The 144,179-nt window shown below is 40.7% G+C and overlaps 10 non-coding genes and 6 pseudogenes across 10 annotated transcripts; all 16 read right to left on the bottom strand.

Moving 5' to 3' along the window:
* Window positions 1–41,933: 41,933 nt before the first annotated feature.
* On the bottom strand, window positions 41,934–42,120 carry LOC128655051 (U2 spliceosomal RNA). The gene has a single exon (XR_008401636.1). It is a non-coding gene; the product is annotated as a U2 spliceosomal RNA (small nuclear RNA).
* A 5,905-nt stretch (window positions 42,121–48,025) lies between these two features.
* LOC128655054 (uncharacterized) lies at window positions 48,026–48,206 on the bottom strand (annotated as a pseudogene).
* Window positions 48,207–69,341: 21,135 nt separating this feature from the next.
* Window positions 69,342–69,535, bottom strand: LOC128654975 (U2 spliceosomal RNA). The gene has a single exon (XR_008401597.1). It is a non-coding gene; the product is annotated as a U2 spliceosomal RNA (small nuclear RNA).
* A 5,910-nt stretch (window positions 69,536–75,445) lies between these two features.
* On the bottom strand, window positions 75,446–75,636 carry LOC128654928 (U2 spliceosomal RNA). The gene has a single exon (XR_008401567.1). It is a non-coding gene; the product is annotated as a U2 spliceosomal RNA (small nuclear RNA).
* Window positions 75,637–76,761: 1,125 nt separating this feature from the next.
* LOC128655012 (uncharacterized) lies at window positions 76,762–76,974 on the bottom strand (annotated as a pseudogene).
* A 6,583-nt stretch (window positions 76,975–83,557) lies between these two features.
* Window positions 83,558–83,757, bottom strand: LOC128655030 (U2 spliceosomal RNA). Its single transcript, XR_008401623.1, has one exon. It is a non-coding gene; the product is annotated as a U2 spliceosomal RNA (small nuclear RNA).
* A 6,560-nt stretch (window positions 83,758–90,317) lies between these two features.
* LOC128655028 (U2 spliceosomal RNA) lies at window positions 90,318–90,511 on the bottom strand. Its single transcript, XR_008401622.1, has one exon. It is a non-coding gene; the product is annotated as a U2 spliceosomal RNA (small nuclear RNA).
* Window positions 90,512–93,662: 3,151 nt separating this feature from the next.
* On the bottom strand, window positions 93,663–93,845 carry LOC128654946 (U2 spliceosomal RNA). The gene has a single exon (XR_008401582.1). It is a non-coding gene; the product is annotated as a U2 spliceosomal RNA (small nuclear RNA).
* Window positions 93,846–100,290: 6,445 nt separating this feature from the next.
* LOC128654983 (U2 spliceosomal RNA) lies at window positions 100,291–100,482 on the bottom strand. Its single transcript, XR_008401602.1, has one exon. It is a non-coding gene; the product is annotated as a U2 spliceosomal RNA (small nuclear RNA).
* Window positions 100,483–107,155: 6,673 nt separating this feature from the next.
* LOC128654993 (uncharacterized) lies at window positions 107,156–107,362 on the bottom strand (annotated as a pseudogene).
* A 6,524-nt stretch (window positions 107,363–113,886) lies between these two features.
* LOC128654920 (U2 spliceosomal RNA) lies at window positions 113,887–114,077 on the bottom strand. The gene has a single exon (XR_008401560.1). It is a non-coding gene; the product is annotated as a U2 spliceosomal RNA (small nuclear RNA).
* Window positions 114,078–115,199: 1,122 nt separating this feature from the next.
* Window positions 115,200–115,415, bottom strand: LOC128655022 (uncharacterized; annotated as a pseudogene).
* Window positions 115,416–122,018: 6,603 nt separating this feature from the next.
* LOC128655021 (uncharacterized) lies at window positions 122,019–122,258 on the bottom strand (annotated as a pseudogene).
* Window positions 122,259–128,953: 6,695 nt separating this feature from the next.
* LOC128654919 (U2 spliceosomal RNA) lies at window positions 128,954–129,144 on the bottom strand. The gene has a single exon (XR_008401559.1). It is a non-coding gene; the product is annotated as a U2 spliceosomal RNA (small nuclear RNA).
* A 1,108-nt stretch (window positions 129,145–130,252) lies between these two features.
* On the bottom strand, window positions 130,253–130,446 carry LOC128654986 (U2 spliceosomal RNA). Its single transcript, XR_008401605.1, has one exon. It is a non-coding gene; the product is annotated as a U2 spliceosomal RNA (small nuclear RNA).
* A 6,621-nt stretch (window positions 130,447–137,067) lies between these two features.
* LOC128655010 (uncharacterized) lies at window positions 137,068–137,276 on the bottom strand (annotated as a pseudogene).
* Window positions 137,277–144,179: the final 6,903 nt, after the last annotated feature.

The raw sequence follows: 144,179 nt of genomic DNA, 5'->3' as shown, positions 1-144,179 counted from the left end.
TCAGGGATCGGAAGCCCGAGACAGTCAACCATGCTTCCGCCCTGGCTGATCAGTTTCTGGATGCTCAAAGTCAGGTACGGCCCAAGCCTTGCCCAGTGAGTCACTCCACTGCAGCTTTGCCTTGCCCCGGTGGCTCCCCGGTACCCCCCAGCCCAGCAGGCATCCCCCCGCTCCTCCGGACCCAGTCCACCCCAGAAGATAGGTATCCGATGTTACAAGTGTGTTCAGGTGGGCCATGTTCGGTCCAACTGCCCAAGCAACCCACCCCTGGCTCAATGGACAAGAGCACCAGCTGGGTGGTCTAGGGCCTCCGCTCACTGCTTGGAGGTGGAGAGCCCCGCTGACCATGCAGCTTGGACAGTGGAAGAGTTTGGGGTCCTACATGAGGTGGACCCCGTACAAACAGCAACAGGCGACAAACACCTGCACCACCGCCAGGTCGTCTGGATCCATGGCTGGCATGCACAGGGACTGTGGTACAATGGAGCAACTGTTACCCTTGTCCAGCCACAGATGGTCACCAATTCAGACTGAAGGTCCATTACAGTATGTGTGGCTAGGGGTAAGGTGCTCTGGATCCCTACAACACAGGTTCACCTTGATTGGGGTGCCGGCTCCTGTGCTGTGGAAGTAGGGTTCATGGCTCATTTACCCACAGAGGTATTGATAGGGATTGATTGGGGCACCTTGCCTCCTCCTTGGTATTGGACAGCCCCACAGACACTTATCCAGTTACCACCAGCCAGCAAGCCAGTTGTTAGGCCACCGCACATGATCTGGGGACCCAGGTAAGCCATTACTCCTCGACTCCTACCCCAACAGCTGATCCAACCTCCTGGGCGTCCCCCACACACTTTGCTCAGGAGACCTTGAGGGACCAGACATTAGCTCCCTACTGTGCTCGGGCAAGGACAGACCCATGGGGCTAGGAGGGGACTGTTTTGAGTAGGACAGAGGGCTCTTATACAGGGTTACAGAGGGGGGGCAGGAAGATTCACAAGTGCCAGCTGGTGGTACCCCAAAAGTATCGGTACAACCTGCTGCGCATAGGGCATGACATTCCCCTGGCAGTACATCTAGGGATTACTAAGACCTGTCACCGGTTAACTTAGACATTTTTCTAGGCCAGGGGTCACTGGGACCTGTGACATTTGCCAGAGAGTAGGCAAGACAGGGGACTACTCCAAAGCCTCCCTACATCCCCTCCCCATCATCAAGGAACCCTTCAGCATAGTAGATGTTGACATTGTTGGCCCTTTGCCCCGTCCCGATTCATCAGGTAAAATATCCTGACTGTGGTAGTCTATGCCACCCGATACCCGGAGGCAATCAGCCTGGCCAATATCCAGGCAGAGACAGTTGGTTTCCCCCAGGAGATTATCTCAGACCAGGTGACCCAGTTTACTGCTGAGCTCACCCAGCAGCTATGAAGGCTTTGCAGGATAAGACCCCTGCCAAGCTCTCCATACCACCCCCAGACCAACAGTCTGTCTGAGAGGTTTAACAGGACCCTGAAGCAGCTGCTTAGTATGTTCTTGGAGTCTCACAAAGATTGGGAAAGATACCTGCTGCACCTCCTGTTCGCTTACAGAGAGGTGCCCCAAGAATCCACTGGGTTCTCCCCCTTTGAATTAGTGTATGGTCGGAAGGTGAGGGGGCCCTAGATTTACTTAGAGCCCACTGGGAAGGACACTCCATTGTGGGGTACGTCCTGGAGTTCAGGGATCGACTGAAGGACCTTGCCACTATAGAACCTTCCGGCAGAAGTGGTGGTACGACAGGAATACTTGTAACTGCACCTTAGACATAGGGCAGAAGATCCTGGCCCTGAAGCCTGTCAAGACAGACAAGCTACAGGCTTCCTGGTAGGGACCCTATGTAGTGGTAAACTGACTTACCTGGTAGCCAAATTTTCAGATGAACAGGTCCGCTGAACCTTTCATGTGAACATGCTGAAGGCCTACCAGGAGAGGTCGGCGGCAGTAGCCGCCATGTGCGCTCCTGCCATAGAGGACTCAGAGAGTCTCCCCATGCCAGAGCTACCTGAATGGAATAGCACGTCCACAGGTGTAGGGGACATAAATTTAGATGAGAATCTAGGGACTAATCAGAGGGAGAAAGTCAGGCAGGTATTGGAGGGCCGACAAGATATGTTCTCCATGACCCTGGGATACAACACGGTAGTGGTGCACCAAGTGGAGACCCTGGGACAGGCACCCCTGTGACAGTCAGCGTACTGGGTCCCTGAATCCATTAGGGAAAGTATGTGCAGCGAGCCTAAGGAAGATGCTGGTCACAAGCATTTTTGAGCTGCCCAACAGTCCCTGGTCATCCCAAGTGATACTGGTGCCCAATCGGGATGGGACCACCAAATTTTGTGTAGACTACTGTAGGCTCAATGACAGAACCCTGACCGATACCTACCCCATGCCCCGGGTGGATGACCTCCTGGACCGCATCACCCGCAGCAACTTCCTGACCCCCCTAGACCTCTGCAAGGGGTACTGGCAAATCCCCCTGGAGCCAAAATCTATTCTGAAGTCAGTATTCATCACCCCATTCGGCCTATACCAGTTTAAGGTCATTAAACTGGTCTTTACATGCATATGTCTTTAATATAATATTAGATATAATTACATACAGTACATATGCCTTTAATATAAGATTAGATATCATTACATTCATATGCCTTTAATAAAATATTATATAATATTATTACTTACATATTCCTTTAATATATTAGATATCATTATATACATATGCCTTTAATATAATATTATATATCATTATATACATATGCCTTTGTCATGGATACCAGGCCACAAAGGGTTAAACCCCTCCCCCTACTACCTCACCCCCTCCTGTTTCTCAGCGGATTTGGGCTCCTGAGAGCAATCGCGATCTCCCAGACCTGTTGATTTGTAATGTGAACTTTGTCAGAGAAGAGCTGATCTCTGACCGCGAAAACTCTTCTAGGCTGGCCGGGCTACACCAAAATGAATAGCTGCCTAACCCCTCTAAGGCTAGCCAGTCTTCTGGAACTCCCGGTCGGCCGTTTCACGCTTGACACCTGCTAACTTTACCCCTGGTCGCTCCAGCTGCCCTTTGCCTCAGAGCTCTGCTCTTTTGGGGATTGGTAGCCCCTAGGGAGGACAAGAGGTGGGGTGATTGCTGGATTTTTTGACACCCCTACCACCCCTATCTTTACCAGGCTTTAACTCCGGTTCGCAGTAACAAATCACGCTGCTTACAAATGACACCATGAAAGTTCTGCCACTTCCCCGTGATAACCCAGAAACCACCACCTCTGGGTCCTGGGGCTCTATGGGACTGTGGCTGCTATGGAGATGCCAGCCTGTCTAGTGGGGTGGGAATGGCGGGAGATTTGGAAGGGAGATAAGACCCTTTGTTTGTTTATAAAAGGAGTGTGTGTTATCCAATAAAATCAGTTCCTATTTCACCTGAATGCTAGTCTGTCTAGTAATTTGGATGGGCTCCTGCTATAATCACTTTCTCCAGGACATAGTGCCTTGTTCCAGGTTCCGGGTAGAGGAAGGACCCTCTGGCAGAGCTACCTAGTTGGGGTAGGTGGAGTCTGCCACAGGGTGGGAACCTAAATACTGGCGTAGTCCAGGTATCAGGGTGGGCTACAGGCTGTGGTCACTTGCCAGCTACACAGCAGCAGTTGGCAGGGAAGAAGCAGGATCCTTCTTGGCGGAGTTACCCAGTCGGGGTACCAGGGGTATCCATCAAATTGGTTGGCAGCAGTGGGATCTGCTTCTTCCACATGGTTCCTGCTGACAGTGGAGAAGTGCCACAGTAGCTGGTAACTATGGAGACCGAGTTCTACTGGTGGATAGAAGAAGCGCTGGACTTGATGGACGATCCTGATTCTGAACAGGACGTTCTGGCATGGTTCACCAGGAACTTTGCTGGGAGGCTCTTCGACAGGAGCTGGGCTGTAATGGAAGAGTCCTTCCCACTAGCCAGGAAAGGCACTGGCGCCAGCAGAATATCCGGCAGGTTGTCTGCCTAGGGAAGTACCCCCGGAGGGAATTTTTGTTTACATTGGATAAACTGATCTGGGACGAGATAGAGGACGTGTACCGAGCACTGCGGTGGTATGCGGCCCAGGTAGGCCCGGGGATGGAGACAGATGCTCCTACGGAGGACTTTGGCTATGGCATCCCTGGAATATTATATGAACCGATGACAAGTGACCCAGACTTTGGGAGCGAGAAGGACTAGAGACTGGAGGAAATTTTCAAGTCTCTCGGGGGTACCCTGGCTATGTGCCAATCTGGAGTACCTAGCTGTCCAGGAATAGGCACTGGAAAATAAATACAAGGGACTGCTAGATCTTGTTCAGCAGCAAGTCACAATAATCTTGAATGCATGGAGGTTGGCCTCCGAAGAGTGGCAACAAGGAATGAGCTACCAAGAGCTGCTAGATCCTGCTCAGCAGTCTGGCCCTGAGCTTATGGTCTTGGACCAGGGCGCCACCCCAGCAGATGTGCTGGCAACAGGGCAGAGAGCCACTGGCCTCTGCCCAGCACCTGCAGCAGCTCCGGGAAACCAGGGAGCAGAGGTCGCCGACCTCTCTCCCCAGCAGCAGAACCCCTTGCAGGGAGCGGAGACAGTTCGTCTCCATCCCCAGCGGTAGAACCCCTTGCAGGGAGAGACAGTAGTTGATATCTCTCCCCAGTGGCAGAACCCCTTCCAGGGAGCGGAGACAGTTGGTCTCCATCCCCAGCAGCAGAACCCCTTGCAGGGAGAGACGGCAGTCAATACCTCTCCTCATCGGTAGAACCCCTTCCAGGGAACGGAGACAGTCGGTCTCCCTCCCCAGCGGCAGATACCCTTCCTGGGAGAGGAGACAGTCGGTATCTCTCCCCAGTGGCAGAACCCCTTGCAGGGAGAGACGGCAGTCAATATCTCTTTCCAGCGGCAGAACCCCTTCCAGAGAGCGAAGACAGTCTGTCTCCCTCCCCAGCGGCAGAACCCCTTGCAGGAAGAGATGGTAGTCAATACCTCTCCTCAGTAGTAGAACCCCTTCCAGGAAGCGGAGACAGTAGTTCTCCCTCCCCAGCGGCAGATACCCATCCTGGAAGAGGAGACAGTCGGTATCTTTCCCCAGTGGCAGAACCCCTTGCAGAGAGCGGAGACAGACGGTCTCCCTCCCCAGTGGCAGAACCCCTTGAAGGGAAAGGAGGTAGAAGACCTCCCTCCCAAGTTGCAGAACCCCTTGCTCGGAGAGATGGCAGTCAATATCTCTCCCCAGTGGCAGAATCCCTTCCAGGGAGCAGAGACAGTCGGTCTCCCTCCCCAGTGGCAGAACCGATGGCAGTCAATACCTCTCCCCAGTGGCAGAGCCATCCCCCGGGAGTGGAGGTAGTCGTCCTCCCTCCACTTTAACAGAACCCATTCATGGAAGCGGAGACAGTCGGTCTCCCTCCCCAGCAGCAGAACCCCTTGCAGGAAGAGACAGCATTCAATATCTCTCCCCAGCTGCAGAACCCCTTCCAGAAAACGGAGACAAATGGTATCCCTCCCCAGCGGCAGAACCCCTCACAAGGAGAGAAGGCAGTCAATATCTCTCCCCAGCAGCTGAGCCATCCCTGGGAATGGAGGTAGTCATTCTCCTTCCCTGTAAGCAGAACCCCTTCCTGGGAGAGAAGACAGTTGGTCTCTCTCCCCAGTGGCAGAGTCATCTCCCGGGAGCGGAAGTAGTCATCCTCGCTTCCCCTTCAACAGAACCCCTTCCTGGGAGAGGAGACAGCCGGTCTCCCTCCTCAGCGACAGAGTAGTTCCCCAGGGAGAAGAGATGTCTTTCCCTCTCCCCAGCAGCTTGGGAGGATCACCACTCTTTACTCGTCCAGGAGGATTTCTCACAGGCGGCAGGCATTGCTTTGGGCCAGGGGGATACCCGCTCCTGCCATTGATGTCACAAGTTTGGGCACCCGAGCCTTGCTTGCCCCACCAAGGAGCAACCTCAACCTACAGTCTGGGGTGGGAATACAGTGGGGAATCCTGCAATTGCTTTGGTTGTGGGTGGGTCACAGGTACTCAGCCAAGTGTTACAGAGAGAGAGAGACAGTGTGACCATGGAACTTAAAGACACTGGAACTTGTGGGAGGGCAAATGTTTTGGAGCCGGCCTGGGAAAACTTGTTTGGGACTGTGCATTGTGTACCTATCCCTGCACCCAGGGAACAGGGGATGATGGCCAGTGGCAACCAAGGATGCCCCAAGCCAAGGAGGGATGGGATGACCTCTCCCAACAACCGTCCAGTGGAGGGCTACCGCCGGACAGCCCCAAGCCTACCCGTTAAGGGTCTAGCCCGGTCTGCCGGACTGGAAGGGGGAGATGTCATGGATACCGGGCTGCAAGGGTTAAACCCCTACTACCTCACCCCCTCCTGTTTCTCAGCGGATTTGAGCTCCTGAGAGCAATCGCGATCTCCCAGACCTGTTGTTTTGTAATGTGAACTTTGTCAGAGAAGAGCTGATCTCTGACTCTTCTAGGCTGGCTGTGCTCCTGGAACAGCCAGCTGACTGTACCGCAATGGATACCTGACTAACCCCTCTCAGGCTAGCCAGGCTCCTGGAACTCCCGGTCGGCCTCTTCATGCTGGACACCTGCTAACTTTGCCCCTGGTCGCTCCAGCGGCCCTTTGCTTTAGAACTCTGCTCTTTTGGGGATTGGTAGCCCCTAGGGAGGACAAGATGTGGGGTGATTGCCGGAGGGGAGCTCCTTTGGAAACTGGGGGGTTTGGACACCCCTACCCCCTATCTTTACTGGTTTGTAACTCTGGTCCCCAGTAACGAATCATGCCGCTTTTGGACTGTGGCATCTGTGACTAAGAGCTTTCAAAGGACACCATGGAAGTGCCACCACTCCCCCGGGATCACCAAAAAAACACCACCTCTGGGTTCTGGGGTTCTGTGGGATTGTAGCTGCTATGGAGGCGCCAGCCTGTCTGCAGGGGTGGGAATGTCGGGAGATTTGGGAGGGATGTAAGAACCTTTGTTTGTGTATAAAAGGAGTGTGTGTTTCCCAATAAAATCAGTTCTTGTTTCACCTGAATGCTAGTCTGTCTAGTTATTTGGGTGGGCTCCTGCTATAATCACTTTCTCCGTTACATACCGGCTTGTTCCAGGTAGAGGAAGGACCCTCTGGCAGAGCTACCTAGTGGGGATAGATGGAGTCTGCCACAGGGTGGGACCCTGAATACTGGTGCAGTCCAGGTATCAGGGTGGGCTACAGGCTGTGGTCACTTGCCAGCTACATACCTGCAGTCGGCAGGGAGGAAACAGGACCCCTCTTGGTGGAGCTACCCAGTTGGGTAGCCAGGGTATCCGTTACAGTCTTTAATATAATATTAGATAATACCATTACATACATATGCCTTTAATATAATATTAAATATCATTACATACATATGCCTTTAATATAATATTAGATATCATTACATACATATGCCTTTAATATAATATTAGATATCATTACATACATGTGCCTTTAATATAATATTAGACATCATTACATACATATGACTTTAATATAATATTATATATCATTACATACATATGCCTTTAATATAATATTATATATCATTACATACATATGCATTTAATATAATATTAGATAATACCATTACATACATATGCCTTTAATATAATATTAGATAATATCATTACATACATATGCCTTTAATATAATATTAGATATCATTACATACATATGCCTTTAATATAATATTAGATAATACCATTACATACATATGCCTTTAATATAATATTAGATAATATCATTACATACATATGCCTTTAATATAATATTAGATAATATCATTACATACATATGCCTTTAATATGATAGTATATATCCTTACATACATATGCCTTTAATATAATATTAGATATCATTACATACATATGCCTTTAATATGATAGTATATATCCTTACATACATATGCCTTTAATATAATATTAGATATCATTACATACATATGCCTTTAATATAATATTAGATACCATTACATACATATACCTTTAATATAATATTAGATAATATCATTACATACATATGCCTTTAATATGATAGTATATATCCTTACATACATATGCATTTAATATAATATTAGATATCATTACATACATATGCCTTTAATATAATATTAGATACCATTACATACATATGCCTTTAATATAATATTATATACCATTACATACATATGCCTTTGATATAATATTAGATACCATTACATACATATGCCTTTAATATAATATTATATATCATTACATACATATGCCTTTAATATAATATTAGATACCATTACATACATATGCCTTTAATATAATATTAGATACCATTACATACATATGCCTTTAATATAATATTATATATCATTACATACATATGCCTTTAATATAATATTAGATAATACCATTACATACATATGCCTTTAATATAATATTAGATATCATTACATACATATGCCTTTGATATAATATTAGACATCATTACATACATATTCCTTTAATATAATATTATATACCATTACATACATATGCCTTTAATATAATATTATATACCATTACATACATATGCCTTTGATATAATATTAGACATCATTACATACATATTCCTTTAATATAATATTAGATACCATTACATACATATGCCTTTAATATAATATTATATACCATTACATACATATGCCTTTAATATAATATTAGATACCATTACATACATATGCCTTTAATATAATATTATATATCATTACATACATATGCCTTTAATATAATATTAGATACCATTACATACATATGCCTTTAATATAATATTATATACCATTACATATATACAAGCTTATAATATTATATAATACCATTACACACACACACATATATATATACCTTTAATATAATATTAGATACCATTACATATATAAATTTGATAAATTCACAAATGATAAATTTGAGTTAGAATTAGCCGTTCAGTAAAAATAATGTCATAAGATTGAAAGCCAAATCAGCCAATCTGGACACCAAGTATCATAAGTATGACAGCCAAATAAACCAATCAGGTCACTTAATGTCATAAGATTGACAGCTGAATATTCCAACCAGGATATATAAAGTCATAAGATTGACAGCTGAATAGACCAATCAAGTCACAAAATGTCAAAAGATTGACAGCTGAATAGACATTTCAGGATACATAGTCATAAGATTGACAGCCAAATCAGTCAATCAGGACATAAATAATATAGATATCATTACATACATATGCCTTTAATATAATATTAGATATCATTACATACATGTGCCTTTAATATAATATTAGACATCATTACATACATATGACTTTAATATAATATTATATATCATTACATACATATGCCTTTAATATAATATTATATATCATTACATACATATGCATTTAATATAATATTAGATAATACCATTACATACATATGCCTTTAATATAATATTAGATAATATCATTACATACATATGCCTTTAATATAATATTAGATATCATTACATACATATGCCTTTAATATAATATTAGATAATACCATTACATACATATGCCTTTAATATAATATTAGATAATATCATTACATACATATGCCTTTAATATAATATTAGATAATATCATTACATACATGTGCCTTTAATATAATATTAGATAATATCATTACATACATATGCCTTTAATATGATAGTATATATCCTTACATACATATGCCTTTAATATAATATTAGATATCATTACATACATATGCCTTTAATATGATAGTATATATCCTTACATACATATGCCTTTAATATAATATTAGATATCATTACATACATATGCCTTTAATATAATATTAGATACCATTACATACATATACCTTTAATATAATATTAGATAATATCATTACATACATATGCCTTTAATATGATAGTATATATCCTTACATACATATGCATTTAATATAATATTATATATCATTACATACATATGCCTTTAATATAATATTAGATACCATTACATACATATGCCTTTAATATAATATTATATACCATTACATACATATGCCTTTGATATAATATTAGATACCATTACATACATATGCCTTTAATATAATATTAGCTATCATTACATACATATGCCTTTAATATAATATTAGATACCATTACATACATATGCCTTTAATATAATATTAGCTATCATTACATACATATGCCTTTAATATAATATTAGATACCATTACATACATATGCCTTTAATATAATATTAGATACCATTACATACATATGCCTTTAATATAATATTATATATCATTACATACATATGCCTTTGATATAATATTAGATACCATTACATACATATGCCTTTAATATAATATTATATATCATTACATACATATGCCTTTAATATAATATTAGATACCATTACATACATATGCCTTTAATATAATATTAGATACCATTACATACATATGCCTTTAATATAATATTATATATCATTACATACATATGCCTTTAATATAATATTAGATACCATTACATACATATGCCTTTAATATAATATTATATACCATTACATATATATACAATCTTATAATATTATATAATACCATTACACACACACATATATATATATACCTTTAATATAATATTAGATACCATTACATATATAAATTTGATAAATTCACAAATGATAAATTTGAGTTAGAATTAGCCGTTCAGTAAAAATAATGTCATAAGATTGAAAGCCAAATCAGCCAATCTGGACACCAAGTATCATAAGTATGACAGCCAAATAAACCAATCAGGTCACTTAATGTCATAAGATTGACAGCTGAATATTCCAATCAGGATATATAAAGTCATAAGATTGACAGCTGAATAGACCAATCAAGTCACAAAATGTCAAAAGATTGACAGCTGAATAGACATTTCAGGATACATAGTCATAAGATTGACAGCCAAATCAGTCAATCAGGACATAAATTATCACAAGATTGACAGCCAAACATACCAATTAGAACACAAAACATCAAAAGAACACAATGCCATAAGATTGACAGCTGAATAAGCCAATCAGTAATTAAGGGGACTGATTTTATGACATCACAAGGTAATAAAAACCAGCATCAAGCAGTGTCCGCCATCTTTGAAAAAGCTTTTATAGTTGCAACTATTCATGTGGAGAAGCAGAGGAAAATGTGGTCCCTGGGTTTTTAATTTAAAGTGATTTGATAGTGATATGTGACTCAGATGACAACCTGTATTATTTATCAGTATAACAAAGTGTACTATTTAGTAATCAGTATAACAAAGTGTACTATTTAGTAATCAGTAGTATGATAAAGTGTACTATTTAGTTATCCGTATAACAAAGTGTACTATTTAGTTATCAGTATAACAAAGTGTACTATTTAGTAATCAGTATAATAAAGTGTACTATTTAGTAATCAGTAGTATGATAAAGTGTACTATTTAGTAATCAATATAACAAACTATACTATTTAGTAATCAGTATAACAAAGTGTACTATTTAGTAATCAGTAGTATAACAAAGTGTACTATTTAGTTATCAGTATAACAAAGTGTACTATTTAGTAATCAGTAGAATTATAAAGTGTACTATTTAGTAATCAGTATAACAAAGTGTACTATTTAGTAATCAGTATAACAAAGTGTACTATTTAGTAATCAGTAGTATGATAAAGTGTACTATTTAGTAATCAGTATAACAAACTGTACTATTTAGTTATCAGTATAACAAAGTGTACTATTTAGTAATCAGTAGTATAACAAAGTGTACTATTTAGTTATCAGTATAACAAAGTGTACTATTTAGTAATCAGTAGTATAACAAAGTGTACTATTTAGTTATCAGTATAACAAAGTGTACTATTTAGTTATCAGTATAACAAAGTGTACTATTTAGTAATCAGTATAACAAACTGTACTATTTAGTTATCAGTATAACAAACTGTACTATTTAGTAATCAGTAGTATAACAAAGTGTACTATTTAGTTATCAGTATAACAATAGTTTACTATTTAGTTATCAGTATAACAAAGTGTACTATTTAGTTATCAGTATAACAAAGTGTACTATTTAGTTATCAGTATAACAAAGTGTACTATTTAGTAATCAGTATAACAAAGTGTACTATTTAGTAATCAGTATAACAAAGTGTACTATTTAGTAATCAGTATAACAAAGTGTACTATTTAGTTATCAGTATAACAAAGTGTACTATTTAGTTATCAGTATAACAAAGTGTACTATTTAGTTATCAGTATAACAAAGTGTACTATTTAGTTATCAGTATAACAAAGTGTACTATTTAGTTATCAGTATAACAAAGTGTACTATTTAGTTATCAGTATAACAATAGTTTACTATTTAGTTATCAGTATAACAAAGTGTACTATTTAGTAATCAGAAGTATGATAAAGTGGACTATTTAGTTATCAGTGTAACAAAGTGGACTATTTAGTTATCAGTGTAACAAAGTGTACTATTTAGTTATCAGTGTAACAAAGTGTACTATTTAGTAATCAGTAGTATGATAAAGTGTACTATTTAGTTATCAGTAGTATGATAAAGTGTACTATTTAGTAATCAGAAGTATGATAAAGTGTACTATTTAGTTATCAGTATAACAAACTGTACTATTTAGTAATCAGTAGTATAACAAAGTGTACTATTTAGTAATCGGTAGTATAACAAAGTGTACTATTTAGTAATCAGTAGTATGATAAAGTGTACTATTTAGTAATCAGTAGTATGATAAAGTGTACTATTTAGTAATCAGTAGTATAACAAAGTGTACTATTTAGTAATCAGTACAGGTAGCCCTCAGTTTACGCCGGGGTTAGGTTCCAGAAGGAATGGTTGTAAATTGAAACAGTTGTAAATTGAAACCCAGTTTATAATGTAAGTCAATGGGAAGTGAGGGAGATGGGTTCCAGGCCCCTCTCAAAATTGTCATAAATAACACCTAATACATTATTTTTAAAGCTTTGAAATGAAGACTTTAAATGATAAACAGCATTATAAACCTAATAAAATAATCACACAACACAGAATATATAATTAAACTAAGTTAAATGAACAAAAACTTTTGCTAAACAGCATTAAAAACCTAATAAAATAATCACACAACACAGACTTCACTTGCATTTTTCTGCAAACAGTTCTTTCTATGCATTCCAATCTGGACTGATTTATAGAGAGGAAGATCTTGTTCCTTTGAAATCTGCTCGATAGCTCAGGTCTGGTTAAACTGATTAATTTCAGCTTGCTTGGCTTTGCTGCAACACAAACGGACAGCGCCACCTACTGGCTATTTTAATAAATGCACTGCTTCTCAATGCTTTTCAATAGCAATCACATGACTGGCGAAAAAAGGTTGTTATTCTGAAACGGTGTAAATTGAACCGTTGTAAAACGAGGGCCACCTGTATAACAAAGTGTACTATTTAGTTATCAGTATAACAAAGTGTACTATTTAGTAATCAGTAGAATGATAGTTTACTATTTAGTTATCAGTATAACAAAGTGTACTATTTAGTAATCAGTAGTATAACAAAGTGTACTATTTAGTTATCAGTATAACAAAGTGTACTATTTAGTTATCAGTATAACAAAGTGTACTATTTAGTAATCAGTATAACAAACTGTACTATTTAGTTATCAGTATAACAAACTGTACTATTTAGTAATCAGTAGTATAACAAAGTGTACTATTTAGTTATCAGTATAACAATAGTTTACTATTTAGTTATCAGTATAACAAAGTGTACTATTTAGTTATCAGTATAACAAAGTGTACTATTTAGTAATCAGTATAACAAAGTGTACTATTTAGTAATCAGTATAACAAAGTGTACTATTTAGTAATCAGTATAACAAAGTGTACTATTTAGTTATCAGTATAACAAAGTGTACTATTTAGTTATCAGTATAACAAAGTGTACTATTTAGTTATCAGTATAACAAAGTGTACTATTTAGTTATCAGTATAACAAAGTGTACTATTTAGTTATCAGTATAACAATAGTTTACTATTTAGTTATCAGTATAACAAAGTGTACTATTTAGTAATCAGAAGTATGATAAAGTGGACTATTTAGTTATCAGTGTAACAAAGTGGACTATTTAGTTATCAGTGTAACAAAGTGTACTATTTAGTTATCAGTGTAACAAAGTGTACTATTTAGTAATCAGTAGTATGATAAAGTGTACTATTTAGTTATCAGTAGTATGATAAAGTGTACTATTTAGTAATCAGTAGTATGATAAAGTGTACTATTTAGTTATCAGTAGTATGATAAAGTGTACTATTTAGTAATCAGAAGTATGATAAAGTGTACTATTTAGTTATCAGTATAACAAACTGTACTATTTAGTAATCAGTAGTATAACAAAGTGTACTATTTAGTAATCGGTAGTATAACAAAGTGTACTATTTAGTAATCAGTAGTATGATAAAGTGTACTATTTAGTAATCAGTAGTATGATAAAGTGTACTATTTAGTAATCAGTAGTATAACAAAGTGTACTATTTAGTAATCAGTACAGGTAGCCCTCAGTTTACGCCGGGGTTAGGTTCCAGAAGGAATGGTTGTAAATTGAAACAGTTGTAAATTGAAACCCAGTTTATAATGTAAGTCAATGGGAAGTGAGGGAGATGGGTTCCAGGCCCCTCTCAAAATTGTCATAAATAACACCTAATACATTATTTTTAAAGCTTTGAAATGAAGACTTTAAATGATAAACAGCATTATAAACCTAATAAAATAATCACACAACACAGAATATATAATTAAACTAAGTTAAATGAACAAAAACTTTTGCTAAACAGCATTAAAAACCTAATAAAATAATCACACAACACAGACTTCACTTGCATTTTTCTGCAAACAGTTCTTTCTATGCATTCCAATCTGGACTGATTTATAGAGAGGAAGATCTTGTTCCTTTGAAATCTGCTCGATAGCTCAGGTCTGGTTAAACTGATTAATTTCAGCTTGCTTGGCTTTGCTGCAACACAAACGGACAGCGCCACCTACTGGCTATTTTAATAAATGCACTGCTTCTCAATGCTTTTCAATAGCAATCACATGACTGGCGAAAAAAGGTTGTTATTCTGAAACGGTGTAAATTGAACCGTTGTAAAACGAGGGCCACCTGTATAACAAAGTGTACTATTTAGTTATCAGTATAACAAAGTGTACTATTTAGTAATCAGTAGAATGATAGTTTACTATTTAGTTATCAGTATAACAAAGTGTACTATTTAGTAATCAGTAGAATGATAGTGTACTATTTAGTTATCAGTATAACAAAGTGTACTATTTAGTAATCAGTATAACAAAGTGTACTATTTAGTAATCAGTAGAATGATAGTTTACTATTTAGTTATCAGTATAACAAAGTGTACTATTTAGTAATCAGTATAACAAAGTGTACTATTTAGTAATCAGTATAACAAAGTGTACTATTTAGTAATCAGTATAACAAAGTGTACTATTTAGTAATCAGTAGAATGATAGTTTACTATTTAGTTATCAGTATAACAAAGTGTACTATTTAGTTATCAGTATAACAAAGTGTACTATTTAGTAATCAGTAGTATAACAAAGTGTACTATTTAGTAATCAGTAGAATGATAGTTTACTATTTAGTTATCAGTATAACAATAGTTTACTATTTAGTTATCAGTATAACAAAGTGTACTATTTAGTTATCAGTATAACAAACTGTACTTTTTAGGTTTTGCACATTAATTCTAAATTCATTGTTTGTGTAAAACATTATTAGTCTATATGTTAATATACTCAGTTTGTTTTATTGTCACTAGATGGCAGTATTGTTGTACTCAGCATATAGACTGCTCTTAAAGGGACAGTCTACACCAGAATTTTTACTGTTTTAAAAGATAGATAATCCCTTTATTACCCATTCCCCAGTTTTGCATAACCAACAGTTATAATAATATACTTTTAACCTCTGTGATTATCTTGTATCTAAGCCTCTGCAAACTGCCCCTTTTTTCAGTTATTTTGACAGACTTGCAGTCTAGCCAATCAGTGCCTGTTCCCAGATAACTTCACGTGCACGAGCACAGTGTTATCTATATGAAATACGTGAACTAACACCCTCTAGTGGTGAAAAACTGTTAAAATGCAATCTGAAAGAGGCGGGGTTCAAGGTCTAAGAAATTAGCATATGAACCTCCTAGGTTAAGCTTTCAACTAAGAATACCAAGAGAACAAAGCAAAATTGGTGATAAAAGTAAATTCATGAAAGTTTATTTTGCCCTAGACTGTCCCTTTAATATAATAGTACTGAATAAATTATACTACACTCACTAATAGTACTGAATAAATTATACTGCTGTTACTAATAGTACTGAATAAACTATACTGCTCTTACTAATAGTACTGAATAAACTATACTGCTTACTAATAGTACTATACTGCTCTTACTAATAGTACTGAATAAACTATACTACTCTTACTAATAGTACTGAATACACTATACTGCTCTTACTAATAGTACTGAATAAACTATACTGCTCTTCCTAATAGTACTGAATAAACTATACTGCTCTTCCTAATAGTACTGAATAAACTATACTACTCTTACTAATAGTACTGAATAAACTATACTGCTGTTACTAATAGCACTGAATAAACTATATTGCTCTTAATAATAGCAGTGAATAAACTATACTGCTGTTACTAATAGTACTGAATAAACTATATTGCTCTTACTAATAGTACTAAATACACTATACTGCTCTTACTAATAGTACTGAATAAACTATACTGCTCTTACTAATAGTATTGAATAAACTATACTGCTTTTACTAATAGTGCTGAATAAACTATACTGCTGTTAATATAATAGTACTGAATACACTATACTGCTCTTACTAATAGTACTGAATAAACTATACTACTCTTACTAATAGTACTGAATACACTATACTGCTCTTACTAATTGTACCGACAAAACTATATTGCTGTTACTAATAGCACTGAATAAACTATACTGCTCTTACTAATAGTACTGAATAAACTATACTGCTCTTACTAATAGTACTGAATAAACTATACTGCTCTTACTACTAGTACTGAATAAACTATACTGCTCTTGCTAATAGCACTGAATAAACTATATTGCTCTTAATAATAGCAGTGAATAAACTATACTGCTGTTACTAATAGTACTGAATACACTATACTGCTCTTACTAATAGTACTGAATAAACTATACTGCTTTTACTAATAGTGCTGAATAAATTATACTGCTTTTAATATAATAGTACTGAATACACTATACTGCTCTTACTAATAGTACTGAATCAACTATACTACTCTTACTAATAGTACTGAATACACTATACTGCTGTTACTAATAGTACTGAATAAACTATACTGCTCTTACTAATAGTACTGAATAAACTATACTGCTCTTACTAATAGTGCTGAATAAACTATACTGCTCTTACTAATAGTGCTGAATAAAGTATACTGCTCTTACTAATAGTATTAAATAAACTATACTGCTCTTACTAATAGTGCTGAATAAACTATACTGCTCTTACTAATAGTGCTGAATAAACTATACTGCTCTTACTAATAGTGCTGAATAAAGTATACTGCTCTTACTAATAGTATTAAATAAAGTATACTGCTCTTACTAATAGTGCTGAATAAAGTATACTGCTCTTACTAATAGTGCTGAATAAACTATACTGCTCTTACTAATAGTGCTGAATAAACTATACTGCTCTTACTAATAGTGCTGAATACACTATACTGCTCTTACTAATAGTACTGAATAAACTATACTGCTCTTACTAATTGTACTGAAAAAACTATACTGCTCTTACTAATAGCACTGAATAAACTATACTGCTCTTACTAATAGCACTGAATAAACTATACTGCTCTTACTAATAGCACTGAATAAACTATACTGCTCTTACTAATAGCACTGAATAAACTATACTGCTCTTACTAATAGCACTGAATAAACTATACTGCTCTTACTAATAGCACTGAATAAACTATACTGCTCTTACTAATAGCACTGAATAAACTATACTGCTCTTACTAATAGCAATGAATAAACTATACTGCTCTTACTAATAGCAATGAATAAACTATACTGCTCTTACTAATAGCACTGAATAAACTATACTGCTCTTACTAATAGCACTGAATAAACTATACTGCTCTTACTAATAGCACTGAATAAACTATACTGCTCTTACTAATAGCACTGAATAAACTATACTGCTCTTACTAATAGCAATGAATCAACGATACTGCTCTTACTAATAGCAATGAATAAACGATACTGCTCTTACTAATAGCAATGAATAAACTAAACTGCTCTTACTAATAGCAATGAATAAACTAAACTGCTCTTACTAATAGCAATGAATAAACTATACTGCTCTTACTAATAGCAATGAATAAACTATTCTGTACATACTAATAGTACTGAATAAACTATACTGCTATTAATATTAATACGTACACATATATAATACAGAATCACATGCAATACGTACACAGATCAGTACCCTGGGTATGAATCACATGCAATACGTACACAGATCAGTACCCTGGGTATGATACGGAATCACATGCAATACGTACACAGATCAGTACCCTGGGTATGATACAGAATCACGTGCAATACGTACACAGATCAGTACCCTGGGTATGAATCACATGCAATACGTACACAGATCAGTACCCTGGGTATGATACAGAATCACATGCAATATGTACACAGATCAGTACCCTGGGTATGATACAGAATCCAGTGCAATACGTACACAGATCAGTACCCTGGGTATGAATCACATGCAATACGTACACAGATCAGTACCCTGGGTATGAATCACATGCAATACGTACACAGATCAGTACCCTGGGTATGATACAGAATCACGTGCAATACGTACACAGATCAGTACCCTGGGTATGAATCACATGCAATACGTACACAGATCAGTACCCTGGGTATGAATCACATGCAATACGTACACAGATCAGTACCCTGGGTATGATACAGAATCACGTGCAATACGTACACAGATCAGTACCCTGGGTATGATATAGAATCACGTGCAATACGTACACAGATCAGTACCCTACAGAATCACTTACACAGATCACTTAATATAGAAGAGCTTTATTTAACATAAGTGCATTTACACAGCCATAACCCTCAGGGTTTTTAATTTAATCCCAGTACTTTTATTTACTATTTTAATAACGTATTTCCCCCTTGACTTATACAGTTTGAATTGAGTGCTTATCAGTTATCCTCTTTTTTTCAGAACCTTTATTCTGAGAACAATGTAGATTTAAAGGGTTTCAGCAACCGCAAAAATTATATCCATTTTACAGATAATTACAATAAGGGATTTTTAAAATAATTAGTGCCAGAAACTTAATGCAAATGCATGAAAATCCTCCTCTTACAAGAAGAGCTGTTTAAAAATACAGTTCCTCAATCACATCATTGTGGTTAAAGGGACAGTATACACCTATTTACATATAACTGCATGTAATAGACACTACTATACAGGGACAGTATACACCTATTTACATATAACTGCATGTATTAGACACTACTATACAGGGACAGTATACACCTATTTACATATAACTGCATGTAATAGACACTACTATACAGGGACAGTATACACCTATTTACATATAACTGCATGTAATAGACACTACTATACAGGGACAGTATACACCTATTTACATATAACTGCATGTTATAGACACTACTATACAGGGACAGTATACACCTATTTACATATAACTGCATGTAATAGACACTAATATACAGGGACAGTATACACCTATTTACATATAACTGCATGTAATAGACACTACTATACAGGTACAGTATACACCTATTTACATATAACTGCATGTAATAGACAATACTATACAGGGACAGTATACACCTATTTACATATAACTGCATGTAATAGACACTACTATACAGAATATGTACAGATACTGATATAAATATACAGTATACACTAATTACATATAACTGCATGTAATAGACACTACTATACAGAATATGTACAGATACTGATATAAATATACAGTATACACTAATTGTCATATAACTGCATGTAATAGACACTACTATACAGAATATGTACAGATACTGATATAAATATACAGTATACACTAATTACATATAACTGCATGTAATAGACACTAATATACAGGTACAGTATACACCTATTTACATATAACTGCATGTAATAGACACTACTATACAGGGACAGTATACACCTATTTACATATAACTGCATGTAATAGACACTACTATACAGGGACAGTATACACCTATTTACATATAACTGCATGTAATAGACACTACTATACAGGGACAGTATACACCTATTTACATATAACTGCATGTAATAGACACTACTATACAGGGACAGTATACACCTATTTACATATAACTGCATGTAATAGACACTACTATACAGGGACAGTATACACCTATTTACATATAACTGCATGTAATAGACACTACTATACAGGGACAGTATACACCTATTTACATATAACTGCATGTTATAGACACTACTATACAGGTACAGTATACACCTATTTACATATAACTGCATGTAATAGACAATACTATACAGGGACAGTATACACCTATTTACATATAACTGCATGTAATAGACACTACTATACAGGGACAGTATACACCTATTTACATATAACTGCATGTAATAGACATTACTATACAGGGACAGTATACACCTATTTACATATAACTGCATGTATTAGACACTACTATACAGGGACAGTATACACCTATTTACATATAACTGCATGTATTAGACATTACTATACAGGGACAGTATACACCTATTTACATATAACTGCATGTAATAGACACTACTATACAGGGACAGTATACACCTATTTACATAGAACTGCATGTAATAGACACTACTATACAGGGACAGTATACACCTATTTACATATAACTGCATGTAATAGATATTACTATACAGGGACAGTATACACCTATTTACATATAACTGCATGTAATAGACACTACTATACAGGGACAGTATACACCTATTTACATGTAACTGCATGTAATAGACACTACTATACAGGGACAGTATACACCTATTTACATATAACTGCATGTAATAGACACTACTATAAAGAATAATATGCACAGATAGTGATCTAAACATCCAGTATAAAACGTTTCTATAACTTAAAAAGATCCCAGTTTAGCACTGTTGATGAGGTTAGGCTGGGAAATCAGGAAGAGTAGACAGCCCCCCCTCCCCCCTCCCTTGCATATGAAAATACCCTTTAGGCAAACAGGAGCAGCAGGAGTCTGTAGATCAGGGTCTGCATCTGATACTGTGGAGTCTGAAAATCAGCACAATGTTATTAAGTGGCGTAGGGCCAACTGTTCCCTTCATCAGTCTATATTCCCTGATAGCCAACCTCCTAATTGACGAACAAACCCCCCTTGTTCCTTTTATCAATAAACACACAACACCATTGTAGTGGCAAACTTGTAAAGGTCACTTTATTATATACATATCAGTAAACGGCAATGAGTCCCCTAACTAAACCTCCATTAATTGCGGCGGACTTGACAATTAACACCAAATTGTTCTCAACCATGGGAGGAGCCCGTGCTCCCCCAGCCAGCCCATGAAGTGCTTAACTTACACCGCACCCACGCTGCATTGTGCATGTGGAAACTCTTACCGGCTCGCCCGTCGGGGTCGTAGACCTACAGTTCCACTTACGCCCTGTGCATCACTCGGTCAAACTGTGCACCCATACTGGCCGCAAATTACCGCCTCCCCTGGGGTTTGCCATTCCACCAACTACAGTTACGCCCCTTTGGTATGCTACCTGACAGATGGGGATAGCCACAAAGTAATTAACTAACAATATATTTGCCATTTTCATGTCGACCAACTAGCACGACATTTTTATCTTCTTCAGCTGGACTCATTGCCCTCCATGAACGTTGTGATGCTTGGATAACTGCAATAAAAGAAAAACCTGTCAAAATTGATGCAATAAACGTATTTCCTTTGGGGACGTGTGGGTGTGGAAACAACAATTTGAAACTGCAGAGGCAGGTAAGCCCTTATATGCCTTCATTCCTCCCCCTCTCTTGACCCTCCCCTGGCCTATCCCTATCTCTCCCTCCCCCCCCTCCACTACCCCCCTTTTCTGGGTTAACATACAACTTCACCTTCCCCCTCCCTTGTTCACAGGCAGGGAGGGGGAATCTGCTGCTGTGTTTCCTTCATTCCATTGTCCCTTGCACTTACTGTGCTCCCTGCCTATTTGGCACTCCACACTCATAAGTGGCGTAGGGCCAACTGTTCCCTTAGTCAGTCTATATTCCCTAATAGCCAACCCCCCTTGTTCCTTTTATCAATAAACACACAACACCATTGTAGTGGCAAACTTGTAAAGGTCACTTTATTATATACATATCAGTAAACGGCAATGAGTCCCCTAACTAAACCCCCATTAATTGCGGCGGACTTGACAATTAACATCAAATTGTTCTCAACCATTGGGGGAGCCCGCGCTCCCCCAGCCAGCCCATGAAGTGCTTAACTTACACCGCACCCACGCTGCATTGCGTATGTGGAAACTCTTACCGGCTCGCCTGTCGAGGTTGTAGACCTACAGTTCCACTTACACCCTGTGCGTCACTCGGTCAAACCATGCACCCATACTGGCCGCAAATTATCGCCACCATAACCCAAAAAACAGGGGACTCTTTTGCCGCCACCCCTTCACCAAATGTACCTACCCCTCCCTAACCGTGACCTTTACTTACCATGCTTTGCAAGTTGACCTTGATGTCATTCAGAAAATTATCTAAACCACTATTTGACAGGTGTACCCCATCTGGTCTGTGCAGTTCCGCACTCTCGTTTTTTTTTTTTTTTGTGTGTGTGTGTCACCCATCCATGCCTTTCTGTACAGGCTCTATACCGCCCCAGGTCTGTCTGGATATTATGGGGGACCACACTAGCCTAAGGTGTTTCCATTTAGTAGTCAGTCACTGTATGGCGTGTGTAAACAGCTTGTTCTCCCCTTTGGGACGAGTAGCCAAATAGTTCTGCAAGTTTCATAGCGGGTATGTTACCTTATCCCTGTCTTTGTTGATGGATATCCAACTACCCTTTCCCTCTTGGTCAGTTTTTGACCTCACATACACCATAATGGACTCTTTGTACCATTGCACCTGCTTGATTAGTAATCCCCCTTCACAGTTTTTTTTTTTTTTTTTTTTGCTACTACTTCGTTTTCTCAGAATGCTCCTGCTAATGCTACTGAGTATAAGGCCCTAAATAAATTGGTTTCAAATTTGAGTATTCTCCATCCAATAAATAAAGAAACATTCCCAATCTGGAAATAAGGTCGATACATGTACCATACCTCTCTTCTAAGGCCTCTTCCCCTTACTTGTAGAACACAGAGAATTAGACTTAGGCCATTATATAATACCAGATAAACATGATGTATACACTGCTGACTTACCTATATATCTATAAATAAGCAAAAATATACATTATTACAAAAACACAGAGGATAAATGGATAATATTTAAAAATTTGTTAAATAAATATACATATCAATACATACCATATGGTTATAAAAATAAAAATAAAAAAAATAAGCCGTTATGGCTAAATATAAATGTGTTAAAAGAAATTAGGAAAAAACGTAGGGCATTTAAATTATTAAAAGAAAATAGTACAGACTCATACAATACATACAATATTTATAAGGAATGTAACAAAGCATGCAAAAAAGCAATCAAATTAGCCAAAATTGAATATGAAAAATTAATTGCCAAGGATTCTAAGTCTAACCCTAAAAGGTTCTTTAAGTACATAAATAGCAAAAAATCTAAGAAGGATAATATAGGTACATTAAAATGTGTGGAGGGTAGCATGATAAATAATGACAGGGAGAAGGCTGAGGTACTAAACCAGTTTTTTTCTTCAGTATACACAAGAGAGGAACCATTGAATGATACTTTGGAACAGAATAGAACATGCCAGTCCATACCACTAACTGGGTTTTGTTTAGAGGATATCAGGAAAAAACTAAAAAATATTAAGGTAAATAAAACTCCAGGCCCAGATGGAATACACCCAAGGGTGTTAAGGGAACTTAGCACTGTTATAGACAAACCTTTACTCTTAATTTTTCAAGACTCATTATCCTCAGGCATGGTACCCCAGGATTGGCGTAAAGCTGATGTGGTGCCACTCTTCAAAAAGGGAAGCAGGGATGATCCAGGAAGCTATAGACCAGTTAGTCTGACATCAATAGTGGGGAAGATATTTGAAGGGATTATAAGGGATTATATTGATGAGCATATTCGTGTAAACAAGATTATGAGTTCTAATCAGCATGGCTTTAGGAGAAATAGATCATGTCAAACTAATCTAATTAGATTCTACGAGGAAGTAAGTAAAAATATAGATAAAGGGGAATCAGTTGATGTGATATACTTAGATTTTGCAAAGGCATTTGATACAGTGCCACATGAGAGATTAATGCACAAAATTAAGGGACTGGGAATAGCTGAAAATGTTAGCTCATGGATAAATAACTGGATAAAAGATAGGGAGCAACGAGTAGCAGTAAATGGATCATACTCAGATTGGACAAAGGTAATCAGTGGCGTCCCCCAGGGATCAGTACTGGGCCCTGTTCTTTTTAATATTTTTATAAATGACTTGGAGCAAGGATTAAATAGCGACATCTCTATTTTTGCAGATGATACTAAGTTAAGTAAGGTCATTAGGTCAGAGCAGGATGAACTCTCTTTGCAAAGGGATTTGCTAAAATTAGAACTATGGGCAATTGAATGGAAAATGAGATTTAATATGGAAAAATGTAAGGTTCTACATTTTGGAAGTAAAAATAAGCAGGCTATGTATTTTTTAAATGGGACAAGACTTAGCCAAACACAGGAGGAAAGGGATTTGGGAGTAGTAATAGATAACAAGCTAAAGATGAGTGCACAATGCAGGGCAGCGGCTTCAAAGGCTAATAAGATACTAGCATGTATTAAAAGAGGCATTGATTCAAGGGAGGAAAGCATAATTCTGTCATTATATAAAGCCCTGGTAAGACCTCACCTTGAGTTTGGAGTGCAGTTCTGGGGACCGATTGCTAAAAAAGATATTGCAGAACTAGAAAAAGTTCAGAGAAGGGCCACAAAGCTAATAAGGGGATTGGAGAAATTAACCTATGAGGAGAGGCTAGCCAAACTGGGTCTGTTCTCTTTAGAAAAAAGGCGCTTGAGAGGTGACATGATTACTTTATATAAATATATTCAAGGCCCATATACAGAGATGGCAGAAGCTCTTTTTATTCCAAGAAAATTGGTTCTGACAAGAGGTCATAATTTAAGGTTGGAGGAAAGGAGATTTAATCTCCTGCAACGGAAACGTTTTTTCACTGTAAGAGCAATAAAATTGTGGAACTCATTACCAAAGGAGGTAGTGAATGCCAATACCATAGATACATTTAAAAATAGTCTGGATAAATTTCTGTATATAAACAAAATTCATGGATATGATTGCTAGTATTAAATGGGTCACATTTTAATGGGGTTATTTAAGCTTAACTGGAGCTTTTTGTAAGTATTTTAGATTTGTATAGGTTGAACTCGATGGACTTCAGTCTTTTTTCAACCTTATCTACTATGTTACTATGTTACTATGTTACTCTCAGATGGGCTGTATCAATGGATCATCTACTAAATATTTCTGCAAAGAATAATCTAGTGTTCAATGTTCATTAAAAACCCCTTTTGTTAATGTGAATTTCAGAGAAAAACAACCCACAATAGCAAAAATGCTAGAAATTCTTCGGCATCTCTCCATTTAAACAGAGCCTTGTTTTTTTATTTAGCTAGCTATATATGAATGGCACATACTAGCCAGAACTCCTCCCTGGAGCACTGCCAATTAGGAATGTAGTTTTCCAAGATGTTTCCCAGAGCCGGCCGGAATCCCCAGAACACAATGAATTCTTATACCGTTAAGTAGCAAATAGAAAAGCCTTTAGCCAAAAGGTAATACGAATTGGCGTGTTGCCAAACGTTTCAGCTCGCACAGGGGCTTTCCTCCGTGGAGGCCCAAATAGACATAAAGTGCAAAGCAACAAGAACATGCTTATATACCCTCTAAAACTAATTAAACACACCTGTGTGTAGTTACCACCAGAGCATACAGAGCATGCATGATGCGTCTCTAGGACACGCCCTTCATGGCCACGTCATCACAACGAACCATCGTTACCGGAGCAACATGTAAACACCATAGAACCTTAGAAGTGTGTGCCGTGATGTCACCAAGCCACGCCCACATGGGCATGCCCAACTCCGTAGCATACATCAGATCAGCCCATATTACCATGGATGGACCCAGCCCCATAAACAACAAATGATAGCCAGCATTGGTCTGAATGGTCTGGAGATAACAAACTTAAACTATTATCTACATATACAATAGTGTACAAACAGGCTGCAAAATATGTATGGTTTATGTACTCATTCATAGTCCTGATAACATTTTAAAGCACAAATTAATTATTACCATTAAATAACATAATTTATGTAAGAACTTACCTGATAAATTAATTTCTTTCATATTGACAAGGGTCCATGAGCTAGTGACGTATGGGATATACATTCCTACCAGGAGGGGCAAAGTTTCCCAAACCTCAAAATGCCTATAAATACACCCCCCACCACACCCACAATTCAGTTTAACAAATAGACAAGAAGTTGGGTGATAAGAAAGGAGCGAAAGCATCAATAAGGAATTGGAATAATTGTGCTTTATACAAAAAAATCATAACCACCATAAAAAGGAGGGTCTCATGGACTCTTGCCAATATGAAAGAAATGAATTTATCAGGTAAATTCTCACATAAATTATGTTTTCTTTCATGTAATTGGCAAGAGTCCATGAGCTAGTAACGTATGGGATAGCAAATGCCCAAGATGTGGAACTCCACGCAAGAGTCACTAGAGAGGGAGGGATAAAAATAAAGACAGCCAATTCCACTGAAAAATTAATCCACAACCCAAATCAAAAGTTTTAATCTTTATAATGAAAAAAACTGAAATTATAAGCAGAAGAATCAAACTGAAACAGCTGCCTGAAGTACTTTTCTACCAAAAACTGCTTCTGAAGAAGAGAGAACATAAAAATGGTAGAATTTAGTAAAAGGATGCAAAGAAGACCAAGTTGCTGCTTTGCAAATCTGATCAACAGAAGCTTCATTCTTAAAAGCCCAGGAAGTGGAAACTGACCTAGTAGAATGAGCCGTAATCCTCTGAGGCGGGGATTTACCAGACTCCAAATAAGCATGATGAATCAAAAGCTTTAACCAAGACGCCAAAGAAATGGCAGAAGCCTTCTGACCTTACCTAGAACCAGAAAAGATAACAGACTAGAAGTCTTTCTGAAATATTTAGTAGCTTCAACATATTTCAAAACTCTTACCACATCAAAAGAATGTAAAGATCTCTCCAAAGAATTCTTAGGATTAGGACACACTGAAGGGACAACAATTTCTCTACTAATGTTGTTGGAATACACAACTTTAGGTAAAAATGTAAATGAAGTCCACAAAACCGCCTTATCCTGATGAAAAATCAGAAAAGGAGACTCACAAGAAAGAGCAGATAATTCAGAAACTCTTCTAGCAGAAGAGATGGCCAAAAGGAACAATACTTTCCAAGAAAGTAATTTAATGTCCAGAGAATGCATAGGCTCAAACAGAGGAGCCTGTAAAGCCTTCAGAACCAAATTAAGACTCCAAGGAGGAAAGATTGATTTAATGACAGGCTTGATACGACCCAAAGCCTGTACAAAACAATGAATATCAGGAAGATTAGCAATTTTTCTGTGGAACAGAAAGAGCAGAGATTTGTCCTTTCAATGAACTTGCAGACAAACCCTTATCTAAACCATCCTGAAGAAACTGTAAAATTCTAGGAATTCTAAAAGAATGCCAAGAGAATTTGAGAAGAACACCATGAAATGTAAGTCTTCCAAACTCGGTAATAAATCTTTCTAGACACAGATTTACGAGCCTGCAACATAGTATTAATCACTGAATCAGAGAAACCTCTATGACTAAGCACTAAGCGTTCAATCTCCATACCTTCAAATTTAATGATTTGAGATCCAGATGGGAAAAATGGGCCTTGAGATAGGTCTGGCCTTAACAGAAGTGGCCAAGGTTGGCAACTGGACATCCGAACAAGATCCGCATACCAAAACCTGTGTGTGGCCATGCTGGAGCCACCAGCAGTACAAATGAATGCTCCATTATGATTTTAGAAATTACACTTGGAAGAAGAACTAGAGGCGGAAAAATATAAGCAGGTTGATAACTTCAAGGAAGTGTCAACGCATCCACTGCTTCCGCCTGAGGATCCCTGGACCTGGACAGATACATGGGAAGTTTCTGTTTAGATGAGAAGCCATCAGATCTATTTCTGGAAGCCCCCACATCTGAACAATCCGAAAAAACACATCTGGGTGAAAAGACCACTCTCCCTGATGTAAAGTCTGGTGGCTGAGATAATCCGCTTCCCAATTGTCTATACCTGGGATATGGACTGCAGAAATTAGACAGGAGCTGGATTCTGCCCATGCAAGTATCCAAGATACTTCTTTCATAGCTTGAGGACTGTGAGTCCCACCTTGATGATTGACATATGCCATGGTTGTGACATTGTCTGTCTGAAAACAAACGGTTCTCTCTTCAGAAGAAGCCAAAACTGAAGAGCTCTGAGAATCGCACAGAGTTCCAAAATATTGATTGGTAATCTCGCCTATTGAGATTTCCAAACCCCCTGCACTGTCAGAGATCCCCAGACAGCTCCCCAACCTGAAAGACTCGCATCTGTTGTGATCACAGTCCAGGTTGGACGACCAAAAGAGGCCCCTTGAACTAAACGATGGTGATCTAACCACCAAGTCAGAGATAGTCGAATATTGGGATTTAAGGATATTAATTGTGATATCTTTGTATAATCCCTGCACCATTGGTTCAGCATACAAAGCTGAAGAGGTCTCATGTGAAAACGAGCATAGGGGATCACGTCCGATGCTGCAGTCATGAGACCTAAAACCTCCATGCACATAGCTACTGAAGGTTCTGACAAGCTGCAAACAATTTCAGACGTCTCTTGTCTGTTAGGTTCAGTATCCATGACTTTGTCTCTATCTGGAAACCTAAAAAGGTTACCCTTGTCGGAGGAATCAAAGAACATTTTGGTAAATTGATCCTCCAACCATGTCTTTGAAGAAACACTACTAGTTGATTCATGTGAGATTCTGCCGAACGTAAAGACTGAGCAAGTACCAAGATATCGGCCAAATAAGGAAACACCGCAATACCCGCTCTCTGATTAAAGAGAGTAGGGCACCGAGAACCTTTGAAAAGATCCTTGGAGCTGTCACTATGCCAAAAGGAAGAACAACAAATTGGTAATGCTTGTCTAGAAAAGAGAATCTCAGGAACTGATAGTGATCTGGATGAATCGGAATATGAAGATATGCATCCTGTAAGTCTATTGTAGACATATAATGCCCTTGCTGAACAAAAGGCAGAATAGTCCTTATAGTCACCATTTTGAATGTAGGTATTCTTACATAACAATTCAAAATGTTTAGATCCAGAACTGGTTTGAAAGAATTCTCCTTCTTTGGAACAATGAACAGATTTGAATAAAACCCCAGACCCCGTTCTTGAAAAGGAACTGGCACAATTACCCCAGAAAACTCCAGGTCTGAAACACACTTCAGGAAAGCCTGAGCCTTTACTGGGTTCACTGGAATGCGTGAGAGAAACTTCTCACAGGCGGTCTTACTTTGAAACCTATTCTGTACCCTTGAGAAGCAATGTTCTGAATCCAATGATTTTGGATTGAATTGATCCAAACATCCTTGAAAAATATTAGTCTGCCCCCTACCAGCTGAGCTGGAATGAGGGCTGCACCTTCATGCGGATTGGGGGTTGATTTAGATCTTTTAAATGGCTTGGATTTATTCCAGACTGGAGAAGGCTTCCAATTGGAAACCGTTCCCTTAGGGGAAGGATCAGGTTTCTGTTCCTTATTTTGACGAAAGGAACAAAAACAGTTAGCAGCTTTAAATTTACCCTTAGATTTTTTATCCTGAGGCAAAAAAGCTCCCTTCCCCCCAGTGACAGTTGAAATAATAGAATCCAACTGAGAACCAAAAAATGTATTACCTTGGAAAGAGAGAGATAGCAACGTTGATTTAGAAGTCATATCAGCATTCCAAGATTTAAGCCATAAAGCTCTTCTAGCTAATATAGCTAAAGACATATATCTGACATCAATTCTAATGATATCAAAAATGAACTTATTAGCATGTTGAATTAGCTTAACAATGCTATACACATTATGATACTTGATGTGCTAAAGTTTCCAACCAAAAAGTTGAAGCAGCAGCAACATCAGCCAAAGAAATAGCAGGCCTAAGAAGATGACCTGAACATAAATAAGCCTTCCTTAGATAAGATTCAAGTTTCCTATCTACCGTAGGAATAGTATTACGTTTAGCAAGAGTAGAGATGGCCCCATCAACTTTGGGGATCTTTTCCCAAAACTCCAATCTATCAGTCGCCAAAGGACACGGTTTCTTAAACCTTGAAGGAGTAAAAGAAGTACCCAGTCTATTCCATTCCCTAGAAATCACATCTGAAATAGCATCAGGAACTGGAAAAACCTCTGGAATAACAACATGAGGTTTAAAAAAACAAATTTAAACGTATACTAGTTTTAATATCAAGAGGACTAGTCTCCTCCATATCTAATGCAATCAACACCTCTTTTAATAAGTAACGAATATACTCCATTTTAAATAAGTATGAAGATTTGTTAGTGACAATATCTGAGGCAGAATCTTCAGAACCAGATAGATCCTCATCAGAGATAGATAAATCAGAATGTTGTCAGTCATTTAAAAATTCATCAATTTTATGAGAAGTTTTAAAAGACCTTTGACGTTTATTAGAAGGTGGTATGACAGACAAAGCCTTCTGAATGGAATTAGAAACAAATTCTCTCACATTACCAGGAATATCCTGAACATTAGATGTTGAAGGAACAACAGGTAATGGATTACTACTAATGGAAATATTGTCTGCATTTGAAAGTTTGTCATGGCAACTATCACAAACTACAGCCGGAGGAACAGTTACCACAAGTTTACAACAAATGCACTTAGCTTTGGTAAAACCAACATCAGGCAGCAGGATACCAATAGTAGATTCTGAGACAGGGTCAGATTGAGACATCTTGCAATATGTTATAGAAAAAATAACATATAAAGCAAAATTATCAATTTCCATATATGACAGTTTAAGGAATGGGAAAGAAATGCAAATAAAATAAGCCTCTGGAAACCAGAAGCAAAATAAAATAAAGACTTAAATAATGTCAAAAAGTCTGGCGCCAAGTAGGACGCCCACAACTGACAAAATATTTTTTGGCGCCAAGAACGTCTGCAACAAACATGAGCGTCATAGATGACACAACCACATGAAAACTCTTGGCGCCAACTAAGACGCCGGAAATGATGAAATTACGCCAACAAACGTAATTCTCGTGACAAAAAAGTCCAGCGCCAAGAATGACGCAATGAATGATAGCATTTTGCGCTCCCGCGAGCCTAACAGCCCTCAATTTAGAAAAGAGTCAATTTGAAAATTTCAGGTAAGAATTTTTTTTTTTTTTATATGTATTTCCCAAAATGAAACTGACAGTCTGCAAAAAGGAAATATACTGATAAACCTGAATCATGGCAAATATAAGTACAAAACATATATATTTAGAACTTTACATATAAAGTGCCAAACCATAGCTGAGCGTTTTAAATAAAAGAAAACATACTTACCAAAGACACTCATCTACATAAAGTAGATAGCCAAACCAGTACTGAAACGAGAATCAGCAGAGGTAATGGTATATGTGAGTATATCGTCGATCTGAAAAGGGAGGTAGGAGATGAATCTCTATGACCGATAACAGAGAACCTATGAAATAGATCCATATAGATGACCATTGCATTCAATAAGTGATACTCCCTTCACATCCCTCTGTTTGTCATTCACTGCACTCTGAGAGGAACTGGGCTTCAGCATGCTGAGAAGCGCATATCAACGTAGAAATCTAGCACAAACTTACTTCACCACCTCCATAGGAGAGAAAGTTTGTAAAACTGAATTGTGGGTGTGGTGGGGGGTGTATTTATAGGCATTTTGAGGTTTGGGAAACTTTGCCCCTCCTTTTAGGAATGTATATCCGATACGTCACTAGCTCATGGACTCTTGCTAATTACATGTAAGAAATATACTATACATTCTATGTGATCTGTTTGAAAGAACTAGAACTGTTCTGTTACTTTATATATCCCTGTATCAATACCAAATAATACCAAAAATATCTAGATTAGCAGCATATCAAAATATTTCATGTCCCAGGAACTAGGTGGAAACATATGCCTATAATAACAGAGGTACTGAGGTCTCGGATACCCGTAACAGTCCATATTATAGTGAAGCTTAGTGAAGTGTATTATAATCCAGAGCTAGTAAGGACATACTTCAGATCTTGATTGAAGAAACCACTCACACTGACCTAGTATGGTGTAACACTTAAAGGGACAGTCTCATCCAAAATAAACTTTCATGATTCAGATAGAGAATGTAATTTTAAAGAATTTTCCAATTTACTTTTATCACCACTTTTACTTTGTTCTCTTGGTATTCTTAGTTGAAAGATAAACCTAGGAGGTTCATATGCTAATTTCTAAGCCCTTGAAGGTCGCCTCTTCTCTCAGGGCATTTTGACAGTGTTTCACCACTAGAGGGTGTTAGTTCATGTGTGTCATATAGAAAACACTGTGCTCATGCACGTGGAGTTCCAGTGAGCCAGCTCTGATTGGTTAAAATGGATGTCTGTCAAAAGAACTGAAATAAGGGGGCAGTTTGCAGAGGCTTAGATACAAGATAATCACAGAGGTAAAAAGTATTTATACAACTGTTGGTTATGCAAAACTAGGGAATGGGTAATAAAGGTATTTATCTTTTTAAACAATAACAATCCTGGTGTAGATAGCAGCATGCATAGTCAACACTTCTATTTAGTCCCATTGGGGACACAGTGTCCATAACAAATACGCAGTGGGCTTCAAGCATTAATAATGCTTTTGCTCTGTCTCCCCAACGTTTCAGGGGTGGCAAATAATCAATTAGCATAGTCCTCAATAGGGATATTGAGTGTCCAGCTTGCACAAAATGCCTCGCAACAATCTGATCTGAATCTCCTTTCACAATAGCCTAGCGGATAGTTGGCTTATGGTTCGCAAGTCGTTCCCTGAACAAAGTTGTCGTCTTGTCAATATAGCAAAGAGAACATGGACAAATCAGCAAATAAATAATAGTCAGATGTACAGGTTAATCTGTGTCTAATGCTGAACACTTTTTTGGTGTGTGGATGATGAAATTTGTTTCCTGTGACCATATTAGCCTAAACCTGACCCTAAAAAATTGTCCCTATATCTATCGGTAAGAGAAAATCAATAAAAAAAAAAAAGCTTATTCCAGAAATAAAATCCAAAGCTGTTCTCCTACTCTCTTTCTCTCTCTTTCTCTCTCTTCAAAAAATAAAAATAAAATATGAATAAGACTAAGGGCATACTGGATACAATTTCTAACTAGTAAAATTTTTGCTCAAGATTAAATAATAAGATTCCTAGCAAACAAAATAGCTTATTTAAAACAATTTAAAATCAACCAAACATATAAAAACTTTTCTTTGGCTATGCATGAAAATTTACCAAATAAAACCGCCTGATGATTTAAACATGCAGACCACCTACCCATTTTAAAAGGGGACGAATTTGCCTCCAAACCTCCTGTGCAAAACCACAGTTCCGGAAGATGTGTAGTGGTGACTCACTGGTGACACATCTCTCTCTCTGGCACTTGGCTCTGGCAACCAAGCCCCTACGGTGCTGGAATTCCCTCGTGGGAAGAGAGTCAGTGACTATCCCCCTGGACAAATATTTTTGAAAATTACTTAAAAATTTTTGTGCCACATTCTTCCAAATTAGCTGGGAAACATTGCCAGAACAATTTAAAACCTGAGACACAATTTCACCAGATTTAAAAACCCTAAAAATCTTTCTATGATCAATTAAAATCTCCCCAGTAAAATGTTGCAACTTAAAACACCTAATAATTTTCTCTAAAATAACATAATGTTTAGGTAGATTAAAAGCATACGGTCTATTTAAAAACAAATTAACCCAGTTATACTTTTTAAGAATAAAACCCGTAGCTTATTTGATAAAAAAAAAGCTGGTCATGCAATCATCACTACAAAGAGCCATCTTTATATTAAAAGCTGATAACTTTAAACTTAAAAACATCTCTAAACCCAAGGCATTTTCCTCCCATTTTCAGGAAATTTTTGAAGCGTTCCATCTTAGCTTCCCAATAAAAAATAAAACATTCCTGAATTAACCATTTCAGCCAAAGTGCTGGAGGAAATAAAACCATAGCAACATATAAAATAGGTAAAATAACTAAAAAATTTCCTTCTAAAGTTAACTTTCTAAAAGTCCAAAACTGAATTTTTTCCCTAACTTTCGCAAGAATGAGGTCCTAATTTAAATCATACTTCATGTCCCCAGTAAAATAAATACCTAAAATCTTTATCTTATCCCTCACCACAGGCACATCAACACCAAGCAAACTCTCCCATCTACCATACACTCAGACTTATCAACATTTACCTTACACCCAGACGCACAACAAAACCACTTCACCGTTCTTATAGCTCTACACAGAGACACAACATACGTACACAAAACTGTAATATCATCCATGTAGGCTAAGGACTTGACCTGACATCCATTCCTACTCGGGACATGCACACCACTAATCACTTTATCCATCCTCAAAGCACACAGCAACGGCCCCACACAACAAATAAATAAAATAGGCGAAAGGGGGCAACCTTGTTTGACGCCAGATTTAATAAAAACCTCATCAGAATAAAACCCATTCACTGACACTCTACTCACACAACCATCATACACACTTTTTATCTGATTTAGCATCCTCTCAGGCACACCCATCCTCTCTAAAACAGCAAATAAAAACTCATGCGGCACTCTATCAAAAGCTTTTTCAAAATCAATACTAAAAAGATCTAAGTTCTGGTCCCCATCTAAACAATAAAATATTGTATCCCTAATTGTGCATAAAATCTCAGTTATACTCCTCCCGGGCACCGCACAGGCCTGAGAGGGGGCTACAACTTTGGAAATGACGGTTTTAAGTCTAGATGCTAAAAGTTTTGTAAACATTATATAATCCGCATTTAAAAGTGTAATGGGACGCCAATTCTTCAGGGAGTCTTTATCGCCTTTTTGTATATTAGAACCACTACTCCCTGCATCCAAGACTGAGGTAAAATTTTAAAATCACTACACTTATTAAATAAAATCATCTTTTAAAATATTCCAAAAAGTAGAATAAAATTCAATAGGTAGGCCATTTCTAGGAGTTTTCTCATTTAAAAAACTCTTAATAACTTTTAATTAAATTCAGCACTACTAAAATCTCTAGATAAAGACTGATCATTAAAATAAGAATTCAACTCGTTTAAAGAATCGAGTTCTACAGGAAAATAAATCTGAATAATTGTACAACCCTCTTCATATCATTAATTTTACCCTCCTCCTCAATTTTATCCATAAAACTCTTGTTATTAACCAATTTCTTAAAAAAATATCTGGAACATTTTCCATCTTCTAAAACTTTTACTTTAGAATTAAAAATAATTACCTTCCCCTTTTCTTCCAATTTTTTCTTAATTTCTTCTTTTAATTTTAAAATATCTTCATCTACTTTAAAACCATAAGAACGAGCCTGAAAAAGAGCTTGAAGCCTAAAATTCAACCTAGCATAAAACTCCCTCTTTTCCCTAGCCTTCTGTTTGCCCATCCTAATAAAAAACTCCTGAATCTTAACCTTTACTTTATCCCACCATAAAATAATGTCCTCATCCCCCCCCGAGTAAAACGCCACTTCCTATACTGTTAAATAAAACGGTCCCTAATAAAATCCTATTTTAAAAGAGAAACATTCAACTTCCAGTACACAGACGCAGGCATATCACACACACACTCCACAATCTTATGGTCAGAGAAAACATTCTCACTGACAACACAAGAACTAGGAGTAAAAAACTTTGATAAAAATAAAAAATCAATACAGGATTTTACTCGCCCACGTAAAACCAGGATCATTCGCAACACACTATTTCACACAACCTAAAGTCCTCAATCATACCTTTCAACAAACTCGCAGAACCACCAACACCAACACTCTCCCTGTTCTCACCAGGTAAAATACAGTTAAAATCCCCACCTAATATCAAAGGCTCAGAACCTGCTTAAAGCAAAGCTAAAATCCTAAAACTAAACTTAAAATTCTGAAAAGTAATACGGGCAATTAAGTCTCCCTGGGACAACTTCCTCATAACTATCAACAGTAATAGAATGACTATTAAAAAGAATCTCTACCCCTACGGATTTATTTTCATTGCTACCTGACCATATAAAGGGGCCATTATCCCAACACTTTTCTAAAACCTCAAGCCTATCATTTGTATTAATACCGCATTCCTGTAAAAATATAATATCATTTCTAGTTTTCAAAAAATCGCACAAGGTAGTCCTTCTAGAAGGACTTTTAAGACCCTGTGTATTTATCAATGCAATTTTCAGCATCAAAGAAGAAAAAGCAGTAGAAGATCTCCCATAGAAGGTCTTCTAATAGAAAATACATCCTGGCCCTCTGAAAGATCACTAAGCACAAGACTTACCACTTCTTCTCTAGCAGGCATTGATGACTCATCAATCCTGAGCTCAGAACCATCATTTGAAACTACCTCCCCATGAGTCAATAATCTAAGCTCTATCGAAACATCTTCAGAGGGGAATACCAAGTTCTGAGCGAGAACAGAAAACCTATTCTGTTGTTCCAAAAGGCTTAAATCAGTGGTAGCAGAAAGAGACGTTGAAGCTACCTCAACTGCAACATCCCAAATCTTCATCTTCTTAGGATTACAAGAACCATTCTGAGCCACAGAATCCCCAGGATCCGTATGCCAGTTAGATGACACATCCATCTTCGGCTTCTTAGAGGATACAGAGGCATCACTCTCAGCCTTAGATCCATTTTTTTTGGATTTCCCTGAAGGTTTGACCTGAATACTCGAGGGAGGAACAATAGATCCCTGAGAGGTGACCATGATCTTCATCCGATTCCCTCACAGCAGAACCTTCAACAGAAATATTATCTTCTTCCACGTCCATAGAAGAAAGGGGAGCAGAACCAACCCGATGACCCTGGTCAACCCCCCTACCAAGGGAATTTCTCACAGTCACCACAAAAGGTTGCTTTTCCAACCTCCGTCTCTCAGGACAAACACGGCTCATGTGGTCCATACTACCACAAAGGTCACAAAGTCAAATGTGACAATCTTTACTTTGGTGACCAGTTAGTCTACAGAACCGGCAAACCTGCTCCTCAAAGCAGCTGGAGGTATCATGCCCATACCGAAGACATGTCCGGCAATAGGGGGACATCTGGTTGAAAACCATAAAACCTTGATTATTTCCAATGGAAAATAACGGCGGGTTCACAAAAGAAAACCCAAACTCTCACTGTCATCAGGGCGGAAGAATACTTGAAATTTCCATTTCCATGTCCATACTCCAAAATTATTCAGGACCTGCCCCTCACATCTGATCCTAGAGCAAAACCTCATCAAGTAATGGGCTATTTCATTTTTATCCACATGTGGATTATACATGTGAATAATTAGAAGTTTATCTCCACCGCTAAGTAAATGAGAAATTTTTATCCCTTTCAAAGCATCATGCATCTGAAAAGCACAACATTTCTCTAGGACAACATTAGCTAGTTGATTTGAAATAAGGGATAGATCGTAATACCCTCACTTAAAAAAGTCTTGAAAACACATAAATTGGTCAAAACGAAAGCCAAACAAATCAACTAACAAATCCTTCTGCAAAAAATTGGCATCGTTCAACACTTGATATTCAGGAGCCACCTGAATACGCAAGGTATCATAAAGATATTGACCAATAGGTCTTTCACAATGAAGTCCTCTTGGTTCCCCTCCATCTCAACTCAAACCTCCGCCAGCAGCATCTTGAACACCACCTCAACCTCCATCTACTCCTTCACCAGCACCACCGACTCCTACACCCGCTCCAACTCCAACAGCTCCTCCAACTTCATCTCCGATGTCTCCTCCGACTCCTCCACTGATGATACTCTCCACAGACTTCTGTCCAGAAATTGCCGCCATAATGGCAACTTGATTGCAACCCGGCACTTTGGATAGCTGTCTCCCCAATAGCAGCAGGTGGTGCACCTGAAGGAAACACCACCAGGCCAAGGGGACAGGTTATGCAACTTCTTCTGACTCAGACACTTGATCTGAGCCAAAAGGCAGTGAAGCAATAACCGCAACGCTCTTGTCAGGGACGCCGCACGTCGAAAGGACTCCCTCTGCCTCGGGGAGACACAGACACCCGACAAATTCTCTACTTGGAAAATCTAAGCAGCAGCGCCCCCTGGCTACTAGGCCAGGTTGGAAAAAGCCAGCTACTAGCCTCAGTCAGCTTACTGGCCACTGAAGACCCCCTTCTTGCTGCTGCAGCTTGTACTTGATGCCTGACTGGACAGCTAGATGCTCTCTCATTTGCATGGCTCCTCCTCCCCCTGAAAAATGCCCCCTTCTCCCCGCACACACGCCTGCCGCTGCTGCACTCTGGAGACGGAGACGTGAAAGCACCTGGCTGCTGATTGCACCTAACTACTGGATCTTCTGGGCCTGGCTGCCTGCCTACCTAGCTAGCTAGCACGCTCCAATCATTGCACCAGGTAGAGAAAGAAGCACACAGACAATATTGACAAAAGATGCAGCAGCAGCTCAAATGACTTTTATTGTCTGAGATAAATAGATAGATAGATGAAAGAAAGAGAGAGAATCTCATAAAATTAAAAAATACATCAATAAATAAATGAACACATTAATAAATACATTTGGGAAGAAATCATAATCAAATGAAGAATGAAAAAAAAAGGATACCAAAGACGTCGCCTCTCCTAGAACAGCCATTTTCTAGATTTTTTTGGCCAGCACACAAGGGGTTAACAGGAGTACAAAAGACAAGCCAAGAAAGAATGCATGGCCAAAAAAGGTAGGCAGCTTGCTGAGGCTTTCCCAAAGTCATCAGCTAATGCTTGTTGTCGTTGTTGTTATTCTGTTTTAGTCACACAGCAAAAGAGGGGTGCGGGGGGGCGGAGCTAGCCGTCATAGAGAGAAGCTGTGCCTGGTTAGAGCTCCTGCATAAAAAGTAAATAAAACCCTTTTAAACCTAATATAATTGCCAGCAAGCAACAATATTTACTAGCTGGCCGCAGCAGGACATGGGCTTAGTTGATGTCTGGCCTGTCATATGCTTCAGAGCCGAACCACAGACATATAGTGCAAGTACTTCCAGAGTTTATTTAGGAAAGACCGCGGTTGCGGCCTGTATAAGATCTGGAGAAGCTACTGTGATTTGGGGAGGACCCGGGAGCGCTATAACAGACTGTGGCCAGAGAAGTTTGTTGCAGCCTAGCTGCGAAGTGACAGGATCATGGCGGAAGCCCGCAACGCTATCCTAGACCTGTTTGAGCAATACAATCACAAACTTCTGAGCAGGATGGACCAACTTATTTTAGCCGTTACCTGCCGGGATGCGAAGGAAGATAACAGTGTGATCTACCAACCTGCGGCGGTGGCACCCGACATACACGTGGGTGTTAACCAGGAGCATCCATCTTGCTGTCTTTCGTCGGAGGAGGCAGCGGTTCAGAGAGGTGCCGCTGCTGTGGTCACTGGATTGATTGGAGAAGAACCTGTGGCTGGGTCTGTGCGGGTGGCGGCAGCTCCAGAAGCAAATTATCGTAGCAGGTGGGTCCTTTCTCTCCATCCTCCGGAACCACAGTGTTGCCACTCTACTGTGCAGCTGTTTGGACTTTTGCTATGGTGGCATGTTTCCCGAGGTCCTCGAACCGGCATAGGTTAAAAGAGGGACTGTGTCTTTGAGGATATGCTGGTGTCTACGGATCTACTGTGGTCACAATATCCCTTCTAGATCTATATTGCTATTCCCCCGAATTACCTTTGTTCTTATTCACACTTGCTGTGGCTCTCTATGAAGGCCCTGGGCCTGACATGCGATCCTGCTCTCTGGCCTTTTTCACGGACGCAAGCTATATGTTTTAATGGTTGGGGACTTTTTGACATACATACCCATTGACCCACCTAGGGTTGTTTCTGTGACAACACACATGGACTCATGTAAAAGAACTGCTCCCTATTTTCTATGTTATGTCCCCTGTTTGACACCCTTTGGTAACACAAGGGAGAGCTTCCTTTTGTCATATGCATTTTATTCCCTGCTGTATTATATCTCTATCTGTTTTCTTATGTATACTGCTCAGAGACCAGATTAGCACAACTTTATTGGGGTATTGTCTCACTAACAGGCAATGTATGCTAGAGTCTGTTTGCCCGGGAACTCCAGTAGTGGGTTATATATTCTGCAAGTAACTTTTGAATACATGTATACTTTTAAGCTATCAGTATTATAATTTAGGGGCTGCTTTGCCTGAAAGGGTCAGGTGATGCCTCATGAACCTGATATGTGATAACAGCGAGTATAATAGGGGTTGTCTGGTACTCTTAGCTAAATACAGTGCTAGCTGTTAATAGTGTAGTGATGTAAGTGACCTTAACTGGGATTTCTTACCAATAGTTGTAAATAGCACGTAAACATAATACATTCAGCTCTCACCTCTCAGGACTGTGAATCTCCGTTAACTACTTCCCTGCACTCAGTTTTCATTGTTGTTAAGTTACCTCATTAAATATCTATGTTTTTTTACCGTAGTTTGAGCACATTACACATAACTTAGCTTTCATACAGGTTCGAAGCAGTCATTCAGGCTAGACATTAAAGTTGTTAGATGTGCACAATAACAATACAGCATATTATTTGCGGCATCCCTCCGCCCCTCACCCCCCCCCCCCCGTGCGGTTAGGGAGGATTTCTTTCTTCCCCGCACATTTTCTGACAGAGTTAGCTAGTCTCTGTCCAACCCGCAGAGTCATGATTTAGTTTTCCCTGTATTCTCATAGAACGGCTCTCGGGGTTCAGAACGGGTAATTCATCTTTGTTATAATTCCCTGCTTCTCTGTAGTCCATTTAAGATAATAGTCCTAATCATCCATACGTTTCAATACAGGTTCAGTGTTAACCGATGTTAGATTCAGAATAGAAACTGAAGTCTGTTTTATTTGAAAGTTGTATATTTAGCCCAGAATTTGTATTATTCCATATACACTGAAACTGTGATTTGTACTGTTATCTCTGTCAACATGTCCTCAAATGCTTATTTAATTTCTGGTCTCTTGACTGGACCTGTTAATCTGAGGACTCTGAGAATATATTAGTCTCAAAAAATGAGGTGTTTAGATGTCATGTCGTGTCAGTAGAATGTATCTTATGTAATTTTACTCTTTGATGAGACTGTTATGAACCTGTTGTTTTAACCTCAATAAAAATATTAAAAAAAAAAAAAAAAAAAAAAAAAGAGGGGTGCACCGGTCCTGGAGGTACTGCAATACCAGGTCAATGCGTGGAGTGGACAGAGCAAGCTCTTCTTCCATCTTGTGTTCCAAAAATCCATTTAATATATGGTCCCCAGATAGGGGACGTATCAGATATTAAACTGATAAGAACATTTTTTTATATATATATATTTTTATTAAAAAAGTTAGAAATATAAAACATAAAATAAAATAAATAATACAAAAAACAAAGAAACAAACATACAGAAAATACAAAACATCACAAAATACATCCAGACAAAACCTCTTTCACAGTTTATTAATTGTCTGGATGTTTACAATATAATTTTGTTTGACCAAATATACATTTTCCATATTTTTTTAAGCAAACACAGGATTGATCTTGTTTTCCACCAAATAGGTATAAACAGTCCCAAGTATAAAACCCACACAATCCTCAACAGAAAAAAATTCTTTTTTAAAAAGATACAGATTCCTATCTTTCCATGATCCTAACTTAACAACAGTATTTATAAACTGCCATGCAACCCTTTCCTTAACCTTTAACATGTTCAAACCCTTTCAAAAAAGAATTACATCATAGGACAAAGCCTGCAACCCACAAATCTCCTGAAACAAAGGCATTAACACACTCCAAACTTGCTGTGCAAAACTGCACTCCCACAACAGATGAAAAATACTCTCTGGGAAAAAAACATCTGTCCCTAGGGAAAATCTCAGACCGAACAAGACTTCTTCTATGCTGAAATTCTCTAGTAGGAATGCAGCCGTGCACAGCCAGCAAGGCAAAATCCTTCTGCTCATTAGAAAGGAATCTACAGGACACCTTTTCCCAAACTTCCTTAGACAGATCCGCTGCAAATCTACCTACTGGTAAAACAAAAGAAAAGGAATTAACATGACACGTCAACTTTTTCTGATCCTTTACAATATCAAGTGGCAAACCATCCAGATGAAACAAAGAAACTGTTTTCTCCAAAATTAAATAAAACTTTAAAGAAAAAGCAAAAAAGGAAACTTTGAGGAAATATGGCACCAACCAAACCTATGCAGGATAATACCAGCATGGTATCTCAAAAAAGCAGCAAACTTAACATTGTTGTCAATAGATTTAACAATGAAAGAAAAAAAATTCAAAAAAATATACTTCACCAAATCTGGAAAATCTTTCCCTCCACATGACTCTACTGAACTTATCCATGCTGGAACTCAAAAAAAAAAGAAAACAAAGGTTTGTTAATCCGCTTCAAACAAAAAGAATTAGGAGGAAAAACTAAACAAAACAAAATGATTGGCAATAAAACAGATTTAATGACCAAAATTTTACCTTCCAAAGTTAAATCTCAGTTTCCAAAAGGCACATTTGCCCTCAAGTTTCTTAACCACAGCAGATCAGTTCTCTTGTCCCTTTAACTCCTGATCAAAATGAATGCCAAGGACCTTAACTGAGTCCCTTCTTACCTCAATATCATGAGTTAAATCCTCCCTCCAGTTCCCAAACACCATACACACACTTTTTTGAAAATTTAAACGTAACCCAGACCCAGCTGAAAACAATATAGCCAATAAAATACATCTATGGACTGCAGCATAGGAGGAACACTTGTTCACCATTACCTTTAACAAAAATACCACGGATAACCTTATCTCCCTGAATCTTAACAAGGATAGGGTCTATGGCACACGCAAAGAGAATAGGGGATAAGGGGCATCCCTGCCTGATTCCGGACCTGATAGAAAAAACATCTCCAAGAAAACAATATATCAATTACTTACGCCCCCATCATATAATGACTTAATCTGCTGAATCAAAATGGCTGGGATACCCATAGACCCTAGAATAAAAAACAGAAAATTATGGGCCAACATATCAAATGCTTTCTGAAAGTCAAAGCTAAGTAAAACAACTGATTGATTCTTACTACAATGGAAAAGTGTCCCTTAATAAATCAGATTATCCATAATTGTCCTACCAGGTACCGCACAGGTCTGATCCTCATGAACTGCAAAATTTAAAACCTGCATCATCCTATTAGCAATAAGCTTAGTGACAACCTTGTAGTCACAATTCATTAAAGTTATAGGTCTCCAATTCCCTATATCATCTTTTGGACCTTGCTTATACATCAAGGAAACAATACCTGTTTTAAAAGAATCTGTAACAACTCCAGACCCCAAGATTTCCTAATACTAATATAAGATCAGGTTTAAGAATTTCCCAAAAAAATCTGTAGAAATCATAGGAGAGACCGTAGGTGCTTGGTTTACTTATTCCTCCCACTCTCATCAATCACTGCCTTCAATTAATTTTCTGTAAAAGGAACACAAAATCTTTCAGCTTCACAAGTAGGAATCTTATCTACAATGGAATCCAATGACATCTGCTGACACTAATCGTCAAGGGACTTAGCATCATATAATTCTTTATAAAATGTACTGGCTAATTTTAATATACCAGCAGCAGTGGTTTCCCTCTGACCACCCTCCACTTAAACAGGCATATTACTTTTCTGATGAGGATTTTTGAAAAAGAAGAGGATGCATTTTTCCCCTAGAACCAAAAATAGATTTAGCAATCTCTTAATTTTAATTAATCTCCTTTCTGGTACGCAACAATTCCTCATCTACCTGAAAACCATTGTTTCTCATCTTAAACAACCATTGTAACCTTTTTTGCAAGTCCTGATACATTTTCTGATGGGCACTGATTTTCCCCCATCTCACAAAAAAAGCCTTAGTCTCATTTTTAACCATCTCCCATCACCCATACTGAGTTGCATAACATTTCTTAAGGTAAGACAAGTTATTATACAGTTTTTAATGAAATTCTTAACAATAACCTGCTCTTCTAATAGGGAGGCATTAAACTTCCAAAATCCAGTACCTCTATTGTCACCATCTGCTCTCAAAGTTGCACAGAGTATTTTATGGTCAGAAAATAAATTATCAATGAGCGTTGCCTGTAATGGGAAAAAAAAAAAAAAAAAACATAGTCCAGACGTGACTGAGTGTTACCTCTCCCCCACCTGAAGCCAGGATCACAAAGGTTCACTTTGCCAAAACAGTCAGCCAAATTTTTATCTTCCACCAATTCAGCAAGGAGTTTGGATGTAATGTCTACTGAAATATAATCTCTCTTATGCTTCCTCCCCTCCGGCTGCAAAACAGTGTTAAAATCGCCAGCTAGATTTTAACATCAGATTTCAGGGAAAAACGAAGGACATCAATCCTCTCCTGCTTGAGGGGGGAAGCATAGACATTAACCACATTAATAGGTAAATCATCATACATCGCCTGTACAGACAACGCTCTTCCAGGGATAATTTCAGAGGAACTTAAAACAGTACAATTTTTATTATTAAACAATATAGCCACACCAGCAGATTTGTTATTGCCTCCCGACCAGACAGATGGCCCTGAAAGGAAACATAATTGGGAGGTGATGGCAACGCACATTCCTGTATGGATGCCCAAAGTTACGATGAATATCAACAAAGCCAACCTACGTGCTTTTGTTTTAATAGCACGCACATTAAAACTTATAACCTTGATATCCATTATAAACATTAAGGTCTTTTGGTAACTACACATTCATAAGAAGAAACAGGATCAGAAAATTCTGAAACCTCCTCTCCCAACATAAAACTACCTTCAGAAGACCCATCATCAATAAAGTCAGTCTCAGCTTGAGCCACTTGAGAAGGAAAACTTGCAACATCTGATCCTCTTTCTGCCTCCTTAGAAAAAAAAACTCTGCACAACATCAGAGCCTCTGTCTGGAACAGAAGAAAGGAAACTTCTGGGAAGACTAGAAGAGCCTTGAACCCCTGGAAAAGAAGAAACATCCACACACAACAGGTTCAACCAATGACCTACTTGTCAGGCACACTTTCTCACCCTTCTTCTCATCTGCTCTTGGCCTTTTACAAGAAGTCGTCGTATTCATAGGGGACTCCCCCATACCAGACTCCACGGGTACTTCAACTCCTGAAAAGATTTTCCCCATCTCTCCATCGGCTGATGACATACACACTGGAGACTTCTGGCCACATGGAATACTTGATGCTTCTAAAATACAAGATAAAGAGACAACCTCTTCTGAACAGGAAAGGGATTTACCAACGCCATCAACACCAGCATCTATGCCCTCAGATTCCACAACTCTGGGCTCCACTGGATCAGTCATATTTTCTGGTTGAACCTGATTGCTTCCATCATTCTCCACCGATGAAATCTTAGGCCTTTTACATCCAGAAACTTTCCATTTCTTTCTCTGAGGCTTAACTGCATGAACCATCACACCTACAGGGGAACAGAAGAAACAAGAGAACCCCTTGATGGGGAAACAACATTATCAGCAAATAACTCATCAAACTAATTCTCAGAGTGACTGGGACATTCTTCTTCTGAGTTTACAGGAAAATAATCAGAATCTTTATTACCAACATCAACCTTAACACCTGCATAGGTTGGCTTGGACTTTCTTGGGCATTCACTAAACAAAGTATCTAAGGAATGACAAAGATGACATTTCTTTACTTTACATTCACTGGTGGCATGTAAATCAGTCTGGCAATTAGTACAATTTTTTTAACACTGTTTAAAATTTTGTGACCATAAGCTAAACATTTTCTACAAAAACTCGCATGACCCCTATAAAAGGCATGGCCTTTGTTGGAACCAATAAACACAATCATAGGAGGACATTTAATTCCATTAAAGGAAGATTCATCAGTTCGAAATTATACATGATACAAGCACTTACCATTCCAAATTCCCTGCTCTTTAAGCAATTTCTCTATAAAGAGAACCTTGGAACAGTAAATATGCACATATATCAAAATATCCTCCTCTGAAATATATGGGTTGTACATATGCAGGGTTAAAAGTACATCTTCCTATATATACAATAAATCCCCCCAAATACCTTTTAATAGATCATGTTTAGCATATTTCAAATACAACGTTCTAAAATTGTATACAGCAGCAGGATGGAAAAAACTACAGAATAAATCACTTAATTCAAATTTCCTCAAATCATTTTTTTTCTGTAACCAAACTAATAACAGATTCTTGAACATAAAAACGAACTGTATTTTTAGAAGTTGGAATGCCACCCCCCCCAAATGCAGCAAGGACTCCACCCCCTCAAAAAAAAAGGAAGGAAAGAGCCCAAGGCCAAGAGGGTGGGTCTTTCCAGAAGAAAACAAAAAAAAAACAGCTACAGACCGCTTCTCGTTTGTTTCAGGTTGTGCCCCAGCACCTAATAGCTGCAGTGCCCCAAACCCGAAGGCAAGGGGCAACAGGCCAAGTGAGGGTGTCCCTTAGCAACCTCTGACTAGATCAAGTAAATAAAATTACTCCTTGATCTAGCTAAAAGGCAGAGAAGCGATAATTGTAGCACTTTTGTCTGGGATGCCGCACGCTAAAAGTAATCCCTCTGCCTCGGGATATGCAGCCGCACAATTTACTTTTTTTCTTTTTATAAGCAGCAGCGGAGGCCATGGCATCCCCTGGCTGCTAGGCCTGAAAAAGCAAACTACTAGCCTCAGCCAGCTAAACCCACCTAACTGGCCAAGGAATACCCCCTGCTAGCTGCTGCTGCAGCTCGTACCTGCTGCCTGACTGGGCAGCTATCTGCTCTCCAATTTGCATGGCCCCTCCTTCCCCCCCACACACGCCACACTCAGTGCTGGAGACAGAGAGAGAGACGAGAAGCACCTGGCTGCTGGATCTTCAGGGCCTAGCTGCCTACCTAGCTAGCACACTCAACTCATTGTTTAGTTCCCTGTCCAGGCACCAGGTAGAAGAAGCACACGGACAACATTGACAAAAGCAGCAGCTCAAACGACTTTTATTCCCTGAGAAGGATAGATAGAAATAAATGTCACAAAATTAATAAATAAATACCTAAGACGTTGCATCTCCAACAGCCATTTTCTAGACGTTCAAGCAGCAAGCAAGTAGCTCACGCAGACCAAATAAAAAGTAGGAAATTCTGAATGAAAAAGAAAGGCAGGTAGAAGTCTGCTTGCTGAGGCTTTCCCCACTTGATCAGCTACTACTTGTTCTGTTTTTGTCACGCAGCAAAAGAGAGGGGTGCACCGGTCCTGGAGTTACTGCAATACCAGGTCAATGCGTGGAGTGGACAGAGCAAGCTCTTCTTCCATCTCCCTGTTCCTAAAATCTATTTAATATATGGTACCAAGATAGGGGACGTATCGATATTAAACTGATAAGAACAGATTTTTTATTTTTTTATACATAAATTATATCATTTACAGTGATAAGTGTTCACACAACAATGTACTGTGATGCAGCGCAGTACAGAGTCTATACATAAATTCCATTACAAATCTTTAAATGTTATTCATACAATCACTATTCACAATAAATCATTATGTTTACATGTAAGAAAAACTTCTGTTGTGGGGGGGGGGGCAGTGATGGGGCTGGGGTGGGTGGGCCGGGCAGAGGGCAGTGGGGACAAGACTAGTGCTGTGATGGGATGGGGTTAGGGCTGAAGTATGAAGGGGCAGCAGGGTGTTTAGTCCTCCTCGGGGCCATCGATGATGGAATAGTCTCTGAGCAGGCTGTGAAAAGCCTGTGTCAGTCCTGAGTTGTTTTCATCTCTATCTTCAGGATCAGATGATTTCTGGCAAACCATAGAGAGTCTTTGACACAGCACATAAGGCGCCATGTATTGTATACACCGTCCATAGTGTGTGTGCCTGGGAACAGTCCATATAAAACCGAGTGCATAGACAAATGCCGCCTCAGTACAGAGTCTCTTAGCTCAGTCTCTAACTCATCCAACAATGCCTGGGCAAAAGGGCATTCCCAGAATACATGCAGAACTTTTTCTTCTGTGCCACAACCGCGGGGGCAATGGCTGTATCTGCCAAGTCCTCTCAAGTGCATGAAGGATCTGAGGGCCGGGGTAGCCCCCCCTAAATTGCCATCCAGGCAGTGTTCCTGTTTCTGTTGGTGAGTCCCTTTGAAGCTACATTCCTCCAGACAGTCTTGACTGTCTGAGAGAGCAGTCCTGGGATGTTCTGAAGTAAGTCCTTACTCCTTATACCTTTGTAAATCATCTTGGGGGTCCATAGATCAGGCTTGACTCCCTCCAGATGATGCTCCCTTATGAACTTGCACACGTCAAGGTAGAACCAGGGTGTGTTCCAGTTGTAGGGGTAGTAGCTGTCCCATTTGTCCCACTTGAGACCCCTCCATAGAGGCAAAAGAAACAAGATATGGAGTTTCCTGTGGCTCCCAGGGCATTGTCTCTCAAGGTCCTGCGCACAGCTTTGCAACGAAAAATGCCCGCAGCATGGTAGGGATGTCAGGCATTCCTTTGCCTCCCTTGTGGGGCTCTTTGTAATTTACTGTACGCTTTACTCTGTCCATCTTTCAGCCCCAGATGAAGTGGAAGACAGCCCTGGTTGGTTATGGCCCTGCTCACAGTTGTGAGAGGGTGCCAGGCCTGGACTACGTACTGCAGGACTGCAAGAATCTCATACCAGCACCAGTATTTTCCCTGTGATGGAAACTTCTCTGAGGCTCCATAGTCCAAACTTCTGATTCACACGGGTAAGTCTCTCCTCCCAGCACTTCAGGGCCACGCCCTTGCCTTCAAACCAAACTCCCAGGATTTTGATGAGGTTCAGTCTGGTGGGGAAGGGTATTGGTTCAGAAGCCAGATGCCATTCTCCAAAGAGCATAGTCTCTGATTTCCCACAGTTGACCTTTGCGCCTGAAGCTCTGCCGAAGTCCTTACATGTCTGGACGAGTCTCCTCACCGACTGATGATCAGTGCATAAGATGTTGATGTCGTCCATGTAGATCAAACACTTAACCTCATGTCTTCCTGGTCCTGGTACGTTGATCACTCTGATCTCTGGGTTCGGTCTGATACACTCGGCGAAAAAGCTCTATACAACAGACAAAAAGGAGAGGTGAGAGAGGGCAGCCTTGTTTGACCCCAGACCGCACTGGGAAGGGTTTGGTTTCCAGCCATTCACCTGTACCGTGCTGAAAATTATCATTATACATCAGGCTGACTTAAGCACAGAACATATCTCCCAACCCAAACCTATGCAGTACACTCCCCATAAAGCAGTGAGAGACACGATCAAAGGCCTTCTCCTGATTTAGGCAGACAAGAGCCGCACAGATGCAGTGGTCATTGATATAATGGATTGTGTCTCTGATGAGGGCAAGTCTATCTGCTATCCTGTAGCCAGGAATACCGCAGGTCTGATCCGGGTGGATGAACTGCCCTATAACCTTCTTCAGCCTGTTTGCCATCACTGGGCCTCCAGTTTTTAAGGTCACATCTCTCCCCCTTGTGTTTATACAGGAGCGTTAGCATACTCTTCCTCATAGAGGTTGGCATCCTGCCCCCCACCACCATCTCCTCAAATAGCACTAGCAAGTCTGGACCAATGAGATCCCACAGCTTTACATAAAATTCTGCTGGGAGACCATCACTGCCCGGATTCTTACCCGGCTTAAAAGATTTAGCAGCAGAGAGCAGTTCCTCGCCTGTTAGCGGGGCCTCCATGGAGGCAGTACCTGTGGGATCAATGGTGTTAGTGATACCTGACAGGAACCTATCCGCATCAGATTCCTCTGTTTCTTTGGGGGAGTAGAGATCCCTGTAGAAATGTGACCACTTTCAGGACCCCTTGCTTCCCTTGCCTCAGTACACCGTCTGGGTCTCGCAGCTCAGTCAGGGGCATGTGTGCAGCATGGAGTTTCCTGAAAAAGAAAGAGTTACATTTCTCACCCTTCTCCAGGTTTTCCACCTTGGTATGAAAGATGATTCTCCTGGATTCTTCCTCAAAGTTCCCTCTTAGGAACCTCTTGGTCTCCAGTTCCTCGCTCACATCCCATCCGCAGAGTTGGAGATCCTGAAGGGACTGCAGACGGTTCTGTAGGCTCCTAAAGTCCCTCCTCCTCTCACTCACCAGGTGTCTGCCCTTAACCTGAAGGAAACTGTGAATCTTAAGATTAACATGAGCTACAGTGGGGAAGGCACGCATCTCATCTCTCCATGCAGTATAAACACCCCTCAGATCCTCTTATCTCCTCCCTTTCCAGCAGGGCACAGTTCAGCTTCTAGGAGCCTGGGCCAGATGGAAACCTATTGCCCAGTTCCCCTGTAAACCTTATGGCCCTGTGGTCAGAGAAGAAGCAGGGGACCATGGAGTACTGCATATGTCTGACTGCCCTGGAAGTGAACAGGAAGTTGATCCTGGAGTGCACTGAGCCATCAGGGTGGCTCCAAGTATAATTCATGGAGCTGGCCTCCATGGTACCCACAGCGTCCCTAAAGGATGCCTCACTGTTCATCTCCCTCAACAGTTTAGATGTAAGGTCGAGCTTGGCTGCTGGGACAGAGCTACGCCCATCCTCCTCAATCGGACAGTTGAAATCTCCACCCATCACCACTGTCTTGGAGGTTGCAAGCTGCGGTCTGAGGCACTGGAAAAGTTCCAGTCACTCATTTTTATCAGGGGAGGCATACACATTAATGAGCCTAACAGACTCCCCTGCCCACAAACAGTCTACTACCAACACTACTACCAACAAGTGGCCGCAGATGAGTTCATGGACAATCAACTGTGAAATGTCCACCCGTGATCAAAATGGCTATGCTAGCATTCCTGCAGTCACTACCCCCCAGACCAATAGGAGGGGCTGTGAGAACATTGTCCAGACAAATGCCTGTAGGACTGAGAAAAAGGTAAAGCATATTCCTGCAACTTGTAAATATCACATTTCTGAGACATTAGAAAGGTAAAAATGCACTGGCGTCTATACGCATCCCTAATACTCCTGCAGTTGATGCAGACTCACTCTTTGCAGTCTGTGTCATGATGACTGAGCTGTCCGCACTTCCTGCAGGTCCTTGGGAGGTCAAGATAGTAAAGAATACTGTAGTTACAGAGGGAGAAGCTCTGGAGTAGGTGTTCCTTCGCATCTTTGTCGGCCCACAGGCGTACTATAACTGAATAGTTCCCAGTTCAGTAGCTTCCTTTGATTAGGATCTTTATGGGCTGCTTTACCACGGTGCAAAAGCGGCCCTGGAAGGTAGCGACATCTTTACCAGAGCTGTAAGGGCTCCTCGGGACCACTGTAACTCTCCTTTCCTCATTCTGGATTGGGCAGTTCCAGAGAAACTGTGAGAATGGCTTATTCTTTATTCTTGACTGGACCATGTTCCAATACCACTTGCAGGCAGCCATGGTAAAAAATGTGATGAGAAACATCCCCTTTATAGCCTGTCTGCACTGAGGTGACTTCATTACTGGGGAAGCCATGGTCCTGTAAGAGATTTTTGCAGAAAAAAAAACCTCATCTACACTTGGTAACCTGCCCTCCACCACTTTCAGCTGAGCTGCCACCGTCTGCTTCATCCACGGATCTAATTGTGGTAGTTTACCCTGGCTGCTGCTTCCTGGGGCTGGGGGGGCCTTGGTTGCTGCTGCTGTAGAGCGGAGCAGGGAAAGTTCTGCTGGCAGTCGGGGCCAAGGGAGCTGTTGTTGTCTTGTCCTTCTTGGGGCGATTGATCTGTTTACCCATTTTTATGCTTCACTGTGGTAAAGCCTTCGCTGTCCATCCCTGTGGTTACTGTCTGGAAGGTCAGTGGTGATGTGTAGCCTCTGGAGCTGTAATGGAGGTGTAGGTTTCGCATGCAGTTCTCCAGGCAGTCAACAGAGGGTGCTGTGATGGAGTGCGGTTTTCTCCCGGGTGTTATTCCTGCCTTAGCCAAAGGAGGGCACTGTTACGGGAGAGCAGGCTTCCACTGTGGTCGAGCAGGTCCTGTAAAGGCTTGTAGGGGCTGCTAGGGTGCACTGTCTGTGGAAGCAGAGAGGCTCCTATCGCGGTCCTCTGTCTGATCTGTGCAGAGATCTCATAGGGGAGTTTCACTTGCTCAGATCTGTGCGGAGATCTACCAAGGGGTTTTGCTTAGATCTGTGTGGAGATCTATTAAGGGAGTTCTCCTAAGATCTATGCAGAGATCTACTTAGGGGGTTTATCGCCCTGTATTCAGTGCACTAGTTAAAATGTCCGCTGATCCTCACAGGTGTTAGGAGTGGTTAGCCCCAGCATAAATCCACCCGTTGTTGGAGACCATCAACAAAGTCCTAAGAGACTGCCCGAGTATTCCACCTCACTAGTGTTATGCAGAGGTTTTTAGGCCACTACAAGTGGCCACCAGGTGTTGGTAGGAATAAACAATTTGATCTACCAGGTGTTGGTAGGAATAAACAATTTGATCGCCCTATGGTACCAACCTCCTATCATTTACTGAAGATAATGCCTCACACCCAATAGCAGCAGCACCCAAACCTGCAGGAGAGGGCAACAGGCTGAGTGTGGGGGTCCTTCAGATGCCTTAGGTTAGATTAGTGAGAAAAATAAAGATTTTTTTTTCACTCAGTCAAGACTGAGTTAACCTCCAGTTTAAATTCCTCCAAAGGAGAATACACATATAAAACCAATGAGGAACTCAATCACATCATTTGTGAAAAATACAGCCAGAGAAAATCTGTAAAAACTGGCATAAAAGAACTGACATAAAAGAACCGTCCCTCAGAATAACCCTATAAGCTCATCCTAAACTCTGTCCCTCTCTTCACCCAACCCAACTAACTGACCCTACTGCTGTTCCTAGAAAAGCATTAAATATCATTACAAGAAGATCCATCTCCGAAGTGAGATTTTGCTTCTTTTTTCTCCAATGCTTTTCTTGTCTCTTAAAAATTAAATATGAATTAAACTAAGAGCATATTGGATACAGTTCTTTACAGATAAAAGCTCATGATTAAAAAGTAAAATACAGGGAGTGCAGCATTATTAGGCAAGTTGTATTTTTGAGGATTAATTTTATTATTGAACAACAACCATGTTCTCAATGAACCCAAAAAACTCATTAATATCAAAGCTGAATAGTTTTGGAAGTAGTTTTTAGTTTGTTTTTAGTTATAGTTATTTTAGGGGGATATCTGTGTGTGCAGGTGACTATTACTGTGCATAATTATTAGGCAACTTAACAAAAAACAAATATATACCCATTTCAATTATTTATTTTTACCAGTGAAACCAATATAACATCTCAACATTCACAAATATACATTTCTGACATTCAAAAACAAAACAAAAACAAATCAGTGACCAATATAGCCACCTTTCTTTGCAAGGACACTCAAAAGATTGCCATCCATGGATTCTGTCAGTGTTTTGATCTGTTCAGCATCAACATTGCGTGCAGCAGCAACCACAGCCTCCCAGACACTGTTCAGAGAGGTGTACTGTTTCCCTCCTTGTAGATCGCACATTTGATGATGGACCACAGGTTCTCAATGGGGTTCAGATCAGGTGAACAAGGAGGCCATGTCATTAGATTTTCTTCTTTTATACCCTTTCTTGCCAGCCACGCTGTGGAGTACTCGGACGCGTGTGATGGAGCATTGTCCTGCATGAAAATCATGTTTTTCTTGAAGGATGCAGACTTCTTCCTGTACCACTGCTTGAAGAAGGTGTCTTCCAGAAACTGGCAGTAGGACTGGGAGTTGAGCTTGACTCCATCCTCAACCCGAAAAGTCCCCACAAGCTCATCTTTGATGATACAGCCCAAACCAGTACTCCACCTCCACCTTGCTGGCGTCTGAGTCGGACTGGAGCTCTCTGCCATTTACCAATCCAGCCACGGGCCCATCCATCTGGCCCATCAAGACTCACTCTCATTTCATCAGTCCATAAAACCTTAGAAAAATCAGTCTTGAGATATTTCTTGACGTTTCAGCTTGTGTGTCTTGTTCAGTGGTGGTTGTCTTTCAGCCTTTCTTACCTTGGCCATGTCTCTGAGTATTGCACACCTTGTGCTTTTGTTGCAGCTCTGAAATATGGCCAAACTGGTGGCAAGTGGCATCTTGGCAGCTGCACGCTTGACTTTTCTCAGTTCATGGGCAGTTATTTTGCGCCTTGGTTTTTCCATACGCTTCTTGCGACCCTGTTGACTATTTTGAATGAAACGCTTGATTGATTTGATGGCCACGCTTCAGAAGCTTTGCAATTTTAAGAGTGCTGCTTCCCTCTGCAAGATATCTCACTATTTTTTACTTTTCTGAGCCTGTCAAGTCCTTCTTTTGACCCATTTTGCCAAAGGAAAGGAAGTTGCCTAATAATTATGCACACCTGATATAGGGTGTTGATGTCATTAGACCACACCCCTTCTCATTACAGAGATGCACATCACCTAATATGCTTAATTGGTAGTAGGCTTTCGAGCCTATACAGCTTGGAGTAAGACAACATGCATAAACAGCATGATGTGGTCAAAATACTCATTTGCCTAATAATTCTGCACTCCCTGTATTTCTGACCAGCCAGATAGCTTCTTTAAAACAATTAATAATAAGCCAGACATATAAAAACTTTTCTTCCGCTATGCAAAGCATCTTGCCATATAAAACAGCCTCATGGTTGAGAATCCTCAGACCGCCTACCCACTTTAGAAGGGGACTAATTTGCCTCCAGATCTCTTGTGCAAATCTGCAGTTCCAAAAGATGTGAAGTGGCGTCTCACAACTTTCACACCCTGCTCGAGGGCACTTGGCACTGGCAACCAGGCCCCGTCTATGCTGGAATTCCCTGGTAGGGAGAGAGTCTGTGACAATCCCCAGGCCAAATCCTTATGGAAGTTAGATAGAAATTTATGCGCCACATTCTTCCAGACTTGCGGAGAGACAATTGCAATAGGACTTATAACTTCGCCAGTGTAAAAATAAAAAATAAATTCTTATGGTCAATTAAAGTCTCTGTAGTAAAATTCTGCAACTTAAAAACTCGAATGATTCTCTCTAAAACCACATAATGTTTGGGCAGGTTAAACGCATAAGGTCTATTCAAAGCCAATTGAACCCATTTGTATTTGTGAAAAATAAATCCAGTGGTGTATTTTATAAACAAACTAGCAATGCAATCCTCACTGCAAAGAGTCATCTTTATATTATAGGATAAAAACTTAAAACTTAAAAACCTATCCATGTCCAGAGCGTTCTTCCCACCATTAAAAGACAATTTCTGTAATTCAGTTCTTCTAAAACGCTCCATTTTAGCCCCCCAATAAAAAATAAAACATTCACGGATAATTATCTTTAAAAATAAAACTGGGGGAAATAAAACCATACTTCATGTTACCCGTAAAATAGATGCCTAAAATCTTAATCTTATCTCTCACAAACGGCACAGTCACACCAAGCAAACTGTCCCACCGGCCATACAACATACACTCAGATTTATCCGCATTCATCTTACACCCAGACGCACAACAGAACCACTCCACAGTCCTTACTGCTCTATTTAAAGAGACTATGTCAGTGCACAGAATGGTGATGTCATCCATGTATGCCACGGTTTTAGCTTGCGTTCCTCCCCCTCCAGGAACAGGCACACCACAAATCACCTTGTCTTTTCTTAATGCACATAATAGTGGCTCAACACAACAGATAAATAAAATAGGTGATAGGGGACAGCCCTGCTTAACCCCAGACTTAATAAAAACACCATCAGTTAAAAACCCATTAACAGACACTCTACTCACACAACCATCATACACACTCTTAATCTGATTCAGCATCCGTACAGGCACACCCATCCTCTCTAAAACCGTAAATAAAAACTCATGTGACACGCGATCAAAGGCTTTCTCAAAATCTACACTAAAAAGAGCCAAGCTCTGGTCCCTATCTAAACAATAAAATATCGAATCTCTAATCGTGCTTAAAATTTCCGTTATACTCCTCCCAGGCACCGCACAGGCCTGACAGGGGGCTACAACTTTGGAAATGACAGATTTCAAACGGGATGCTAAAAGTTTAGTAAAAATTTTATAATCAGTATTTAAAAGTGTAATGGGACGCCAGTTCTTAATACAATCTTTATCACCTTTTTTATAAATTAAAACCACAACTCCCTGCGTCCAAGATAAAGGTAAAATATTAAAATCACCACACTTTTTAAATAAAATCATAAAATCATCCTTTAAAACATCCCAAAAAACCGTATAAAATTCAATTGGTAACCCATCATTCCCCGGGGTCTTACCATTACTAAAACTTTTAATAACCCCTAAAATTTCCGCACAACTAAAATCCTGAGCTAAAAAAGATTGATCATTAAAATTAAAAGAAGAACCCAATTGTGATAAAAAATGTTCTTTTAGGGAGGGATCTAAAAATTTGGGAGAATATAAATCCGAATAAAAATTAAAAACCTCTTGCTTCATACCATTAATATCAGATTTCCCCTCTATACCCCCCATAAAACTCTTTTTACTAACTTATTTTTTAAAAAAGAACCTAGAACACTTCTCATCCTCCTCTAAAACTTGTACTTTAGAATTAAAAATTATTTGTTTCCCCTTTTATTCTAAATTTCTCCTAATTTCTTCTTTTAATTTTAAAATATCATCGTCTACATTAAAACCATAAGAACGTGCCTGATAAAATGCTTGAAGTCTAAAATTTAATTTACAATAAAATCTCTTTTCCCTAGCCACTCTTTTACCCTTTTTAATAAAAAAAAGTCCCTGTTATGCTCGTGGGATATTCCACTATCAGACCGAACTCGGCCATTAGTCTTCTTATCCCGGCATTGAGCCGGAATGATAGGGAATATTCCAGAGCAGAAAAAATTTGCAAGATGAGATAAGCAGCACTCACCACAGGCAGGATAGTCTTCAGGGCAATGGTAAAGCAGTCCAAGGGTAAATCACTAGAAAGGTCAGGCAGGCAGAGTTTGGCAACAGAGAGGCTACCCAGAACAAAAGGGGTTAATCAAGCAGACAAGTAAGACAGAGTTCATCAGCAGTATATCAATCCAGCAATTTAGGGTTTAATCAGGCAGAGAGGCAAATAGCAGTAACGATCTATCACCCCCAAATCTAAAAAAAAAGTTCTGCGCTAAAAATCCCCAAGAGCAAAAATAATAAATGTAGTGTGTTTAAATATTTAAATATATACACAGCTAAAAGTCAATACAAATAGAGAGTTCTCATCATGATGACCTAATGTCCAGTATGTGCAATGAATGCAGTCCACAGAGGGGATAAGAATCAACAACTGAATTATACCGACACAGTACCTTTATATAAACGGCTCCGCTTTTAATCAGCTTTTGGATCTCTTTAAAATGCAGACCAGATCTTCCTCTGTGGCGACTTTCTTCCCAATGGTATACACGCTGAAACAAACTTCCCCACTGGTGTGTAGCGTGTACACTGTGTGCAGAATTATTAGGCAAATGAGTATTTTGACCACATCATCCTCTTTATGCATGTTGTCTTACTCCAAGCTGTATAGGCTCGAAAGCCTACTACCAATTAAGCATATTAGGTGATGTGCATCTCTGTAATGAGAAGGGGTGTGGTCTAATGACATCAACACCCTATATCAGGTGTGCATAATTATTAGGCAACTTCCTTTCCTTTGGCAAAATGGGTCAAAAGAAGGACTTGACAGGCTCAGAAAAGTAAAAAATAGTGAGATATCTTGCAGAGGGATGCAGCACTCTTAAAATTGCAAAACTTCTGAAGCGTGATCATCGAACAATCAAGCGTTTCATTCAAAATAGTCAACAGGGTCGCAAGAAGCGTGTGGAAAAACCAAGGCGCAAAATAACTGCCCATGAACTGAGAAAAGTCAAGCGTGCAGCTGCCAAGATGCCACTTACCACCAGTTTGGCCATATTTCAGAACTGCAACATCACTGGAGTGCCCAAAAGCACAAGGTGTGCAATACTCAGAGACATGGCCAAGGTAAGAAAGGCTGAAAACGACCACCACTGAACAAAACACACAAGCTGAAACGTCAAGACTGGGCCAAGAAATATCTCAAGACTGATTTTTCTAAGGTTTTATGGACTGATGAAATGAGAGTGAGTCTTGATGGTCCAGATGGATGGGCCCGTTGCTGGATTGGTAAAGGGCAGAGAGCTCCAGTCCGACTCAGACGCCAGCAAGGTGGAGGTGGAGTACTGGTTTGGGCTGGTATCATCAAAGATGAGCTTGTGGGGCCTTTTCGGGTTGAGGATGGAGTCAAGCTCAACTCCCAGTCCTACTGCCAGTTTCTGGAAGACACCTTCTTCAAGCAGTGGTACAGGAAGAAGTCTGCATCCTTCAAGAAAAACATGATTTTCATGCAGGACAATGCTCCATCACATGCATCCAAGTACTCCACAGCGTGGCTGGCAAGAAAGGGTATAAAAGAAGAAAATCTAATGACATGGCCTCCTTGTTCACCTGATCTGAACCCCATTGAGAACCTGTGGTCCATCATCAAATGTGAGATTTACAAGGAGGGAAAACAGTACACCTCTCTGAACAGTGTCTGGGAGGCTGTGGTTGCTGCTGCACGCAATGTTGATGGTGAACAGATCAAAACACTGACAGAATCCATGGATGGCAGGCTTTTGAGTGTCCTTGCAAAGAAAAGTGGCTATATTGGTCACTGATTTGTTTTTGTTTTGTTTTTGAATGTCAGAAATGTATATTTGTGAATGTTGAGATGTTATATTGGTTTCACTGGTAAAAATAAATAATTGAAATGGGTATATATTTGTTTTTTGTTAAGTTGCCTAATAATTATGCACAGTAATAGTCACCTGCACACACAGATATCCCCCTAAAATAGCTATAACTAAAAACAAACTAAAAACTACTTCCAAAACTATTCAGCTTTGATATTAATGAGTTTTTTGGGTTCATTGAGAACATGGTTGTTGTTCAATAATAAAATGAATCCTCAAAAATACAACTTGCCTAATAATTCTGCACTCCCTGTAGTTCTGGCGTATGAATCCAAGTATCTGGATGATGACGTCACCTAGTAGTGCGTACGGTGTCTCTGGTGCAGCTCCAACGATGCTGAGTTCTTTCCCTCTTAGCCGATATCAACATGAAAAACAATAAAGGGAACGAGCGCAACCACGATTCAAGTGTGTTTATTCACAAATACACAAAAAGCGCACAAACCGTAATGCACTTACAGGAACAAGAATTTAAAACCGCATGTATAGATGCACATATAGAAGAACAGCAGCCACGGTATTCCGTCAGAATAATTCACCGTAGTCCCACAGGGTGATATCTGGACCCCAATATCAGTGGCTTGTAATGTTAAAGAAAAGCTGGAATGATCAGATATGATCAAGAAAACATAATTCTAAAACCTAAATGCGTTTCCCCCGTTTTGCGAACGGGCTTTCTCAAGAGGACAGGAATAAAATACATGTGCACAGTACCTGAAATCTATTTAAAGGTACATTTGTCCAATCAAAACAAAGGGGAGTGTAGAAAATACATCCCCCCCTGGGAAAGAGTCCCAATAGTTAACCCCTTATATACTTGGATTTGTTGAAACAGTTTAAAAACATTTTAAAAACATGAACACCTAACCTAGGTACATATAATTACATATAAAATACAATACATAAAAATTATATTTCCAATTATTCCGTCTAAAATGTGATGTAATAAAATTCCCCTGTGATATTAATGAGAACAATATTAAGATAAATTCCTAAATACTCAGCCGAGTTAACTGATACTAAAAAAGGTCAAGCTAAAATATTTTGTAAATCTCTATCTTGGAAAATAAAAAAATATGTATTAGTGTTTTAGGATATAAAGTTCCTATGTCATTTTACATGTGAGCTGCCACATCTATATCTATATTAAGGCCTAATGGCGTTAAACATTTCATTCTACAGGTATATATCCATAGGGTTTCTAATTTTTGAAGTTTTAGGAGTCTATCTTTCTCTCTCTGGGTGGCACCCAATCAATCACCTGGATCCTCAAACTACTTGGGTCACAATTATCTACTTCCATAAAGTGTCTAGGTACACTGTGTTTATTTTTTCTTTAATATTGCACACATGTTCATAGAACCACTTTTTGATTTTTCTTTTGGTGCGGCCTATGTAAAATAGGCCACACCCACACTCCAAGAGAGAGACTACAAAGGTGGAGTTACAATTGCTCCTAATTTTAATGTTGAATTCTCGGGAATGATCCGAATTATAAAATTTAGATGTATTGTTACTATGCTTACACATTTGGCATTGGGACTTTCCACATTTGAGGATGCCCTTAGTTCCAGATAACCGAGACTTTGTGAATTGTCACATTTCCTATCTTGTTTTTCAACTTACTAGGGACTAAGATGTTTTTTAGATTCTTGCCTTTCTTAAAGGTTATTTCAGGTTGGTCCCCTATCTGCCTTCTTAAAGTAGGATCTGCCTTTAGAATAGGCCAGTGTTTTTTAAGAATTCTTATTTTATTAGAGCCTTCATTATATGTAGATATAAATCTAATGGGAGCTTCTTTTTGTTATTTAATGAAAGGTTTTATTGCAGATATGAGATCTATTCTGTTTTTTTTTTTTTTTTGGAGTGCTCTTTCTTTAGAATTCTTCAAAAGTTCTTTATTATAACATTTCTTAATTTATTTATTTTCCAGAAGTTCAGACTCTTTTAGGAAATGTTCTTCATGTGTACAATTCCTAAGCATTCTTAAATATTGGCTATATGAGATGTTCTGTATCCAACTTTTCTTATGTGCACTTGTATAATCAATAAAACTATTCCTTTCTGTAGGCTTTCTATAATTAGTTACTGCAATCTTATTTGCATCATCTCTATATAAAATAAGGTCTAGAAATTCAACCGAAGTTCTAGAATGAGGATCTGTGAATCCCAGATTTAATTAATTATTGTTCATTTAATATCTGCTTCATTACCCCTCCGGAGTATAATGTCATCAATAAAATGATTATATTTCACTATATTTTTATCAAACCGATTATTACTCCATATGTGTGAATTCTCAAAATGGTTCATAAAGAGATTTGCATATGAGGGTGCGAAGGTGGTCCCCATCGCAGTCCCTCTAGTCTGTAAATAATATACCTCTTCAAAATTAAAATAATTATGGGTAAGTATAAATGTAATACTATCAACCAGAAACTGGGCATGAGCCCTTGGGAACTTGGATCTTATGAGTTCTAGTTCTAATGCACTTACACCAGCATCATGAGGGATGCAGGTGTAAAGTGCAGAGACATTGCATGTTATCCATAACATGTCTTGTTCCCAATTCATCCCCTCAAAAATTCTAATAACCTCTTGTGTGCCCTTCAAAAATGCCCGTGTCTGGCTGACTAAGGGCAGTGAAAAAAATCCACATATTTGGAAAGGTTATCATAAAGAGAGTCAATCCCAGACACAATGGGTCTTCCTGGTGGATTGGCTGCATCTTTGTGAACCTAAGGCAAATGGTAAAACAAAGGGGTGGTAGGGTGAGGGTTCAACACAAATTTATATTCATGAGCATTAAGAATTCCTTCATTTTTGGCTTCCATTAGTAATTTCTCAAGATCTTTAGTAAATTTCAAAGTAGGGTCCTGTTTAAGAACCCTATAATTTTGAATGTCATTTAATAGTTTAGAAGCTTCCTCCATATACTGGTCCCTCTTTTGTATAACAATACCTCCGCCTTTATCAACGGAGCAGATCATGATATCTCTATTATGAATCTACATATAGGCTACACAGCTTTGCCTGGTGGGTGAGCTGTCACACCTATCTTAAATTGCAGCTTGTCTCTACCAGCACATAGGTGTGCTTCAACAGTATGTGAGTACTCATTTTGCTCCATTCTGTTTGTTTTGTATCATACCATTTGATTATACCACACATGAGGCGCCCCTCTGTCTTCTTGTACTTTTATCTCTATTAGTGCTCAGTTTTTGTAAAGCTTTCCTTTCAAGTATAGTCAAATTTGTCATTGTGTTTATTTAAAATGTTGTTTTCATCTTTAAAAACTGTTTCTATATCTTTTAAAACTAATTTAGTAAAAAAGGGAATTTGTTCACCTTGTGACCCTGCTGGATAAAATTGGAATGTATCATTTCAGGGGCAGATTCATGTAAAGATAGAGTAAATAATGCTTCTAATTCAGTATTATCCTGCATATCTGGAGAGGGAGCTTCTGATGTGTATCCTATAGCTTCTTCTTCTAGATTGTGTAGAATCCTTAATGTATCTGTATCAGTTGCCTGTATATACTTAACTTGATTAGTGGGTCTATTCTCAGGTTGTTCAAGGTCATGCCTTTTTAGAGTTAATTTTCTGATATATTTAGGTCTACAAATCTGTCAAACTTGTTAGGTTTAGACTTGGGTGCAAAATTTAGGCTAGATTAAAAATATCAGATTTATCCATTGTTAGTTTTTCCTTTCTTGCTGCCTGTATTCTCCTCCCTGCTCATGTTCCTCGTCTATTTCCAGTAGTCTTTTTCCATTTCTTAAATGTGGTTGGACTAGACTTTTTAGATCATCGAGAGAGACCGTAGAACCAGATATATCTGGTTCTATGGTCTCTCTCGATGATATAAAAAATGATGATGATTTTCAGTGGTATTATTTTTGGGTCTAGCTCCCGTTTTGTCCCAAATATTACTAGTCTCATATTTATTTAATGGTTCAAATCTATTAGTAATTGGGATATGATATCTAGCTTGTTCATTTTTTTTAAATATTTATATCCAGCAATGTATCATATTACAAAGTCAGAAAAAGAAAGAACAAACAAAAAAGTTGTTTAACTTTTGCGCCACACAGGGCCAAATATCGTATACAATATCTATAAATAACAGAGATATATATATATATTCATATACTTATTGACCTTTCCTAAGCAATTCATATTTGTATACAGTGCTGGGTTTTTCCAATATCTAGCTTGTTCTTGGTTCCAATAGGAATTGTGTTCTCTATGATGAGAGAAACCATTCCTATAGTTATACTGGTTTTGATGGTCCCTACGATCAGATCTAAAATTTGATCTAATAAAATGTTGATTTGGTGGTGGGGTTCTCAATTGATGATTATGATCATAGAATTGAAGATTTCTCCTAGGTTTAAATTCATTAGAATGCATATACTGCCTAGGAGTTGGAGGAAGTCTTTTAAAATATGTTCTCTATTTTGATTAGTGTATGTATTGTTTTTATTTGAATTTTTATTTTTCTGTACAGTGGAATAGGTTGTCTCTCTGGTTTGTTTCGCTAGGGCTTCTTGTTTGTATGTGTATACTCTGTTTTCTTTAAAATCCCCAATGTCTCTGACTAACTTTCTAGCTTGTTTGCCTGTAATTCTGCATCTAGTTTCTTAATTCTAAATTGTATACTTTTATTTCTATTTATCCATTTTTCTTCAGTTTTAAAAATTTGAATTTTTTATCTCAATTTTGTTTTTCTCTAATCGTTGTTCTCTGTTTTATTAAAATCTTAATTTGATAGAAAACTCATGCAATGCTGTTTCCCATTCAGTTGCATTTTCTACCTAATCCAGTTCAAATGCTGGATGTTTAAGTATTCTTAAGCTCCTAGGTACAATGTTATGCAATATATAGTTGTCTAAGAGCATTAAGTCCTGCCAGTCTTTGGTGTCTTATTCTAATAAGTGAAGAAGGATCACTAGGGGGGTATTTAATGCACTAGCTTCCAGGGTGAGGAGATTAAAGTTTCTACGTCTAGGTTCTCTAAGTGCACATTCCCCAAAGGAGTCAGCCAGGTAAATGATTAGTGTATCTACCCAAAATATACACAGTGAATAAAATAGATGTTGTGAACTTGCAGATAAATATATGTTGTGAATAGCAGCTAAAAAAACTGGATATAAATAACCGCCTTCTGCAGGCTAACAATAATAGAGAGTGTTAAATAATATCCAAGAAAATTTCAATATATATCTCTCTGGGGAGTATGTCACAGACAGTATAAAGAAACAGTATGAATACACAAATCTAAGAAAAAAAGTTCTGGGCTAAAAATCCCCAAGAGCCAAAATAATGTAGTGTGTTTAAATATTTAAATATATACACGGCTAAAAGTCAATACAAATAGAGAGTTCTCATCATGATGAGCTAATGTCCAGTATGTGCAATGAATGCAGTCCACAGAGGGGATAAGAATCAACACCTGAACTATACCGGCACAGTACCTTTATATAAACAGCTCCGCTTTTAATCAGCTTTTGGATCTCTTTAAAATGCAGACCAGATCTTCCTCTGTGGTGACTTTCTTCCCAATGGTATACACGCTGAAACCAACTTCCCCACTGGAGTGTGGCGTGTAGTTCCGGCGTATGAATCCAAGTATCTGGATGATGTCACCTAGTAGTGCATACGGTGTCTCTGGTGCAGCTCCAACGATGCTGAGTTCTTTCCCTCTTAGCCGATATCAACATGAAAAACAATAGAGGGAACAAGAGCGCAACCACGATTCAAGTGTGTTTATTCACAAATACACAAAAAGCGCACAAACAGTAATGCACTTACAGGAACAAGAATTTAAAACCGCATATATAGATGCACATATAGAAGAACAACAGTCACGGTATTCTGTCAGAATAATTCACCGTAGTCCCACAGGGTGATATCTGGACCCCAATATCAGTGGCTTGTAATGTTAAAGAAAGCTGTAATTATCAGATATGATCAAGAAAACATAATTCTAAAACCTCAACGCGTTTCCCCCGTTTTGCAAACGGGCTTTCTCAAGAGGACAGGAATAAAATACATGTGCACAGTACCTGAAATCTATTTAAAGGTACATTCTTCAAATCAAAATAAAGGGGAGTGTATAATATTAAGATATATTCCTAAATAATCAGCCGAGTTAACTGATACTAAAAAAAGGTCAAGCTAAAATATTTTGTAAATCCCTATCTTGGAAAATAAAAAAATATGTATTACAGTGTTGTTTTAGGATATATGAAAAAAACAATGTTTAAGTTCCTATGTCATTTTACTTGTGAGCTGCCACATCTATATCTATATTAAGATCTATCACACCCAGGAAGACACACAAAGTAACACCTATACATGGGCAGTGATAGATCGTTTCTGTGGAATTTACATAGGCGCAGGATTCGCGCCACATGGGCATAGACAGAGGAGTGTGCAGCAATGACGTCAGCGCCACACGCATCTGGACCCGACACAGCCTCTGATATCAAGCAGGGATGGAGATGCCGTGCCCCTAGCAATGGCTAGAGCGGTGCAGCGTGACAGTCCCGAAATAAAACTTTAACCTTATCCCACCATAAAATAATGTCCTCATCCCCCCGACTAAAACTCCACCTCTTATAACTAGCAATAAAACTCTGTCTAATAAAATCATCATCTAAAAGAGAGGTATTTAGTTTCGAATAAGAAGATATAAAATTCTGCTCAGCAGGTAACTCACACACACACTCTAAAAGCTTGTGGTCAGAAAACACATTCTCACTTAAAACACAAGACCGCAAACTATAAACCTTTGATAAAAACATAAAATCAATACGGGATTTAACCGCTCTATTACCCCACGTAAAACCAGGATCCGCACCATTCAACCTCATCCATACATCATTTAGCCTAAAATCCTCAATCATACCTTTCAACACACTGGCAGACCCATCCAAATGCTCACTCACACTCTCCCTCTTCTCACCTGGTAAAACACAGTTAAAATCCCCACCTAAAATCAAAGGTTCTGAACCTGCTAAAAACAAAGCTAAAATCTTTAAAAACTCTAACCCCTCCTTTTTAATAACCTGGGCATAAACATTAAAACACCTAAAACTAAAATTAAAATAACTAACATGGACAACTAAAAGCCTACCCGGGACAATTTCCACAAAACTATTAATGATAAAATCACGGCTATTAAAAAGGATACCCACCCCTACAGACTTGTTTTCGTTACTCCCAGACCATACGGATGGGCCCCTATCCCAATATTTTTCTAAAACTTCCACTTTATCATTTTTATCTATACAGCTTTCTTGCAAATGTCATTATTGGTATTACCCAAAAAAATCACACAGGACCTCTCTCCGACGAGGGCTTTTAAACCCCGTGCATTTAGCGATGCTATTCTATGCATCTGGAGAGGAGTAGCACAGTATCCTACTTAGAGAACCTCCTAAGCAGGAAACCATCCTGGCCCTCCGAAATGTCACTGGGCGCAGGGCTTGCTATAACCTCTCCAGCAGGCATTGATGTATCATCAATCCTGATAATGCTAGCTTCATCACTACTAGCCACTGAAATTGTATCTGTCCAAGTCAGAAGATAAAAGTCAATATTCTTTAAGTCTTCATGGGGGGAGACTGGATCCTGTTCCAGAGCAAAGAATCTATTAACATGCTCCAAGTGGCTCATAGAAGAGGAAGATTCCTCCTCGGGCTAAAATTTCGGCTTCTTATAGGGGTTTCCACCCCCCTTAGCCATAACATCCACTACAGAATCCACAATTTCGGTTTCTCAGATGTAAGCTTCTCAGCCCTAGATCCAGATTTTGATTTGGATACTACAGACCTCTCTTGCTGAGAAGAGGTAGGAGGAACAAAATACCCCTGTATTGAGTCAGAAGTACCCACCTCACCAATATCTATAGGGTCATGCTCCTCAGCAGGGAACACAGATTCCAGGACAACCTGAGATCCAATTAATTCTTTGTCCCCTTCCTCCATAGGTGACAAGGGGCAGACTGTTCTGCTACAGGATGCACCTGAGAATCTCCCTTCTCAGGAGGAGTACCCAAGTGCACCACAAAGGGCTGCTTGCTTGTCTCCCACCTTTGCGTCTTGGGACAAAAGCAGCTTAAATGATCAGACTCACCGCAGAGATCACAAATACGTATCCTACAGTCTTTATTCAAATGCACCGGTTGCTTACAAAACTGGCAAACTTGGTCCTCAACACAATCAGAGGAATCGTGACCATATCTTAAACACATACAACAGTACGGGGGCATCTGGTTGAAGACCAGAAAACCTCTGTTACTCTGATGGAGAACAGAGGGGGGGGTCTTAAAAACTTCCAAATTCCCCCTCATCTGGACTGAAGGACACACAGAATTTCCACTCCCCAGTACAGACGCCATAGGAATTAAACACCTTTCTCTCAGGTTTAAATCTAGCACAGAACCTGATAAGGTAACGGGCAATCTCCTCTTCCTTCACATGAGGGTTATACATGTGTACAATAAGTAAATTGTCACCACCACCAAACATAGGGGAAATTTTAACCCCTTGCAGATCTTCATGTGCTCTATAAATCTGACATTTCTCTAACACATTAGCCAGTTGGATAGAAATGATTGTCATGTCAAAATAGCCTTTCCTGTAAAAGTCTTGGAAGCACATGAATTGGTCAAATGAGAACCCAAACAAAGCCACCATAATTTTTTTTTTTGCATAAATACGCAATTTTTTAAAACCTGATGTTCAGGAGGCACTTGGATACGCAATGTATCATATGGGTAGGTTCCAGTAGAAGTATCCTGCCTACAACCTCCTGGTACCCCCTTACCATCAAAACAACCTCTGACACCTCCGACTCCTCCAACTTCTCAGACGACACTCTCCACAGACACAACTCCAACAATAGCTGCCATACTGGCAACTCCTATCGCAACCGGATGTTTAAGATAGCTGCCCCTCAATAGCAGCAGGTGGTGCACCTGAAGGAAACACCACCAGGCTGAGGGGACAGGTTCTTCAACTCCTAATGGCTCAGAAATTTGATCTGAATCAAAAGGCTGAGAAGCGATAACTGCAACGCTCTTGTCTGGGATGCCGCACACCAAAAGCACTCCCTCTGTCTTGGGGAGATGCAGCAAGCCACCAAAATCGCTTGATGACATTTCTAAGCAGCAGCGCTCATTGGCGCTCCCTGGCTGCTAGGCTAGGCCCAAAAAAGCCAACAATTTTCATGGCCCCCCTCCTTCCACCCCCCACACACGCTGCTGCACTCAGTGCCGGAGACAGAGACATGAAAGCAACTGGCTGCTGGCACCTAGCTACTGAATCTTCTAAGTATGCCTACCTAACTTGCTAGCACGCTCAACTCATTGCTTAGTTCCCTGTCCAGGCACCAGGTGAAGAAAGAAGCACACGGACAACATTGACACAAGCAGCAGCTCAAAGGACTTTTATTGCCTGAGAAGAAGGTTAGATTGATTGATAATTAGAATAGATAGAAATATATACGGACACAAAATCAAATAAATAAACCAACCAACCAAACAAATACATTTGGAAATAATCTAATTAAGAATGAAATAAATAATACCAAAGGCGTCGCCTCTCCAACAGCCATTTTCTAGATTTTTCAGCCACCACACAAGGGGTTAAAAAGAGTCTGAAAGCAAGCAGCTCGCACCAACAAAATACAAGCAAAAAAGAATACATGGAAAAAAAGCCAGGCAGGAGGATGCTTGCTGAGGCTTCTTTCCCCACTTGATCAGCTACTACTTGTTGTGATTCTGTTTTTGTCACACAACAAAAGAGGGGTGCACTGGTCCTGGAGGTACTGCAATACCAGGTCAATGCGTGGAGTGGACAGAGCAAGCTCTTCTTCCATCTCCCTGTTTCAAAAATCCATTTAATATATGGTACCCAGATAGGGCGCGTATCAGATATTAAACTGATAAGAACAGATTTTTTTTTTTTTATTAAATTATTTATTATACATAAATTATATAATTTTCAGTCATAACAGCATTCATACAACAATGTACTGTGACGCAGCACAGTTAAAGACTGTACTGCGCTGCTGTCATTTAAGTACTTTTCATTACATCCTTACAAATCTTACAACTTTATCCATACAATCACTATTCACAATAAATCATTATGTTAGCATGTTAGAAAAACAGGTGGGGGGCGGTGCTGGGGATGGGGTGGGTGGGCCAGGTCAGGTGCAGTGGGGGCAAGACTAGGGCTGTGATGGGATTAGGGCTGAAGTGGGACAAGGCAGCGGGGTGTTTAGTCCTCCTCCTCAGGGCCATTGATTATGGAATAGTCTCTGTGCAGGCTGTGAATAAGCCTGCAGCAGTCCTGAGTTGTTTTCCTCTCATTCTTCAGGATCAGACAATTTCTGGCAAACCATAGAGTCTTTGACACAGCACATAAGGCGCCATGCATTGTATACAGCGTCCATAGTGTGTGTGAGTGGGAAAAGTCCATATAGAACCGAGTGCATAGACAAATGCCGCCTCGGTACAGAGTCTTTTAGCTCAATCTCTAGCTCATCGAACAAGGCCTGGGCAAAAGGGCATTCCCAGAATACATGCAGAGCTGTTTCTTCTGCGCCACAACCGCGGGGGCAATGGCTGTATCTGCCCAGTCCTCTGGAGTGCATGAAGGATCTGAGGGGTAGCCCCACCTGAATTGCCATCCAGGAAGTGTCTCTGTGCCTGTTGGTGAGTCTCTTTGAAGTTACATTCCTCCAGACAGTCTCAGCTGTCTGAGAGGACAGTCCTTGAATGTTCTCAAGTAAGTCCTTACTCCTTATACGTTTTTTAAACCACCTTGGGTGTCCATAGATCAGGCTTGACTCCTCCAGATGGTGCTCCCTTACGAACTTGCAAACATCAAGGTAGAACCAGGGAGTGTTCCAGTTGTAGGGGTAGGAGTTGTCCTATTTGAGACCCCTCCATGGGGTAAAAGGAAGAAACGGGACTTGAAGTTTCCTGCGGCTCCCAGGGCATTGTCTCTCAAGGTCCTGCGCACGGCATTGCACGCGAAGAAAGCCTGCAGCATGGTGGGGATGTCAGGCACTCCTTTGCCTCCCTTGTGGGGCTCCTTGTACATTACTGTGCGCTTTACTCTGTCCACCTTTGAGCCCCAGATGAATTGGAAGACAGCCCTGGTGATAGCCCTGCTCACAGTTGCGAGAGGGCGCCAGGCCTGGGCTAAGTACTGCAGGACTGGAAGAATCTCGTTGCGCAGCACAAGTATTTTCCCTTTGATGGAAAGTTCTCTAAGGCTCCATAATCCAAACTTTTGATTCACTCGGGTAAGTCTCTCCTCCCAGCACTTCAGGGATCTGCCCTCTCCTCCAAACCAAACTCCCAGGATTTTGATGAGGTTCGGTCTGGTGGGGAAGGGTAGTGGTTCAGAAGCCAAATGCCATTCTCCAAAGAGCATAGTCTCCGATTTCCCGCAGTTGACCTTTGCGCCTGAAGCTCTGCCGAAGTCCTCACATGTCTGGATGAGTCTCCCCACCGACTTATGATCAGCGCAGAAGATGGTGACGTTGTCCATGTAGATCGAGCACTAAACCTCATGTCTTCCTGGTCCTGGTACGTTGATCACTCTGATCTCTGGGTTCTGTCTGATGCACTTAGCAAAGAGCTCTATACAACAGACAAAAAGGAGAGGTGAGAGAGGGCAGCCTTGTCTGATCCCAGACCGCACTGGGAAGGGGTCAGTTTTCCAGCCGTTCACCTGTACCATACTGAAAATATCATTATACATCAGGCTGACATAAGTACAGAACATATCTCCCAACCCAAACCTATGCATAAAGCAGTGAGAGACACGATTAAAGGCCTTCTCCTGATCTAGGCAGACCAGGGCCGCATGGATGCGGCGGTCCTTGATATAATGGACCGTGTCTCTGATGAGGGCAAGGCTATCTGCTATCCTGTGGCCAGGGATACCGCAGGTCTGATCTGGGTGGATGAACTGCCCTATAACCGTCTTCAGCCTGTTTGCCATCACCTTAGCTAGGATCTTGTAGTCCACATTAAGGAGAGAGATGGGCCTCCAGTTTTTAAGGTCGCATCTTTCCCCCTTCTGTTTATACAGGAGCATTAGTATACTCTCCTCATATAGCGCTAGCAAGTCCGGGCCAATGAGATCCCACAGCTTTACATAAAATCCCACTGGGAGACCATCACTGCCCGGAGTCTTACCCGGCTTAAAATATTTAGCGGCAGAGAGCAGTTCCTCGCATGTTAGCGGGGCCTCCATGGAGGCGGTATCTGTGGGATCAATGATGTTAGTGATACCTGACAGGAACCTATCTGCTGCAGCTTCCTCTGTTTCCTTGGGGGAGTAGAGATCCCTGTAGAAGTCTGTGACCACTTCAAAGACCCCTTGCTTCCCTTGCCTCAACACACCGTCTGGGTCTCGCAGCTCAGTCAGGGGGGTGTGTGCAGTGTGGAGTTGATACAGACAGTCACTTTAGTTACCCAGCTCAATTTCCGGCTGGGATTCATCACCTCCTGTGTCGGCTGCATCCAGAGGCTCCTCCTGGCTGGACTGTATCCACTGGTTCTCTGGTTTCTCCAAGCTCTCCTCAACGGTCTCTGACATGCTGCGATTGGCTGGTTCTTCTGTGGGTGTCAGGGAGTCCGCGATTTGCTCCATATCTTCCTGTAATCCATAGTCAATTGCGCTGTCTGGAGGGACATGGTTATCTCGGGGGGGCCTTCTTGCTGGTTCCAGCCTTGGGGCTTTCCTCCTGCAGCTTCCTTTTCTGTGGCTTCAGCTGCTTTGATAGTGGGGGACCTGCAGGGAGACCAAGAGGGGGAAAGGGGTCTGCAGCTGCTGGGTACTGGGTTAGAGCAGCTGCAGTGGGAGGGAGGGGGAAGGGGGAGGAAGGGTGTCTGCAGTGACAGAGCTGGCTATAGGGATTGGGGGAGGGGGGAGGCAGGGGGGAACAATAGCAGGCTGGGAGCTACTGGGAACTGCTATTGTTAGGGAAGTGGAAGGTGTTGCAGGGGGGGCAGCAGTTAAAAGAGCCACAGCAGGGGGTGCTGTTCGGGAGGCCTCCTTTTGGCTGAGCCCCTTAACAGGCTTCTCTCCCTTGGCGGGGGCAGGGTTGCCTGTGTTCTTACCCACATCAGAGTTCTTAGCTCGCTTCTTTTCCTGTGCGACAGGAGCTGGTCCAGAACTGCTCAGTCCCTTGCTTGCCTTGGCTGCATAGCTCCTGTTTCTCTTAGGGCAGTCCCTGAAGATGTGTGTTGCCTCTCTGAAGAGGTTGCACATCTTCTTCCTGGGGCAGTCCTTTGTGTCATGTCCCGGTACTTTGCAGTGGATGCAGACTTTCTCTTTGCAGTCTTTGCCCAGGTGACTGAGCTGTCCACACTTCCTGCAGGTCTTTGGGAAGTCAGGGTAGTACAGGATACCATGGTTGTTCCCGAGGGAGAAACTCTGGGGTAGGTGTTTCATGCCATCCTTGGCATTTTTTTCGTCCCTCAGGCATACTATAACAGTAGTTCCCAGACCAGTAGCCTCCTTTGAATAGGATCTTTATGGGCTGCTTTACAACGGTGCAAAATTGGCCCAGGAAGGTAGTGACATCTTTACCAGAACTGTAAGGGCTTCTCAGGACCACTGTGACTCTCTCTTTTCCTCATTCTGGATTGGGCAGTTCCAGAGAAATGGTGAGAATGGCTTCTCCTTTATTCTAGACTGGACCATACTCCAGTATCGCTTGCAGGCCACCATGGTAAAGAAGGTGATGAGAAACGCCCCCTTTATAAGCCCAGACTGTACTGAGGTGACTTCATCACTGGCGAAGCCATGGTCCTGTAAAAGCCTTTTACAGAAAAAAGTCTTGTCTAAATTTGGTAGCCTGCCCTCTACCTCTTTCAGCTGAGCTGCCACCGTCTGCTTCATCCACGGATCTAATTGTGGTAGTTTACCCTGGCTGCTGCTTCCTGGGGCTGGGGGGCATTGGTTGCTGCTGCTAGGGAGCAGAGCAGGGGAAGTGCTGCTGGCTGTCGGGGCTGAGGGAGCTGTGGCTGTCTTGTCATTCTTGGGGCGCCTGGTCTGTTTCCCCTTCGTCACTGGGGTGAAGCCTTCGCTGTCCATCCCTGTAGTCCCTATCTGCACAGCTGAGGAACACTGCCTGGAAGGGCAGTGGTGGTGTGTAGCCTCTGGAACTGTGATGGAGGTGTAGGCTTCAGCTGCAATTCTCCAGGCAGCCAACAGGGGTCGCTGTGCTGGAGTGCTGTTTCCTCCCAGGTGCAATTCCTGCTTTAGCCCACAGATGGCGCTGTTCCAGGCGAGCAGGTTACCTCTGTGGTCGAGCAGGTCCTGTAGAGGCTTGGAGGGGCTGCTAGGGTGCGCTGTCTGTGGAAGCAGAGAGGCTCCTGGCGCAGTCCTCCCTCAGATCTGTGTGGAGATATCGCAGGGGAGTTTCGCTCGCTCAGATCTGTGCGGAGATCTTACCAAGGAGTATTGCTTAGATCTGTGCGGAGATCTACCTACGTGTTTTCGCTCTGATCTGTGCGGAGATCTCGCCCTATAATCAGTGCTCTAGTTACGATGTCCGCTCATCCTCACAGGTGTTAGGAGTGTGTAGCCCCAGCATAAATCCACCCGGTGTTGGTGTACGGCCAACAAAGTCCCAAGAGAATGCCTGAATATTCCACCTCACTAGTGTTATGCAGAGGTTTTTAGGCCACTACAAGCATTTCATCCGCTAGGTGTTGGTAGGAATAAACAGTTTGATCACCCTACGGTAACAACCTCCTCTCATTTACTGAAGGTAATGCCCCACACCCAATAGCAGCAGCACCCAAACCCGCAGGAGAGGGCAACAGGCCGAGTGTGGGGATCCTTCAGATGCCTTAGGTTAGATTAGTGAGATAAATCTACACTTTAACTTAGCCAAAAGGCCGAGAAGCGATAACCGCAACGCTCCTGTCTGGGACGCCGCACGCCCAAAGCACTCCCTCTGCCTCGGGGAGACAGGGCACATCAATGCTACCGACAAATAACACAATTCGAAATTAAAAAGCAGCAGCGCAGCGGCCACCACCAACCCTGGCTGGCTGCTAGGCCCGAAAAAAGACAAATACTAGCCTCAGCCAGCTTACTACTGGCCAGGGAAGACCCCCTGCTAGATGCTAAAACGCAGCTCCTACCTGCTGCCTGACTGGACAGATAGCTGCTCTCCAATTTACATCGCTCCGCCTCCTCCTCCCCCCCCCAAAAAAAAAATGGCCCCCGCCTTCCCTGCACTCCGGAGACAGAAAGACGTGAAAGCACCTGGCTGATGCTGATTGCACCTAGCTGCTACTGGATCTTCTGGGCCTAGCTGCCTGCCTGCCTACCTAGCTAGCTAGCAGGCTCATCTCATTTTTTAAAGTTACCTGTCCAGGCACCAGGTGGAGAAAGGAGCACACGGCCAACATTGACAGCTCAAAAGACTTTTATTGTCTGCCAAGGAGGAGAGAGAGAAAGAAAGTGACAAAAATGAAAGTGTCACAAAATTAGTAAACACATAAATAAATCCATCAATTGACACATCAATACATACAAAATGATTAAATACATAAAAAAATCTATGAATTTACACAGCAATACATAGATTTGTGCAGAAATGCTCATCAAATGAAGAATGAAAAAAAAAGATAGTAAAGACGTCGCCTCCTGTACAAGTAACAGCCGTTTTCTAGGCTTTTTTTGGTCAGCACACAAGGGGTTAACAAGAGTCCAAAAGAAAGCTGCGCGCACAGAATGGCAAAAAAGAATGCAGGCAGGACAGATGCTTGTTGCTGAGGATTTCTTCAGCAGCTAATTTCGCTTGTCGGCTTCTGGTTGTTATTGTTGTTGTTGGGATGATTCTGTTTTTGTCACACAGCAAAAGAGAGGGGTGCACCGGTCATGGAGGTACTGCAATACCAGGTCAATGCGTGGAGTGGACAGAGCAAGCTCTTCTTCCATCTCCCTGTTTCAAAAATCCATTTAATATATGGCACCCAGATAGGGCGCGTATCAGATATTAAACTGATAAGAACAGATACTACACTTGATCTTAGCCAAAAGGCCGAGAAGCGATAACGCAACGCTCTTGTCTGGGACGCCGCATGCTCAGAGCACTCACTCTGCCTCGGGGAGACAGGGCACTCACTCCAATGCTAACCACAAATCACACCATTGCAAATCCAAAAGCAGCAGCAGCAAATAACAACACATGGCAGGCTGCTAGGCCAGACAAAAAACACAACTAGATATAACCACAAAATAATCTGCTTTAGGAGAAAAAGCAGCAGCGGCGACGACGACGACGAACCTGCTGCTGCTGCCTCCTGACTACTGGACAGAGAGCTGCTCTCCAATTTGCATGGCTCCGCCTCCTCCACCCTCCCCCGAAAACGGCCCCCCTCCTTCCCCCCGCCATCGTCGGAGCTACACTCCGCAGACACACAGAAAGGCGTGAAAGCCACCGGGCGGGCTGGCAGATCAGGCTGATTGCACCTAGTAGCTGCTACTGCTACTGGATCTTGTGGGGGACTAGCTGCCTGCCTGTCTCACTCGCTAGCTAGCTAGCTAGCTAGCAGGCTCAAGTCTTTTTTGAAAAAATTCCCTGTCCAGGCACCAGGGGGGAGAAAGAAGCACAAAGACAACATTGACAGCTCCAAAGACTTTTATTGTCTGCCAAGAAGGAGTGATAGATAGATAGATAGATAGATAGAAAGAAAGAAAGAAAGAAAGAAAGAAAGAAAGAGAAAGAAAGAAAGACATAATTAGTAAACACATCCATAAATCAAGCAATGGACACATCTAAATACATACAAAATAAGGAACCACAGAAATAAATAAATACATACATACATAAATAAATAAATAAATAAATAAATAAATAAATAAGTAAATCAATAAATCAATAAATGAATGCATGAATTTAAACAGCAATACATAGATTTGGGAAGAAATGCTCATGAAATGAAGAATGAACACAAAAGGATAACAAACACGTCGCCTCGACAGGTAAATAACGTTTGCTAGGCTTTTTTGGCCCAGCACACAAGGGGTTAACAAGAATCCAAAATGAAATCAAGCAGGCAGGAAAGCAGCTCGTCGCTGAGGCTTTCTTCCAAAAATCAGCTGCTGCAGCTCATTTCGGCTTCTGGTTGTTGTATGGATGAGGAGGATTATTCTGTTTTTGTCACACAGCAAAAGAGAGGGGTGCACCGGTCCTGGAGGTACTGCAATACCAGGTCAATGCGTGGAGTGGACAGAGCAAGCTCTTCTTCCATCTCCCTGTTTCAAAAATCCATTTAATATATGGCACCCAGATAGGGCGCGTATCAGATATTAAACTGATAAGAACAGATTTTTTTTTTTTTTTTTTTTTTTTTTTTTTTTTTTTCTCCCACTGTCAGTCAAGAGTAAACCTCCAGTTTTAATTCCCCCGTAGGAGAATACGCACATAAAACCAATGAGGAACTCAATCACATCATCTGTGAAAAAGCCAGAAAAATCAGTAAAAACTGGCATAAAAATAAAACAAGGATAAAAAACATAAAAAACTGACCCTTAGTATGTCCCTTCAGCACTCTCCCTCACACTGTCCCTCTCTTCACCAACCCCACTAAATGACCCTAAAACCTGACCCTAAAAACTGTCCCTATCTCTATCCCTAGAGAGCATTAATAGAAAAGCTTGTTCCAAAAATAAAAGCCAAAGTTGATTTTAGCTTGCTTTTCTCCTACTCTCTTTCTTTCTCTTAAAAAATAAATATGAATTAGACTAAGGGCATACTGAATACAATTTTTAACGGGTAAAAGCTCATGATTAAATAATAAAAGATTCCTAGCGAACCAAATGGCTTCTTTAAAACAATTTAAAATCAGCCAAACATATAAAAACTTGTCCTCGGCTATGCATGAAAACTTACCAAATAAAACCGCCTCATGATTTAAAACACGCAGACCACCTACCCATTTTAAAAGGGGACTAATTTGCCTCCAAACCTCCTGTGCAAAACCACAGTTCCAGAAGATGTGTAGTGGCGACTCACTGGAGACACATCTCTCTCTCGGGCACTTGGCTCTGGCAACCAAGCCCCTACGGTGCTGGAATTCCCTCGTAGGAAGAGAGTCAGTGACTATCCCCCAGGCCAAATCCTTTTGAAAATTAGACAAAAATTTTTGTGCCACATTCTTCCAGATTAGCTGAGAAACTTTGCCAGAAAAATTTAAAACTGGAGACACAATTTCATTCGAATTAAAAACCCTTAAAATTCGCCTATGGTCGATTAAAATCTCCACAGTAAAATGTTGTAATTTAAAACCCCTAATAATTTTCTCTAAAATAACATAATGTTTGGGTAGATTAAAAGCATACGGTCTATTTAAAAACAAAGTAACCCATTTATATTTTCTAAAAATAAAACCCGTGGCGTATTTGATAAAAAGGCTGGTCATGCAATCATCACTACGAAGAGCCATCTTTATATTAAAAGATAAAAATTTAAAACTTAAAAACATCTCTAAATCTAAAGCGTTTTTCCCTCCATTTTCTGGTAACTTCTGGAGCTCAGATCTTTTAAAACGTTCCATTTTTGCTCCCCAGTAAAAAATAAAACACTCACGAATTAATCTTTTTAACCATAATGTTGGGGGAAATAAAACCATAGAGACATATAAAATAATCGGTAAAATCACTTGACGAACTACTAAAATCTTCCCTTCTAATGTTAATTTTCTAAAAGCCCACAACTGTATTTTCTTTTTAACTTTAGCTAAAACGAGGTCCCAATTAAAATCATATTTCATATCTGCAGTAAAATAAATGCCCAAGATCTTAATTTTATCCCTAACAATCTTCACATCCACATCAAGCAAACTCTCCCATCTCCCATACAACATGCACTCAGACTTATCCACATTCACTTTACATCCAGACGCACAACAAAACCACTTCACCGTTCTGACCGCTCTACACAGAGACACAACATCCGTACACAAAATAGTCACATCATCCATGTACGCAGCCAACTTCACTTGATTCCCACCTCCACCCGGAACATGCACACCACGAATCACTTTCTCTTTACGCAACGCACACAACAAAGGCTCAATACAACATATAAATAAAATAGGTGATAGGGGACAGCCCTGCTTAACCCCAGATTTAATAATCACCTCACTCGACAAAAAACCATTCACAGACACTCTACTCACACAACCATCATACACACTCATAATTTGTTTCAACATCCTCTCGGGCACACCCATCCTCTCTAAAACTGCAAATAAAAACTCATGCGACACTCGATCAAACGCTTTCTCAAAATCAACACTAAAAAGAGCCAAGCTCTGGTCCCTATCTAAACAATAAAATATAGAATCCCTAATAGTACATAAAATCTCAGTTATACTCCTCCCAGGCACCGCACAGGCCTGACAGGGGGCTATAACTTTGGAAATGACGGTCTTCAATCTAGATGCTAAAAGTTTAGTAAAAATCTTATAGTCAGTATTTAAAAGTGTAATAGGACGCCAGTTCTTAAGGGACTCTTTGTCTCCCTTCTTATAAATTAAAACAACAACGCCCTGTGTCCAAGATACCGGTAAAATATTAAAATCACTACACTTCCGAAATAAAACCATAAAATCATCTTTTAAAACATCCCAAAAAGTAGAATAAAACTCAACAGGTAGACCATCATTCCCAGGGGTTTTCCCATTTAAAAAACTCTTAATAACCCCTAAAACCTCTGCACTATTAAAATCACTGGATAAAAAAAACTGATCATTAAAATTAAAGGAAGAATCTAACTGGTTTAAAAAATGTTCTTTAAAAGAGTCATCAAGTTTCCTTACAGAATATAAATCAGAATAAAATTTGTGTACCACCTCCTTCATTTTATCTATTTTGCATTCCCCCTCTATCTTATCCATGAGACTCTTTTTAGCAATCATTTTCTTAAAAAAGAACCTTGAACATTTCTCATCTTGTTCTAAAACCTCTACCTTAGAATTAAAAATAATCTCCTTCCCCTTATCTTCCAAATTTTTCTTAATTTCTTCCTTTAATTTTAAAATCTCCTCATCTACACTAAAACCATAGGATCTGGCCTGATAAAGGGCCTGTAATCTAAAATTAAGGTTATCATAAAAATCCCTTTTTTCCCTAGCTTTCTTTTTACCCATCCTAATAAAAAACTCCCGAATCTTAACTTTAATTCTATCCCACCATAAAATAATATCCTCATTACCCCGGCTAAAACTCCATTTCTTATACTGTACAATAAAAGACTGCTTAATAAAATCATCATCTAAAAGAGAGACATTCAACTTCCAATACGTAGACTTAGACATTCGCTCAGCAGGCACGTCACATACACATTCAAGGATCTTGTGATCAGAAAAAACATTCTCACTAACCACACATGACCTCAAATTAAAAACCTTTGAAAAAAACATAAAATCAATACGGGATTTAGTTTGCTTATTCCCCCAGGTAAAACCAGCCTTTTTTTTTCTCTATCATTCCCACCACACACCTTCCATGCATCACGCAACCTAAAATCCTCAATTACACCTTTCAAAACACTTGCAGACCCATCCAACCTATCACTCATACTCACACTCTCCCTCTTCTCACCTGGTAAAACACAATTAAAATCCCCACCTAAAATCAAAGGTTCCGGACCTGCTAAAAACAAACCTAAAAGCCTAAAAAACTCAAGTCTCTCTTTTTTTAAAACAGGGGCATAGACATTAAAACAACGAAATTTAAAATTCTGATAAATAACATGGGCAATTAAAAGTCTCCCCGGGATAGCTTCTTTAAAACTTTCAATAATAAAATTAGGACTATTAAAAAGAATACCCACCCCTACGGACTTATTTTCGTTACTGCCTGACCACAGGGATGGGCCTCTATTCCAAAAGGATTCTAAAACCTCAATCTTATCATTTTTATTTATCCCACATTCTTGTAAAAACACAATATCATTATTACGTAAACTTAAAAAATCACACAGGGCAGTTCTCCTAGGAGAACTTTTAAAGCCCCGTGTATTTATAGACGCTATTTTAAGCATCTAAGGAGAGAGAGTGGTAAGAGACATCACTTGGAAAATCTCCTAACAGGCGCCGAGTCCCGACCCTCAGATAGATCACTGGGCGCAGGACTGACCACTCCCTCTCCAACAGGCATTGATAAATCATCAATCCTGAGTATAGCAGAATCGTCACTAGCATTTGACTCAGCCCGAGCCAACGTACCAAAATCAATTTGTTCATTTTCAGGGGGAAACACCGTGTCCTGAGCCAAAGCCAGAAATCTATTTGGATGCTCTAAAGAACTTAAATCCGGGGTCATAGAGGCAGGTGTTCCAACCTCCGAAGCAGACAAAAAAGACTTCAGCTTCGTAGAAGGGATTAAAATTCCCTTCTCAGCCACACAATCCAGTGGATCCTCACGACCATCAGCCACATCCTGAGAAATTTTCGGCTTCTTAGAAGACACATGCTTCTCAGCTCCAGATCCACTCTTGGTTTTCCCAGACTTTAACTTCACACCTGTAGGAGGGATAACAGAGCCCTGAGAACTCTCAACCCCGTCATCCCCTCCTACTTCCATAGTTTCATCAGGAATAGCAACAACTTCTGATTGCTGCATAGGTTCTTCTTCAACAACCTCCTGAGGTCCTACATCCTCCTCCTGATCGGCAGAAACTCCCAGGGACACCACTAAAGGAAAATTACGGTCCCACCGGCGTCTCTCTGGGCAATTACGGCAAACATGATCCTTACCACCACAAAGATCACATTCACGGACTTTACAGTCCTTAGACAGGTGGCCAGGCAGTTTACAAAATCGACACACCTGTTCCTCACAACAATCCGAACCTTCATGCCCATATTTTAAACATTTGCGGCAGAAGGGAGGCATCTGGTTAAAAACCAAAAACCCTCTATTTACCCCAAGAGAAAATAACGGGGGAGGTCTCATGAAACCCCCATATTCTTTTTCGTCCGGACGAAAGGACACACGAATTTTCCATTTACCCGTCCACACTCCAAATTGGTTTAACACCTGCCCCTCTATCTTTATGCGAATGCAAAATCTCATCAAATATCTTACAATCTCATGCACAGTCACATGAGGGTTGTACATATGCACAATGAGTAACTTATCTCCACCTCCAAAAAGAGGAGAAAACTTAACCCCCTTTAGAGCATCGTGCGAATGGTAAATTCTACATTTTTCCAGGACCAAGTTGGCTAATGAATTTGAAACCAAAGATAAATCATAATAGCCTCTCTTAAAAAAGTCCTGGAAACACATAAACTGGTCAAACTTGAAACCAAACAGGTCAACCAGAATTGTCTTCTGTAGAAAAACCCCATCTTTTTCTGTTTGAAATTCAGGGGCAACTTGGACACGTAAGGTATCATAGGGAAAAGAACCTATAGATCTTACCCCCTGAGGTCCTCCAGGTTTCCCTCCACCACGATCTCCACGACCAGTATTATCGTGAAAACCACCTCCATCACGACCAGCAGCTCGAAAACCTCCACCTCCACCTCTGACTCCTCCGACTCCTCCGACTCCTCCGACTCCTCCGACTCCTCCGACTCCTCCGACTCCTCCGACTCCTCCGACTCCTCCGACTCCATTCTCCACAACAACACCTCCATCAGTAATCGCCGCCATAATGGCAACACGATCGCAACCCGGACGCTTTGGAGAGCTGACCCCCCAATAGCAGCAGGTGGTGCACCCGAAGGAAACACCACCAGGCCGAGGGATCAGGTTCCGCAACTCCTAATGGCCCAGACACTTGATCTGAGCCAAAAGGCCGAGAAGCGATAACGCAACGCTCTTGTCTGGGACGCCGCACGCTCAGAGCACTCACTCTGCCTCGGGGAGACAGGGCACTCACTCCAATGCTAACCACAAATCACACCATTGCAAATCCAAAAGCAGCAGCAGCAAATAACAACACATGGCAGGCTGCTAGGCCAGACAAAAAACACAACTAGATATAACCACAAAATAATCTGCTTTAGGAGAAAAAGCAGCAGCGGCGACGACGACGACGAACCTGCTGCTGCTGCCTCCTGACTACTGGACAGAGAGCTGCTCTCCAATTTGCATGGCTCCGCCTCCTCCACCCTCCCCCGAAAACAGCCCCCCTCCTTCCCCCCGCCATCGTCGGAGCTACACTCCGCAGACACACAGAAAGGCGTGAAAGCCACCGGGCGGGCTGGCAGATCAGGCTGATTGCACCTAGTAGCTGCTACTGCTACTGGATCTTGTGGGGGACTAGCTGCCTGCCTGTCTCACTCGCTAGCTAGCTAGCTAGCTAGCAGGCTCAAGTCTTTTTTGAAAAAATTCCCTGTCCAGGCACCAGGGGGGAGAAAGAAGCACAAAGACAACATTGACAGCTCCAAAGACTTTTATTGTCTGCCAAGAAGGAGTGATAGATAGATAGATAGATAGATAGAAAGAAAGAAAGAAAGAAAGAAAGAAAGAAAGAAAGAAAGAAAGAAAGAAAGAAAGAAAGAAAGAAAGACATAATTAGTAAACACATCCATAAATCAAGCAATGGACACATCTAAATACATACAAAATAAGGAACCACAGAAATAAATAAATACATACATACATAAATAAATAAATAAATAAATAAATAAATAAATAAGTAAATCAATAAATCAATAAATGAATGCATGAATTTAAACAGCAATACATAGATTTGGGAAGAAATGCTCATGAAATGAAGAATGAACACAAAAGGATAGCAAACACGTCGCCTCGACAGGTAAATAACGTTTGCTAGGCTTTTTTGGCCCAGCACACAAGGGGTTAACAAGAATCCAAAATGAAATCAAGCAGGCAGGAAAGCAGCTCGTCGCTGAGGCTTTCTTCCAAAAATCAGCTGCTGCAGCTCATTTCGGCTTCTGGTTGTTGTATGGATGAGGAGGATTATTCTGTTTTTGTCACACAGCAAAAGAGAGGGGTGCACCGGTCCTGGAGGTACTGCAATACCAGGTCAATGCGTGAAGTGGACAGAGCAAGCTCTTCTTCCATCTCCCTGTTTCAAAAATCCATTTAATATATGGCACCCAGATAGGGCGCGTATCAGATATTAAACTGATAAGAACAGATTTCTTTTTTTTTTTTTTTTTTTTTTTTCACTTCAGTTAAGAGTTAACCTCCAGTTTTAATTCCCCCGAAGGAGAATACTCACATAAAACCAATGAGGGACTCAATCACATCATCTGTGAAAAAGCCAGAAAAATCAGTAAAAACTGGCATATACAGACAGACATAAACAAACAGACATAAAATGACATAAAACAACTGCCATAAAATAACTGGCATAAAACAACTGGCATAAAAGAACTGTCCCTCAGAATAACCCTATAAGCTCACCCTCAGCTCTGTCCCTCTCTTCACCAACCCAACTAACTGACCCTACAGCTTACCCTACAGCTGTCCCTACAACTGTCCCTAGAAAAGCATAAAATATCATTAAAAGGAGATCCGGCTCCAGAACAGAAAGCCAAAATGTGCTTTAGCGTCTTTATCTCCGATGCTTTTCTTGTCACGTAAATAATAAATATGGATTAAACTCAAGGCATATTGTACACAGTTCTTTACAGATAAAAGTTCATGATTAAAAAGTAAAATATTTCTGGCCAGCCAGATGGCTTCTTTAAAACAATTGATAATAAGCCAGACATATAAAAACTTTTCTTCCGCTATGCAAAGCATCTTGCCATATAAAACAGCCTCATGGTTGAGAATCCTCAGACCGCCTACCCACTTTAGAAGGGGACTAATTTGCCTCCAGACCTCTTGTGCAAATCTGCAGTTCCAAAAGATGTGAAGTGGCGTCTCACAACTTTCACACCCTGCTCGAGGGCACTTGGCACTGGCAACCAGGCCCCGTCTATGCTGGAATTCCCTAGTAGGGAGAGAGTCTGTGACAATCCCCCAGGCCAAATCCTTCTGGAAGTTAGATAGAAATTTATGCGCCACGTTCTTCCAGACTTGTCGAGAGACAATTGCAGAAAAATTTACAACAGGACTTATAACTTCGCCAGCGAAAAATACCCCAAAAATTTTCTTATGGTCAATTAAAGTCTCTGTAGTAAAATTCTGCAACTTAAAAACTCGAATAATTCTCTCTAAAACCACATAATGTTTGGGCAGGTTAAACGCATAAGGTCTATTCAAAGCCAATTGTACCCATTTGTATTTGTGAAAAATAAAACCAGTGGTGTATTTTATAAACAAACTAGCAATGCAATCCTCACTGCGAAGGGCCATCTTTATATTATAGGATAAAAACTTAAAACTTAAAAACCTATCCATATCTAGAGCGTTCTTCCCACCATTAAAAGACAATTTCTGTAGTTCAGTTCTTTTAAAACGCTCCATTTTAGCCCCCCAATAAAAAATAAAACATTCACGGATAATTCTCTTTAAAAATAAAACAGGGGGAAATAAAACCATGGATACATATAAAACAATGGGTAAAATCACTTGTCTCACTATTAAAATTTTACCCTCTAAAGTCAACTTTCTAAAAGCCCACAACTGAATTTTTTTCCTCACTTTAGCTAAAACGGTTTCCCACATAAAATCATACTTCATGTTACCCGTAAAATAGATGCCTAAAATCTTAATCTTCTCTCTCACAAGCGGCACAGTCACATCAAGCAAACTGCCCCACCGGCCATACAACATACACTCAGATTTATCCGCATTCATCTTACACCCAGACGCACAACAGAACCACTCCACAGTCCTTACTGCTCTATTTAAAGAGACTATGTCAGTGCACAGAACGGTGATGTCATCCATGTATGCCACGGTTTTAGCTTGCGTTCCTCCCCCTCCAGGAACAGGCACACCACGAATCACCTTGTCTTTTCTTAATGCACATAATAGTGGCTCCACACAACAAATAAATAAAATAGGTGATAAGGGGCAGCCCTGCTTAACCCCAGACTTAATAAAAACACCATCAGTTAAAAACCCATTAACAGACACTCTACTTACACAACCATCATACACACTCCTAATCTGATTTAGCATCCGTACAGGCACACCCATCCTCTCTAAAACCGTAAATAAAAACTCATGTGACACTCGATCGAAGGCTTTCTCAAAGTCTACACTAAAAAGAGCCAAGCTCTGGTCCCTATCTAAACAATAAAATATCGAATCTCTAATCGTGCTTAAAATTTCCGTTATACTCCTCCCAGGCACCGCACAGGCCTGACAGGGGGCTACAACTTTGGAAATGACAGATTTCAAACGGGATGCTAAAAGTTTAGTAAAAATCTTATAATCTGTATTTAAAAGTGTAATGGGACGCCAGTTCTTAATACTATCTTTGTCACCTTTTTTATAAATTAAAACAACAACTCCCTGCGTCCAAGATAAAGGTAAAATATTAAAATCACTACACTTTTTAAATAAAATCATAAAATCATCCTTTAAAACATCCCAAAAAACCCTATAAAATTCAATTGGTAACCCATCATTTCCTGGGGTCTTACCATTACTAAAACTTTTAATAACCCCTAAAATTTCTGCACAACTAAAATCCTGAGCTAAAAAAGATTGATCATTAAAATTAAAAGAAGAATCCAATTGTGATAAAAAATGTTCTTTTAGGGAGGGATCTAAAAATTTGGGAGAATATAAATCTAATTTTTTAAAAAAGAACCTAGAACACTTCTCATCCTCCTCTAAAACTTGTACTTTAGAATTAAAAATTATTTGTTTCCCCTTTTCTTCTAAATTTTTCCTAATTTCTTCTTTTAATTTTAAAATATCATCATCTACATTAAAACCATAAGATCGTGCCTGATAAAGTGCTTGAAGTCTAAAATTTAATTTACAATAAAATTCCCTCTTCTCCCTAGCCACTCTCTTACCCATTCTAATAAAAAAGTCCCGAATTAAAACTTTAACTTTATCCCACCATAAAATAATGTCCTCATCCCCCCGACTAAAACTCCATTTCTTATAACTAGCGATAAAACTCTGTCTAATAAAATCATCATCTAAAAGAGAGGTATTAAGTTTCCAATAAGAAGATTTAAAATTCTGCTCAGCAGGTAAATCACATGCACACTCTAAAAGCTTGTGGTCAGAAAACACATTCTCACTTAAAACACACGACCGCAAACTAAAAACCTTTGATAAAAACAAAAAATCAATACGGGATTTAACCGCCCTATTACTCCACGTAAAACCAGGATCCGCACCATTCAACCTCATCCATACATCATTTAACCTAAAATCCTCAATCATACCTTTCAACACACTAGCAGACCCATCCAAACGCTCACTCACACTCACACTCTCCCTCTTCTCACCTGGTAAAACACAGTTAAAATCCCCACCTAAAATCAAAGGTTCTGATCCTGCTAAAAACAAAGCTAAAATCTTAAAAAACTCTAACCTCTCTTTCTTAATAACAGGGGCATAAACATTAAAACACCTAAAACTAAAATTAAAATAACTAACATGGACAACTAAAAGCCTACCCGGGACAATTTCAATAAAACTATTAATAATAAAATCATGGCTATTAAAAAGGATGCCCACCCCTACAGACTTATTCTCGTTACTACCTGACCATACTGATGGGCCTCTATCCCAATATTTTTTTAAAACTTCAACTTTATCATTCTTGTCTATACAACATTCTTGTAAATAAAAAATATCATTATTAGTGTTAGCTAAAAAATCACACAGGGCCGCCCTCCGAGGAGGGCTTTTAAAGCCCCGTGTATTTAAAGATGCTATTCTAAGCATCTGGAGAGGAGCAGCACAGCATCCTACCTAGAAGACCTCCTAAGCAGGAAACCACCCTGGCCCTCAGAAACGTCACTGGGCGCAGGGCTTGCTACAACCTCTCCATCAGGCATTGATGTATCATCAATCCTTATGACACTAGCTTCATCGCTACTAGCGTCCGAAATGTTATCAGTCCCAGTCAGAAGCTGAAAGTCAACGTCCTGTAAAACTTCATTAGGGGAAACCGGGTCCTGTTCTAGAGCAGAAAATCTATTTTCATGCACCAAGTGGCCCATAGAAGAGGAAAAATCCTCCTCAGGTTGAAACTTCGGCTTCTTTGAGGGATTCCCATCCCCCTCAGCCACAACATCCACTCCAGACTCGAAAGACTTCGGCTTCACAGAAGTAGATTTCTCAGCCTTAAATCCAAATTTCGTAGAAGATACGGCAGACCTCTTTTGCTGAGAAGAGGTAGGAGGGACAAAAGACCCCTGAATTGAACCAGAGGTACCTACGTCACTAGTATCCATAAGAACCTGCTTTTCAACAGGAGACACAGGTTCTAGAACAATCTGAGAACTGGTGAAATTCAACTCTTCACCCCCTTCTTCCATAGGAGACAAAGTACCAGGCTGTTCCGCCACAGAATGCACCTGAGACTCCCCCTTCTCAGAAGGAGTACCCAAGTGCACCACCAAGGGCTGCCTCCTTGTCTCCCACCTTCGCCTCTCAGGGCAAACACGACTAAGGTGATCCAACTCTCCACAGAGATCACACACACGAATCTTACAGTCCTTACTCAAGTGACCAGTCTTCTTACAAAAACGGCACACTTGGTCCTCAGCACAATCAGACGAATCATGCCCGTACCGTAAACACGTACGACAGTACGGGGGCATCTGATTGAAAACCAAAAACCCTCTGTTGCTCCCGATGGAGAACAGAGGGGGGGGTCTTAGAAATCCTCCAAATTCTTCTTCATTTGGGCGGAAAGAGACGCAAAATTTCCACTTCCCATTCCAAACCCCAAAAGAATTAAACACTTGACCTTCTGGATTAATTCTGGAACAAAACCTCATTAGATAACGGGTAATTTCCGCCTCCTTCACATGGGGGTTATACATGTGTATAATCAATAATTTTTCACCACCACCGAACATAGTTGAAAATTTAACCCCTTGCAAATCATCATGTGCTTTGTAAATTCTACATTTTTCTAAAACAACATTCACCAGTTGATTGGAAAGTATTGTCAGATCAAAATAGCCTTTCCTAAAAAAATCTTGAAAACACATAAATTGTTCGAAAGCAAATCCAAATAGATCAACCATAATATTTTTTTGAATAAAAACACCATTTTTTAAAACCTGATATTCAGGAGCCACTTGGATACGTAACGTATCATACGGGTAAGTCCCAATAGAATTCACCCGCCTAGGTCCTCCTGATTTCCCCTTACCACGATCTCCAGCTTCCTCATTACCTCCGACACGTCCAGCACCTCCGACACCTCCGACACGTCCAGCACCTCCAACACCTCCGACACCTCCGACACCTCCAGCACCTCCGACATCTCCGACACGTCCGACACCTCCAGCACCTCCGACACCTCCAGCACCTCCGACACCTCCAGCACCTCCGACACCTCCGACACCTCCGACACTCTCCACGACACTTCCTCCAGTAATCGCTGCCATGATGGCAACACGATCGCAACCCGGACGCTTTGGATAGCTAACCCCCCAATAGCAGCAGTTGGTGCACCCGAAGGAAACACCACCAGGCCGAGGGGTCAGGTTCCGCCACTCCTTCTGACTCAGACACTTGATCCGAGCCAAAAGGCCGAGAAGCGATAACGCAACGCTCTTGTCTGGGACGCCGCACGCTCAGAGCACTCACTCTGCCTCGGGGAGACAGGGCACTCACTCCAATGCTAACCACAAATCACACCATTGCAAATCCAAAAGCAGCAGCAGCAAATAACAACACATGGCAGGCTGCTAGGCCAGACAAAAAACACAACTAGATATAACCACAAAATAATCTGCTTTAGGAGAAAAAGCAGCAGCGGCGACGACGACGACGAACCTGCTGCTGCTGCCTCCTGACTACTGGACAGAGAGCTGCTCTCCAATTTGCATGGCTCCGCCTCCTCCACCCTCCCCCGAAAACGGCCCCCCTCCTTCCCCCCGCCATCGTCGGAGCTACACTCCGCAGACACACAGAAAGGCGTGAAAGCCACCGGGCGGGCTGGCAGATCAGGCTGATTGCACCTAGTAGCTGCTACTGCTACTGGATCTTGTGGGGGACTAGCTGCCTGCCTGTCTCACTCGCTAGCTAGCTAGCTAGCAGGCTCAAGTCTTTTTTGAAAAAATTCCCTGTCCAGGCACCAGGGGGGAGAAAGAAGCACAAAGACAACATTGACAGCTCCAAAGACTTTTATTGTCTGCCAAGAAGGAGTGATAGATAGATAGATAGATAGATAGATAGATAGAAAGAAAGAAAGAAAGACATAATTAGTAAACACATCCATAAATCAAGCAATGGACACATCTAAATACATACAAAATAAGGAACCACAGAAATAAATAAATAAATACATACATACATAAATAAATAAATAAATAAATAAATAAATAAGTAAATCAATAAATCAATAAATGAATACATTATTTAAACAGCAATACATAGATTTGGGAAGAAATGCTCATGAAATGAAGAATGAACACAAAAGGATAGCAAACACGTCGCCTCGACAGGTAAATAACGTTTGCTAGGCTTTTTTGGCCCAGCACACAAGGGGTTAACAAGAATCCAAAATGAAATCAAGCAGGCAGGAAAGCAGCTCGTCGCTGAGGCTTTCTTCCAAAAATCAGCTGCTGCAGCTCATTTCGGCTTCTGGTTGTTGTATGGATGAGGAGGATTATTCTGTTTTTGTCACACAGCAAAAGAGAGGGGTGCACCGGTCCTGGAGGTACTGCAATACCAGGTCAATGCGTGGAGTGGACAGAGCAAGCTCTTCTTCCATCTCCCTGTTTCAAAAACCCATTTAATATATGGCACCCAGATAGGGCGCGTATCAGATATTAAACTGATAAGAACAGATTTTTTTTTTTTTTTTTTTTTTTTTTTTTTTTAAAACCACTCAGTTCCAAATCAACCATAACTCATTCATAAACAGCCATAGATTTTCTTATGTTTGATCTTTCCATATATTTCTTGGCCACAGATCACACAAAGGCAATCAGGCCACCAGAGTCAGGCATTAAACATCCTTGTGGTTAACTAAAATGTATTGTGAACATTTAAAAACAAAATTTCTATCTTAGTTTACATTTCAATATTTTATCTGTCTTAAACTTACTTATTTAGAACATTATCAAATAAATAACCTAAATAAACTAGGCATATTAACCTTCACTCACATTTACCAGGTAAATAACTTTCTATACATCTCCATATCCTGATTAACAAACCTCAAACACATTTCACTAAGGGAGACCAGAAAACCAGACTCCATTCATTACTTTACAAGTTGTCATAATAATAAACAGTGTACAAACTAGTGCTTTACACATAAAGTGACTTACAACATAATACAATTCCAGAACAAATTACAACTGACAACATTTCCTCACATACCGAGGAATCCTGTAATAATAACCAGCATAATAATCAAGATTTCTCACAGGAGTGAACCAGGATTTCTTACCCAAAACATACTTTAACCAAATATAATCATTATTGGCATTGAAAAAATCCCAACACAAATCATCAAAAGGCTCATCATTAGTATCCTGAAAAACACAACGCCATTTCTTCTCAGAAGCTACAAAACCCTTAATCATACTCTCAGGTATTTTGCGTACCCTAAAATCCTTCACACTAACATTAAAGTAATCAGGTACAAAACGGGCAACAGACACTTGCAACTTCTCCTCAACTACCTCTGACTTAACAGGTACAGATTGCACAGAAACAGAATCTTTATCCAGATCACATTGTATCTCAACCTTCTTTTTACCAGCATTCTTTTTAAATTGTGTTCCTTTATCTTCTTTACCCACTGAAACACACTGTACATCAGCATCCTTCATAATAACTTGATGTTCAATCCCTTTATCAAGATACATTTGTACACCTTTCTCTACAAACTGTTTACAGATCTCTTTACCCTCGACCAAGGTTCCCTTAACAGCCAAAACATCTTTCTCCAAAAAATAATCCTCAATATCTTTCTTAAGTCTTGACTGTGGAACCAAAGCATCAGGCAAAACAGATTTACATTTTAAATCTCTTTCAGGACAGGACTTATATTTATGCCCACCCTTCTTACAAAAATAACACTCCCCTTTATTTTCATAAGAATCAAAAAACCAAAACCCTTCATAAGAATCTAAACAAAAGGTTTTAGGAGGTAAACAAGAAAAAAGCTCACCACCCTCATCATACTTCAACATGATGGAAAATTTCTTCCTACCATTCCAAATGCCTGCATCATTAACTAAATTTCTCTTAAACTGAATATCACAGACATAAGGAGCAAACAGAGACATAATACACTCAGTGTCCACAAACGGATCATCCATGCAAATAATAATGTCCCTCTGTATGTCGGCATAGAGACACTTCAGCTGCACATCCAATAACAAATCACAGTCTTTGAATTTCACCCAACTGCTACAAATCTTCCTGCAACACAGTTCTTCTTTAAAGAAAACATCACACATTGCTTTTCTTCTATATTCTCGCATACAGAAAACCATTCCTTTTGGAATTTGAAAAATATCCACAATAATATCATTCACCAAAGATCGGGATGACCACATTTCAGCTTTATCCCCTCCAAAGAGAAAGCGTAAGCAATTCTTCTTTTTCTTCCAGGACTCCATTCTCTATCCAGATGACTTCACCAAAAAACCACAGGAACTCCAAACGATATCAATGCCCACAGGAACAACAATCAGCTCAGCAAACCGGTCCAAGATCCATTCTGCACCTCTTCACTCAGCCAATTAAGGCCAAAGCTCCAAGGTCAGATGATCACTCCCCGTTGCCTGGGATGGACTCCCCCCTAATAGCAGCAGGTGGCTGAACTCAAATTAATGAGGATACCACAAGGCCAAGGAAGAGTGCTCCGTGGGCACCTAATGACTAGACACACTTGATCGTAGCCAAAAGGCCGAGAAGCGATAACGCAACGCTCTTGTCTGGGACGCCGCACGCTCAGAGCACTCACTCTGCCTCGGGGAGACAGGGCACTCACTCCAATGCTAACCACAAATCACACCATTGCAAATCCAAAAGCAGCAGCAGCAAATAACAACACATGGCAGGCTGCTAGGCCAGACAAAAAACACAACTAGATATAACCACCAAATAATCTGCTTTAGGAGAAAAAGCAGCAGCGGCGACGACGACGACGAACCTGCTGCTGCTGCCTCCTGACTACTGGACAGAGAGCTGCTCTCCAATTTGCATGGCTCCGCCTCCTCCACCCTCCCCCGAAAACGGCCCCCCTCCTTCCCCCCGCCATCGTCGGAGCTACACTCCGCAGACACACAGAAAGGCGTGAAAGCCACCGGGCGGGCTGGCAGATCAGGCTGATTGCACCTAGTAGCTGCTACTGCTACTGGATCTTGTGGGGGGGCTAGCTGCCTGCCTGTCTCACTCGCTAGCTAGCTAGCTAGCTAGCAGGCTCAAGTCTTTTTTGAAAAAATTCCCTGTCCAGGCACCAGGGGGGAGAAAGAAGCACAAAGACAACATTGACAGCTCCAAAGACTTTTATTGTCTGCCAAGAAGGAGTGATAGATAGATAGATAGATAGAAAGAAAGAAAGAAAGAAAGAAAGAAAGAAAGAAAGACATAATTAGTAAACACATCCATAAATCAAGAAATGGACACATCTAAATACATACAAAATAAGGAACCACAGAAATAAATAAATACATACATAAATAAATAAATAAATAAATAAATAAGTAAATCAATAAATCAATAAATGAATGCATGAATTTAAACAGCAATACATAGATTTGGGAAGAAATGCTCATGAAATGAAGAATGAACACAAAAGGATAGCAAACACGTCGCCTCGACAGGTAAATAACGTTTGCTAGGCTTTTTTGGCCAAGCAGCACACAAGGGGTTAACAAGAATCCAAAATGAAATCAAGCAGGCAGGAAAGCAGCTCGTCGCTCAGGATTTCTTCCAGAAACATGCTGCTGCAGCTCATTTCGGCTTCTGGTTGTTGTATGGATGAGGAGGATTATTCTGTTTTTGTCACACAGCAAAAGAGAGGGGTGCACCGGTCCTGGAGGTACTGCAATACCAGGTCAATGCGTGGAGTGGACAGAGCAAGCTCTTCTTCCATCTCCCTGTTTCAAAAATCCATTTAATATATGGCACCCAGATAGGGCGCGTATCAGATATTAAACTGATAAGAACAGATTTTTTTTAATTCTTTTATTAGAAAATAATATACATTAATAGAAACTGCATCATAAAAAGAAAAGAAACAATAATCAAAAAAGCAAAATAACATTGACATAACAATAACCAAAAGACAGAACTAAAAAACTTTACATAAGACTCTTCCTATAAACACCAACTTAACAAATTACAAAAACAAAACCCTAAATTAAATCACATGACAATCTCATTATCTTCAAGAGAACCTGAAAAAAAGAACACATTAATAAACAGAAACATCTTTCAAAAAAAAAACAAAAAGAAAAAAGACTAAAGAAAGAAGACTAATTACACCATTGTCTCCACTTCTTTGTCTTCCAGATACCCTCCGAGTCAAGCTCACCAAAACGTCTAGAGTCACAAATAAAATATAAATAAAGCCTTCCACGAATCATACATAAACAATCAGACACACCAATCAACTTCTTCTTAAACAACCAAACATTCCTCACATCCCACAAAGCCTCCTTAACACAACATGCAAGCATCCAAAACAATCTCTTCTTTGCACTAACCATACCACACAACCCGAACATAATCATCTCAAAAGTAATTAACTGCACACCAGTCAAACCCATAAACATCTTAGCCATCCCCTTCCATACATCCTTAGCATACTCACACTCCCAAAAAACATGTACAATACTCTCCACTTTACCACAATTATCCCTTGGACACCTTTCAGAATTCACAACACCTCTCCTACATTGAAATTCCCTGGTTGGTAAACAACCATGAACAGCCAACCATGATACATCTCTCTGCCTATGCACAAGCTCACTCATATTAACATTTTTCCAAATTTCACAACTCTCTTGTTCAGACAAACCACCAACCAAAACAACCTTATTCCTATTTTCTACAACCATACGAACTTTTTTACTCACACACCATGAAACACTATCAACACCTTCCAACCTATACTTCTTAATACAACTCTCAATCCTAATATAAAACCAAGGCATCACAAAACTAACAGGTCTCCTATTATCAATCACACATAAACTAAAACGTCGCAAAACATTTCCAGCAGCATACCTAATCATGCAACCAGCTAAATTATCCTTACAACTCATTTTAACACACATACTAACATATTGTAAAGACAAAAACATAACAATATCAGGCAAACCCTTCCCACCCAACTCTCTCTTCCTCACAATCTTATCCCTACACAACTTCTCCATAGTAGAACCCCAAAAAAAAACAAAAAATAATCTCACAATTTTACGCACACATCTATCAGAAACAGGAAACACAACATTCACATATAACAAAATCGGAATCAAAACAGATTTAATCACTAAAACTTTACCTTCCAAACTCAAACTTCGCAACTTCCAAAAATCAGTTTTCCTCTTTACCTTTTCGCACACACCTTGCCAACTCTCATCCCCTTTTAAATTATCACCAAATTTCACACCCAAAACTTCAATCACACCATCATTCACCGGCCACCCACACAACTCCTTCTCCATCCATGGACCAAAAAACTTAACAGCACATTTACCCCAATTAACCTTAAACCCTGAACCCATACAAAAACACTCTAATTGAAACTTAACCCTCCTCAAACTCTCTTGCGTCCTACATACAATCGTAACATCATCCATATAACCCATAACTTTCAAACATCTCCCATCACTCCCTGGAACATTCACACCCCTAATAACCTTATCTTCCCTAATTAATTTTAATAAAGGCTCTATAGCACAAATAAAAACAAAAGGAGATAAAGGACACCCCTGTCTCACACCAGAATTAACAAAAAAACTCCCAGTTAAAAAACCATTCACCACCACCTTACCAACAATATCCTCATATAAACACTTAATCCACCCCAAAATCTTACCAGAAAACCCCATTCTCTCCAAAACAGCAAACATAAAACCATGCAAAACCCTGTCATAAGCTTTCTCAAAATCCACCACCGCCACCGCAACCGACTGCTTACATACCTGACTATGCCATAACACATCACGCAAACAAATCAAACTGTCAGCAATCATACGACCCGGGACAGCACACACCTGTTCCTCACCCACACACACACCCACAACCTTCCTCATACGATCAGCCACAATTTTAGCAATCAACTTATAATCAATATTTAACAAAGTTATTGGTCTCCAATTTTTCAAATCCCTCCGATCACCCTTCTTATATAACAAAACCACCAAACCTTCACGCATAGATACAGACAAACTATTCTTCTCAAACACCCACAAACAAACATCAAGAACATCTTTACCAATCAAATTCCAAAAAGTCAAATAAAATTCCACAGGCAAACCATCACCACCAGGAGATTTACCCTTTTTCATACTCTTCAACACCCGCTCCACCTCATCCAAACACACCTCAGATCCCAACTCATCACACTCCCTCACCCCTACCCTCTTCTCCACAGAATCTAACAAATCATGCATCATACTTTTATCACATCCTTTCTCCTTATACAAATCTCTATAAAACTCCTCAACCACTCCTAAAACATTATCCTTACCAGATACCTCCACCCCATCCCTATTCAATACACGCAACATACCCTCTCTACCCCCAAACACCTTCTTAAAGAAAAATTTTGTACACTTTTCATCCTTTTCTTTCACTTCCAACCTAGCTTGCATCACAATCCTCTTACCTTTCTCATCCATACCCCTCCTAACAATATCCTTCGCTTCTGCTAACTCATCATCAACATTCAACCCCAAACGTCTCAACTCTTTCAAATATTCCAATCTCAACTGCCACTGATCAAAACACTTCCTCTCATTCCTTATTCTCTCACACCCTTTAAAAACAAAAAACTTCTTAGTCTCAACCTTCACCCATTCCCACCAATCTAAAATAGACTCAAACTCGCACTTTCTCCTACTCATCCATCCATACTTCCTTCTATACTGTCTACAAATCAACTCATCCTCTAATAAACATAGATATTGACGGCAGATAAGAGCCATAGGCCCAGCAAGTCTGCCCCACCTTACCTAACAGTATAAACTTATCTAGTTCGTAGGATAGCCCTATGCTTGTCCCATGCATTTTTAAAGTCCCCCACAATGTTTGTTGCTACTACCTAAACACAAATTAAGTTTCCACACACCCCTTCCATACAACACATCAACATTAATACTTACATCACATGCTAAACAAGCATGATCCGTAAAAGGAAAACGAAATAACTCAAATTTCTCCACTCTAATAGATCTGGAAACAAAACAAAAATCAATTCGTGACCGAACATTACCCTTTTCACTAAAAAAAGTAAAACCATTACCATTACATGAACTGACTCGGAAGGCATCCTTAAAACCAAAAACAGAAATTAATTCAAGTAAATCTTTACCTGACTTATCTAATCTACATTCCCCAGACCCTTCCCTATCACCTGCATGAATTATACAATTAAAATCACCCAAAACAAAAGTAGGAATCCTACCTCCCAATGAAAAATACAATTTTGAAAATAAATCAATCCTTTCACCCCTATCAGGAGAAGCATAAACATTAACTACCCTAAACTCCACCCCCCCAAAAAGGAAAACAACTAACAATACTCTTCCCAAAACTACATGCTCAACCTTAACAATTTTAAATCTATCCCCCTTAAATAAAATACCCACACCCCCATTCCTCTCCTTACTATAAGACCAAACAGATAAACCCCCATCCCACCCCATATCCCGGAAAGGCTCAGAAAGACCACATTCTTGAATACATATAACATCCCTATTTAAAGATTTTAAGACACTGAGAATACTTGCTCTCCTGGCTGGACTACGTATACTTCTCACGTTAAGAGATGCAATCCTCAGTGTCATCTATAGAGGAAAAAAGAAAAACACACAGAAAACAGCAAAGAAACAAACAATCATCGTCTCTTAACTCGAGGCGGTACTAGCCCAGACTTATGTGGCTGTGCGGAACCACTCTTACTACCAACACTAGCCACACCACCTGTAGCCTTAGATTTTTTTGAGACTCCCATAGTAGCCTGTAACTTTTCTACCGTATCAGAGTCAAGAAAGGCAGGATCTCCAACAGAGGAAGCAGAGTCTGAAATTGCATAGTCCTCAACATCCAGACTGGAGAATTCCTCAATCTTCTCTGAAGAATCACTCTCCAAAAGCTCACGACTTCTCTTTAAGGATTCTTGATCAAAGTCCATGTATTCTCCTTCTCCACAAATAACATCTGGAGGATCCACATTCTCCACCACATCTGAAGGCAAGACTACTGTGTCTGGGACATACTCAGGCATAGACCCAGAAGCACCATCCTCTGAACCACCAGCAATAACTTCAGCCAGCTGTTGTGACGGTAAATCCACTGCCTCCACAGGTGCCTGCTGCTTAGCAACTTCATCCTTCCTCCCACCAAATTTCACTCTGCCAGCCAAAACATCAGCAAAAGAGGCTTTCTCTAGTAAAACAGCAGGACAGTCCCTAGCCAAATGCTCTTCAGCCCCACATAGATCACATTTCCGGGCACGTATGCATTCAGCAGAACGATGTCCAGCCTCACCACAATTTCTACAGAAAACTTCATCTGGACATTCCTCTTTCTTATGTCCAAAACGTTGACATCTGCGGCAGAAAACAGGCATAAACGGGTAAAACAAAAAACCTTTGTTCCCAGCAATGGAAAAAGTCTGAGGAGGATGTTGCACAACATTACCATCACCGTCCTTTAGAAATTCAACCCAAAAGCGTCTCTTGCCATTAAAAGTCCCAAAAGGATTTTTCAACCTCTCTGCCTGGGACACAGAGGAACAAAACTTACGCAACCAAACAATAATCTGGGAATCTGGGAAAAAGGGATTGTACATATGTACCACCACAGGAACCCTCCTGGCCTTCTCCTTAGGTACAACACGAATGAAAACAATCCCTCTTAGATCCGGATGATCAGCAAATTCAGCACTTCTCCGATAACAGGTGACCATATCATCCTCCATATAAAAGGTTACATCAAAGTAACCCTGCTGATAAAAAGGCTGTATACAAAAGATGCTTGGACGTGACATCCCCAAAATCTTCTCCAAAACAACGGTCTGAATATGCAATAATCCAATTGCAGGCTTCCTCTCTTCAGCAACATACAGCCGAACTGTATTCTTGATCTCTGGCGCAACTTGAGCCATAGCGATCGCCCCCGTAAGTATTAACCATCCAAGAATGGCCAACACTCAGTCCTCCAAACTGCAGGGAATGCTGTTCCCCCAATAGCAGCATGGACCCAACCCACAAGGGGAAGAGCCCAAGGCCGAGGGACAGGTCCTCAGTAAAACACCAATTGACCCAAGACACTTGATCTTAGGCCAAAAGGCCGAGAAGCGATAACGCAACGCTCTTGTCTGGGACGCCGCACGCTCAGAGCACTCACTCTGCCTCGGGGAGACAGGGCACTCACTCCAATGCTAACCACAAATCACACCATTGCAAATCCAAAAGCAGCAGCAGCAAATAACAACACATGGCAGGCTGCTAGGCCAGACAAAAAACACAACTAGATATAACCACAAAATAATCTGCTTTAGGAGAAAAAGCAGCAGCGGCGACGACGACGACGAACCTGCTGCTGCTGCCTCCTGACTACTGGACAGAGAGCTGCTCTCCAATTTGCATGGCTCCGCCTCCTCCACCCTCCCCCGAAAACGGCCCCCCTCCTTCCCCCCGCCATCGTCGGAGCTACACTCCGCAGACACACAGAAAGGCGTGAAAGCCACCGGGCGGGCTGGCAGATCAGGCTGATTGCACCTAGTAGCTGCTACTGCTACTGGATCTTGTGGGGGACTAGCTGCCTGCCTGTCTCACTCGCTAGCTAGCTAGCTAGCTAGCAGGCTCAAGTCTTTTTTGAAAAAATTCCCTGTCCAGGCACCAGGGGGGAGAAAGAAGCACAAAGACAACATTGACAGCTCCAAAGACTTTTATTGTCTGCCAAGAAGGAGTGATAGATAGATAGATAGATAGATAGATAGATAGATAGAAAGAAAGAAAGAAAGAAAGAAAGACATAATTAGTAAACACATCCATAAATCAAGCAATGGACACATCTAAATACATACAAAATAAGGAACCACAGAAATAAATAAATACATACATAAATAAATAAATAAATAAATAAATAAAAAAATAAGTAAATCAATAAATCAATAAATGAATGCATGAATTTAAACAGCAATACATAGATTTGGGAAGAAATGCTCATGAAATGAAGAATGAACACAAAAGGATAGCAAACACGTCGCCTCGACAGGTAAATAACGTTTGCTAGGCTTTTTTGGCCCAGCACACAAGGGGTTAACAAGAATCCAAAATGAAATCAAGCAGGCAGGAAAGCAGCTCGTCGCTGAGGCTTTCTTCCAAAAATCAGCTGCTGCAGCTCATTTCGGCTTCTGGTTGTTGTATGGATGAGGAGGATTATTCTGTTTTTGTCACACAGCAAAAGAGAGGGGTGCACCGGTCCTGGAGGTACTGCAATACCAGGTCAATGCGTGGAGTGGACAGAGCAAGCTCTTCTTCCATCTCCCTGTTTCAAAAATCCATTTAATATATGGCACCCAGATAGGGCGCGTATCAGATATTAAACTGATAAGAACAGATTTTTTTTTTTTTTTTTTTTCACTTCAGTTAAGAGTTAACCTCCAGTTTTAATTCCCCCGAAGGAGAATACGCACATAAAACCAATGAGGGACTCAATCACATCATCTGTGAAAAAGCCAGAAAAATCAGTAAAAACTGGCATATACAGACAGACATAAACAAACAGACATAAAATGACATAAAACAACTGGCATAAAATAACTGGCATAAAACAACTGGCATAAAACAACTGGCATAAAAGAACTGTCCCTTAGAATAACCCTATAAGCTCACCCTCAGCTCTGTCCCTCTCTTCACCAACCCAACTAACTGACCCTACAGCTTTCCCTACAGCTGTCCCTACAACTGTCCCTAGAAAAGCATAAAATATAATTAAAAGGAGATCCGGCTCCAGAACAGAAAGCCAAAATGTGCTTTAGCGTCTTTATCTCCGATACTTTTCTTTTCGCGTAAATAATAAATATGAATTAAACTCAAGGCATATTGTACACAGTTCTTTACAGATAAAAGTTCATGATTAAAAAGTAAAATATTTCTGGCCAGCCAGATGGCTTCTTTAAAACAATTGATAATAAGCCAGACATATAAAAACTTTTCTTCCGCTATGCAAAGCATCTTGCCATATAAAACAGCCTCATGGTTGAGAATCCTCAGACCGCCTACCCACTTTAGAAGGGGACTAATTTGCCTCCAGACCTCTTGTGCAAATCTGCAATTCCAAAAGATGTGAAGTGGCGTCTCACAACTCTCACACCCTGCTCGAGGGCACTTGGCACTGGCAACCAGGCCCCGTCTATGCTGGAATTCCCTGGTAGGAAGAGAGTCTGTGACAATCCCCCAGGCCAAATCCTTCTGGAAGTTAGATAGAAATTTATGCGCCACATTCTTCCAGATTTGTCGAGAGACAATTGCAGAAAAATTTATAACAGGACTTATAACTTCGCCAGTGAAAAATACCCCAAAAATTTTCTTATGGTCAATTAAAGTCTCTGTAGTAAAATTCTGCAACTTAAAAACTCGAATAATTCTCTCTAAAACCACATAATGTTTGGGCAGGTTAAACGCATAAGGTCTATTCAAAGCCAATTGTACCCATTTGTATTTGTGAAAAATAAATCCAGTGGTGTATTTTATAAACAAACTAGCAATGCAATCCTCACCGCAAAGAGCCATCTTTATATTATAGGATAAAAACTTAAAACTTAAAAACTTATCCATGTCCAGAGCGTTCTTCCCACCATTAAAAGACAATTTCTGTAATTCAGTTCTTTTAAAACGCTCCATTTTAGCCCCCCAATAAAAAATAAAACATTCACGAATAATTCTCTTTAAAAATAAAACCGGGGGAAATAAAACCATGGATACATATAAAACAATGGGTAAAATCACCTGTCTAACTATTAAAATCTTACCCTCTAAAGTCAACTTTCTAAAAGCCCACAACTGAATTTTTTTCTTCACTTTAGCTAAAACGGTTTCCCACATAAAATCATACTTCATGTTACCCGTAAAATAGATGCCTAAAATCTTTATCTTCTCTCTCACAAGCGGCACAGTCACACCAAGCAAACTGCCCCACCGGCCATACAACATACACTCAGATTTATCCGCATTCATCTTACACCCAGACGCACAACAGAACCACTCCACAGTCCTTACCGCTCTATTTAAAGAGACTATGTCAGTGCACAGAATGGTGATGTCATCCATGTATGCCACGGTTTTAGCTTGCGTTCCTCCCCCTCCAGGAACAGGCACACCACGAATCACCTTGTCTTTTCTTAATGCACATAATAGTGGCTCAACACAACAAATAAATTAAATAGGTGATAAGGGGCAGCCCTGCTTAACCCCAGACTTGATAAAAACACCATCAGTTAAAAAACCATTAACAGACACTCTACTCACACAACCATCATACACACTCTTAATCTGATTCAGCATCCGTACAGGCACACCCATCCTCTCTAAAACCGTAAATAAAAACTCATGTGACACACGATCAAAGGCTTTCTCAAAGTCTACACTAAAAAGAGCCAAGCTCTGGTCCCTATCTAAACAATAAAATATCGAATCTCTAATCGTGCTTAAAATTTCCGTTATACTCCTCCCAGGCACCGCACAGGCCTGACAGGGGGCTACAACTTTGGAAATGACAGATTTCAAACGGGATGCTAAAAGTTTAGTAAAAATTTTATAATCAGTATTTAAAAGTGTAATGGGACGCCAGTTCTTAATAAAATCTTTGTCACCTTTTTTATAAATTAAAACAACAACTCCCTGCGTCCAAGATAAAGGTAAAATATTAAAATCACTACACTTTTTAAATAAAATCATAAAATCATCCTTTAAAACATCCCAAAAAACCCTATAAAATTCAATTGGTAACCCATCATTTCCTGGGGTCTTACCATTACTAAAACTTTTAATAACCCCTAAAATTTCTGCACAACTAAAATCCTGAGCTAAAAAAGATTGATCATTAAAATTAAAAGAAGAATCCAATTGTGATAAAAAATGTTCTTTTAGGGAGGGATCTAAAAATTTGGGAGAATATAAATCCGAATAAAAATTAAAAACCTCTTGCTTCATACCATTAATATCCGATTTCCCCTCTATACTCCCCATAAAACTCTTTTTACTAACTAATTTTTTTAAAAAGAACCTAGAACACTTCTCATCCTCCTCTAAAACTTGTACTTTAGAATTAAAAATTATTTGTTTCCCCTTTTCCTCTAAATTTTTCCTAATTTCTTCTTTTAATTTTAAAATATCATCATCTACATTAAAACCATAAGAACGTGCCTGATAAAATGCTTGAAGTCTAAAATTAAGTTTAGCATACAATTCCCTTTTCTCCCTAGCCACTCTCTTACCCATTTTAATAAAAAAGTCCCGAATTAAAACTTTAACCTTATCCCACCATAAAATAATGTCCTCATGCCCCCGACTAAAACTCCATTTCTTATAACTAGCGATAAAACTCTGTCTAATAAAATCATCATCTAAAAGAGAGGTATTCAATTTCCAATAAGAGGATTTAAAATTCTGCTCAGCAGGTAAATCACACACACACTCTAAAAGCTTGTGGTCAGAAAACACTTTCTCACTTAAAACACAAGACCGCAAACTAAAAACCTTTGATAAAAACATAAAATCAATACGGGATTTAACCGCCCTATTACTCCATGTAAAACCAGGATCCGCACCATTCAACCTCATCCATACATCATTTAGCCTAAAATCCTCAATCATACCTTTCAACATACTGGCAGACCCATCCAAACGCTCACTCACACTCACACTCTCCCTCTTCTCACCTGGTAAAACACAGTTAAAATCCCCACCTAAAATCAAAGGTTCTGAACCTGCTAAAAACAAAGCTAAAATCTTAAAAAACTCTAACCTCTCTTTTTTAATAACCGGGGCATAGACATTAAAACACCTAAAACTAAAATTAAAATAACTGACGTGGACAACTAAAAGCCTACCCGGGACAATTTCCATAAAACTATTAACAATAAAATCATGGCTATTAAAAAGGATGCCCACCCCTACAGACTTATTCTCGTTACTACCTGACCACACTGATGGGCCCCTATCCCAATATTTTCCTAAAACTTCCACTTTATCATTTTTATCAATACAACATTCCTGTAAATAAATAATGTCATTATTGGTATTAACCAAAAAATCACACAGGGCCGCCCTCCGAGGAGGGCTTTTAAAGCCCCGTGTATTTAATGATGCTAACTTAAGCATCTGGAGAGGAGTAGCACAGTATCCTACCTAGAAAACCTCCTAAGCAGGAGACCATCCTGGCCCTCAGAAACGTCACTGGGCGCAGGACTTGCCACAACCTCTCCAACAGGCATTGACGTATCGTCAATCCTGATAACGCTAGCAACATCGCTGCTAGCATCAGAAATATTATCCGTCCCGGTCAAAACACTGAAGTCAATGTTCCGCAGATCTTCACGGGGGGAGACTGGTTCTTGTTCCAGAGCATCAAATCTATTAACGTGCTCCAAGTGGCTCAAAGAAGAGGATGATTCCTCCTCAGACTGAAATTTCTGCTTCTTAGAGGGGTTTTCACCCCCCTCAGCAATAACATCCACTACAGGAACCAAAGATTTCAGCTTCACAGAAGCAAGCTTCTCAGCCTTAGATCCCAATTTAAAAACTCCAGTCTTCTTTTGCTGTGAAGAGGTAGGTGGAACAAAAGACCCCTGTATTGAGCCAGAGGAACCAGCCTCACCAATATCCATAGGGTCTTGATCCTCAGTAATTAAATCTTCACCCCCTTCCTCCATAGGGGACAAGGGGATAGACAAATCCGCCACAGGATGCACCTGAGACTCCCCCTTTCCAGAAGGAGTACCCAAGTGCACCACAAAGGGCTGCTTCCTTGTCTCCCACCTACGTCTCTCGGGACAAAATCGGCTGAGATGGTCAGATTCACCACAAAGATCACATATACGGATCCTGCAATCCTTGCTTAAATGTCCCGGCTGTTTACAAAACCGACATGCTTGATCCTCTACACATTCAGATGAATCATGACCATATCTTAGACATGTGCGGCAAAACGGGGGCATCTGGTTAAATACCAAAAAACCTCTGTTACTCCCGATAGAGAACAAAGGAGGAGGTCTAAGAAAACCCCCAAATTCCTCCTCATCTGGCCGGAAAGACACACGGAATTTCCACTTCCCAGACCAGACACCACAGGAATTAAAGACCTTCCCCTCAGGTTTAATCCTAGCACAAAACCTCATAAGGTAGCGGGTAATCTCCTCCTCTCTCGTATGAGGATTGTACATATGAACAATGAGTAATTTTTCACCGCCACCAAACATCGGGGAAAATTTAACCCCCTGCAGATCTTCATGTGCCCTATAAATACGACACTTCTCCAACACAAAATTAGCCAATTGATTAGAGATCATTGTTAGATCAAAATATCCCTTCCTGTAAAAATCCTGGAAACACATGAATTGATCCAGTGAAAAACCAAACAGAGCCACCATAATATTCTTCTGTATAAAAACACCATTTTTCAAAACCTGATGGTCAGGAGCCACCTGGACACGTAATGTATCATATGGGTAGGTTCCATTAGAGGAACCCTGCCTACGACCTCCCGGTACCTCCTTACCATCCAAACGACCTCCAGTCTCCACACCGACTCCGACACCTTTGACACGTCCAGCACCTCCGACACCTCCGACACGTCCAGCACCTCCGACACCTTCGACACGTCCAGCACCTCCGACACCTCCAGCACCTTCGACACGTCCAGCAACTCCGACACCTCCAACACCTTCGACACGTCCAGTACCTCCGACACCTCCGACATTTCCAGCACCTCCGACACTTCCAGCACCTCCGACACCTCCAACGACACTCTCCACGATACTTCCTCCAGTAATCGCTGCCATGATGGCAACACGATCGCAACCCGGACGCTTTGGATAGCTAACCCCCCAATAGCAGCAGGTGGTGCACCCGAAGGAAACACCACCAGGCCGAGGGGTCAGGTTCCGCCACTCCTTCTGACTCAGACACTTGATCTTAGCCAAAAGGCCGAGAAGCGATAACGCAACGCTCTTGTCTGGGACGCCGCACGCTCAGAGCACTCACTCTGCCTCGGGGAGACAGGGCACTCACTCCAATGCTAACCACAAATCACACCATTGCAAATCCAAAAGCAGCAGCAGCAAATAACAACACATGGCAGGCTGCTAGGCCAGACAAAAAACACAACTAGATATAACCACAAAATCTGCTTTAGGAGAAAAAGCAGCAGCGGCGACGACGACGACGAACCTGCTGCTGCTGCCTCCTGACTACTGGACAGAGAGCTGCTCTCCAATTTGCATGGCTCCGCCTCCTCCACCCTCCCCCGAAAACGGCCCCCCTCCTTCCCCCCGCCATCGTCGGAGCTACACTCCGCAGACACACAGAAAGGCGTGAAAGCCACCGGGCGGGCTGGCAGATCAGGCTGATTGCACCTAGTAGCTGCTACTGCTACTGGATCTTGTGGGGGGACTAGCTGCCTGCCTGTCTCACTCGCTAGCTAGCTAGCTAGCTAGCAGGCTCAAGTCTTTTTTGAAAAAATTCCCTGTCCAGGCACCAGGGGGGAGAAAGAAGCACAAAGACAACATTGACAGCTCCAAAGACTTTTATTGTCTGCCAAGAAGGAGTGATAGATAGATAGATAGATAGATAGATAGATAGAAAGAAAGAAAGAAAGAAAGAAAGAAAGAAAGAAAGACATAATTAGTAAACACATCCATAAATCAAGCAATGGACACATCTAAATACATACAAAATAAGGAACCACAGAAATAAATAAATACATACATAAATAAATAAATAAGTAAATAAATAAATAAGTAAATCAATAAATCAATAAATGAATGCATGAATTTAAACAGCAATACATAGATTTGGGAAGAAATGCTCATGAAATGAAGAATGAACACAAAAGGATAGCAAACACGTCGCCTCGACAGGTAAATAACGTTTGCTAGGCTTTTTTGGCCCAGCACACAAGGGGTTAACAAGAATCCAAAATGAAATCAAGCAGGCAGGAAAGCAGCTCGTCGCTGAGGCTTTCTTCCAAAAATCAGCTGCTGCAGCTCATTTCGGCTTCTGGTTGTTGTATGGATGAGGAGGATTATTCTGTTTTTGTCACACAGCAAAAGAGAGGGGTGCACCGGTCCTGGAGGTACTGCAATACCAGGTCAATGCGTGGAGTGGACAGAGCAAGCTCTTCTTCCATCTCCCTGTTTCAAAAATCCATTTAATATATGGCACCCAGATAGGGCGCGTATCAGATATTAAACTGATAAGAACAGATTTTTTTTTTTTTTTTTCTCAAATCCACTCAGTCATGAGACAAAACCCAAATATGCTTTATAATCCAACCAACGCCCATCTTTTGCATATATACTGGGAAAACTCAATCACATCCTTGTGGAAGAAAACTCTAAATAACCTATCACTTACCCTGAAAAATAACCCTAATCCTTTCCCTCTCTAATACACCAACCCAAACTAAACTGTCCATAAACACTGTCCCTAAAACACTGTCCCTAAACACTATCCCTAGAACTACCCCTAAATACCTAACCTAACTCTAAATCATAATTAAAAACAAATACTGTTCCATAAATAAAATTGCCATTTCTTCTGGGCCACTTTTCGTCCTAAATGTTTCCCATCTCGCAAAAAATAAATATACATTAGATTAAGAGCATAAGTAAAACAATCTTTAGGTAAAATAGTTTCTTTTTTAAATAATAAAAGGTTTCTAGAGAACCATAAGACTTCCTTAAAACAATTAATCATTAACCAGATACATAAAGATTTCTCCTCCTCAATGCCTGGCATCTTTCCATATAAAACCACCTCATGGTTTAAAAACTGCAAACCACTGACCCATTTAAAAAGAGGGCCAATCTTCCTCCATAACTCTTGAGCATAAAAACAATTCCAGAAGACATGGAGTGGTGTCTCATCCTGGAAACAATTCTCCCTGGGACATTTGGCTCTCGCCACCAGGCCCCTTCGATGTTGGAATTCTCTCGTTGGCAAGGAGCCCGTGACTATACCCCAAGCCAGGTCCTTCTGCACGTTGCTCAGCTGAGGATGAGACACCAACTGCCATATCCTCTGGGAAACTGCAGAAGAAAAATTTAAAATGCCAGAAATTGTTTCAGTTGACTTAAAAACTTTTAAAATTTTCCTATGATCTTGTAAAATGTCAACAGTAAAAGACTTTAAATTATATTCTCTAATAATCTTCTCTAAAATGACATAATGCTCTGGAGGATTAAAAACATACGGTCTTGTAAAATTTAGTAAAACCCAGTTATATTTTTTAAAAATAAAACCAGTAAAAAACTTAATAAAAAGACTCGCCATGCAATCTTCTGATAAAAGAGCCATCTTTATGTTAAAAGCCAAAAACTTAAAACTCAGAAACCTTTTAAAATCCAAACAGTTTTTACCCCCATTAATATGATCTTTATACATTTCGGTCCTTCTCACACGCTCCATCTTAGCCCTCCATAAAAAGATAAAACATTCCCTGATTATCCTCTTCAACCAGAGAACGGGAGGAAATAAAATCATCGCAGGATATAAAATAATTGGCAATATTATTTGTCTAATAATTAAAATTTTTCCCTCAAGAGTCAATTTTCTTAATTTCCAGAATTCCATCTTTTTCTTTATTTTCTGTAAAATAGAATCCCACATAAAATCACTCTTAAGATTAAAACTAAAATAAATACCTAAAATCTTTATCATATCCCTTCTTAATGGTATATTAATATCTAAAAGACTATCCCACCTACCAAACAACATACATTCAGACTTATTTATATTAACCCTAAAACCCGAGGCCTCACAGAACCACTCAGTCATACGAATAGCCCTTTTAAGTGACACAGGGTCAGTACAAAAAATAGTGATATCGTCCATGTAGGCAACAGCCTTAGCCTGAATCCCACCACCACCCGGAATATGAACCCCTCTTATCATCTTTTCCTGTCTAATACCACAAAGAAGGGGTTCGATACAACAAATAAATAGAATAGGGGATAAGGGGCATCCCTGTTTTACACCCGACCTAATACTAACACCCTCAGTTAAAAACCCATTTACAGAAAAAACACTAAAACACCCCTCATAAATACTCCTAATCTGACCTAACATCCTCTCTGGTACCCCCAATCTAGCTAAAACCTTAAATAAAAACCTATGAGCTAACCTATCAAATGCTTTTTCAAAATCTATCCCAAACAAGGCTAAACTCTGGCTCCTATCTAAACTATAAAATATTATATCTCTAATAGCACTTAAAATCGGTGTGATGCTCCTGCCAGGCACAGCACATACCTGACAGGGGTCTATCACCTTAAAAATAACGGTTCTTAAACGAGTAGCTAAAAGTTTAGTAAAAATCTTGTAGTCAGTGTTTAAAAGAGTAATAGGGCGCCAATTAGTAATTTTGCTTTTATCGTCTTTTTTATGAAGTAAAACAACCACACCCTTTTTCCAGGATTCGGGTAATAAATTAGTGGTCGCACATTGTTGTATTAAAAGCATAAAATCATCTTTAAGAACATCCCAAAACACTGAATAAAATTCTATAGGTAAACCGTCATTCCCAGGTGTTTTATTGTTTAAAAAACTTTTAACTGCATCATGAATTTCAGTGCTATTAAAATCCCCGGCTAAAAACCCTTTATCTTCATAATTAAAAGAGGAAGTTAAAAAGTTTAAAAAATATTCTTCCAGAGAATCATCAACCGTCTTAGGGGAGTATAAAACCGAATAAAAATCATGCACAACTTGTTTAATATCTGAAATATCACTCTTTCCCTCTAAAACATCAATAAAAGTTTTCTTATTTACAGTTTTCTTAAAAAAGAACCTGGAGCATTTTTCATCCTCCTCCAGGATTTGTACTCTGGAATTAAAAATAATTTGTTTACCTTTAGCCTCTAAAACCTTTTTAATTTCCTCTTTTACCTTTAAAATATCCTCCTCTACCTCACAATTAAAAGAACGGGCTCTATACAATGCTTGAAGCTTAAACTGTAACCTACTGTAAAACATTTTCTGCTCCCTAGCCTTCTGCTTACCAACCTTAATAAAAAAATCTTTAATACGTAATTTAGTTGTATCCCACCATGTCAATATATTTTCATTCCCCCTACAAAAACTCCAAGACTTGTATTTTTGTATAAAATTATTTTTAATGGTATCATCTTGTAACAAAGAAGTATTAAGTTTCCAATACGTAGATTTACTTTTACATTTAGCAGGAAAATTACATGAGAACTCTAAAAACTTGTGATCCGAAAAAACATTCTCAAACACACTACACACACACACCTGAAACTCTCTAGAAATAAAAAAGAAATCTATACGGGATTTAATTAAAATATTCCCCCAGGTAAAACCTTTATCCTTAAAAACATCTAGAAGCTGAAAATCATCCACCAGATTTCTAAGTAAAGAGGCAGAACCATCCAACCTAGCAGCTACAGATCCACCTTCCCTCTTCTCCCCAGGTAAAATACAATTAAAATCCCCTCCCAGAACCACAGGTGTGTTCCCTGCTAAAAACAAAGCTAAAATATTAAAAAACTCACTTCTATCCTTTTTTTCCGTAGGAGCATAGACATTAATACACCTAAATTTAAAACCAGATAAAATAACATGTACAATCAGGAGCCTCCCGGGAATAATATCTTCATAATCCTCAATTAGAAAATGATTCCCCTTAAAAAGAATCCCAACCCCCACACATTTGTTTTCAGTACCCCCTGACCAATAAGAAGGCCCTTTATCCCACCCGTTCTTAAAAATCTCAACGCTAAAACCACTATCTAAACCACACTCTTGTAAAAAATAAATATCATCATCTCTAGTATTCAAAAAATCATACAGAGCATGACGCCGCGCGGCGCCCCTAATACTCCGTACATTTAATGAAAATAACTTAACCATCTAGAGCGCATTGGGGTCAACGTTTCCCCTTGGTGTTAACACCCCCGCCCTCCGAGAAATCACTAGGCAAGGGGCTATCCGCACTTTCAATGGCAAGCATTTCAGCACCCGAGGAGGCCGCCCCACTCGGGAACTCTGAAATCTTGGTATCCAATATACTCTCTATATCGCTCACATCGGATACATTCACAGTGTCCGCAACAACCGAATCTGACACTGGAATTTGGAGAGATTCCTCCTGAACCTCCTCCATCAAAGCCTCCAAAGGAGTCTCACGAGACAATGAGGAAAACAAGTTTGGGGTTTCAAAATGGCTAAGTGGCAACCGTTCCGCAACTTCCTCTGCAGAAACAGCCGCACCCTCCTCCATGGACTCAGTCTCAAGACCCACAATGGAAACATCAGAGGAATCTGACAAATTACCATCTTCCTTCCTTGATTTCTTAGGGGCAAGTCTCTCTAACCTGGCAAGCTTCTTCTCCAATTGCCGTTTCTTCTTATCAGAGACCTTCCCACGCTGTTGTTGAAATCTCAAAAGCAGATCTTCTCTTCGCTGTTTGAAATCCAACTTATATTTCTTCACAGGGGAACCATGATGTTTTTTAGAAGTCTCAGCCCTCACATCCCCATCAGACTGATCAGAAGCAAGTACAGACACTTTTGAAGTGGGCACCTGACCAGCCCCAATAGAACTTACATGAGGCTTCACAGCACGCCAGGCCCCCACATCATTTTTGGCATTAGGGTCTCGCTCAAAACCACAGCGCTTCATATCCGCCGCCTCCTCTTCACTCAAAACAAATTGAGTAGCAGCTGAATCTTGCTGAGCAGACACAACAGAGTAATCCTTTGCAGACGGCTTCTTCTCCCATCTCCTTCTGTCTGGGCAATCTTTATATTCATGATCACGCTTACCACAGTGATGACAGGTCTTATTAGGGCATTCACTGGCAGCGTGATCCAACTTGCCACAGAACCTACACACAGGAACTTTGCCACAATCTACCGATTCATGGCCATATTTCATGCATTTTTTACAAAATGCCGGCATCTGGTTATAAAAAAGAAAACCCCTATTGTTCCCAATTGAAAAAATTGGAGGGGGTCTCCTATAACCACCATAACCATCAGGGTCTTTACGAAAAGTGGCTTTAAAAACCCTTTTCCCAGTCCAAACTCCAAACTGATTGGTAACTTTTTTAACAAAAAGCACCTCTGAACAGAATCTTAAAAGATAATTCCTTACCACCTCCATAGGCACATGAGGATTATACATGTGTATGGTAAGGAATTTAACCGGATTGTCAAACAAAGGCGTGATCTTAATACCCTTCATAACATCCGAAACATTCATCGCTTTGCACGACTCACAAACAAAATTGGCCAGGTACTCCGAGATTAGGGTAAGATCAAAATACCCCCTACGTTCAAAATCCTGGAAACACATAAAGTCTGTGTATCCCAATTTAAGAGTCTCATGCAAAAGCACTTTCTGTAGGAACTCACCATTCTTGAGTCCCTGATACTCTGGATCCACCTCAATCCTCAAGGTATCCAACTGCATTCTTGGTAGCTTTCCTGGACGTCCTCCTCCATCCTCTTCCAGTCCACCACCTCCAGATCTTCCGACTCCATCACCTCCTCGACGTTGTTCACCTGCCATTATAGCAGAAAATGATCGCAACCGGACGTTTTGGACAGCTGACCCCCCAATAACAGCAGGTGGTGCACACGAAGGAAACACCACCAGGCCGAGGGGTCAGGTTCCGCAACTCCTAATGGCCCAGACACTTGATCTGAGCCAAAAGGCCGAGAAGCGATAACGCAACGCTCTTGTCTGGGACGCCGCACGCTCAGAGCACTCACTCTGCCTCGGGGAGACAGGGCACTCACTCCAATGCTAACCACAAATCACACCATTGCAAATCCAAAAGCAGCAGCAGCAAATAACAACACATGGCAGGCTGCTAGGCCAGACAAAAAACACAACTAGATATAACCACAAAATAATCTGCTTTAGGAGAAAAAGCAGCAGCGGCGACGACGACGACGAACCTGCTGCTGCTGCCTCCTGACTACTGGACAGAGAGCTGCTCTCCAATTTGCATGGCTCCGCCTCCTCCACCCTCCCCCGAAAACGGCCCCCCTCCTTCCCCCCGCCATCGTCGGAGCTACACTCCGCAGACACACAGAAAGGCGTGAAAGCCACCGGGCGGGCTGGCAGATCAGGCTGATTGCACCTAGTAGCTGCTACTGCTACTGGATCTTGTGGGGGACTAGCTGCCTGCCTGTCTCACTCGCTAGCTAGCAGGCTCAAGTCTTTTTTGAAAAAATTCCCTGTCCAGGCACCAGGGGGGAGAAAGAAGCACAAAGACAACATTGACAGCTCCAAAGACTTTTATTGTCTGCCAAGAAGGAGTGATAGATAGATAGATAGATAGATAGATAGATAGATAGATAGATAGAAAGAAAGAAAGAAAGAAAGAAAGAAAGACATAATTAGTAAACACATCCATAAATCAAGCAATGGACACATCTAAATACATACAAAATAAGGAACCACAGAAATAAATAAATACATACATACATAAATAAATAAATAAATAAATAAATCAATAAATGAATGCATGAATTTAAACAGCAATACATAGATTTGGGAAGAAATGCTCATGAAATGAAGAATGAACACAAAAGGATAGCAAACACGTCGCCTCGACAGGTAAATAACGTTTGCTAGGCTTTTTTGGCCCAGCACACAAGGGGTTAACAAGAATCCAAAATGAAATCAAGCAGGCAGGAAAGCAGCTCGTCGCTGAGGCTTTCTTCCAAAAATCAGCTGCTGCAGCTCATTTCGGCTTCTGGTTGTTGTATGGATGAGGAGGATTATTCTGTTTTTGTCACACAGCAAAAGAGAGGGGTGCACCGGTCCTGGAGGTACTGCAATACCAGGTCAATGCGTGGAGTGGACAGAGCAAGCTCTTCTTCCATCTCCCTGTTTCAAAAATCCATTTAATATATGGCACCCAGATAGGGCGCGTATCAGATATTAAACTGATAAGAACAGATACTACACTTGATCTTAGCCAAAAGGCCGAGAAGCGATAACGCAACGCTCTTGTCTGGGACGCCGCACGCTCAGAGCACTCACTCTGCCTCGGGGAGACAGGGCACTCACTCCAATGCTAACCACAAATCACACCATTGCAAATCCAAAAGCAGCAGCAGCAAATAACAACACATGGCAGGCTGCTAGGCCAGACAAAAAACACAACTAGATATAACCACAAAATAATCTGCTTTAGGAGAAAAAGCAGCAGCGACGACGACGAACCTGCTGCTGCTGCCTCCTGACTACTGGACAGAGAGCTGCTCTCCAATTTGCATGGCTCCGCCTCCTCCACCCTCCCCCGAAAAACGGCCCCCCTCCTTCCCCCCGCCATCGTCGGAGCTACACTCCGCAGACACACAGAAAGGCGTGAAAGCCACCGGGCGGGCTGGCAGATCAGGCTGATTGCACCTAGTAGCTGCTACTGCTACTGGATCTTGTGGGGGACTAGCTGCCTGCCTGTCTCACTCGCTAGCTAGCTAGCTAGCTAGCAGGCTCAAGTCTTTTTTGAAAAAATTCCCTGTCCAGGCACCAGGGGGGAGAAAGAAGCACAAAGACAACATTGACAGCTCCAAAGACTTTTATTGTCTGCCAAGAAGGAGTGATAGATAGATAGATAGATAGAAAGAAAGAAAGAAAGAAAGAAAGAAAGAAAGAAAGAAAGAAAGAAAGAAAGAAAGACATAATTAGTAAACACATCCATAAATCAAGCAATGGACACATCTAAATACATACAAAATAAGGAACCACAGAAATAAATAAATACATACATACATAAATAAATAAATAAATAAATAAATAAATAAGTAAATCAATAAATCAATAAATGAATGCATGAATTTAAACAGCAATACATAGATTTGGGAAGAAATGCTCATGAAATGAAGAATGAACACAAAAGGATAGCAAACACGTCGCCTCGACATGTAAATAACGTTTGCTAGGCTTTTTTGGCCCAGCACACAAGGGGTTAACAAGAATCCAAAATGAAATCAAGCAGGCAGGAAAGCAGCTCGTCGCTGAGGCTTTCTTCCAAAAATCAGCTGCTGCAGCTCATTTCGGCTTCTGGTTGTTGTATGGATGAGGAGGATTATTCTGTTTTTGTCACACAGCAAAAGAGAGGGGTGCACCGGTCCTGGAGGTACTGCAATACCAGGTCAATGCGTGGAGTGGACAGAGCAAGCTCTTCTTCCATCTCCCTGTTTCAAAAATCCATTTAATATATGGCACCCAGATAGGGCGCGTATCAGATATTAAACTGATAAGAACAGATTTTTTTTTTTTTTTTTTTTTTTTTTTCAATTTTTTTTTTTTTTCACTTCAGTTAAGAGTTAACCTCCAGTTTTAATTCCCCCGAAGGAGAATACACACATAAAACCAATGAGGGACTCAATCACATCATCTGTGAAAAAGCCAGAAAAATCAGTAAAAACTGGCTTAAACAAACAGTCATAAAATTACATAAAATAACTGGCATAAAACAACTGGCATAAAAGAACTGTCCCTCAGAATAACCCTATAAGCTCACCCTCAGCTCTGTCCCTCTCTTCACCAACCCAACTAACTGACCCTACAGCTTACCCTACAGCTGTCCCTACAACTGTCCCTAGAAAAGCATAAAATATAATTAAAAGGAGATCCGGCTCCAGAACAGAAAACCGAAATGTGCTTTAGAGTCTTTATCTCCGATGCCTTTCTTTTCACGTAAATAATAAATATGGATTAAACTAAGAGCATATTGGATACAGTTCTTTACAGATAAAAGTTCATGATTAAAAAGTAAAATATTTCTGGCCAGCCAGATGGCTTCTTTAAAACAATTGATAATAAGCCAGACATATAAAAACTTTTCTTCCGCTATGCAAAGCATCTTGCCATATAAAACAGCCTCATGGTTGAGAATCCTCAGACCGCCTACCCACTTTAGAAGGGGACTAATTTGCCTCCAGACCTCTTGTGCAAATCTGCAATTCCAAAAGATGTGAAGTGGCGTCTCACAACTCTCACACCCTGCTCGAGGGCACTTGGCACTGGCAACCAGGCCCCGTCTATGCTGGAATTCCCTGGTAGGGAGAGAGTCTGTGACAATCCCCCAGGCCAAATCCTTCTGGAAGTTAGATAGAAATTTATGCGCCACATTCTTCCAGACTTGTCGAGAGACAATTGCAGAAAAATTTACAACAGGACTTATAACTTCGCCAGTGAAAAATACCCCAAAAATTTTCTTATGGTCAATTAAAGTCTCTGCAGTTAAATTCTGCAACTTAAAAACTCGAATGATTCTCTCTAAAACCACATAATGTTTGGGCAGTTTAAACGCATAAGGTCTATTCAAAGCCAATTGAACCCATTTGTATTTGTGAAAAATAAATCCAGTGGTGTATTTTATAAACAAACTAGCAATGCAATCCTCACTGCGAAGGGCCATCTTTATATTATGGGATAAAAACTTAAAACTTAAAAACCTATCCATATCTAGAGCGTTCTTCCCACCATTAAAAGACAATTTCTGTAGTTCAGTTCTTTTAAAACGCTCCATTTTAGCCCCCCAATAAAAAATAAAACATTCACGAATAATTCTTTTTAAAAATAAAACAGGGGGAAATAAAACCATGGATACATATAAAACAATGGGTAAAATCACTTGTCTCACTATTAAAATCTTACCCTCTAAAGTCAACTTTCTAAAAGCCCACAACTGAATTTTTTTCTTCACTTTAGCTAAAACGGTTTCCCACATAAAATCATACTTCATGTTACCCGTAAAATAGATGCCTAAAATCTTAATCTTATCTCTCACAAGCGGCACAGTCACACCAAGCAAACTGTCCCACCGGCCATACAACATACACTCAGATTTATCCGCATTCATCTTACACCCAGACGCACAACAGAACCACTCCACAGTCCTTACTGCTCTATTTAAAGAGACTATGTCAGTGCACAGAACGGTGATGTCATCCATGTATGCCACGGTTTTAGCTTGCGTTCCTCCCCCTCCAGGAACAGGCACACCACGAATCACCTTGTCTTTTCTTAATGCACATAATAGTGGCTCAACACAACAAATAAATAAAATAGGTGATAAGGGGCAGCCCTGCTTAACCCCAGACTTAATTAAAACACCATCAGTTAAAAAACCATTAACAGACACTCTACTCACACAACCATCATACACACTCTTAATCTGATTTAGCATCCGTACAGGCACACCCATCTTCTCTAAAACCGTAAATAAAAACTCATGTGACACTCGATCAAAGGCTTTCTCAAAGTCTACACTAAAAAGAGCCAAGCTCTGGTCCCTATCTAAACAATAAAATATAGAATCTCTAATCGTGCTTAAAATTTCCGTTATACTCCTCCCAGGCACCGCACAGGCCTGACAGGGGGCTACAACTTTGGAAATGACAGATTTCAAACGGGATGCTAAAAGTTTAGTAAAAATTTTATAATCAGTATTTAAAAGTGTAATGGGACGCCAGTTCTTAATAAAATCTTTATCACCTTTTTTATAAATTAAAACAACAACTCCCTGCGTCCAAGATAAAGGTAAAATATTAAAATCACTACACTTTTTAAATAAAATCATAAAATCATCTTTTAAAACATCCCAAAAAACCCTATAAAATTCAATTGGTAACCCATCATTTCCTGGGGTCTTACCATTACTAAAACTTTTAATAACCCCTAAAATTTCTGCACAATTAAAATCCTGAGCTAAAAAAGATTGATCATTAAAATTAAAAGAAGAATCCAATTGTGATAAAAAATGTTCTTTTAGGGAGGGATCTAAAAATTTAGGAGAATATAGATCCGAATAAAAATTAAAAACCTCTTGCTTCATACTATTAATGTCAGATTTACCCTCTATACTCCCCATAAAACTCTTTTTACTAACTAATTTTTTAAAAAAGAACCTAGAACACTTCTCATCCTCCTCTAAAACTTGTACTTTAGAATTAAAAATTATTTGTTTCCCCTTTTCTTCTAAATTTCTCCTAATTTCTTCTTTTAATTTTAAAATATCATCATCTACATTAAAACCATAAGAACGTGCCTGATAAAGTGCTTGAAGCCTAAAATTTAATTTACAATAAAATTCCCTTTTCTCCCTAGCCACTCTCTTACCCATCTTAATAAAAAAGTCCCGAATTAAAACTTTAACTTTATCCCACCATAAAATAATGTCCTCATCCCCCCGACTAAAACTCCATTTCTTATAACTAGCGATAAAACTCTGTCTAATAAAATCATCATCTAAAAGAGAGGTATTCAATTTCCAATAAGAAGATTTAAAATTCTGCTCAGCAGGTAACTCACATACACACTCTAAAAGCTTGTGGTCAGAAAACACATTCTCACTTAAAACACAAGACCGCAAACTAAAAACCTTTGATAAAAACATAAAATCAATACGAGATTTAACTGCCCTATTACTCCACGTAAAACCAGGATCCGCACCATTCAACCTCATCCATACATCATTTAGCCTAAAATCCTCAATCATACCTTTCAACATACTGGCAGACCCATCCAAACGCTCACTCACACTCACACTCTCCCTCTTCTCACCTGGTAAAACACAGTTAAAATCCCCACCTAAAATCAAAGGTTCTGAACCTGCTAAAAACAAAGCTAAAATGTTAAAAAACTCTAACCTCTCTTTCTTAATAACAGGGGCATAAACATTAATACATCTAAAACTAAAATTAAAATAACTAACATGGACAACTAAAAGCCTACCCGGGACAATTTCAATAAAACTATTAATAATAAAATCATGGCTATTAAAAAGGATGCCCACCCCTACAGATTTATTCTCGTTACTACCTGACCATACTGATGGGCCCCTATCCCAATATTTTTCTAAAACTTCCACCTTATCATATTTATCTAGACAGCACTCTTGCAAATAAATAATGTTATTATTAGTGTTACCTAAAAAATCACACAGGGCTGACCTCCGAGGAGGGCTTTTAAAGCCCCGTGTATTTAAGGATGCTATATTTAGCATCTAGAGAGGAGCAGCAAAACTTCCTACTTAGAAAATCTCCTAAGCAGGAAACCACCCTGGCCCTCCGAAATGTCACTGGGCACAGGACTTGCTACAACCTCTCCAGCAGGCACTGATGAATCATCAATCCTGAGTTCACTCGCTTCAAAGCTACTAACATCAGAAATATTCTCTGTTCCAGAAAAAAGACCAAAATCAATGTTCTGTAAGTCATCATTGGGGAATACCGGATCTTGTTCCAAAACAGAGAACCTATTGTCATGCTCCAGGTGGCTCAAATCAGGAGACATAGAGGACGATTCCTCACCAGGCAAAGACTTCAGCTTCTTAGAGGGATTTTCATCCCTCTCAGCCACAGGATCCACAACAGATTTTATCAACTTCGGTTTCACAGAAGCAAGCTTCTATCCTGATTTGACAGCTGACAAAAGCCTTATATCCTGATTTGACAGCTGACCTCTTTTGTTTAGTAGGAGGAACCACAGACCCCTCAGTAGAACCAGAAACACCCACCTCTCCAGTATCCATGGGCTCACGTACCTCCGTAACAGACAAGTCCATTTCTTCATCCGCTTCCTCCACAAGAGGCAAGGGGACAGACTGCACCGCCACAGGATGCGCCTGACACTCCCCCTTCTCAGAAGGAGTACCCAGACGCACCACAAAGGGCTGCTTCCGAGTCTCCCATCTGCGCCTCTCCGGACAGGAGCGACTCAAATGGTCTGACTCACCGCAGAGATCACAAATGCGGATGGTACAGTCTTTGCTCAAATGTCCTTGCTTTTTACAAAAACGACATACCTGGTTCTCAACACAGTCAGAGGGGTCATGCCCATACCGCAAACACTTGCGACAGTATGGGGGCATTTGATTAAAAACAAGAAAGCCTCTGTTACTCCCAATGGAGAACAGAGGGGGGGGGTCTAAGAAAACCCCCAAATTCCTCCTCGTCTGGACGGAAAGACACCCTGAATTTCCATTTTCCCGTCCAGACTCCAAGGGAATTAAAGACTTTCCCCTCAGGATTAATCCTCGCACAGAAACGCATCAGGTAGCGGGTGATCTCTGCCTCCTTAACATGGGGATTGTACATATGAACAATAAGGAGTTTCTCCCCGCCACCAAACATAGGGGAAATTTTAACCCCCTCCAAAGCCTCATGTGCTTTATAAATCCTGCACTTCTCCAAAACAACAGTGGCCAGCTGGTTAGAAATCATAGTCAAATCAAAATGGCCTTTCCTATAAAAATCCTGGAAACACATAAACTGTTCAAAGGAAAAACCAAATAAATCAACCAAAATAGTTTTCTGCAAAAAAACACCACTTTTTAAAACTTGATGCTCCGGAGCCACCTGGATACGGAGCGTATCATGCGGATAAGATCCAGTAGGATCCACCCGCCTACGTCCTCCTGGTACCCCCTTACCACCAAATCGACCTCCAGCCACATCACCGACTCCACTACCTCGAACTCCAGCCTCCTCCCGAACTCCAGCCTCCTCCCGAACTCCAGCCTCCTCCCGAACTCCAGCCTCCTCCACCAATCCACCTCGATCTCCAGCAACGACTCCTCCTCCATCTGCAGATCGGCCTCCATCACTTCCTCCGATGACATCAGCAACTCCAACTCCAACTCCAGCAATTGCCGCCATAATGGCAACTTTGATCCCAACTCGGACGCTTTGGATAGCTAACCCCCCAATAGCAGCAGGTGGTGCACCCGAAGGAAACACCACCAGGCCGAGGGGTCAGGTTCCGCCACTCCTTCTGACTCAGACACTTGATCTGAGCCAAAAGGCCGAGAAGCGATAACGCAACGCTCTTGTCTGGGACGCCGCACGCTCAGAGCACTCACTCTGCCTCGGGGAGACAGGGCACTCACTCCAATGCTAACCACAAATCACACCATTGCAAATCCAAAAGCAGCAGCAGCAAATAACAACACATGGCAGGCTGCTAGGCCAGACAAAAAACACAACTAGATATAACCACAAAATAATCTGCTTTAGGAGAAAAAGCAGCAGCGGCGACGACGACGACGAACCTGCTGCTGCTGCCTCCTGACTACTGGACAGAGAGCTGCTCTCCAATTTGCATGGCTCCGCCTCCTCCACCCTCCCCCGAAAACGGCCCCCCTCCTTCCCCCCGCCATCGTCGGAGCTACACTCCGCAGACACACAGAAAGGCGTGAAAGCCACCGGGCGGGCTGGCAGATCAGGCTGATTGCACCTAGTAGCTGCTACTGCTACTGGATCTTGTGGGGGACTAGCTGCCTGCCTGTCTCACTCGCTAGCTAGCTAGCTAGCTAGCAGGCTCAAGTCTTTTTTGAAAAAATTCCCTGTCCAGGCACCAGGGGGGAGAAAGAAGCACAAAGACAACATTGACAGCTCCAAAGACTTTTATTGTCTGCCAAGAAGGAGTGATAGATAGATAGATAGAAAGAAAGAAAGAAAGAAAGAAAGAAAGAAAGAAAGAGAAAGAAAGAAAGACATAATTAGTAAACACATCCATAAATCAAGCAATGGACACATCTAAATACATACAAAATAAGGAACCACAGAAATAAATAAATACATACATACATAAATAAATAAATAAATAAATAAGTAAATCAATAAATCAATAAATGAATGCATGAATTTAAACAGCAATACATAGATTTGGGAAGAAATGCTCATGAAATGAAGAATGAACACAAAAGGATAGCAAACACGTCGCCTCGACAGGTAAATAACGTTTGCTAGGCTTTTTTGGCCCAGCACACAAGGGGTTAACAAGAATCCAAAATGAAATCAAGCAGGCAGGAAAGCAGCTCGTCGCTGAGGCTTTCTTCCAAAAATCAGCTGCTGCAGCTCATTTCGGCTTCTGGTTGTTGTATGGATGAGGAGGATTATTCTGTTTTTGTCACACAGCAAAAGAGAGGGGTGCACCGGTCCTGGAGGTACTGCAATACCAGGTCAATGCGTGGAGTGGACAGAGCAAGCTCTTCTTCCATCTCCCTGTTTCAAAAATCCATTTAATATATGGCACCCAGATAGGGCGCGTATCAGATATTAAACTGATAAGAACAGATTTTTTTTTTTTTTTTTTTTTTTTTTTTTTTTTTCCACTCAGTCGTGAGTATGAGACCTTCTAAAACTCTTTCTCCCACAAAGGGTTTCATGGAAATCGCAACATAAAAAGTCACTCAATCGCATCATCGTGGAAATATTTTAAAACCTTATAAATATAAAAATTAAATAATAAATATAATAAATATAATATTAATAATATTAACCAACACGTAGATGTCTTTTGAAGAGACAAGACTGTCCCTCAAACATATCCCTCACCACTGTCCCTTCACTCTTCCCCTCTCTTCACCCAACCCTCTAACTGTCCCTCAAAAACATCCCTCAAAACTCTCCCTCAAGACTGACCCTAGGAGAGAAAAAATAAATGCAGTGAAATTAGTGAAAAGAAATTTTGTTCCAGACATAAAATCCCCATTTTTCTTTTGCACTTTTCTCTCCAAAAACTTTAGAATCCCGTAAAAAATAAATATGAATGAGGCTTAACCCATATTTAATACAATTCAAAGAAGAGAGAGTTTCATGTTTAAGTAAAAGTAAATTCCTTGCAAACCATAAAGATTCTTTAAAACAATTTAAAATTAACCATGAATATAAAAACTTTTCTTCGTCTAAGCATAACGCTCGCCCATATAAAATAACCTCATGATTTAAAACATTAAGACCCCCTACCGATTTTAAAAGAGGGCTCACTTTCCTCCAAACTTCCTGTGCAAAAGGGCAGTTCCAAAAAATATGTAAAGAAGTTTCACTGACCACACAATCAGGCCTCGGGCACTTGGCTCTGGCTACCAAGCCCCTCCTATGTTGGAACTCTCTAGTGGGGAGTGAGCCAGAAACTATCCCCCAGGCTAAGTCCTTCTGGCCATTACTCAGCCTTTTATGGGAGACGTTCTTCCAAATTTGTCCAGAGACATTACTAGAAAAATTTAAAACAGGAGTCACTATTTCACCAGATTTAAAAACATGTAAAATCCTCCTATGATCTTGTAAAACATCAATAGTAAAACCCTGCAATTTAAAAACTCTAATAATTTTCTCTAAAATAATAAAATGCTTAGGTAGGTTAAAAGCATAAGGTCTGGTTAATAAAAACGGAATCCAATTATATTTTTTAAAAAGAAAACCCGCAGCATATTTTATAAAAAGGCAAGCTATACAATCATCGGAGCGAAGAGCCATTTTTATATTAAAAGCGAGGTATTTAAAACTTAAAAACATATTCAAATCAGGAGCATTTTTACCCCCATTTATTGGTAATTTCTGTAATTCTGATCTTTTATATCTCTCCATCTTAGCCCCCCAGATAAAAACAAAACACTCCCTAATAACCTTCTTCAACCATAAAACCGGGGGAAATAAAACCATTGCTGTATATAAAAGAATGGGTAAAATAATCTGTTTTATAACTAAAATCTTCCCTTCTAAAGATAAACTCCTAAAAACCCAAAACTGTATTTTCTTTTTGACTTTTGCTAAAACAAGTTCCCAACTAAAATCATAATTCATATTAGAAGTAAAATAGATCCCTAAAATCTTAATTTTATCTCTAACAAGCTTAACATCCACTCCCAACAAACTATCCCACCTTCCATACAACATACACTCAGACTTCTCCATATTAACCTTACACCCAGACGCCAAACAGAACCACTGAACCAACCTTATAGCTCTCGTAACTGCAACCGTATCCGTACACAACACCGTAACATCATCCATATAAGCAACAACTTTAGCCTGTAGGCCTCTTCCACCCGGAACAAAAACACCACGAATCATTTTCTCTTTTCTTATAGCACAAAGCAGGGGCTCTATACAACAAATAAAAAGTATAGGTGACAGAGGGCATCCCTGCCTTACACCAGACAACACATTTATACCATCAGTCAGGAAACCATTCACAGACACCATACTCACACATCCATCATACACACTTCTAATCTGTCTACACATTCTATCAGGAACTCCCATTCTAGCTAAAACATCAAATAAAAAATCATGAGAAATTCTGTCAAAGGCTTTTTCGAAATCAATACTAAAAAGAGCTAAGCTCTGGTCCCTATCTAATGAATAAAAAATAGATTCTCTAATAACAGTTAAAATCTCCGTTATACTCCTCCCAGGCACCGCACAGGCCTGGCAGGGGTCTATAACTTTTGAAATGATGGTCTTTAAGCGAGATGCTAAAAGTTTGGTAAAAATTTTGTAGTCACAATTTAAAAGCGTAATAGGGCGCCAATTTTTAAGATCTCCTTTATCCCCTTTTTTATGTATTAAAGTCACAACACCCTGGGTCCATGATTTTGGTAAAATATTAAAATCCCCACTCTTTTGAATTAATAACATAAAATCATTCTTTAAAATATCCCAAAAAGTTTTGTAAAATTCAATTGGCAGACCATCATTCCCTGGAGTTTTACCATTAAAAAGACTTTTAATAACATCTAAAACCTCAGGACTATTAAAATTTCTAGATAAAAAAGACTGATCATCTGCATTAAAAGAAGAATCTAAAAAATTTAAAAAATATTCCTCCAAGGAGCGATCAATATTTTTAGAAGAAAATAAATTATTATAAAAATCATAAACAACATTTTTAATTTTATCAATTTCACTCTCACCATCTAAAACATCAATAAAACTTTTATTTGCAACAACCTTTTTAAAAAAGAAACGGGAACATTTCTCATCTTCTTCTAAAATCTGTACCTTGGAGTTAAAAATAATTTGTTTCCCTTTATCATCTAAAACTTTTTTAATTTCTTCTTTTAAAGCAATAATCCTATCTTCCACCTCACACCCATAAAACCTGGCCTGATAAAGAGCTTGTAACCTAAAATTAAGATCTGAATAAAAATCCCTTTTCTCTTTAGCTTTACGTTTACCAACAGAAATAAAAAAATCCCGTATTTTAGTTTTAACTTTATCCCACCAAATAATTATATCTTCCCCCATTCTATTAAAACTCCAAATTTTATACTGTTTAATAAAATCACCACACACAGTTTCATCATTTAAAAGAGAGGTATTTAATTTCCAATAGGAAGCAGTACATTTATTCTCCACCGGCATTTCACATTTACATTCAAGCAGCTTATGGTCTGATAAAACATTTTCACATAACTGACATAAAACCACTTTAAAAGCCCTAGATAAAAAAATAAAATCAATCCTAGATTTAACAGTAGTGCTACCCCAAGTAAAACCATCTCCCACACTTCCACTCACTTTCCACACATCCTGTAAACGGAAATCCTCAATCATCCCTTTCAACAAACTTGCAGACCCATCCAAACTAGTCCTCACACCCGCACTCTCCCTCTTCTCTCCAGGCAACACACAGTTAAAATCACCCCCTAAAATCATAGGCTCACTACCGGCTAAAAACAACTGTAAAACCTTAAAAAACTCTACCCTCTCTTTTTTAACAGTAGGGGCATATACATTAATACACTTAAAACTAAAATTACGAAAACTAATATTACAAACTAAAAGTCTACCTGGAATAACCTCCTCAAAATTACAAACCCTAAAATCAAAATTATTAAAAAGAATTCCAACCCCAACATTTTTATTTTCATTTCCACCCGACCAGATAGATGGACCCTTATCCCAACTCTTCTTAAATATATTAATATCAAAACCTCTGTCAAATCCACATTCTTGTAAGAAAATTATGTCATTACCTCTACTTTTAAAGAAATCGCACAGAGTGGCTCTTTTAATAGAGCTCTTAAAACTCCGCGTATTAAAAGACGCTATACGAAGCATCTAAAAAATGCAGACAAGGTCTCATTTTAATTTTCTATGAATACTGCCCTGACCCTCAGACATAGTCTCACTGGGTGCAGGACTAAAACTCTCAATTACAGGCACCGGAGACAACAAACCGCTAGGAGAATGCTCATCGATCCTGAGTCCTACATCGCTAATATCTGAGAAATCGGCAATATTAGAGGAGCCTCCTGGAAAATCCTCAATGCCATCATCCAACTGAGGGCCACACATTGAAGTTTGTAATGATGGACCATGAAGACCCAAATCCTCATCAAATAGGACTTCGTACTGATTTGAAGTAGGAAATATACTCGAATCAGGAGCCGTTGGAGAATGTACTGGCGACAGTACTTTAGAAGGAACAATATCTTCAATAGGAGAATCTGAAGAATCATCCAGATCCTCTTTTCCTTCCATAATTTTTCCAGAACACTCTCTGGCCTTCTTCCCCATCACTTTTAAAGACTTCTTCCTACTCAGCTTTCCAACTTTCTTATGATGAGATCCAAGCTTCCTTTTCCCAGCCGACTTACATGTGGGTGAAATCACACTGTCTTGTGAAGAAACACCTCTATCAGACTTCTTAGGAGTAGAGACCAAAACACTGGAAACACCAGCATCCTGACTGACACTCACAGCACTCCAAGCACCAACATCAGAATTGGCTTTAGGGTCCTTTGAAAAACCAGCTCTGAGGAGATCTTGTCTTGTCTCATCATCCAAAATAAAGGACACAGAGGGCCCCTTTTCCTGGGGCATTTGCTTCCCTGTTCCTTCTTTTTGTGGGATGCCATGAGAAGCTACAACGGCTCCTCTACTTTCCCATCTCCTCCTGGTGGGACATGAACGATACTCATGTCCTATCTCTTTGCAATTGTCACAAGTCTTATTCTCACAATCTTTACTTGCATGACCTGCCTTTTTGCAAAATCGACAAACTTGCTGTTCAGAACAAAAAGCGGTATCATGCCCATAGGTCAAACACTTCCTGCAAAACAGAGGCATCTGATTGAAAAAAAGAAAACCTCTGTTATTGCCAATTGAAAATATTGGAGGGGGTCGACGAAATCCCCCATATTCCTTGTCATCTGGCTTGAAGGAAACCAAAAATTTCCTTTTCCCAGTCCAAACATTAAATTTATTAAGGACTTGACCCTTAAACTCCACATTTGTGCAAAAACCCTTCAGGAAGTTGACAATATCCTGCACATGAACATGTGGATTGTACATGTGGACAACCAACAATTTTTCCATTTCTCCAAACAAAGGGGTAATCTTGACTCCACGCATATACCCATGATCCCTATAAAGCCTTGCTTTCTCCAAGACTCTATTAGCGAGATCCTCAGTTCTCAGACTAAGGTCAAAGAAACCCCTTCGCTGAAATTCCTGGAAGCACATGAAATCCGTAAAATCGAAACCAAAAAGCTCACTTACCAGAGTCTTCTGCAAGAAATCCCCATTTTTCTCAAGTTGGTAAGCTTCTGCAATCTGAATGCGAAGTGTGTCCAGAGGACGTCTACCTGGAACACCACCTCCTCCAGCCTCAACATTCCAAGATTCTCCTCCTCTGGCTCCACTCTTGTCTGCAACACCTTCTCCTCCAACTCCATCATTCTCTCTCAATCCGACTCCTCCCTCGACTCCGACTTGATCTTCCAATCGGGACATCTCCTCTCCACCTCGAACAACTCCTTCTTCCTCTCCAATGAATGCCGCCATAATAGCAACGTTGATCCCAACTCGGTGCAGGATAGCTATCCCCCCAATAGCAGCATGCGGTGAACCCGAAGGAACACCGCAAGGCCGAGGGAATAGGTTCCAAAAGCTCCAATTGACAAGAAACAAGTAAACTTGATCTTGCCAAAAGGCCGAGAAGCGATAACGCAACGCTCTTGTCTGGGACGCCGCACGCTCAGAGCACTCACTCTGCCTCGGGGAGACAGGGCACTCACTCCAATGCTAACCACAAATCACACCATTGCAAATCCAAAAGCAGCAGCAGCAAATAACAACACATGGCAGGCTGCTAGGCCAGACAAAAAACACAACTAGATATAACCACAAAATAATCTGCTTTAGGAGAAAAAGCAGCAGCGGCGACAACGACGACGAACCTGCTGCTGCTGCCTCCTGACTACTGGACAGAGAGCTGCTCTCCAATTTGCATGGCTCCGCCTCCTCCACTCTCCCCCGAAAACGGCCCCCCTCCTTCCCCCCGCCATCGTCGGAGCTACACTCCGCAGACACACAGAAAGGCGTGAAAGCCACCGGGCGGGCTGGCAGATCAGGCTGATTGCACCTAGTAGCTGCTACTGCTACTGGATCTTGTGGGGGACTAGCTGCCTGCCTGTCTCACTCGCTAGCTAGCTAGCTAGCTAGCAGGCTCAAGTCTTTTTTGAAAAAATTCCCTGTCCAGGCACCAGGGGGGAGAAAGAAGCACAAAGACAACATTGACAGCTCCAAAGACTTTTATTGTCTGCCAAGAAGGAGTGATAGATAGATAGATAGAAAGAAAGAAAGAAAGAAAGAAAGAAAGAAAGAAAGAAAGAAAGAAAGAAAGAAAGAAAGAAAGAAAGACATAATTAGTAAACACATCCATAAATCAAGCAATGGACACATCTAAATACATACAAAATAAGGAACCACAGAAATAAATAAATACATACATACATAAATAAATAAATAAATAAGTAAATCAATAAATCAATAAATGAATGCATGAATTTAAACAGCAATACATAGATTTGGGAAGAAATGCTCATGAAATGAAGAATGAACACAAAAGGATAGCAAACACGTCGCCTCGACAGGTAAATAACGTTTGCTAGGCTTTTTTGGCCCAGCACACAAGGGGTTAACAAGAATCCAAAATGAAATCAATCAGGCAGGAAAGCAGCTCGTCGCTGAGGCTTTCTTCCAAAAATCAGCTGCTGCAGCTCATTTCGGCTTCTGGTTGTTGTATGGATGAGGAGGATTATTCTGTTTTTGTCACACAGCAAAAGAGAGGGGTGCACCGGTCCTGGAGGTACTGCAATACCAGGTCAATGCGTGGAGTGGACAGAGCAAGCTCTTCTTCCATCTCCCTGTTTCAAAAATCCATTTAATATATGGCACCCAGATAGGGCGCGTATCAGATATTAAACTGATAAGAACAGATACTACACTTGATCTTAGCCAAAAGGCCGAGAAGCGATAACCGCAACGCTCTTGTCTGTGACGCCGCACGCTCAGAGCACTCACTCTGCCTCGGGGAGACAGGGCACTCACTCCAATGCTAACCACAAATCACACCATTGCAAATCCAAAAGCAGCAGCAGCAAATAACAACACATGGCAGGCTGCTAGGCCAGACAAAAAACACAACTAGATATAACCACAAAATAATCTGCTTTAGGAGAAAAAGCAGCAGCGGCGACGACGACGACGAACCTGCTGCTGCTGCCTCCTGACTACTGGACAGAGAGCTGCTCTCCAATTTGCATGGCTCCGCCTCCTCCACCCTCCCCCGAAAACGGCCCCCCTCCTTCCCCCCGCCATCGTCGGAGCTACACTCCGCAGACACACAGAAAGGCGTGAAAGCCACCGGGCGGGCTGGCAGATCAGGCTGATTGCACCTAGTAGCTGCTACTGCTACTGGATCTTGTGGGGGACTAGCTGCCTGCCTGTCTCACTCGCTAGCTAGCTAGCTAGCTAGCAGGCTCAAGTCTTTTTTGAAAAAATTCCCTGTCCAGGCACCAGGGGGGAGAAAGAAGCACAAAGACAACATTGACAGCTCCAAAGACTTTTATTGTCTGCCAAGAAGGAGTGATAGATAGATAGATAGAAAGAAAGAAAGAAAGAAAGAAAGAAAGAAAGAGAAAGAAAGAAAGACATAATTAGTAAACACATCCATAAATCAAGCAATGGACACATCTAAATACATACAAAATAAGGAACCACAGAAATAAATAAATACATACATAAATAAATAAATAAATAAATAAATAAGTAAATAAATAAATCAATAAATGAATGCATGAATTTAAACAGCAATACATAGATTTGGGAAGAAATGCTCATGAAATGAAGAATGAACACAAAAGGATAGCAAACACGTCGCCTCGACAGGTAAATAACGTTTGCTAGGCTTTTTTGGCCAGCAGCACACAAGGGGTTAACAAGAATCCAAAATGAAATCAAGCAGGCAGGAAAGCAGCTCGTCGCTCAGGATTTCTTCCAGAAACAAGCTGCTGCAGCTCATTTCGGCTTCTGGTTGTTGTATGGATGAGGAGGATTATTCTGTTTTTGTCACACAGCAAAAGAGAGGGGTGCACCGGTCCTGGAGGTACTGCAATACCAGGTCAATGCGTGGAGTGGACAGAGCAAGCTCTTCTTCCATCTCCCTGTTTCAAAAATCCATTTAATATATGGCACCCAGATAGGGCGCGTATCAGATATTAAACTGATAAGAACAGATTTTTTTTTTTTTTTTTTTTTTCACTTCAGTTAAGAGTTAACCTCCAGTTTTAATTCCCCCGAAGGAGAATACGCACATAAAACCAATGAGGGACTCAATCACATCATCTGTGAAAAAGCCAGAAAAATCAGTAAAAACTGGCTTAAACAAACAGACATAAAATTACATAAAATAACTGGCATAAAACAACTGGCATAAAAGAACTGTCCCTTAGAATAACCCTATAAGCTCACCCTCAGCTCTGTCCCTCTCTTCACCAACCCAACTAACTGACCCTACAGCTTACCCTACAGCTGTCCCTACAGCTGTCCCTAGAAAAGCATAAAATATAATTAAAAGGAGATCTGGCTCCAGAACAGAAAGCCAAAATGTGCTTTAGCGTCTTTGTCTCCAATACTTTTCTTTTCACGTAAATAATAAATATGGATTAAACTCAAGGCATATTGTACACAGTTCTTTACAGATAAAATTTCATGATTAAAAAGTAAAATATTTCTGGCCAGCCAGATGGCTTCTTTAAAACAATTAATAATAAGCCAGACATATAAAAACTTTTCTTCCGCTATGCAAAGCATCTTGCCATATAAAACAGCCTCATGGTTGAGAATCCTCAGACCGCCTACCCACTTTAGAAGGGGACTAATTTGCCTCCAGACCTCTTGTGCAAATCTGCAGTTCCAAAAGATGTGAAGTGGCGTCTCACAACTTTCACACCCTGCTCGAGGGCACTTGGCACTGGCAACCAGGCCCCGTCTATGCTGGAATTCCCTGGTAGGGAGAGAGTCTGTGACAATCCCCCAGGCCAAATCCTTCTGGAAGTTAGATAGAAATTTATGCGCCACATTCTTCCAGATTTGTCGAGAGACAATTGCAGAAAAATTTACAACAGGACTTATAACTTCGCCAGTGAAAAATACCCCAAAAATTTTCTTATGGTCAATCAAAGTCTCTGTAGTAAAATTCTGCAACTTAAAAACTCGAATGATTCTCTCTAAAACCACATAATGTTTGGGCAGGTTAAACGCATAAGGTCTATTCAAAGCCAATTGAACCCATTTGTATTTGTGAAAAATAAATCCAGTGGTGTATTTTATAAACAAACTAGCAATGCAATCCTCACTGCAAAGAGCCATCTTTATATTATAGGATAAAAACTTAAAACTTAAAAACCTATCCATATCTAGAGCGTTCTTCCCACCATTAAAAGACAATTTCTGTAGTTCAGTTCTTTTAAAACGCTCCATTTTAGCCCCCCAATAAAAAATAAAACATTCACGAATAATTCTCTTTAAAAATAAAACAGGGGGAAATAAAACCATGGATACATATAAAACAATGGGTAAAATCACTTGTCTCACTACTAAAATCTTACCCTCTAGAGTCAACTTTCTAAAAGCCCATAACTGAATTTTTTTCTTCACTTTAGCTAAAACGGTTTCCCACATAAAATCATACTTCATGTTACCCGTAAAATAGATGCCTAAAATCTTTATCTTCTCTCTCACAAGCGGCACAGTCACACCAAGCAAACTGTCCCACCGGCCATACAACATACACTCAGATTTATCCGCATTCATCTTACACCCAGACACACAACAGAACCACTCCACAGTCCTTACTGCTCTATTTAAAGAGACTATGTCAGTGCACAGAACGGTGATGTCATCCATGTATGCCACGGTTTTAGCTTGCGTTCCTCCCCCTCCAGGAACAGGCACACCACGAATCACCTTGTCTTTTCTTAATGCACATAATAGTGGCTCAACACAACAAATAAATAAAATAGGTGATAAGGGGCAGCCCTGCTTAACCCCAGACTTAATTAAAACACCATCAGTTAAAAACCCATTAACAGACACTCTACTCACACAACCATCATACACACTCTTAATCTGATTCAGCATCCGTACAGGCACACCCATCCTTTCTAAAACCGTAAATAAAAACTCATGTGACACGCGATCGAAGGCTTTCTCAAAGTCTACACTAAAAAGAGCCAAGCTCTGGTCCCTATCTAAACAATAAAATATCGAATCTCTAATCGTGCTTAAAATTTCCGTTATACTCCTCCCAGGCACCGCACAGGCCTGACAGGGGGCTACAACTTTGGAAATGACAGATTTCAAACGGGATGCTAAAAGTTTAGTAAAAATTTTATAATCAGTATTTAAAAGTGTAATGGGACGCCAGTTCTTAATAAAATCTTTGTCACCTTTTTTATAAATTAAAACAACAACTCCCTGCGTCCAAGATAAAGGTAAAATATTAAAATCACTACACTTTTTAAATAAAATCATAAAATCATCTTTTAAAACATCCCAAAAAACCCTATAAAATTCAATTGGTAACCCATCATTTCCTGGGGTCTTACCATTACTAAAACTTTTAATAACCCCTAAAATTTCTGCACAATTAAAATCCTGAGCTAAAAAAGATTGATCATTAAAATTAAAAGAAGAATCCAATTGTGATAAAAAATGTTCTTTTAGGGAGGGATCTAAAAATTTGGGAGAATATAAATCCGAATAAAAATTAAAAACCTCTTGCTTCATACCATTAATATCAGATTTCCCCTCTATACTCCCCATAAAACTCTTTTTACTAACTAATTTTTTAAAAAAGAATCTAGAACACTTCTCATCCTCCTCTAAAACTTGTACTTTAGAATTAAAAATTATTTGTTTCCCCTTTTCTTCTAAATTTTTCCTAATTTCTTCTTTTAATTTTAAAATATCATCATCTACATTAAAACCATAAGAACGTGCCTGATAAAATGCTTGAAGTCTAAAATTAAGTTTAGCATAAAATTCCCTCTTCTCCCTAGCCACTCTCTTACCCATTTTAATAAAAAAGTCCCGAATTAAAACTTTAACCTTATCCCACCATAAAATAATGTCCTCATCGCCCCGACTAAAACTCCATTTCTTATAACTAGCAATAAAACTCTGTCTAATAAAATCATCATCTAAAAGAGAGGTATTAAGTTTCCAATAAGAAGATTTAAAATTCTGCTCAGCAGGTAAATCACACACACACTCTAAAAGCTTGTGGTCAGAAAACACATTCTCACTTAAAACACAAGACCGCAAACTAAAAACCTTTGATAAAAACATAAAATCAATACGGGATTTAACCGCCCTATTACTCCACGTAAAACCAGGATCCGCACCATTCAACCTCATCCATACATCATTTAGCCTAAAATCCTCAATCATACCTTTCAACACACTAGCAGACCCATCCAAACGCTCACTCACACTCACACTCTCCCTCTTCTCACCTGGTAAAACACAGTTAAAATCCCCACCTAAAATCAAAGGTTCTGAACCTGCTAAAAACAAAGCTAAAATCTTAAAAAAATCTAACCTCTCTTTTTTAATAACCGGGGCGTAGACATTAATACATCTAAAACTAAAATTAAAATAACTGACATGAGCAACTAAAAGCCTACCCGGGACAATTTCCTTAAAACTATTAATAATAAAATCATGGCTATTAAAAAGGATACCCACCCCTACAGACTTATTCTCATTACTACCTGACCATACTGATGGGCCCCTATCCCAATATCCTTGTAAAACTTCCACTTTATCATTTGTATTAATACAGCATTCTTGTAAATAAATAATGTTATTATTGGTATTAACCAGAAAATCACACAGGGCCGCCCTCCGAGGAGGGCTTTTAAAGCCCCGTGTATTTAGCGATGCTAACTTAAGCATCTAGAGAGGAGTAGCACAGTATCCTACCTAGAAAACCTCCTAAGCAGGAGACCATCCTGGCCCTCAGAAACGTCACTGGGCGCAGGACTTGCCACAACCTCTCCAGCAGGCATTGACGTATCGTCAATCCTGATGATGCTAGCCTCATCACTGCTAGCATCAGAAATCCTATCTGTCCCGGTCAGATCAGTAAAGTCAATGTTCCGCAGATCTTCACGGGAGGAGACTGGTTCATGATCAAGAGCAAGAAATCTATTAGGATGCTCCAAGTGGCTCCAGGAGGAAGAAGACTCCTCCTCAGACTGAAACTTCGGCTTCTTAGGGGGATTTTCACCTCCCTCAGCCATAACATCCACTTCAGAAACGATAGATTTCAGCTTCTCAGAAGTAAACTCCTCAGCCCTAGATCCAGTTTTTGAAACATCAGACCTCTTTTCTGAGGTAGGAGGAACAAAAGACCCCTGTACTGAGTCAGAGGTACCTGCTTCACCAGTATCCATAAGGTCTTGATCCTCAATAATTACCTCTTCACCCCCTTCCTCCGTAGGGGGCACGGGGACAGACAATTCTACCACAGGATGCACCTGAGACTCCCCCCTCACAGAAGGACTACCCAAGTGCACCACAAAGGGCTGCTTCCTTGTCTCCCACCTTCGTCTCTCAGGACAATATCTGCTTAGATGATCAGACTCACCGCAAAGATCGCAGATACGAATCCTGCAATCCTTGCTCAAATGCCCCGGTCTTTTACAAAACCGACACACCTGATCCTCGACACAATCCGAAGAATCGTGACCATATTTAAGACAAGTGCGGCAAAACGGGGGCATCTGGTTAAATACCAGAAAACCTCTGTTACTCCCGATGGAGAACAGAGGTGGGGGTCTAAGAAAACCCCCAAATTCCCCCTCATCCGGACGGAAAGACACACGGAATTTCCACTTCCCAGTCCAGACTCCACATGAATTAAAAACCTTCCCTTCAGGTTTGATCCGAGCACAAAACCTCATAAGGTAGCGGGCAATCTCCTCCTCTTTCGTATGAGGATTGTACATATGGACAATAAGTAGTTTGTCACCGCCACCAAACATTGGGGAAAATTTAACCCCCTGCAGGTCTTCATGTGCCCTATAAACTCGACATTTTTCTAACACAACGTTCGCCAAATGGTTAGATATCATTGTCATATCAAAATATCCTTTCCTATAAAAATCCTGGAAGCACATGAATTGGTTAAAAGAAAATCCAAACAGAGCCACCATAATATTTTTCTGAATAAACACACCATTTTTCAGAACCTGATGTTCAGGAGCCACTTGGATGCGTAAAGTATCAAATGGGTAGGTCCCCATAGAATATTCCTGACTACGACCACCTGGAACCCTCTTACCATCAAAACGACCTCCAGCCTCCACACCGACTCCGACACCACCGACACGTCCAGCACCTCCAACACCTCCGACACGTCCAGCACCTCCAACACCTCCGTCACGTCCAGCACCTCCAACACCTCCGACACGTCCAGCACCTCCAACACCTCCAACACCTCCAACACTTCCGACACGTCCAGCAGATCCGACACTTCCGACACCTCCGACACCTCCAGCACCTCCGACACCTTCTCCAACGACTCCTCCGATAACACTCTCCATGGACACAGCTCCAACAGTCGCCGCCATAATGGCAACACGATCGCAACCCGGACGTCTCAGATAGCTGTCCCCCCAATAGCAGCAGGTGGTGCACCCGAAGGAAACACCACCAGGCCGAGGGGACAGGTTCTTCAACTCCTAATGGCTCAGACACTTGATCTGAGCCAAAAGGCCGAGAAGCGATAACGCAACGCTCTTGTCTGGGACGCCGCACGCTCAGAGCACTCACTCTGCCTCGGGGAGACAGGGCACTCACTCCAATGCTAACCACAAATCACACCATTGCAAATCCAAAAGCAGCAGCAGCAAATAACAACACATGGCAGGCTGCTATGCCAGACAAAAAACACAACTAGATATAACCACAAAATAATCTGCTTTAGGAGAAAAAGCAGCAGCGGCAACGACGACGACGAACCTGCTGCTGCTGCCTCCTGACTACTGGACAGAGAGCTGCTCTCCAATTTGCATGGCTCCGCCTCCTCCACCCTCCCCCGAAAACGGCCCCCCTCCTTCCCCCCGCCATCGTCGGAGCTACACTCCGCAGACACACAGAAAGGCGTGAAAGCCACCGGGCGGGCTGGCAGATCAGGCTGATTGCACCTAGTAGCTGCTACTGCTACTGGATCTTGTGGGGGACTAGCTGCCTGCCTGTCTCACTCGCTAGCTAGCTAGCTAGCTAGCAGGCTCAAGTCTTTTTTGAAAAAATTCCCTGTCCAGGCACCAGGGGGGAGAAAGAAGCACAAAGACAACATTGACAGCTCCAAAGACTTTTATTGTCTGCCAAGAAGGAGTGATAGATAGATAGATAGATAGATAGATAGAAAGAAAGAAAGAAAGAAAGAAAGAAAGAAAGACATAATTAGTAAACACATCCATAAATCAAGCAATGGACACATCTAAATACATACAAAATAAGGAACCACAGAAATAAATAAATACATACATACATAAATAAATAAATAAATAAATAAGTAAATCAATAAATCAATAAATGAATGCATGAATTTAAACAGCAATACATAGATTTGGGAAGAAATGCTCATGAAATGAAGAATGAACACAAAAGGATAGCAAACACGTCGCCTCGACAGGTAAATAACGTTTGCTAGGCTTTTTTAGCCCAGCACACAAGGGGTTAACAAGAATCCAAAATGAAATCAAGCAGGCAGGAAAGCAGCTCGTCGCTGAGGCTTTCTTCCAGAAATCAGCTGCTGCAGCTCATTTCGGCTTCTGGTTGTTGTATGGATGAGGAGGATTATTCTGTTTTTGTCACACAGCAAAAGAGAGGGGTGCACCGGTCCTGGAGGTACTGCAATACCAGGTCAATGCGTGGAGTGGACAGAGCAAGCTCTTCTTCCATCTCCCTGTTTCAAAAATCCATTTAATATATGGCACCCAGATAGGGCGCGTATCAGATATTAAACTGATAAGAACAGATTTTTTTTTTTTTTTATTTATTTTTGTTACGGTTACCCTTAGTCTCGCTGAGAGATGGACCGCTTAGTAGCCTGGATTCCTATTGCTGAAGAGGGGAGAAACTGCTTTCCATAGTATTCTATATGAGTCTCGCAAATGTAGAATAATCCCCCTTAGCTGTAGTACAGCTAGGATACCCTTCTGCCCACAAAAACGAGTCAACGCTGCGATTGAGGGACAACCAAGAACTGAGGACTGGGATGCCCAGCCTGCTTTTTATTTAGGTTACATGCACACAGGGCACTCCCAGGGGGGGAAGCATAAAATCCCCCATCACACATTTAGACAAAGCCCTTGGACAGGCCACCGCAGATAACAAGTACACACAAGAAAACAATTGAGTCCTTCTTATCACCTAGCAGTGAATGCTTATCACAAAATTAATTACAGTACACAATATGCTAGGAAACCTGCCTCAGAAAATAGTTTTCTCAAAACTGAACAGAGTTAACCCTTTATGAAATGATACTTGTTACAGTTTTCTTGGAGCCCTTCTTAGGCGCTGGCTTGGCTGGTTCAGGCATTGCTGCTGGGAAATAAGTTTCTTCACAACAAAATAACTAATGCTTCTGTAACAGTGCTCCCTTTCTGTGGAACACTCTGGCAGACACGGTCTGACCCCTTTTCGGGGCAGACTAAGGCTGTCCAGACCGCTGGTTATGCGGGGCTGAGGTCGGTTTGTCTGGACAACCCGTCGGCGTTGCCATTCTGTTTCCCAGGTCTGTAAGTAATGGTGAAATTGAAGGGTTGCAACGATAAACTCCAACGTAATAGCCTGCCATTATCTCCAGAGACCCGGTTCAGCCACACCAACGGGTTATGGTCGGTGACCAGAGTGAACTCCTGCCCATATAAATAGGGAGTCAATTTCTTTAATGCCCACACCAAAGCCAAACACTCCTTTTCGACCGCTGCATAGCTGACTTCGCGGGGCAGGAGCTTCCGGCTGATGTAGGCAACTGGATGCTCCCCTCCATCTTCGCCTACTTGGCTGAGGACGGCTCCCAGCCCGAACATGGAAGCATCTGTGTGGACGATAAAACGTTTGTTAAGGGCTGGAGCCGCCAAGACAGGAGCGTTAATTAGAGCATTTTTGAGAGCCTGGAAAGCCGTTTCACAGTGGGGAGACCACAGGACCTGTCGAGGTAAGTTCTTCTTGGTCAAGTCAGTCAGGGGTTTGGCAAGTGTGCTGTAGTCTGGTACGAACCGTCTATAGTACCCTGCCGTGCCCAGGAAGGCTAGGACCTGAGTCTTAGTGATGGGGGTGGGCCAATTGGCGACAGCTTCTATCTTGGCCGGCTCTGGTCGCTGCTTTCCACACCCCACCCGGTGACCCAGGTACTGTACCTCGGCCATCCCAAAGTGGCATTTTTCTGGCTTCAGAGTCAGGCCAGCAGCCCGGATCTGATCCAGAACCATTCCTATGTGAGCTAAGTGGTCCTCCCATGACTCACTGTGGATCGCTATGTCGTCCAGGTAGGCGCAAGCAAAACTCTGGAAGCCATCCAGGAGCCTATCCACCAAGCGCTGGAATGTAGCTGGGGCATTCTTCATCCCAAACGGCATTACCCTAAACTGATATAAGCCGAATGGGGTGACGAATGCCGACTTGGGGATAGCCTCCGGGGCCAGGGGAATCTGCCAGTAACCTTTGCAGAGGTCAATAGTGGTCAGGTAATTTCCCCTGGCTATACGATCGAGTAGCTCGTCTACCCTGGGCATAGGGTAAGCGTCCGTCACGGTCTTTTCATTGAGCCTCCGATAGTCTACGCAGAACCGGGTGGTCCCATCTTTCTTGGGCACCAAGACAACTGGGGAGGCCCAGGGACTATCGGAGGGCTCAATTACCCCGAGTTGGAGCATCTCATCGATCTCCTTCTTCATTCCTATCCTAACTGCTTCGGGGATTCGGTACGGAGCCTGGCGCAAGGGAGCTTGTCCCGGAGTATCTACCTGGTGGGTGGTTAAAGTAGTGTACCCTGGCTTCGGGGAGAAGGTGAGGTGTTTGGACTGTAGGAGTTGGTTGAGCTGCTCCCTTTCAGTGGGGCTAAGTCGGTCTCCTATCTGAACCTGAGCCACTATACCTGTGGGGAGACTCTTTTCTAATAGGTCTGGAATGGGTAGACTGTCGGGGCCTTCCTGAGGGGAACAACATACGGCCGTCACGTTCTCTGGTCGCTCAAAATATTCCTTGAGCATGTTTACATGGAATGTCTTTCTAAGATTGTTGTCGTGGCAGCTAGCTATCACATAAGTGGTGTCTCCCCTTTTCTCTACGATCTGGTAGGGGCCCTGCCAGGACGCCTGCAATTTGTCTGTCTTCACCGGCTTAAGTACTAACACCTTTTGTCCTATGGTAAAGATTCTCTTTCGGGCCCCCCGATCGTACCATACTTTCTGTCTTCTCTGGGCCGACTGGAGATTAGCCCGCACGGATTTGGCTAATTGCTCCATTCGGTCCCTGAGTCCCAGCACGTATGGCACAATGGGGACACCGTCAGTCTCCATCTCTCCCTCCCAGTGCTCCCGGATCAGGTTTAGGGGTCCCCGTACCTTTCTTCCGTAGAGCAACTCGAAGGGAGAGAACCCTGTCGTTTCCTGGGGCACCTCCCGATAAGCAAAAAGGAGGTGCGGCAGGAAGCGTTCCCAGTCTCGGTATTCCTGAGTGAACGTCTTGAGCATTTGCTTGAGGGTCCCATTGAACCTCTCACACAGCCCGTTCGTCTGGGGGTGGTATGGGGAGCTCAGGAGGGACTTAATTTTGCAAACCTGCCAGAGTTGTTGGGTCAATTCAGCCGTAAATTGGGTGCCTCGGTCGGATAGGATTTCTTTTGGAAATCCTACCCGGGAGAACACCTGTACTAGTGCATTCGCTACCGTATCCGCTTGTATGTTGGATAGGGCGACAGCCTCTGGGTACCTGGTAGCGTAATCCACTACGGTAAGAATGTAGCGCTTACCGGAGGGACTAGGGGTAGCCAGTGGTCCCACTAGGTCAATAGCAACCCGGCTGAAGGGTTCCTCTACAATGGGCATATTTACTAGATGGGCTTTAGGGTGATCGCCTCGCCTTCCTACTCGTTGACACACATCGCAGGTGTTACAGTAAGTTCTAACGTCGGCGTGTACCCCTGGCCAAAAGAACGTGTGAGTAATGCGGTGTAGGGTACGGGTTACAGCTAGGTGGCCTGCTAAGGGGATGTCATGGCCTATCTTGAGGATTTCTTGACGGTATTTGTGGGGCACTACCAGCTGTCGCCTACGCTGTCCCCTTTTCTCTGTCCAGCGGTATAGTTTCCCTTTTTCCCATAAGAATGTTTCATTATCTGCCCCGCCCCCTCCGGTCTCTGCTCGTTCCCGGTACTTTTGTAAGGTCGGGTCAGTCTTAGACTCTGTCTCGAAAGCATCTGGGGTGTCCCAGGGTATGGGGCCTAACATGTCAGGCAATGTCGGGGTAGGTCTTACCTGTGTCTCCCGCACTGGTGAGAGTTCTCGCTCCGTCCGGGCTTGGGCCCGTGTAGTCACTGGGTCCGCCTCGTTGTTGCATACTGGAGCATAGGCAGAAGTCATGGGGCCCAAATCATTGCCCAGTAGTACTTCGGCAGGTAAATTATCCATTATGCCCACGTTCACAGCCCCCTTTCCCGCTCCCCAATCAAGATGCACTTTAGCTGTTGGAATTTTGTACACATCCCCCCCCGCCACTCTAACGGCCACAGTCTGTCCAGATCGCTTGTGCTCCGGCACCAAATGACTCTGTACCAGCGTGATAGTAGCCCCTGTGTCTCTCAATCCCTCGGTAGATCGCCCCTCGAGCCATACCTTCTGCCGATGGTGCTGGCGGTTATCTGAGGCAGCATATACAGGGTCCGCCTCGTGAAGCGGCCCCAAATATTCCTCCATAGGGGCCTCTTGGTTAACACAGAGGGTCCGGGCCGGACGATATGCCCCAGAGGGGTAATTGTAATTCCTGGGTGTCTGGTGCGTATTAAGGGGGCAGCTAGCCATGAAATGCCCTGGTTGCTTGCATCGGTGGCAAGTCGGTCTGGGACGCTCAGAGCTGTTATTGGGTGGTCCTGAGTGTCGGGCGGGCCCTGCGGGCACCGGGGCTCGGAATTCAGCACGAGGGGGTGCACGGTAAACCTCTCTGGGTTCGTGAAGACGGGAGTCATAATGTTCATCGGCCAATTTGGCTGCTTCTTCTAAGGTAGAAGGTCGCCTGTCTCGCAGCCATTCCTTCCCTTGCTGTTCCATGCCATTATAAAAATGTTCTAAGAGAAACAATTGTAAAATTTCCTCACCAGTCACCGCTTTACTTCCGCTCATCCAGTGATTTGCCGCTCTCCGCATTCGGTGCGCCCATTCCATATGGGTATCGTTAGGCTTCTTTTTCGTGCCCCGAAACTGTCGGCGATACGCGTCCGGAGTTACTGCGTACCGTCGCAACAGTGTCTCCTTAACTAGCTCATACTGTGTCACTTCCTCAGCACCCAGAGTACGAAAGGCTTCCAGGGCTCGCCCGGATAGTTTCCCAGACAATATCGTGGGCCACTCCCTGTTGGGAATCTGGTGCAGGGCACATTGCCTTTCGAAGTCCGCCAAATATTCATCAATCCCTGTCTCGCTCTCTAGGAAGGGTCGAAATGCCGCATAGGGTATCTTGGGCCTCCCAGCATTTTCGACAGGGATGATTACCTGCGGGGCTTCAGCATTGCGGTGTGCGTTCGCTAGGTTGAGTTCGTGGGCTCGAGTCTCTCGTATATCCTTGTCCGCTTCCGCCATCAACTGCTGTACCAATTCCATGGAGGGGTTCGGCCCGTACAGTGAGAGCCTCTCCCGAACAATCCTGGTTTTTTCGTCACTAATCGTGGTCGGTGTTTCCGCCATTGTGAAGCTCTGATCCAGTTCGGTCAATTCTGCGATCAGCTCTCTCCTCGGCCGGTTGCTGGCGTACCCCCCTCTGCTTTCAAGTAAATCCTTTAGGGTTGTACGCTTCAATTTTTCGTAAGCGCTCTCCATCCGTTCTGTACCTCTCCTAGGAAATCCAGGAAAAATCCCACCGCTGCCGCCAAATGTTACGGTTACCCTTAGTCTCACTGAGAGATGGACCGCTTAGTAGCCTGGATTCCTATTGCTGAAGAGGGGAGAAACTGCTTTCCATAGTATTCTATATGAGTCTCGCAAATGTAGAATAATCCCCCTTAGCTGTAGTACAGCTAGGATACCCTTCTGCCCACAAAAACGAGTCAACGCTGCGATTGAGGGACAACCAAGAACTGAGGACTGGGATGCCCAGCCTGCTTTTTATTTAGGTTACATGCACACAGGGCACTCCCAGGGGGGGAAGCATAAAATCCCCCATCACACATTTAGACAAAGCCCTTGGACAGGCCACCGCAGATAACAAGTACACACAAGAAAACAATTGAGTCCTTCTTATCACCTAGCAGTGAATGCTTATCACAAACTTAATTACAGTACACAATATGCTAGGAAACCTGCCTCAGAAAATAGTTTTCTCAAAACTGAACAGAGTTAACCCTTTATGAAATGATACTTGTTACAGTTTTCTTGGAGCCCTTCTTAGGCGCTGGCTTGGCTGGTTCAGGCATTGCTGCTGGGAAATAAGTTTCTTCACAACAAAATAACTAATGCTTCTGTAACAATTTTTTTTTTTTTTTTTTTTTTTTTTCCTTCACTTTCAGTCAAGAGTTAACCTCCAGTTTTAATTCCCCCGTAGGAGAATACGCACATAAAACCAATGAGGAACTCAATCACATCATCCGTGAAAAAGCCAGAAAAATCAGTAAAAACTACCATAAAAATAAAACAAGGATAAAAAACATAAAAAACTGACCCTTAGTATGTCCCTTCAACACTCTCCCTCACACTGTCCCTCTCTTCACCAACCCCACTAAATGACCCTAAAACCTATCCCTAAACACTGTCCCTATCTCTATCCCTAGAGAGCATTAATAGAAAAGCTTGTTCCAAAAATAAAAGCCAAAGTTGATTTTAGCTTGCTTTTCTCCTACTCTCTTTCTTTCTCTTAAAAAATAAATATGAATTAAACTGAGGGCATACTGAATACAATTTTTAACAGGTAAAAGCTCATGATTAAATAATAAAAGATTCCTAGCGAACCAAATGGCTTCTTTAAAACAATTTAAAATCAGCCAAACATATAAAAACTTTTCTTCAGCTATGCATGAAAACTTACCAAATAAAACCGCCTCATGATTTAAAACACGCAGACCACCTACCCATTTTAAAAGGGGACTAATTTGTCTCCAAACCTCCTGTGCAAAACCACAGTTCCAGAAGATGTGTAGTGGCGACTCACTGGAGACACATCTCTCTCTCGGGCACTTGGCTCTGGCAACCAAGCCCCTACGGTGCTGGAATTCCCTCGTGGGAAGAGAGTCTGTGACTATCCCCCAGGCCAAATCCTTTTGAAAATTAGACAAAAATTTTTGTGCCACATTTTTCCAAATTTGCTGAGAAACATCGCCAGAAAAATTTAAAACTGGAGACACAATTTCATTCGAATTAAAAACCCTTAAAATCCGCCTATGGTCAATTAAAATCTCCACAGTAAAATTTTGTAACTTAAAACCCCTAATAATTTTCTCTAAAATAACATAATGCTTGGGTAGATTAAAAGCATACGGTCTATTTAAAAACAAAGTAACCCATTTATATTTTCTAAAAATAAAACCCGTGGCATATTTGATAAAAAGGCTGGTCATGCAATCATCACTACGAAGAGCCATCTTTACATTAAATGCTAAAAATTTAAAACTTAAAAACATCTCTAAATCTAAAGCGTTTTTCCCTCCATTTTCTGGCAACTTCTGGAGCTCAGATCTTTTAAAACGTTCCATTTTTGCTCCCCAGTAAAAAATAAAACACTCACGAAT

Source organism: Bombina bombina, chromosome 3 (genome assembly GCF_027579735.1).
Source record: "Bombina bombina isolate aBomBom1 chromosome 3, aBomBom1.pri, whole genome shotgun sequence".
In the NCBI taxonomy this organism is placed as follows: domain Eukaryota; kingdom Metazoa; phylum Chordata; class Amphibia; order Anura; family Bombinatoridae; genus Bombina; species Bombina bombina.
Note: the sequence above shows the minus strand (reverse complement) of the source record. Positions and strands in the feature narration are given on the sequence as shown.